Source organism: Bos indicus x Bos taurus, chromosome 6, assembly GCF_003369695.1.
Source record: "Bos indicus x Bos taurus breed Angus x Brahman F1 hybrid chromosome 6, Bos_hybrid_MaternalHap_v2.0, whole genome shotgun sequence".
Classification (NCBI taxonomy): Eukaryota; Metazoa; Chordata; class Mammalia; order Artiodactyla; family Bovidae; genus Bos; species Bos indicus x Bos taurus.
The window spans coordinates 35,640,723-35,784,901 of NC_040081.1; the positions used below are offsets into that span (position 1 = coordinate 35,640,723).

General features: G+C 40.0%; 1 protein-coding gene across 1 annotated transcript; it reads left to right on the forward strand.

The window, feature by feature from the left end:
* The first annotated feature begins 43,051 nt into the window (after positions 1-43,051).
* Positions 43,052-120,350, forward strand: GPRIN3 (GPRIN family member 3). The gene is made up of 2 exons (XM_027544075.1): positions 43,052-43,496; positions 109,399-120,350. Exon 2 carries the CDS (start codon positions 109,514-109,516, stop codon positions 111,854-111,856), a length of 2,343 nt encoding a protein of 780 aa, XP_027399876.1. The 5' UTR covers positions 43,052-43,496; positions 109,399-109,513; the 3' UTR covers positions 111,857-120,350.
* Positions 120,351-144,179: the final 23,829 nt, after the last annotated feature.

Sequence of the window (144,179 nt, forward strand, 5' to 3'; positions counted from 1 at the left end):
AGAAGAGGATATAACAGTTGTGTGTGTATGTGTATGTGTGTATTCAACACAGGAGCACTGAAATACATAAAGCAATTATTAACAGATACAAAGGAAAAAATGTACAGTAAGATAATAATCATAGGGGACTTTTAACACCCCACTAACATCAATGGATAGAACATCCAGACAGATAGGGAGTAAAGAAACACTAGCTTTAAATGACACAATAGACCAAAGAGGCGTTTATATATATATATATATATATATATATAGTTGTTGTTGTTTACTCGCTAAGTCATGTCCAACTCTTTGCAACCCCATGGACTGTAGCTTGCCAAGCACCTCTGTCCATGGGATTTCCCAGGCAAGAACAAGAATCCTGGAGTGGGTTGACATTTCCTTCTCCAGGGGATGTTCCCACCCCAGGGATCAAACCTGTGTTTCCCACATTAGCAGGTGAATTCTTTACTGCTGAACCACCATGTGGTTTATATATATAAACATTCCATAGAAAAGCAGCAAAATACACATTCAAGTGCACATGGAACATTTTCCAGGATAGATCACTGCTAGGTCACAAAATAAATCTCAGTAAATTCAAGAAATTATACCACAATTCTATGAAGAGAAATAAACTACAAGAAAAAACTGCAAAAAACCAAACACATATGCTTTTTGCTTAGTGGAGGCTAAACTATATGCTACTAAAAAATCAATGGGTCAATAAAAGAGTCAAAGAGGAATCCAAAAAAATACCTTGAGACAAATGAAAATAGAAACACAACTTTATAAAATCTATAAGATTGCAGCAAAAGCAGTTCTAAGAGAGAAATTCATAATATTACAGGCCTACCTCTAGAAACAGGAAAAGTCTCAAGTAAACAAACTAAATTTATACCTAAAGAAATTAGGAAAAGAATAAACAAAGCCCATAATTAGTAGAAGAATGACATAATAAAAATGAGAGTGAAAATAAAAGATTGAAAAAAAGAAAGGAAAAAGAAAAAGAAAAGATCAATGAAACTAAGAGCTGATTCTTTGAAAAGATAAACAAAATTAATAAACTTTTACCCAATTCATTAAGAAAGAAAAGGAAAAAGCCAAATAAAATTAGAAATAAAAGATAAGTTACAACCTATATGACAGAAATACAAATAATCATAAGAGAATACTGCAAACAATTACATGACAACAAACTGGACAATGTAGAAGAAATGAATAATTTTCCAGAAATATTCAATGTTCTAAGGTTAAATCAAAGAAAAATAGAAATAGACTAATTATTAGTAAGGAAATTGAATCATGAATATGAAGAACTCCAATAAACAAAAGTCCAGGATCAGATGGAATCACAAGTGAAATTCATCAAACTTTTAAAGAAGATGTAATATCTATCCAGGTCAAACTACTCCAAAAAGTTGAAGATAAAGGAATATATCCAATTCATTCTATAAGGTCAACATCACCCTGATACCAAAACCAGATATAGATACCACAAAAAAAGAAAATTATAGGCCAACATCCAGGATAAACATAGACACAAACATTATCAATAATATATTAGCAAACCTAATTCAACAATACATTAAAAAGACTATCCATCATGTTATCGAGTGGGATTTATTCTGAGGATGCAAAAATGATTCAGTGTCTGCCAATCAATGCAATACACCAAATTAATAAAGCAAAGGATAAAAATCACACGATCATATTAATAGATATAGAAAAAGTATTTGAAAAATTCCACATCCATTCATGATAAAAATTCTCAACAAACTGGGTATAGCAGGAACATACCTAAACATAATAAAGCCATTTATGACAGACCCACAGCTAACATCATACTGAATGATGAAAAACTTAAAGCTCTTCCTCCAAGGTCAGGAACAAGACAGGGATGCCCACTCTTGTCACTTTTACTCATCATAGGGTTAGTAGTCCCAGCTGCAGCAGATAATCATAAATAAATAAAAGCATCCAAATTGGAAAGGGAGAGGTGAAGCTGTCATTATTACAGATGACATGATATTTTATGTAGAAAATATTCACCAAAAAAAGATTACACCAAAAAAAAATATTAGAACGAATAAATGAATCATTAAATTCGCAGGATAAAATCTGTTGTATTTCTATGTATTAATAATGCACTATCAGAGGGAAATTTTTTAAAATCCCATTTATAGTCACACCAAAAAGAATTAAATACCTAAAAATAAAATTAACCAAGGTGAAAGAACTATACTTTGAAAATTTCTTTTAAATTTGATGGAAGAATTGAAGACAACACAAATAAATGAAAATATATACCATGCTCATGAACTGGAAGAATTAATATTATTAAAATTTACATACTACCCAAAGAAATCTACATATTCAATATAATCTCTATCAAAACACTGATGGCATTTTTCACAGAATTAGAACAAATAATTCTAAAATTTTTACAGAACCACAAAGACAAAGCAATCTTAAGAAGGAAAAACAAAGTAGATGGTATCATGCTCCCTACAAACTATACTACAAAGTTATAGTAATCAGAAGAGTACAGTACAGCCATAAACCCAAAATATTGGTCAATGGAAAAATAGAGAATTTAGAAATAAATTTATACAAATATAGTCACTTAATCAAGGAAAAAGAAAGCAAGAATAAAAAGGGAAATAAAGCTTCTGTAACAAGCAGTATTGGGAAAATTGAACAGCTACATATAGCAAGAATGAAACTAGGCTATTTTCTTATACCATGTACAAAATATTAAAGACTAAATGTAAGACTTAAAACCATGAAACTCCTAGAAGAAAATATTGGCAGTAAACTCTTTGACATCAATCTTAGCAATATTTTCTGGATCTGTCTCCTCAGGCAAGGGCAAAAAAAGCAAAAATAAACAGGAATATATCAAACTAAAAAGATTTTACACAATAAAGGAAATCATCAACAAAAAGGCAAATAACTGAATGAGCAAAGATACTTGCAAATTATATGTCTGATAAGGGATTAATATCCAAAATATGCAAAGAACTCATACAACTCAATATCAAAAACCAAACTGATTAAAAACTAGGCAGAGGACGAATAGATGTTTTTCCAAAGAAGAAATGCAGGAGGCCAACGGCACATGAAAAGGTGCTCAGCACCGCTATGATTTAGAGAAATGCAAATCAAAACCGCAAGATAGCGCCTCACTGAGATATCACCTGTTAGAATGGCTACTATCAAAAAAACAATACATAACAAGTGTTGGTGAGGATACAGAGAAAAAGTAACTCTCGCATATGGTTGAGGGAAAAGTTAACTGACAACTATGAAAAACAGTATGGAGGGTCTTCAAATAATTAAAAACAGAGCTATCATGTGATCCAGCCATTGCACTCCCGGGTATATATCCAAAGAAAGTGAAAAACACCAATTCAGAAAGTTACAGGCACCCCTGCATTCCTGGAAGCATTATTTACAATATACATAACCTATAATGGAGAAGGAAATGGCAACCCACTCCAATATTCTTGCCTGGAGAATCCCATGAACAGAGGAGCCTGGTGGGCTACTGTTCACGGGGTCACAAAGAGTTGGACACAACTAAGTGACTAAGCACATAACCTATAAAAATATCAAATCATTGTGGCACACCTGAAACTAATATAATATTTTAAGTCAACTATACTTCAATTAAAAACATGAAAGTAAGAAATAAAATCCAGAAGATAGCTTTCTGATATTAAAAAAAGAAGAAATAAGATTGTTAGATATAGTGACATGAGGTGGATATAAATGCAAGGTGGCAATTGCTAAGAAAGGAGAGGACCATATAAAGGAAATTTTATCATTCTCGTAATTTTACTTAGGATCAAGCTTGAAAACACATACAACACCTTATATGGTGCTAACTTTCAATGTTAGCTAGAGCAATGAGTTCATATATTTATTCTGTATTCTTATTTTGAATTCAGAACAAAATTTCATTGTCACTGCCTTAAGCATGATCTATTTAATTCATTATGGGAATGGGAGGAACAGTTTTTCTAAAGAATTTGTGATGAGAATAAAGATGAGGTTTAGAGTCAAAGCAACAAATAATTGACAAAGATGCAATGAGGTTTTTCCACAAGGACCGTTTCAATTTTTTAAATAGAATCAATGTATTGGCGGAATTTACTGGAAGAGAAGTGTTCGTTAGAATTGACTAGACAATCACACTGAGATATACTTTCATAATAGATGTCACAGTGCACATGGAACCTGTATCCTAGATTATTTTGTAGATAGATTCAGGAGCATGCCCCCAACAATTGACAAGCCTTCAGCTGATGATGGAAACCTCTTCTTTACAGAAAAATGCTCTTTCCCAGTCAGATGCTTTTCTTTCAGAGAATTAAATTTTAGGGAATAAGGGGTGAACCGTCAAAAGCAATAAATGGGAAAAGAATGTCTTTTGGAAGCAAAATGTCAGCTTGAATCATGGCCTACCTCTTATTGCACTAAACAGTTTGGGCAAGTAACGAAATTCTGCAAACCTCTGTTTACCTACCAGTAAAATGGAAATAAAACTATCTATATGAGGCTACAGGAAAGATTAAACAATGTAAATTTCATGGCCTGAAATTGGCACCGTTAAAGGAAATTAAAAGTGTTGGTTCTTCTTTATTGTTATTTATGTAGCATTTTGAAATATGTTATTGCTTTAATATTTGTACTTTTAAAAATCTTTTTTTATAAGTGTATCTTTTTAAGCCAGAAGTTTTCATTGCCTCAGAGAAATTTACTATCTTTACAGCTGGGATGAAAACATAACCAAAATATTTTTATTCATTTCTAGACTGCCAAAATAAGCGCTAGAAACCCGTCTTTGAAACAACAGTCCTAAAATCCTGGCTTTTGATTATAACTTTTGGGCCTTTGTGATTTAAGAAAAAAAAAGTGTTTTACGTCCCAAAGTCTTATCATTAAATATCAGGGAACAAACCTGACCCTCATAGCGTAATGTCCTGTAAGCCACAGACCAGAAAGATGTGGCACAAGTGCGTACACTATAGCAAAAGGAGATTTTAATAGCTGAACCACATGCATTTTGTATTCCAAGTACTTCAGACACATTAATTCACTCATCCTCATGACAACCTCCTGAACAGATAAGGAAATTGATGCTCAGAGAGGTTAAGTAACTTATCCAAGCTGACACAGCTTGCAATGGATGGCTCTAGTATTTGATCCTGTGCATCTGGCTATACTCTTTACTATGGCGCCATGGTGCTATAAAAGCAGATCCTGGGCTTGGGAGACGGTGCTTGGAGATTACTGGTAAAACAAATCTGAAATCCAAACACTTGGAGGAAGCAGATTTAAAAAATCTCCAGTTATGTTTCAAAATTCAGAAACAAAGCAGGCTGTGTAAAGATAACCTCACAGAGGGTCCCGTGCCCCATCTCCACCCCCACCCTGCCACACACACCGATCCTGGAGCAGTAGGTACACTGGCATGGAGCATTTGTTCAGAAACAGGACTTGCAGTAGTATGTCCTCTGCTTCACAAGTCCTACACGTCCCTGCATGCCAGCGGGGTACCCCAAATGTCACTGGGGCATTAAGTGCTCCTAGAACTCAGAAATGGGGTGAGGTGGGCTGAAATGAGCATGCTCAGGAAACACAGGCCTGGAAGACAGCTGCGATCTGGACAACGAGAACACAGAGTCACTGCATAGGGGCCGGAATCCAAGACCCCTCACACAGCAATGTTTACTGCTCAAAGGACATAAGGAAAGCTAAATAGGGTTCATGGTGCATGAAGTTTGCCTATAAGCTTTGGGGATCCCTGTGAGGAAAAAAGAATATAACGTGATAAATATAATGTTAAGAATGAAGGTAAATGTTTCTTTAAATATTTGAGAAAAGAAAAAAACAAATATATAAAAGCTAACAGATATATCATAAAATCTAGATAATAAAAATGGTTTTATAAATTTATAATTATAATTTAATTATAATTAAATTATAAATTCTCTATAAAACATTTTTCATACATTTGTGGCTGCATACTTTTTGATCACTTATTCATATGATAACTATTTTGTAATAGTTTCTACAGAGAGAATAATAAAAAGGTAGATAATTGAGGCTTTCTCAAGGATCACTGACATTTTTTATAACTGGTAGTTGGAAGGCATAAATCATGTGGCCTCACACGTGGATGCACCTGCTGTCTGTGCCAGTACCTCACAAACACAGGAATTCTAAGTTCTACTTTGCATAATTTCTGTAGGAAAAAAAATAGATGTAACATTTATAATTGCATATGCTGCATTATTGAATGTATTCCTGGCCTAAAAAGAAAAATCTCTATGTCAAGCTGTCAATGACAACTAAATTTTCTGCTTACGATGTTACCCCTCTGGTAACTGCAAGAATCTTCCATAGGCTTTTTCCCAAGTTTTTTCTCCTCCATTCGCCCACATACTTCTAATGCCAGGCATCGTAGGCGCTATATCCCCATATGACCCCAGCCTTCCATGCTTTTGAATTGGCACAGCAGATGACGGGAGTATTTCTATTAGACAAGCCATTTCTAACCAAGATTGACCAGTCCATAACTTAACTATTAACGGAAGTGACTGTAAACCACATGAATCTATCACACTAAATACAAACTGAATGTACCCCATCTCAACTTCCCCATAATCAGATCCCCAAAATTCTTACAGCTATCCCAAAGCTATTTTATAAAAGGTGAAGTTTTGGTGGAGTGAAAATCAAGTGGCAAACAACAGTGTTCTTAATCAGTTGCTATTAAACTATTTAATTTCTGTAAAAGTTATAAAATCTATGACTATATGAACCCATCCCTGGGCCCCTTCCAAGGATTCAGAAAAAGCCCTGAAGTTTAAGCTTCATTAACAGTACAGTACCTTCAACTCCAGGTATGAGATACTTCAGGCAAGACCAAGGAGGACAGGATGATACAGCAAGGACCAATGGCCTCTCCCGGAGACCTAGGGCTTACCCTGGGGGCTTGACTTACTCTGGAAAATAAGAGTTTTAAACTGAAAGTGACTAAGAAAACTTGAATGAGCCATTTATAGTTCTTCCCCATTCCTGACCAGATTTGGGGGTCTCATGGGCCAGTTGAGTTCAGTTATAGAAAATAAATTACATCTCTGCACATCTAAAGGGTGACTTGAAATATAAACCCCACTACATATGAAAACAAAATGACTGAAACACAAAAGTCAAGGAATTTAACCCTCTGTCCTCAAAAGATTGTGAGTTAATGTGAAAGGCTAAAAAAAGGTACAGATAGCAGTTTGGATAGCTTTAAATAGCTTTCTGTGGTAACCTCTAAATCCCCACGGTTCTGGATGATTTTGACAGAGAACTGGACCCAGAATGGGTTTCTCTTGCTTTGGTCTGAACGTTATTCAAACCAAATTCAACACTGGTTATTCAGCCACGTTTGGAAATACCAGGGGGTGACTGGCAATAAAGTTTACTGCTCTTTTAACCCTTCTCTCACCAAAAAGAGTAATAGATACAGCTGGAATAAACTACTCCATCAAAAGACAATGTAAAAAATAAATTTAGTTAGCCTTGTTATAAACTGAATTGTATCCCCCAAGTTCACAAGTTGAAGACCCACTGCCAGAACCTTATAATGTGACTGCATTTGAAGACAGAGCCTTTAAAGAGGTTGAAATGATATGGGTGGGCCCTAATGTAATATAACTGGTGTCCTTAGGCGAGAAGGACATAGACAACATAGACAGAGGGAGGAACATGTGAAGACACAGTGAGAAGGCTTCTATCTGCAAACCAAGGAAAAAGGCCTCAGGAGAAACCAACACTGCCAATACTTTGATTTGGGACTTCCAGCCTCCAGAAATGTGAGGGAATAAAGTTCTATTGATTCAGTCACCTTGTCTGTGTTACATTGTTATGGCAGCCTTTGCAAACTAATACAACTCAAATTGGAGTCTTGATGGGGTGGAAGGTTCCTTTTATGCTCATAAATGAACATGACAGTCATGAAAACGTTTTTTTAATAGCTTCACACCTATATCTACCACCTCTATGAATTTTCTCCTATATATGCCAATTCCTTCTGGGCACTGAAGAGGCTTTTTTAAGGGGAAATATATTAAAATTAATGTTTCACCCCTTAAGACCTCTGTTGAGTATCTTAAGCATACATTGTGGATCCTGGGGACTCATGGCAATTTCTGTGTAAAAATTATTCTTTCCCTGTGATTTCTCTTCCTTTATCTGGCAATTGAATATTTCTCTGGGAATTTAATATTTTTATCTTTGAACTAAATTGCTAAGTCTACATTTGATATGGGTTTTTCCTCTATTATTTTGTAAAAAATATCTCTCTGTGTGTGTATCTGTTTGCTATATAAACTATCAACACTTCATTTTAGTGCCAAAAAAGAGTTGTCAGGTTTTGAAGATATGCACATGTTTCATGCTGCCCTGGTGGCTCAAATAGTAAAGAATCTGCCTGCAGTGCAGGAGACCCAAGTTTGACCCCTGGTTCAGGAAGATCCCCCGGAGAAGGGAATGGCAACCCACTCCAGTATTCTTGCCTGGAGAATCCCATAGACAGAGGAGCCTGGAGGGCTACAGTCCATGGGTTCGCATAGAGTCAGACATGACTGAGCAACTAACACACACACACACACACACACACACACACACACGTGTTTTACACACCAAATACTGGGAAAAGAGTTTACTCATTTTTTTAATATTTTGCAAGTTTTTGTGTAAATGAAGTCTCCTTTTCCAGTAGCAAGTCATCATCTAAACACAGAGAGAGATTCGGAAAGGCTACACTGCTGACTGTGAAGGTGGAGGAAAGGGCCAGTAGCCAAAGAACACAGCTGGAAAAGGCATGGAAGTGGATTTTCCCTAGAGCCTCCAGAAGGAACGCAGTCCTGCTGACCATTTTAGATTTCTGACCTCCTGAACTTTCAGATGACAAATCTGTGATGTTTGAAGCCACTAAACTTGTGGCAATCTGTTATAGCAGTTATGGGAAGCTAAGCTGCCGTCTATGGGGTCGCACAGAGTTGGACACGACTGAAGTGACTTAGCAGCAGCAGCAGCAATACTCACTGTATACTGCAGTGTACCCTATAAGTCCAGGCCTTTCCTGGTCCTGAAAACCTCATGAGAAGACCAGGAAAGGTATCAAAACTCTAAGTTCCACTCTCCATTGGAGCATGAAATAAATCTTGCCCTCAATTTGACCCAACAAACAACTGACTCGGGAGCTAGGTGGTGGTTTCATAGCCCTTGAATCCACATTACTTCCTGTCCACTCCTTCTTCCCCATTCTGTGTGGACTTCTTTTGGATACTGAGCTCCTATCTGGACCCTCACTGGTCCTATGTTGACTAAGGCCTCAGAGTTTCAGAACCACGGCTATTCATAATTGGTGTAAATCCAGCTGCACTGGGAATAAGGGACCCACACTGACACAGACCAGGGTCTCGGCAAAGCAGAACAGAGAAGCAAAACCTTTTTATAAAAGAAATCAACATCCTAAGCCACAAGTCTGAGAGCAACTTCTTAAGATTTAGACTACCAGAAGGACATAAATAATAGCTAACATTTCCCCGGTTTGTGCCGTGGACTTCACACGCATTATCTTATTTAATCCTGATGGCAGTGCCTATGAGGAGGTATTTTATTACCCTCATTTTACAAATGAGAAAACCAAGAATTCGCAAACATCATTACTTTGACAAATGTTACGCAGCTGGGGCTTGAACCCAGGCAATCTGACTCAGAACACCTACAAAGACTTCTGGCCAGCAATGCAGTGAGGTCTTGGGCAATGTGTTTTCAAGCTACAAGTAAAGCCTGTCAGCAGCACCACTTTCTAAGGGAAGGAGGCTTTAAAAAGCCAAGTGGGGAGGGGGTGAGAATTTTAGGGACCCAGGTAAAGAGAGTGGAGTTCAGGACAGGGCTCCAATCTCAGAGATGCAAAAAAAAAAAAAAAAGGCAGAAGGAGAAACACCACAAAGGCCACCCCCATCCCCAATAGGACCTGGAGCAGAGTGAAGCCATGGCCCTACCTGGGAATCAGGTAACTAAGTTTCTCCAGTGAGACTTGGGTGGGGAAGGAGGTTAGGGGAGCAGCAAACTTTTTCAGACTTCATTGACAAGAGAGAACAAGGTTCCCATTTATCTTCAGTGCTGGTTTTCCTTCACCTGGGGCACAAGAGGAGCTGTGACTTTGGATGTTTATCCTTTCTGGCTGACTATAGGAAAGGGCTGGACTAGGGCAAGGTGGATAGTGAAGTAGGTCTTATAGTGGTGATGAGGTAGGCAGCGGAGGCCTTCTGTCGGGGCTCACATCCACCCTGCTGTTCGCTAGCTATAGACCTCCAGCAAGTTACTAGACCACATGCAAATGAATGCACGCATACTCTGCATCTTGATTTCTCGTAAACAAGTATCAACCAAGAAATTCTTAGTGGGCATCTAGTTGTAGACTCAGTACAGGGTTATTGGACAGATAAAACAGTGAATAAGAAACATCCCTTGCCATCATGGAGCTTGCAGAGAATCCTACTTATCAGTAGTAGTTAGCCCTCTATAAGAAAAAGGGGATTGAGAAGAGAGATATATAGGTTCAAAAGCATATCCATGTGGGCTAATTAAATGAAACTTGATTTAAGGATGAATAGCAAGGAAAGAACATCTTGGAAGGATGCAAATTTCATGTTGGCAGTGTTGCTAGTCTGACCGCACTTTGCCTTTGGTTTATGTTAAAGTTAACTTCAAACAGCATTGATATATTTTAAACTATTGGAGTTTTCCTTAGAGCTGAATCGATAAAGAGGCCTAATGGCTTTAGAACAAATTGATCAAAATTTCATTTCAAGCCTGACATTTAAAGTAGAACATTACAAGCAGCTTATTTGCCCTCAAGGAAAACTTAGATATAGAAGTGCTATAATTTAAACTGTTCTTCAAACAGTGAGAAAGCTCGAATTTATTGAAATAACGATAAGGATGATGATGACAATATCTCTCATCCATTAAGCATCACCCACCTACCAGACATGGTGGTAGGTCCTCCACATGTATTATATCTGCGTGTATGCTAAGTCGCTTCAGTCGTGTCCGACTCTTTGCAACCTATGGACTGTAGCCCTCCAAGTTCCTCTGTCCAAGGAATTCTACAGGCAAGAACACTGAAGTGGGTTACCTTGCACTTCTCCAGGGAATCTTCCTGACCCAGGGACTGAACCTGCATCTCTTGCATCTTCTGCATTGGCAGGCAGGTTCTTTACCACTAGCACAACCTGGGAATTCTGGTATTCTCTCTATTTCCTGCAACAACTTGGAAAAGTAAGGACTATTACTTTTGTATATGAGAAAATTGAGATTAAGTAATGTGCTTAAAATCACACAGACAATATATGTAGAATGCACATAAATGTACAACATGTACGTGAAAGATAAAAGTCATTTTGATTTACTCACATATTTTGCATTGTACATTATAGAAAGGTCACCTATTTCTGTTTTCTCTTACTCTTGCACCTTATATTTTTACTTAAATCTCTAGGTAGTATTTTCCTAAAATTCTGAGAAATAATGGTAGACATATGTTGCTTTTACTTAGTATTCACACCCCTTCAAATAATAGTACCTCTATCCACTTTCAATCCATGTGATTTCATGGGCCTGACCCCATCACCTGGCTCCAGAGCTAGGCATGTGAGTCATCTCTAGACAATCAAAGCACCAAATTACCCTAACTACAGGGTGTTTGCTTTTAAGGTGAATATGACAAAACAGGATAAATGAGAATTGTCTGCCAAACATTTGTTGGAGTTCTTGAAAAATAAAACCTTTCCTTTGGTGTTGCTAGAACAATAAGGCAAAAATCTAGATACAAAGAAGCAACCTGCCTGAATTTGAAATGAGCACAGAGAAGTGGAGTGGCATGTGAGGAAGAAAGGCAAATTCCTGGATCAATCTGTGCCTGAAACTGCCTGAACTTCTCCATTTAATAATGTAATGAATAACTCCCACCCCCCCCATATTGATTTCTTACTTCAATCAAAGTCATCTAATGCAGAGCATGATTTCAGTTTGTGACTTTCCATTAAATGCTAGTCATGTATTTTGGAAATACTAATACACCAAGAATTAATGAGCAGTTTCTTCGGTATGCAAAATAATGATAGCCACCCCCCCCCCAAGGATATGCACACCCTAATCCCCAGGATATTATCTTACAAGGAAAAATTTCTTTACAGATGTGATTAAGGATAAGGACCTTGAGATTAGATGGCCCAGTCTAATCATGTAAGTTTAAAAGCAGATCTGGGAAGCAGAAGAAAAGGTCAAGAAATGAGGTGGAAGAAGAATAAGGAAAGAATCTAAAAAAAAAGAGGGGCTCCTCCTGCCATTCTTAGCTTGGAAGTTGGAGGAAGCAGGCCACGAGCAAAAGAATGGGGTGTCCTCTAGAAGCTGGAAATGACCCTCTGGAGGCAGCAAGAAAACAAGAACCTCAGTCCTACAATTATAAGGAACTGAATTTTGCCAACAACCTAAATAAGTAGGAAACGTAATCTCCCCACAGCCTGCAGGCACCTTAATTTTAGTTTGATGGACACACACCAGGCTTCTGACCTACAAACTATAAGATAAGAAATCTGTATTGCTTTAAGTCACCACATTTGTGGTCACTTGTTCCAGCAGGAGTAGAAAACTAATACAGATTCTGTTCACTGTATTTGCCTTGGAGAGTCTGGGAAATCAGACCATAACACTAAGAGTTCTATGAGCAGAATTTCCTGGGTTTGAGGGGAAGAAACTTTGGGCCTAATCTTAGCACAGCCACACAAAGAAGAGGAGTAGGAGGAGAGGCCTCAGAAACAACACAAGAGAAGGCAGAAATCTTAGGCTGATAAAATGTGTGCCTCAGTTTGTGTTACTCAGCAATCACTGAGGAGAAATAAATTTGCTGTGCTAACCTAGGGCTTTGGTAATCATATCCAAAATTCCTAACAGGGTATTAGTAAGTAAAAAGCAGCCAGGGGGAGCCTTGGAAGACTAGAAAGCACCTACCAGTGATAAAGAAACTTTTCTCCATCATTGTTAGGACCGATGTCAGAAGTTTTGACAAGGGAAAGTAAAATTAGGAAGAGAAAGCACCAAGAGTATTGAATGGGAGTAGCAACAGCAGCAACACTGACAGGGTTGGCATGATCCAGGCCGTGGCAGCAGCAAAGCTGTAGCCGCCACTGAGAAGGAATATGAAGTCCCCAGAACCCTGGAGGTGAGAGAGGAAAGGCAAGCAAGGGTGGGGGTTCCCATGAGAATTCTGGGGATGGGGGAGGGAAATCAAGGAAACACAACTGCAATTATTGTACAAAACCTCAGTGACCCCAGGGCCCCACAGTCTGGCATCACATGGGTTACCGTGCTCACAAGTGTATATTTCAAAACTTTCTCAGAATATTCTAAATGAGCTTATGACTGCTTTTTCAAGAATGGTGCTGCCTTTGGGATGATGCCCTGGAGCCTCTCTCAAGGTCGCCATCCAAGGTTCACTAGTCTGTTTTTGTAGTGACTTTGCACCACTGTGGCAAAGCACAGAGTTTCCAGACTTATGAGTCTCTTGAGCTGATGTGACACAATGAAGAGAAGGCCTAGGCTCTTAAAGCAGGATGATTTTTCCACTTTCCAGTTTACCTGCCTCCTGATGTCTTCTGAAGGGAATTAATCAGAGAGCTCCTTAGTCATAAATCTCTGGAGATAGTACTCAAGAGGAAAAAAATAAAGAAAGCAAGCTTAGAAAGTGAAGATCTTAAGTAACATATTCTTTTCTCCAGTCAAGGAAAGTAGTATTTATAACTAAAGCATCAAAGCCAGCTTTTTCTCTTTCATAAATCACTATTTTCTCTCTTTTTTGTGGCACTAGAATTATACTCTTAAAAATACAATGTTATGTCATATTAAAAAATTTGCCTATATTAAAAAAAACCTAAATATTTTAATTATTTAATTTTTCAAAAATGCCCAAGCATTATTTAAACACACCTTTAGCTCTTTGGATATTTGACAGTACATTGGTCAAGAAATAAAGAACCAAGGAAAGAATAGTAATAGCAAGAATTCATTAGGGTCTATGCTTACTTTGTATTGAGGAATCAAGGACTAAAAACTATATTTTTTAAAGTTGCAGCTAGAAGTTTCATTTATGTATTCTACTTCCTCACTCATCCATAGCTACAAAGCCTTATACATTAATGACAATTTTTTTGTTAGGTAGTTAGAATAGGGACCAGAATGACAGTGGCTAAAAGACAAGGAAGGGAAAAGCCCTCGAATAAAATAGAGCTGTAACACTGATTTGTCTAAGAGCTATGACACGGTCTGTTTGAGACCTGAGAGCTATAACACAGTCTGTCCAAGACCCGAGAGCTGTGACGCGCTGAGGGCTTTAATGTCCGTCACTTCAAATCTTTGTTGTGACGAGACAGAACCGAGGAGCATACACTCGCCTGACATTTTGATCCTAGCTGATCTGTAAAATGGGGGTCACAGACTTCTCAACATACACAATCTGGAAGAAAAGGTTCTAGTTCATATTTCTTATAGTCATCTGAGCTTGGGAATTTTTAAAGAGACAACCAGAAAGAGTTTTTCCTGCAGCACTATATTTAGTCTTATTTGTTTATCTTTCTTGTTGCTTAATTGAAACGTAAACATAAAATAATCTGATTTCTGGTTTACCAATCTACAACTGCTGAGCAGTAAATAATGGCATGTCCTTTCTAACCTCAAGAAATCTCAGAGTTGGGAAGGGCAGTTAATTGCCATCTTAGAAGTTCACCAGTGGTGAAGAGCAATGCACCGCCTTTCTTTGATCATTAAGATTAATTGTTCTTTGTAATTCTCAGAAATGGCAATCTGTAAGGTTAATAATATAGAATGGCACAATGTAGATTTTTCTGCCCCTTGTTTTTCTTAACAAATAAGGGCAAGAGTTTAATATTAATTAATTATCACTCATTAACTCATGCTCTTAACACAAACAAAAAACAGTTTTGTGAACTTCTGTTTTTCTAAAAATTTTTTTGTCCCTGGGTTTATGAGAAGTCCTTCTATGTATCAGGAGACTGAATTTTAAAATTATTTTTAAGAATTGCTTTCTTCTCCTTACTCGTCAGTCTTTCTACCTGCCAAAAAAAGAAAACTGACATAACAAAACCCAGGAATTTAGATTTCATGAATCCTCTAATTTCAGCTTTGCTTGAGTAATGGTGGATAAAGTGTCTAAGATGAATCTAAGAGGTGGAAAGACCCTTGACCTCACCTGCTCCATGTTCTCTTTCCCACACCCACAACTCTGGTCTCTGGGCAAGAAACATGCCTGGTTTGTTCTTCACTGAACCCCATTACAGAAGAGGAAGTTGAGGTCCAGAGAGTGGAGACTGTTCTCACTCCACCAGTCATTAAGGGAGCAGGGCTCCTAATTTCCTGTCCAATTTTTATTTCCTGCATCCAGGGTCCCTGGAGGATGTGAAAATTCAGAACAGTAATCAAAATAATGATGTTGATATGATATTAGAGCTAAAGGAATGTAGTCATCTAGTCCAATTCCCATATTTTCTAGATAAAAAGTACAAGACCCAGATAGATTATAATTTGTCTGAGGTCATATGCTTTGTCAGAGGAAAAGCAGAACCCAATGATGTTGCTGCATGGCCCCCATTACCATCAGAAATCAACAAGTTCCTTGTAGTGAGACCTGGAAAAGAGAGGCCAATTCCTGGAATTTGATAGCTCTTTCATGTCTTTGTTTCTCATAGATAAGTCCTGTACAGGTGACTTTCTCCAAATTGAGCACATAAAACTACTTTGGAGGCCAAAATGATGAAGATCTTCAAGACATTCTTAAATTTCTTGGGTTAATGATGTCATACAACTGGCCTTTAAAAGGAAGCAGGTTAACTCGCCTCCTCTCATCTTGTTGTACATCAAGAACAGAGCCATCTTCTGTCCTAATTGGAGCTGAACATCACAATACATTCTAAACACTCCAGTAGTAAATGGAAGTTCCCAGGTGCCATTGGAGCATATATCCAATATGTCACTTTTTAGCTTAAAGAGAAAACATGTCTTAGGGGAGGGGTAGTGTTTAATGGATTGGAGGAAGACTATTGCTTTTAACTGTACTTTTTACTTAACCTATCTCAATGCTCTGAATATTTGTTTCCCCTCATGATGCATATGCTGAAATCCTAACCCACAACGTCATGGTATTAAGAAATGGTGCCTTTAGAAACTATTTGGTTGAAACATACACATTACTATATGTAAAATAGAAAGCCAGTGCAAATTTGCTGTATGACTCAGGGAGCTCAACCTAGTGCTCTGTGACAATCTAGAGGGGTGGGATGGAGTTGGGGGGGGGAGTTCAAGACGGAGGGGCCATTAAGTATACCTATGGCTAATTCATGCTGATGGTAGAAACTAACACATCGTTGTAAAGCAATTATCCTCCAATTAAAAATAAAAAACAATGGGAAAAAAGAGAAAATATTTGGGTCTTGGGGGTAGATCCTCACGAATGGGATATACAAGGGACCCCAGAGAACTCTCTTGCCCCCTTTCCATCATGTGAAGATACAATAAAGATGACTGTCTGTGAACCAGGAAGCAGGGTCTCACTAGACATCAAATCTGCTGTAGTCCTTAATCTTGGACTTCCCAGCCTCAGAACAATGAGAAAGAAAGGCTTGTTGTCTGTGGAAGTCTTAGATATGGTACAAACCTTCTTCTACTTATGATGGAGTTGAAAATATCACAATTCAAAAGTGAATTTAATACACTTAGTGTACAGAACACCATAGCTTAGCTGAGCCTACCTAAAATGGGCTCAGAACACTTACATGAATGAGCCTACTTTGGAGTGAAATAATCTAATACAAAGCCTATTTTATAATAAGCTGTTGAACATCTCATGCAATTTCTTGCATTCTATGCTGAAAAACGAAGAACAGAATGGTTGTAAGTGTATTGGTTGTTCACCCTCATAACCTCGTGACTGGCTGAGAGCTGTGGCTCGCTGCCACTGCCAAGCATCATGCGAGTATCATGCTGCATAATGCTAGCCCGGGAAAGATCAACACTCATCATTCAGAGAATAGTTTCTGATGAATTCATATTGCTTTCACACCATCATAAAGTCAAAAAATTCTAATTTGAACTATTTTAAGTCAGGGACAGGCTGTATTTTTGTTACAACAGCCCAAATTAAGATACCTATAGCCTACATTTTCAATAGGAAGAACAGTGAAATCTACCTTACTAGACCCTCAGACTTGGCAAGTCACTGGGGACCCTGGTGAGGGAAGCGCTGACTGGGTTTATGAGCGATGGCTTCTAAATGAGTGAAGACAAATCTTGTAACAGTCAAGTCCTTTTGATTCCCTCTCACGTTTATCTGATATTCCAGGATAAGGATATGTTTGCCACCATGGCTCTGAAAATCTCGACTCATTCTTAATTTATTTACAAGTCCTACTCTCCCTGAAGGAAAGACCAGTAACAAAAGCTGCCATTAAATGAGTTCCTCTTATGTGTAGGTACTGTGCTTTAGATACATGATGCTCATTCTCATGATAAACTGCTAGACCTTATGAAGCTCCTTTTATAGATGATACGTCTGAGAAGTCCAGAATTTGCCCCACAGGTAAGTTAAGGATAGAGATTATTCCCACTTGTGTCTCAACTGATTCAGGTGTTCTTTACAGATTTGTCTTCTCCTCTAACATAATTCTGGTTTACAGTCCTCATGCTTCTAGCTAAACTGAAGGGTTAAAAATGATGCCCAGCCTTGGAGAAACTGCCCTTGCTCTGGCTGGCTTGCCTTCCATTGTTAGGGTCTCAATAACAAAGAAGAACTGAGGAAGCTCAAAATAAGACTGCTGGTTTTAGTTTTGATTTTTATTTAACCTATAGTCTACATTTTCAACAGGAAGAACAGTGAAATCCACATTACTAGACTCTAACTCAGCGGGGCACTCGGGGACCCTGGTGAGGTAAGATTTGAGTGGGTTTAAGGAGATGTTTGAGCAAAGGAAAATTTGGAGATTGAAGCTTGACACTTCTTAATCAGAATAATATTCAAATCCAAGAAGTGGAGCAAAAATAAGTACTAACTATGGTATAGAGTGGGAGAAGGAAACAATAAGATTAAAAACGTCTTAGAAATACTAAGTACGATAGAGGGAATGTAGGAGGTGATGAGGGTGATAGTGTGGTTGGCAGGGGTGGAGTTTTGGCATAATTTTCAGTGTATACCTAATAAGATTGAAACGTGAGCTGTCAGGGGAGTAGTTTCTAGGTTAGAACAAGGTATATACAAAGACATGAAGGATCAGAGGTTTATTACTGTCTTGAAACTTTTGTAAAATATTACATAATTATGTTGACTTCACCAGCAATAAAAATTGACCTACCCTTCACATAGAAGTTAAATCTTGTCCAGGGTTATTCAATAATCTTGTAACATCTAGATATGGCCCAAGAGGACTTAGGCTTTATGTTTTCAGTAAGACTAATGATTGAGTTGGTTTGTATATTAAATTTGTGCAAAACTAATTTTCCTGAATCCAGAAGCTTTCTCCTATCCTAGTGATAAATGAGTCACTCATCTGTACCTTAGTGGTGGCTTAGTCACTAAGTCATGTCCAACTCTTGCGATCCCATGGACTGGAGCCCACCAGGCTCCTCTGTCCATGGGATTCTCCAGGCAAGAATACTGGAGTGGGTTGCCATCTACTTCTTCCTGTACCCTAGTAGGAGTGGCATTTTTATTCTCAAAGGCAGTAGCGGACCACAAACGAGTAAAGGTAGATAGTACATGACTGTAATCCATAAGTAAAAAATGTATTATCTCTGTTTCCTAGGACTCAGCTATTAAGCAACATATAAAAGAGGAAATCATTACTATTCACCCTAATTTATACAGGTCTTATTGCTACTGTAGTTAGTTATATTGCCAACAAATTGTCTGAGCAATAGATGTTGCTATGAAGCAATAGATAGAGGTAGGTAGGTAGGCAAAAAGATCGATAGAGACATAGAAATGCATATGTCTGTGTCTCCATGTGATGTGTGTATACTTAATTATTTTGATCAAATTTGGTTAATTGAAATATTTCTAGAATTCAGAATTTTTAAATGCACATTCAGTTCAGTTCAGTCACTCAGTCGTGTCTGATTCTTTGCAACCCCATGAATTGCCGCACGCCAGGCCTCCCTGTCCATCACCAACTCCCGGAGTTCACTCAAACTCACGTCCATCGAGTCGGTGATGCCATCCAGCCATCTCATCCTCTTACTAAACTCAAATATGCCTTTGTGGACTTTGAGTTTCTTGTCATTAGAATATGTTATAAATTACAGAATTAGCCTGTGGTGCCACAACCAGAGAAAAAGATACAAAAAGAAAGAAAACAAATACCCTTGCCCCACAGCCTTCCTTTCCCAGAGACCATCCCTACCCTAGGGTAAACTTCATTGTCTTTTCACCTCTTTATGAGGTAGGGAGCTCAGGTTTGGGGTGAATCCATTTATCTCAATGTACCTGAGAGTTTTTTTATGCTATTTTTCAGCCACTAAGTGACAGAAAGGTGTGCCACATGTCCCCAGGTATATGTTTCTGTGTATGTGTGCTTTGTCATTCAGTCGTGTCTGACTCTTTGCGACCCCATGGACTGTAGCCCGCCAAGTTCCCCTGTCCATGGGATTCTCTAGGTGAGAATACTGGAGTGGGTTGCCACGCCCTCCTCCAGGGGATATTCCTAACCCAGGGATCGAACCCAGGTCTCCCACATTGCAGGTGGATTCTTTACCATCTGAGCCACAAGGAAAGCTCAAGAATACTAGAGTGGGTAGCCTATCCCTTCTCCAGAGGATCTTCCCGACCCAGGAATTGAACCCAGGTCTCCTACATTGCAGGCAGATTCTTTACCAGCTGAGCTACCAGGGAAGCCCATGTGTATGCATAAAGTTCTGAAATTTAACATCAAAGAATTCCCTTTACACTACAGGAAGGCCTATGAAAGCTCAGATTTCTCTGTCATGAGATGAGTGGAGTATCTGAGGAAATAGGTTAATCAATTTTAAGTATTCCTCCAACGACATTCTAGAGGTTGGGTATCCGATCCTTCCCATGGCTAGAATCTGGGGAGACTCCTAAAAAGAAACATTCTTAAATATTTGTTCTCATCCATCTCACATCTCAAACTCTATGAGTCAGTAATGTCACTCAGCCAATCCAGAGTAAGACATGTATTTCTCACCATTACTAAGTAAAGTTGTTTTGTACCCACTTCTGTATTAGTGGTTTATATATTTTTAATATTTTAGATAAAAGATGGAACATAAAGTGCCACTTCATGCTATGTAGATCTTCCTTTTCTTATTATTGATTATTTTCTGGATAGACAATATACTCTAAAATCATTAAAAGTGCTGTAGAAAATCAGTGGGTATTTTATTCTTAATCTCTTTGCATACTTCTCTGTGTTTCCCATGATGCCATTTCTGGGCTTTTTGCCCACTCTGAAGATTCTCCTTTAATTAGCTCTGAAGCATCTACTTGCGCAGAAGCTGCAGTTAAGATACAGGTAAATATCTTTCAAAAAAAACCTTATGCTCTACATAATATACCTACAACAAAGTCTAGAGATGATCATAAACAGTAAGATATTTGCTCAGATATTTGGAGAAGAACACACTCACATAAGCAATAGTTACTGAGTTCAATTAAGGATGCAGGAAAAATGTGGTGCAATTCCTGCCCTCCAGAGGTCACATCGATTATTCTCAATGTACAAAGAGTTCAACAAGGTAGACCTCAGTGTAAGTGGAGATTAAGAATGAGCTGTGGGAAAATCAGGGAGCAAAGTCCATATGTAAGAAAGCAATGTGAACAGAAATCTTTTCCATCCCAAGAGAGAACTAGGCTGGGGCATCTTCACCTAAGTCAGCAGTTGGCAAACACTGCAAAGGCCAAGATGGCAAATATATCAAACTTCATGGTCCACACAGTCTTTCACAGCTACTTAACTCTGCCATGTTCCTGTTAAACCTTCAATTTACAAAAACAGGCGGCAGCCAGACTTTGCCTTAGGGCCATAGTTTGCTGACCCCTGATATAAATAATCACAGTTTCAAGTTGGTATCATTAATAGACAAGGAAATAGAAGGGAAAGTAGATTACATGAGGAAAAAAATATGAGATTGGCATTAATAAACATTTGATTGAATATGACAAATATTTCCTGAGCACTTACTATATTCTAGATATGGTATTAGAGTAGTAAATGGCTACCCACTCCAGTATTCTTGCCTGGAAAATTCCATGGACAGAGTATGCTGGAGGGCTACAGTCTACAGAGTTGCAAAGAGTTGGACACAACTGAGCATACATTAAGGTATTGGGTATAAGGGGTAAAAGAAATGAACAAAAATAATCATACAATGTGATAAGATCATATCATGGAGCCACAGCTTTCTGTGTCCTGAAATAAGCAAGCCATGCACATGGGCTCAATAAAGGCCCTCCATTCAAATTACTTTAGTCTCCAAAACACGCTCGTGGCACAGTAAACTGGGCTAAAATGGGCAAGTTGAAGAAGCTGCCAGTGAGTGCTAGTAAAGACAGGACATTTGATGACTTTTGAATCAAGTGGATGGAAATGAAATTTAAAACTTCAGACAGACAAAGGCTAAATTGTTACTGGCAGATGAAGTCATGCTTGTTCCTTTAAGAAGAATAGTGGAAGTTGAAATAGAAGTGATAAAATATTGATATCATAAAGATACTGACTTGTGATAGGTAAGCATATCAACTACTTTAAACTGGATGTGCTCTATGTACCAGAAACTACCATTATAAAAAGATAAAATATGCATCTCTGATGTTACCACACACTGTGAGTATTCACTCAGAAGATTTGCCTATAGGTCAAGTTTGTGGTTATGATGGGGGAAAAGAATGAACCAATCCCACTCCTGGAGAAATTGAAAGAAAAAAGGGGAATACCATTTTGATTATCCAGTACAATGATTTTTAGTATTTGACAAGTTTATAGACCCTTAGAAAATGTAATGAAAAATAGATATAAGATTTCCCACACACACAAAAAGTGTATTTATACATAGAAACAAAATCTTGTAAATCCAGAGGATCAAAGATCTACTGAATCCTATCTGTGGAGCCTCTGCAAGCCTGTGAACCAGAATTTGAGAAACACTGCCTACAGTAAGCCAGACACTTTTCATGTTTATCTCAGGTGATCCACAGACAAAGAGAACAACAGTTGACAAAGGTCCTGTTAATATTATCACCATTTTACAGAGACAAAGGAATAAGGATCACAGCAGCTAAGGAATTTGCCCAACATCACAAGCGAGAAAGTGGCAGAACTGTCTGTGAACACCCGGCTTACTAGTGAAATGGAACTCACATGTGCCTTGTTGCAGCCTTCTACTTGCAAACTAGGAGAAAGTAAACGAAATCATTCTTTTATAAAAACAACTTCTACGAAAACCCAATGGAAGCATTCCCCAAAGAGAAATAAATTCTTTGTTCTTAAATATTGAAAAAGTGTTTTAGGTGAAAACGTGCTCCCCACTTGACCCCCTCCCACCCCTGAAGATATTCACACCCTAGTCCCCAGAACCTGTGAATATGGTACCTTACATGGCAAAAGGAACTTTGCAGATATGATTACATAAATGATCTGGTGATGGTGAGATTATGATGGATAATGCTTGTAGGCCCAATAAAATCGTAAGTGTTCTAATAAAGAACATGGGCAGGTCAGACAAAGGAAAAGACTGTGATGATCGAAGCAGAGGGTGGAGTGATTTGACCACAAGCCAAGGAATGCCAGCAACCCCTAAAAGCTGGAAGAGACAAGAAGACAGATTCTCCCCTAGAGCTTCCAGAGAGAACCAAGCCTGCCAAATCTTGCTTTTAGCCCTGTGCAGTCTTTTTGCAGACCTCTGCTTTTGAACTGTGGTGTTGGAGAAGACTCTTGAGAGTCCCTTGGACTGCAAGGAGATCCAACCAGTCCATGCTAAGAGAGATCAGTCCTGGGATTTCTTTGGAAGGAATGATGCTAAAGCTGAAACTCCAGTACTTTGGCCACCTCATATGAAGAGTTGACTCATTGGAAAAGACTCTGATGCTGGGAGGGATTGGGGGCAGGAGGAGAAGGGGACAACAGAGCATGAGATGGCTGGATGGCATCACTGACTCGATGGACGTGAGTCTGAGTGAACTCCGGGAGTTGGTGATGGACAGGGAGGCCTGGCGTGCTGTGATTCATGGGGTCTCAAAGAGTCGGACACGACTGAGCGACTGAACTGAACTGAACTGACCTGCAGAACTTGAAGAGGATGAATTGCTATAGTTTCAAGCCACTAAATTTGTGGAACTTTCTTACCATGGAAACTAGAAACCAATACCAAAAGTAAAACCAAGTTATTTATAATCAAATTTCATTTTTTTTTTCTGAGCTCCATGAGAGCAGGGAGTTTTATATCCTAGCACCTAAAACAGTGCAAAAAACAGAGTATATGCCCAATAAAATACACAATGAAGCAATGAATGTTCATTGTGGTACCATGAGATTTTACAAATATAGGAGAATTAAAAGTGAACCTAGAGGCACATTCCTACAGGGAGAAAAAAAAAGTTTTAAAATGCTATATATATTAATAGATATAGAGTATAAAGACAACTTTATCTTTGTCATGTGTTTACACCCCAAAGATGCAAATACAAGAGAATTATTAAATAAATGTTAAGGTGAATTGATTGATTATTCAGCCAAATTCTCTAATACACTAGTCTTTTCTTCATATAATCTTTTGTTATTTATGAATGAGGTGGTCCAAACTCAATCTGCTTAGCAAATGACTATATTTTTCTTTTTCCTCACTTCTGATCACTCCTGCTATTCTTCTTGGAACTCGGCAGGGAATGAATTAAGGAATAATGAATCATTTAGAGGTTGCTGTGGAGAGGAGGCTGAAGCTTATGACTCCTACAAACAATGAAGTTCATGTCCATACCTCACAGCATGACTAAAACAAAAGATGACTATCCCCATTCTCTTTAAAACAAAAGGCTTCAAATTGATCTTCTATGGCCACTTTGCTTATATTAGGTTTTCCCTCCCAAGGGAAGCTGATGCGGTGATGTTTCGGGTAAAGGATTAAGAAAAAAAAAAGAACTGAAGTACCAAACTCGATAGATGCCTCTTTTCAAGTCCCACCTACTAAAAGCTTTCATAGTTAGGGTCAGTGATTGCTGATGATACCTGGAATTACAGCCATCAGAGGCAGCATCATTAAATAGATATTATAAGTGTGAAAGATGTCCAAGGACAAGAGAGAAGAGGATGGGAGAGAAGAATTCTAAATCCTGTGGCTTAACATAGTTGATTGTATTTTGTTAAAGCAAATATTCCTAGTCAGTAAACAGGAATGTGCTTAGTTAGAGACCAGGACTGCCCAAGGTCTGAATCCTCCATGAGATGGGAAATCAAGGAAATGAAAGAATTACACAGAACTCTTACATGAGTAAGACTGTGAGTAATATACAGCACTTATACCACATTCCAGGGGTCAGATCCCATCACTTCATGGCAAAGAGATGGGGAAACAATGGAAACAGTGAGACACTTTATTTTTGGGGGCTCCAAGATCACTGCAGATGGTGACTGCAGCCATGAAATTAAAAGACGCTTGCTCCTTGGAAGAAAAGCTATGACCAACCTAGACAGCATATTAAAAAGCAGAGACATTACTTTGCCAACAAAGGTCCATCTAGTCAAGGCTATGGTTTTTCCAGTGGTCAGGTATGGATGTGAAGGTTGGACCATAAAGAAAGCTGAGTGCCAAAGAATTGATATTTTTGAACTGTGGTGTTGGAGAAGACTCTTGAGAGTCCCTTGGACTGCAAGGAGATCCAACCAGTCCATCCTAAAGGAAATCAGTCCTGAATATTCATTTAAAGGACTGATGCTGAAGCTGAAACTCCAATACTTTGGCCACCTGACATGAAGAACTGACTCACTGGAAAAAACCCTGATGCTGGGAAAGATTGAAGATTGAAGGCAGGAGGAGGAGGGGATGATGAAGGATGAGATGGTTGGATGGCATCACTGACTTGATGGACATGAGTTTGAGCAAGCTCCAGGAGTTGGTGATGGACAGGGAAGCCTGGCATGCTGCAGTCCATGGGGTTGCAAATAGTCAGACACGACTGAGTGAACTGAACTGAGGGGTCAGAACTCTTTTATATGGCTACACACTCCCACCTGCAAAGAATTCTAGGCAATACAGTACGGCTTCAAAACTAAGAAGCAGAGAAAACAACTTGGGTAAAGATAAGTATTCGACTCATTTCCTATTGTTCTTCCCCTCATTTACTGTGTTCCAGCCATTTTGGCCTCTTTGTTTATTTTTAAACCTATTAAACCAAAGTCCTATCTCAGAATCTTTGTACAGACTGTTCCTAACAACCTAAATGCTGTTCCCGTTAGATATTCACATGACTTTCCCTCTAATTTCATTCTGCTTAAAACCACTTCTTCAAAGAGGAATTCCCTGACCCCCACCTCCATCTAAAAACAGTACCCTGTTGCTCTCTAGTCCCTCACTCTGATTTTTTGTTTTCCTTTATGTAATTCATCACTATTTGATATTATGCATGCATGTGTGCTCAGCTGTGTGTGTGACCCCATGGACCGTAGCTCCCCAGGCTCCTTGGTCCATGGAATTTTCCATGAAAGAATACTGGAGTGGGTTGCCATTTCCTATTCCAAGGGATCTTCCCAATCCAGGGATCAAACCCATGTCTCTTGCATCTCTCACATTGCCAAGCAGATTCTTTACCACTGCACCATCTGGGAAGACCATCTGACATTATCAGTTCAGTTCAGTCACTCAGTCGTGTCCAACTCTTTGCGACTCCATGAATCACAGCACGCCAAGCCTCCCTGTCCATCACCAACTCCCGGAGTTCACCCAGACTCACATCCATCAAGTCAGTGATGCCATCCAGCCATCTCATGCTCTGTTGTCCCCTTCTCCTCCTGTCCCCAATCTCTCCCAGCATCAGAGTCTTTTCCAATGAGTCAACTCTTTGCATGAGGCGGCCAAAGTACTGGAATTTCAGCTTTAGCATCATTCCCTCCAAAGAAATCCCAGGACTGATCTCCCTTAGCATGGACTGGTTGGATCTCCTTGCAGTCCAAGGGACTCTCAAGAGTCTTCTCCAACACCACAGTTCAAAAGCATCAATTCCTCGGCGCTCAGCCTTCTTCACAATCCAACTCTCACATCCATACATGACCACAGGAAAAACCATAGCCTTGACTAGACGGACTTTTGTTGGCAAAGTAATGTCTCTGCTTTTGAATATGCTATCTAGGTTGGTCATAACTTTCCTTCCAAGGAGTAAGCGTCTTTTAATTTCATGGCTGCAGTCACCATCTGCAGTGATTTGGGAGCCCAAAAAAATAAAGTCTGACACTGTTTCCACTGTTTCCCATCTATTTCCCATGAAGTGATGGGACCAGATGCCATGATCTGACATTATAACATCTATTTATTTGTTCATTCCATTTTTATGTTTTTCTCACTAGAATGTAGACTCCTAAATGTCAGAAACTTAGTATGGTCTCATAATTGCCGCATTTGCAGCACCTAGAACATTGCCCCATATATGATAAAACACTCAGGAAGAATTTTATTGAATGAAAGATGTTTCTTAATAAAGACTTCACATATATAAATACTGCAATGACTCTATTTTCTAATGACCCATTTTGAGCACAGCCCAGGTTACCCTCTTTCACAAATATCTCTTATTCATTCCACTTCATCCCACTAACTCCTATCCATCTTGAATTTAACTCATCTCAAGGATCCTCTCTTTTCCCAAAACTCCAGCTGCTCTGTGCTCCATAGTGCTTCACACATAACTCCTTCCTGTATGGAAGTCAACTGATGATGTGTCTGTCTCCCCCACAGTACAATTAATTCCTCCTGGGCAGGGCTGTGTATTCCTTAACTTTGTGTCCTTATTGCCTAGTATAATATCTGACATATGGTAGAATCTTAACAAATATCTGTTCATCAGAACTGTTCAATAAGTTTGAAGACTTCTTGCTGCAGAAAAACTTATCAAGAGAAAAAAAAAAAAAAACCAACCACTTAGACTTCCCTAAGCAGATTTAATAAGAATTTGGCAAAACATGATTCCTCCCAGCTCCTTCCAAATTGTAAGAATACAAAAATTGTTCCTTGAATCATATATAATTAATGCAATGGTTATTAGAGCTGGATTATTTGTTTTAAATATGTCATTATGATGCAGTAAAGTGGTAACAGTTTAGTGTTATAGATGTAATTTGTACATTGAGATCCATGAATAATTGATGCACACATCCTCTTTATGTCATTTTATAAAATTTAGAACATAATCTTATTTTAAATGACTGTAGAGATTTTAGTATTTGTTAGTTTTTAACTTTGGATCATTTTGCTGTTGAATTCATGATCAGAGAAGCCAGGCCTAATGGTAACATTATTGCTAAATGAAAAAAAGATCCATTTCACATTGATATCCTTAATGGTGTAACTTGCAGCAATGTCTTATAAAGAAATGTGGAGATTCCTTATAGGAAATGGATAATTGGAGAGACAAGTTAATCCTGGAACTAACAAGTAGAGAGCTTCCTTCCCAGGTGGCTAAGTGGGAAAGAACCCACTTGCCAATGCAGGAGATGCAGGAGACATGGGTTTGATCCCTGGGTCTGGAACCTCCCCTGGAGAAGGAAATTGCAAACCACTTCAGTATTCTTGCCACGAAAATCCTATGGACAGAGGAGGTTGGTGGGCCCCATTCCATGGGATTGCAAAGAGTCAGACATGACTGAGCACACACACACAAGTAGTTATAATAACCCATGAGGTGATTAGTAAAATCAAGTATTTTTTCTTAACTAGAGAAGTCTTTATTGCATTCATTTTCCATGTGTATAAAAGGTTTCTAGAAAATATGGTAACAATTGGACAAATGTAACTCCTGTCAGAGACAGACACCTTCAATCTGTAAAAAATAAAACATATTATCTGTGTATCTAGACTTTGTGTATCCCCTTGTACATGTATATATCTGTGATACAGACATATATTTATGTGTCTATATGCATAAGACATCTTCTTTCTCTCTCTCTATATATATATACACATATATGTGTACATGTATGTATACATATATATATATATGTATATATATTTAGTATGGTTAATAACCATGCCTCCCAGGGTAAGCAATCATGACTTTTAGAAATCCTATTCCACTATGTTACTTACATTTCATGAACTGATTAGATGTTTGGTTCTGTCTTCACCCATGCCAAAAGAACAGGCTTAAGACACAGTAGCCAAACCAGATGTGAGTTTACAAAATGCATTTGTTCAATTTCTATTTGGATCTTTATCTAAAAATCAATAATGTCTCAGCCACCACCTCATGGTGAAGTCCACCAGAGAAAACTGAGCCAACTGGATATCAATATTAACACAGATATCAATGCATATGAGTCTATAAGATCACTTAAACCAAATATAGCTTAAATTTCTCTGGGATCTTGGGTAGGCATCAATCCCATTGACTCATCAATAATGAGTGCTGTAGTGACTTCAGGTTTCAGAAAGTAAAGTGAGATACCTGGTACAATTCTACGTTTGGGTGAAGGAAGAGGAAAGATAGGATATAAAGAAACAATTTTTCTTTGAGGTGCCAGGTTTTCCCACCATTCTATCAAATAAATCAGGTTCTATTTTGTTCAAATTTGGAAAACACCATGTATATAGAATACAAGTTGAGTTGTGCAATTTCATGATAATTAGATAAACAATCCATCTGGGGCAAATGAGATACATTCATCAGTCTACAAACAATATGCTTAGGATATAAGTTTATTCATTCATTAGTTCAGTTCTTACTGATTACTGATGTAGTAGTGATGCTGAAGGCCAAATCACTGTTCATTCTTGCCATGGTTTCACATCTACTACAGAAGACAAGATCAGTAACTATATATTATTTTCATTTATATTTGGTTTATTTTTCTTCTGTGATGTGATACTCCACATTTCCAACAGGAGTCTTTATAGTTTTGCATCAAAAAATAACATTCCATCTAATTTAATGTAGCTTAGACCTGTCAAGAAGAAAGGGCAAGAGGCCAACCTGCTGACTGACTAATAATTTTAGGCAGGGTCTCTTGGGGATTCAGTATCTGTATGTGGTTAATATAGGCCAGACATTTAGCTTTGCAGTTTGCTAAAATCAATTCCATCAGCTCATCTCAAGTGTGATCAAACTCTGGGGGAATTATTTGGACTGGAAAAACCACAAGAGATGGGCATGCAAACCAGAGTATCAATTTATTTGCATGGTTGATGTACTTGGCAGAGTAAGCATCATTGATCAGGGTAATGCACTAAGGAAACTGAATTAGAGATGAAAAACAGTTGCTCGCATGCTCAGCCTTAGAATTATGCAAGTTAAGGATTCTCAAAAAGTGGTCCATCCAGCTAAATTAATTGTTAAAATAATATTTTTAAACAGCTTTACTGAGATACAGGCTTCCCTAATAGTTCAGTTGGTAAAGAATCCACCTTTAATGTAGGAGACCCTGGTTCGATTCCTGAGTTGGGAAGAAGCCCTGGAGAAGGGATGGGCTACCCACTCCAGTATTCTGGCCTGGAGAGTCCAGAATGTATAGTCCATGGGGTTGCAAAGAGTCGGACAAGACTGAGTGACTTTTACTATCACTTACTGAGATATAATTCACATGTCATACAATTCATCCTTTTAAAGTGTACAACTGAATATTTTTATTGTATTCACCTCTAATTTTAGAACATTTCCAGCACCTCAGAAAGAAATCCTATACCCGTTACCAGTCATTACCCATTCATTCCCTCTTGCCCTCAGCCCTACACCTTGAGGCAACAACTAATCTACTTTCTTTTCTATTGATTTGTGTATCCTGGACATTTTATATCAGTGGCATCCTGCAATATGTGTTTCTTTGTGACTGGCTTATTCACTTAGCATGTTTTCTTGGTTTTCCTATGGTGTATCATATATCAATACTTTGTTACTTTTTATTTCTGAATAAAATCATATTTTATGAATATACTAAATTTTATTTATCTCTTCATGGCTGATGTATATTTGGGTTAATACTAATTTGGGGCCACCATGAACAATGCTGCTATGAACACTCACATACAAGTTTTTGGGTGAACATATGTTTTAATTTCTCTTGGGTATTTCATAGGATAACTCTGGGCTTTCCTGGTAGATCAGATGGTAAAGAATCTGGCTGAAATGCAGGAAATCCCAGTTTGATTCTTGGGTAGGGAAGTTCCTCTGGAGAAGCCATGGCAAACCAATCCAGTATTCTTACCTAGAGAATCCCCATGGACAGAGGAGCCTGGCAGGCTATAGTCCATGTGGTCACAAAGAGTCAGACATGACTGAGCGACTAAGCACAGCACAGCACAGGTTAACTTTGTGCTTAAATTTGGGGGAGGCCTACCAAACTCTTCTTCAAAGGAGTTGTACCATACTTAATTCCCATCAGCAATTATAAGCATTCCAATTTTCTCCACATCCTCACCAGCACTTGTTATTTTCTATTGTTTGTTAGTAGACATCCTAATGGGTATGGGGTAGTATCTCATTGTGGTTTTGATTTGCATTTCTCTAACTAATATCATGACATCCGGTCCCATCACTTCATGGCAAACAGATGGGGAAACAGTGGAAACAGTGGCTGACTTTATTTTTCTGGGTTCCAAAATCACTGCAGATGGTGATTGCAGCCATGATATTAAAAGACACTTATTCCTTGGAAGGAAAGTTATGACCAACGTAGATACCATATTGAAAGACAGAGACATTACTTTGCCAACAAAGGTCCATCTAGTCAAGGCTATGGTTTTTCCAGTAGTCATGTATGGATGTGAGAGTTGGACTGTGAAGAAAGCTGAGCACCAAAGAATTGATGCTTTTGAACTGTGGTGTTGGAGAAGACTCTTGAGAGTCCCTTGGACTGCAACCAGTCCATCCTAAAGGAGATCAGTCCTGGGTGTTCATTGGAAGGACTGATGTTGAAGCTGAAACTCTAATACTATGGCCACCTGATGTGAAGAGCTGACTCATTTGAAAAGACCCTGATGCTGGGAAAGATTGAGGGCAGGAGAAGGGGACGACAGAGGATGAGATGGTTGGATGGCATCACCTACTCGATGGACATGGGTTTGGGTGGACTCCAGAAGTTGGTGGTGGACAGGGAAGCCTGGCATGCTGTGGTTCGTGGGGTCATAAAGAGTGGAACACGACTGAGCAACTGAACTGAACTGAACTTTGGAGAAATAGCTATTCAGATCTTTCATCCACTTTTTAATTGGAGCATGTATTAACATTTCATTTGTTTTATTGACAAGCAATGTTATATTGTACAGATGTACCACATTTTATGTATCCATTTATCAGTTGACAGATATTATGGAATAATGTTTGTATTTCTATGGAGAATGTTGGTGATGTCAGCAGGATGGAGACCCAGGGAAGTGTGTACTATAGAAATTAATTTGGTTTATGGGCCTAACTGCTGAAAGAATAGTGCCTGAAAGAACCCAGAAAATTTTATAATATACAGCTAACATATTTAAAGTAGGGGGAAGGTGAAGCAGTCTTAGTCTCTGCTCCCCTAAGAAGGTGAAGCCATCTTAGGCAAGGCAGCCAGCCTCTAGATAGCAGTTATACTTGAAGCCATGTATTAGTGCACTCTCTTTCTAGCTGTGTGCATGCTTAGTTGCTTCAGTCGTGTCCAGCTCATTGAGAACCCATGGCCTATAGCCTGCCAGACTCATCGGTCCATGGGGTTTTTCCAACAAGAATACTGGAGTAGGTGGCCATGCCTTCCTCCAGGGGATCTTCCAGAAGGTCCATCTAATTTAAAGCTGAAACTTTAATTACTGGAGAATTAAGTTACTGGAGAAACAGCACCAAGGTACAATTAGCCCATTGCCCTTGGAGAAAAAGGATTGGCAGGAAAAAGAAGGGTCAGGGTCTTCAGCAAGCAAGCTGAAATGCCAGCAAATGGAGCATTACTGAGAAATCAGGCAGAAGTGGGACCACATGAACCAGGAAAAAATGGTAGAGAACAGAGATGAAGGGGGATCATCATTGTAGGGACAGTAGCCCAGAGCCCACCTCAGTCATTTTATGTTCAGTGCAGAAATTTAGTGATATTATTTCTATATTTTACCAGCTAGAGGGTGAAAGTCCACTACCTGTCTTGGTCAGACTCGGCTTTGGATCTGAAGTCTTAAGCATACACGGTAAAAAGCCTATATTAATAGCAACGTAGAACGAGAGAAAAGCAGTGACTTCCAAGCCTCTGTAATCAAAAGATACAATCAACACTAGTTCATCTATCTATCAATCTATCAATCATCCATCAATTCTTTTCATTAGAAGAAAGTGGTAACTCCTCTTTTGAACCCTTTCTTTCAGCACTGGAACAGATTTCGGACCCTTTGGTCTAATACCAAAGCAAGTGGTAGATAGTGTTTATGCCATATTTTAAGATGGGGTGGGGGGGTGGGGGCGAATGGACCTTTAAACATCAAAATCATCCCCAGCCTGTTAAGAAGAAGCTACTATGAGAGCCTTACTGAGGGAATAGCAGGTTTTTGTCTCTTATCGCATGCTAATCCCTGGTCAGATGCTAAATGGTAGAATGTCCTGCCCAAATCCCATGTAAATTATTATTGCTATATTTCTTTTACCATCCCTTCCCAATACTATATATTTATATTTACATAAGTTAAATGTGCATATAAACTTTCAACTCACTCTACAGTTTTCTTTATATAAGCTGTATTTCAGTCCTTTTCCAGATGTTACACCTTGAATATATTGAGTGAACTAACTCTGGAGACCCCTTGCTGTTTTGGTCAATGGTATTTCTGATAGAGACTTGGGATACACCCTAATCTCACTGTTAATTATTTTATTCAATAGTTAACCAAAATTATTTTTTATCTGTATTGTGCTTGATATAAGTCAAGAAAAAAATCCTGTCCTCAAAGAAATCATAGTCCAGGAGTGGTAGTGAAGAGGTGAACAAATAGACAATGAAATGCCAAGTAATGAACAGGTAGATGCTTTAGAAACACAAAGAAATACTTAACCCAATTCCAGAGTCTCAGATAGCTTTTGTAGAGGAAATGGCTTTCCCTGAGACTTGAAAGATGCATAGGCATCAGCCAAAAAGAGGTGGGGGGGGGACCCTGGCGCAAGAAAACATGCCAAAGGGAACAACCTGTAAAAAAGCACTTCATATATTTAAGGGACTGTATCAAATAGCCAATCAGGTTCTCTTTCTTGGGAAGTTTGAATGCAGGTTGTGCAGAGAAAAAGAAGAATTCAAAGAATAGTGGTGTAAGCAGAGAAACACAGTTACAAGGTCATTTGCAGGCTTCAGAAAAAGAAGCAATAGCAGATGGCTGCTTCTAAAAGAATAGCTTGACCAAGTCACCAGAGACCTTCTTACTGGACCACAAGCGTCATCGCCAAACACCAGGTGTGCTGCTCTATTCTGAGGGACAGACAAAGTCTCTGTGCATCTGTTGTAAGAGCCTACAAGAACTCTTTCCTTGCAGGAAACAAACCCATCTCGGAAATGACTGAGCAATGAAAATTTCAATAGTAGAACTTGAATCTGGGGATGGCTGAATGTAGTGGTTTAAATGATATCACCAGAAACAACTCATCTCTTCCTCTTCATCTGCCAGCCCTGCTTTGCTTTCCGTTGTCTTTATGTTTCCCTCATGCAAGTGGAGAAGGCAATGGCACCCCATTCCAGTACTCTTGCCTGGAAAATCCCATGGATGGAGGAGCCTGGTAGGCTGCAGTCCATGGAGTCGCTAAGAGTCGGACTCGACTGAGCGACTTCACTTTCACTTTTCACTTTCCTGCATTGGAGAAGGAAATGGCAACCCACTCCAGTGTTCTTGCCTGGAGAATCCCAGGGACGGGGGAGCCTGGTGGGCTGCCGTCTATGGGGTCGCACAGAGTCGGACACGACTGACATGACTTAGCAGCAGCAGCAGCATGCAAACGTTCTCCAAGTGGCCCCCACTAGTAGCCTCAGTTTTACATTTTACTAGCCAGGAGACCCCATTCTCCCAAGAGTTCCAGCAATAGCTTGGGTCTTGCACCTATCTGTGAACTGACCACTGTGGCCAGGGACAGGTGAACCTTCTATTGCTCTATCCTAGGTCTTATGTTCACCTTAGATCAAGGTCAGACCCACCTACTCACATGGACTGAAGTGTGGTTCCTCAGTGGAAAATTGATCAGCAAGGGGTAAATGGAAGCTCAGAAGACAGAAACAGCAGTTCCCTTCCATAAATTGTCCTTGTGTGTCCTTCCCTCCTTGTATCTTTCAAACAAGTTTGCAGTAGCTGATGTCAACTCAGCACATTTTTGTGGGGTTATTTGTGTTTTTTTTTTTTTTTTTTTATTGTTTGCTCCTCATAGCCTGAAAATTCCTGGAAGAAAAATAATCATTTGAAAAATGGTCCTGTATAAAATAGATTTTTACATGTATGACATGCAATTTGTAAATAGAAGTGATGATTATTACCCTTCAGCACATATGGCTAAATTAGCCAAGTGTAAACCAAACACTGCCACACTGCATACCTATGAAGACAGCGTAGGCACAACGGCGCAACCAGTGTTCAGAGCCTAAAGTAATTTAGGACTCCTCGCTCATCTTAAAGTTAACTGCATGCCTCTTGTTATAAAAGGATCATTCATCATCTCTGACTTTAAATAGACTAATAAACTTTAAATTGTCTAGCACAACAACTAAAGCATAGTAAGACCCTTTAAAAATTGAGTTGGCCTGGAATTCAAAAGTTGTTAACAATCAATAGGCAATGTGTCAAGTTTGACAACAGAAATAATATGCCAAGATTTAATCCTTCTGGAATTCAGAGTCTATTAGCGGAGAAAAACAAATAAAAATATAAAATTATAGTACAATTTTTAACTACAACAAAAACTGGTACTAGGTGTGTTTACAGAGGAAGAAGTAATTAAATATGGGAATGGGTGGTCTGGGCAAGGATTCCAGGAGGAGGTGATCGCTAAACTAGATTTTGCCAGATAGATTTGGTAAGTGGCTCTGAGCAAAGGGCACTCTGGAGGTGGGTTAAGGGGGGCACAGATCAAAACAAAGTCATGGTGCTGTGGAACAGTATACTTGTGTTTGCAAACTACTAGGGCAGGAATGGAAAATATGAGTTTAGGGAGCAGTAAAACATGACACTGGTACGACTAGCAGTTACTTGAGTGTCTCTTAGCCAATCAGTTGAACAAGCCTATTGTGAGAATATTTCTGATGGTGAGAATCTAAACATTTGATAGCAGGGCACTGATTAAATGTACAGTAGAATACTGCTGCTGCTGCTGCTGCTAAGTCGCTTCAGTCGTGTCCGACTCTGTGTGACCCAAGAGATGGCAGCCCACCAGGCTCCCCCCCTCCCTGGGATTCTCCAGGCAAGAGCACTGGAGTGGGTTGCCATTGCTTTCTCCAACAGTAGAATACTAAGTACGACCAAAAACAATGCTGTGGAAAGCCATTTAGTATTAGAGGAGGGGAGAAGGAAGGAGAAAGGGAGAAGGAAGGAAGGATTGAAGGAAGGAGGAACTGAAGGAAGGAAGGAGGGAGGGAAGGAGTGAAGGAGAAAAGGAAGGAAAAGTAAAGAAGAATGACAAAGGGGAGAGGAAGGAAGCGGGCGAGAGAGAGAGAGAAGGAGAAAGGGAGGAAACTAGGTAGGAGCCTGACTTAACATGACTTGCCAGAACTCGAAAGGCAGTCAGGAAACATCAAAATGGACCTTGTAGTGAGTCTTCAGCATTTCCATCCTGATTTCTCTGTGAAAGAACTGCTAAGGCCTGATTCTACAGCCTACCTTCCTTCTCTCTCAATAAGAGAACCTCGGTTTCAATTGGGGCACCAGGACATCTAGCCTAGGAAAACCAAAGCAAGCCTGTTCTTCCTGGCTACATGCTCACTCTCACAAACTCCTTGGGTGATCTGGTGACTGTATTCTGGTCAATGACTTGGAAATAGGAGAGTGGGTTCTGGAAAATATTTTTTCCTCCATAAAAAGAATATGTTCCCTTTTCCAATGGAATCCTTTTCTTTCTATTATAGAGGAGAGAAAAGGCTTTTTTCCCTCTATCCTCCTAGGGTCTCTAACTGGGGCCTTGCATATTAGACAGTGAAAATACATATTAATAAGAGAAAAAGAATTAGAGTTTATTAATACGTATCAGGCATAGATGCAGAAGAAACTCAGTGATAAGTAACTCAAAGGGGCAGTTAGAAATTGGGCTTAGAGAACATTTTCACAAGAACAATAAGCTTGTATAGAAATGACAAGACAAAGGAAAAGGGGGTTTAGGCTTTTAGAGGCAGCAAACTGTGGGAAGGCAAATATTAGGGGAAACCTAAGGAAAGGGAAGAATTCCTTTAATACGATTTGTTTGCAGACTTACCATGGTGCAGGGTTCCTATCCTCTTCATGGCCTTACAGTATCCCAGGACAGGGGATGTACGGTAATCCTCACTTCTCAGAAGTTTCTGCTTTTAGTCATATAAGGGAAACTCTAAGAAGGCTTCTTTCTGCAACTGTTGGTTCTCATTTTCCTCTGGTTCAAAATAATCCTCATGCCTAAGCGGCATATTTTGCCATGGCATATTTGAATCCCCTACACTGTCTTGAATGTGGTTTGTAAGGATATGGTTTTTAAGGCAATGGCAGCCATTTTGTAACCACACAGTGATAAAATCTATTTAGAGTCCAGTACTGGGCAGAATGGGCTTCCCTAGTGGGTCAGTGGTAAAGAATCCACCTGCCAACACAGGAGACATGGGTTTGATCCTTGGATCAGGAAGATCTCCTGGAGGAGGAAATGGCAACCCACTCCAGTATTCTTGCCCAGGAAATCTCATGGACAGAGGAGTCTGTTGAGCTACAATCCATGGGGTTGCAAAAGAACTGGACACAATTTAGCAACTAAAGAATAACAACTGGGCAGAATGCATGGATATATATAAAAAAAAAGTTATATAGTCCCTGAGCCAAAAAGTGTAATACAAAGTGTCAAGATACACACATATGAATTAACCAGAAAACAATTACAAAATAACTTACAGTATGACTCAGCATGCAGCACTGATGGGAGTCCTCAAGAATTGATGGTTGCTAACTTCCTCCTGTCGATCAGATCAGATCAGATCAGATCAGTCGCTCAGTCATGTCCAACTCTTTGAGACCCCATGAATTGCAGCACGCCAGGCCTCCCTGTCCATCACCAACTCCCGGAGTTCACCCAGACTCACATCCATCGAGTCAGTGATGCCATCCAGCCATCTCATCCTCTGTCGTCCCCTTCTCCTCCTGCCCCCAATCCCTCCCAGCATCAGGGTCTTTTCCAATGAGTCAACTCTTCGCATGAGGTGGCCAAAGTCCTGGAGTTTCAGCTTGAGCATCATTCCTTCCAAAGAAATCCCAGGGCTGATCTCCTTCAGGATGGACTGGTTGGATCTCCTTGCAGTCCAAGGGACTCTCAAGAGTCTTCTCCAACACCACAGTTCAAAAGCATCAATTCTTCCACGCTCATCCTTCTTCACAGTCCAACTCTCACATCCATACATGACCACAGGAAAAACCATAGCCTTAACTAGATGAACCTTTGTTGGCAAATTAATGTCTCTGCTTTTTAATATGCTATCTAGGTTGGTCATAACTTTCCTTCCAAGGAGTAAGCGTCTTTTAATTTCATGGCTACAATCACCATCTGTAGTGATTTTGGAGCCCAGAAAAATAAAGTCTGACACTGTTTCCACTGTTTCCCCATCTATTTCCCATGAAGTGGTGGGACCGGATGCCATGATCTTCGTTTTCTGAATGTTGAGCTTTAAGCCAACTTTTTCACTCTCCACTTTCACTTTCATCAAGAGGCTTTTGAGTTCCTCTTCACTTTCTGCCATAAGGGTGGTGTCATCTGCATATCTGAGGTTATTGATATTTCTCCCCACAATCTTGATTGCCTTCTGTCGATACTTCTTGCCAATCCAGCTAAAATGATGAAGTTTTTAGGCAAGATGTAACATTTAGAGAAGATTCTCATCTCAAATTCTTATCCTTTTAAAATACAGTACTGCCCCTGTTTAAATGCCCCTAAGACCTTTCGGTTAGAACTGGACATGGAACAACAGACTGCTTCCAAATAGGAAAAGGAGTACGTCAAGGCTGTATATTGTCACCCTGCTTATTTAACTTATATGCAGAGTATATCATGAGAAACGCTGGGCTGGAAGAAGCACAAGTTGGAATCAAGATTGCCAGGAGAAATATCAATAACCTCAGATATGCAGATGACACCACCCTTATGGCAGAAAGTGAAGAGGAACTCAAAAGCCTCTTGATGAAAGTGAAAGTGGAGAGTGAAAAGGTTGGCTTAAAGCTCAACATTCAGAAAACTAAGACCATGGCATCTGGTCCCATCACTTCATGAGAAATAGATGCAGAAACAGTGGAAACAGGGTCAGACTTTATTTTGGGGGGCTCCAAAATCACTGCAGATGGTGATTGTAGCCATGAAATTAAAAGACGCTTACCCCTTGGAAGGAAAGTTATGACCAACCTAGATAGCATATTCAAAAGCAGAGACATTAATTTGCCAACAAAGGTCCGTCTAGTCAAGACTTTGTTTTTTCCAGTGGTCATTTATGGATGTGAGAGTTGGACTGTGAAGAAAACTGAGCACTGAAGAATTGATGCTTTTGAACTGTGGAGTTGGAGAAGACTCTTGAGAGTCCCTTGGAGTGCAAGGAGATCCAACCAGTCCATGCTAAAGGAGATCAGCCTTGGGTGTTCATTGAAAGGACTGATGCTGAAGCTGAAACTCCAATACTTTGGCCACCTCATGCGAAGAGTTGACTCACTGGAAAAGACCCTGATGCTGGGAGGGATTGGGGGCAGGAGGAGAAGGGGATGATGGAGGATGAGATGGCTGAATGGCATCACCAACTGGATGCAGATGAGTTTGGGTAAACGCCAGGATTTGGTGATGGACAGGGAGTCCTGGGGTGCTGCAATTCATGGGGTCGCAAAAAGTCAGACACGACTGAGCTCTGAGCGACTGAACTGAACTGAAATGAACTGAACTGAAGACCTTTCACTAAGAAAGGAAACAGACTATCAAAAAAGCATTGGGCTGGACCCTGGGCTTTAGTCTTGGTAAAGGCTCTGAACAGCTGTGGGACATCACAAAGTTTACTTAAATATCTGGCATTTTGATTCCTGATTTATAAATTAGAGTAATGATTCATTTAATTTGCTGAGCCCTTAATAGTGTAGCTTTAGGTGACAGAGATTTAGCAGCAAAAAAAGAGACATAGCCCCTGCCCTCAAAAACAGTAGAGAGACAATAAACAAATATATACTCTATCAGAATGCAGTAGGAAGTCTGCTAGAAACACATAAAGCAGGCTAGGGAGGACAGGAAGAATGACAGGTAAAGGGGGAGGGAGCTGCTATTGCATATAGAATGGATGAGAACACATCTTTGATAGGAAGGCTGTATTTCCTTTTCCTTGTGGCGTGAAGTGTATCTGTGTTCATGTGTCTGTGAACACATTGCCCTGCTTCTCCAGGGTCAGAGAAGAAGTCAAATAACTGAAAATATGTAAAAAGTGCTTGGTAAATTACTGGGCATTATGTGGACATAACGTATTGTTATTGTCATTATAATTTCAGGTTAAGTCTAAACTCCATAACTTGACAATTAAGATGCTTTACAAAACAATTTTCTAATCTACCTTTTCAGCTTTATCTCCACTCCCCTGCATAAACCTAACTTGCAAATAAAATTTTCACTTTAATTCACTTGGCAATTAATCATGTACCGACTCACATTGCTTCTCCTATTGTTTCTTCTGTTCAAATCCTTTATTATTTTCATTTCCCACAAACCCTGTGTTCCTAATGATATTTTAAACTTGTGTATGTCAGTCTTTCTATAAATTCCTTAAGGTATTCAATAATATGATTTGGCTTTGCTTCATGTACTGATATACTATTTATCATCACTCTGATAGTTATTATGTTTTGGAATTTGGTGTTATACTCAATTTTGTATGGGTTTTGAATTGCTTTATTCATCATGGAACAACGTACCCTTGAGAAGCAGAATTTTTTTAAAAAATTCTGTATTGCTAAAATGAGCCTATAACTGTGGTTAGGACTTGCCTTAAGGATTACGTCAGTTCACTCAGACCAATAAGCACCTCCTAATCCTCTGCGTCCACTTCATGACCACAGTCCTAGCCATCCTCTTGGCTTTTTCATGGCCTTGGGATTTCTCTTGCTGGTATACATTTGTTATTGTCTCTTGAATGACTTTCAAGTGATTTTTTGCATTGAAAGAACTTCCCAGCAGTCTGAGAAATCAAGCAGAAGAGATGGATGAGTAAAATATAGTAGAAACTATAGGATAAGTACTAAGTGAAGCTTTGGAAGACATAATGATCCTACCAAAACAGCTAATCCCTGGAACCTCTATCTTACCTTGAATCACAAAAGGGCCTTTGCAGATATGATAAATTAAGGATTTTGAGATGGGGATATCATTCTGGGTTATCTGGATTAACCCAAAATAATCACAAGAGACTTTATAAAAGAGGGATGCAGGAGAGTCAGAGTCAGGGTAGAGGATAAAAGAGGTCTGAGTGATGTGGTCACAAGCCAAGAAAGGCAGGTGCCTCTAGAAACTGAGCAAAGAACAGTCAGGAACAGATTCTCCCCGTAGAGCTTTCAGAAGGAATACATAGCCCTGATGAACCTTTGATTTTAGCCCCATAAAACCAATTTTCAGGCTTTGTACCTCAAAAACTATAAAATAATAAATTTGTGTTGTATTAAGCCACTAAATTTGTGGCAATCTGTTATAGCAACAGGAGAAAACTACTGCAGGAGACCTGGGTTTGATCCCTGGATTGGGAAAACCCCTTGGAGAAGGGAACAGGAACCCACTCCAGTATTCTTGCCTGGAGAATCTATGGACAGAGGACCCTGGCAGGCTACAGTCCATGGGGTCACAAAGAGTCAGACATGACTAAGTGACTAACAGGAAACTAATAGAGTAGTTTAATAATTTTTTTTTAAAAAAAGCCTGAGCTAGGGATCTGTCACAATCTAGCCCCTATCACGTTTTTAGTTGTGTAATATCAGGAAAATTGCTCTACCTCAGTTTCCTTTCCTGTAAAGTAAAATTATACCTGCCTTACAGAGTCATTATGAAGACAGATGAAATCATTCATACGAGCATTTTGTAAAGTATTTTGTGTTATGTAAACGTGAAGTGTAAAACTTTAAGTTAAGGCTTTCTTTTTTTTTTTTCTTAACAAGGGTTGGGTATGGAATGAAGACACCCATCCTTATATGTTGCATTATAATAATTCTCAATAATCAACATGTTATTTTAAAAGTGGTAGAAATAGCCTACTGCCGGGATGGCCACCCAGCACACTTGTCACAAACTTCCCTCTATTAACCAAACTGGACATGGCGAATGGGCTTCCCTGGTGGCTCAGATGGTAAAGAATCTGCCTGCAATGCAGGGGACCTGGGTTTGATCCCTGGGTTAGGAAGATCCCCTGGAGAAAGGAATGGCTACCCACTCCACTATTCTTGCCTGGAGAACTCCATGGAGGAGCCCAACAGGCTACAGTCCGTGGGGTCACAAAGAGTCAGATACAACTGAGCAACTAACACACACACACAATGGAGTGCAACATTCTTTGTGCAAGAGCCAAGACACAGCCTTAGAATCCTTCTTAACCTACCTTTAGGAAGTTGCAATCAATCATCTAGAGCTGGCATAAAAGAAGAAATTTATTAAAATCCCTGACTTAGTGGTTTAGAAAGTTTGGTCCCTTGGCCAGCAACACAAACACCCGCTGTGAACTTGTTAGTAACCACAGATCCACAGGTCTACCCAAGGCCTACTGAGTCAGAACCTACATTTTAACAAGATCTCCAGGTGATCCCCATGAATGAGAGGATCTCTTTTGCAGTGTTTTGAATTCCAGTTATGCAGTTACTACTGTGTGATCTGAAGCAAAGTGTCTAAATCATTGAAGCTTTAGTTTTCTCATCAGTAAAGTGGAGAATATCACTCACTTCATTGGGTCCTTAAGAGAATTATAGAGACTGCATATAAGGCATTTTGCACAGTGCCTGCCAACAAATAGTCGGTGAGCATTACCTCTTTTCAGTTTCATTTGCACCATCTGCAGCTGCTAACCATACTACACATCCATCCAGTGTTGCTGGAGCCACTTTCAGTGGACGCTTTCCAAAACCATCCATGCCCAGGAGAGGGGAGTTGGGGCGGTAGGGGGCAGGGGGCAGGAACACTGTCAGCAATGCATTCTCCAAATACGCGGGGCATCATACTTTTTGCAACACTGAGGAAACCTCGGATGGTCTCCTTGGTTTCAGATCTCTGCACTTGGCTCTACTGGAACCCGTGTGCTGGAGTCAAGACACAGCCATGGAGTCTGGCGACCTGCGGGTGGAGCGAGGGCCAGAATTCCTGCGGAGCTGCTCTGGGCCCCGGCCCTCTATCTTAATCTCCTTCTGAACTTTCCACCTGCTGCTGGTCTCCTTGCAGCAACACCGCAACCCGCCAGCGGGGGCCCGGATGCCCCCTGGCCCGCAGCAGCCGCCGCCGCAACCCCTTCCCGCGGGACGGAAGGCTGGGCGGGGGCGCGGCGGAGGCGGAGCTCGGCGTCCTGCTGCTGCTGCTGCTGCTGCTGCTGCTGCTGCCGCCGCCGCCGCCGGTGCTGCCGGTGCTTCGGCCGCCGCTCTCTGCGCTCCTGCCGCCCCTTCCTCGGATACTCAGGCAGGGCAACACTGTCTGGCGAGGACAGATGGGCGCAGACCGGGCCTGACGGACGAGCAGTCGGGGACGTGAACTCCCACCTCCAGTTTGGCTCAGTGCCGGGCGGCGGCGGCTGCAGTCCCGGAGTGTGGGGTGGCCCCCGCGGTCTCCGCCCGGCTCCTGCGCGCCGCCTCTGCTCTTTGCATAGTAATTTCAGTTCCCGCTAGCACCCGGCTCCCTACCGGAACAGGTCTGAAAAGGACCGCCGCTCCCGAGCCCGCTGAGGCATCGGTGTGGCGCCGGGAGCCCCTGCGTGTGATATGCGACGGGAAGCCCTTGCCAAAGCGCAGGCAGCGGCCCCGCCACGCCGGAGACAGCCGGGCAACAGCAGGTAGGTGACCGGCGGCCGCGGGAGGAGACGCCCCCCGCGCCACCTCTGCCCATCTTGCAACCCTGGGAGACCACAGCTTTGCGATGTGCTCGGTACTGATGGGAGATGGATTCGGTCCCACATTTTGCCAGGTGATCCTTTTTGCCTGTTGCTCTCGTTCCCATCCCGTCCTGAGCTCCAGGAGGGGCAGCCTTTCGCGCAGGTGATAAATTTCTCGGCAAGGTCATTGCTCCTTTAGGCTCTGGCTTTGAAGGTAAACCGGCGAAGACGCCTGTTGTTCTTGTTCTTGAGAGAGGGGGATTTGCAATCAGGTCTGCATACTGTGAATATCCAAATAGGGGTGCGTGTGTGTATGTGTGTGTGTGTGTGGCAATACTACACATTTTTCTCATTTTTCTACACTTACTCCGTTTAAGGTCCGCATACTATCGTTCTATATAATATACATGCTTTTGTATGCGTGTGTATACACACATTACATACATAGTTTTTCTTGAGATAGGCAGAGAGAGAAGGGCAGGCAGAGGTTGATAAAGGGAAATCATTGTAGAGACCTGTTCAATATCTAGAGGTGAACTTTGGAACCACATTAAATCAGGGTAGACTAGAGGCTATAAACAGTTCTTTGGAGATGGATTTTAGAAAAGAAATCACTGAAAAACAGTCAACCAATACACACAAAAGATCCCTACGCCATCCAGGCAGATCCAAAAGATACAGGCAAAATTTCAGACGCAACAATGGGCAGTGAAAGAGTCGGGGGGGGGGGGGGGGGGGGAGGGAAGAAGGGGGAAGAATTTAGACACTCGAAAGTGATTTTGGCTGGTAGGAAGGCAGCAAAGTCTGGTCAGGTTTAAAGTGCTTTTTAGAGGGGCCTTGGCTTGGGGTGTAGGTAGTTCAAGGTTAAGATGATGTAAATGTCCTGAGAGTAGCATAGGCAGTGGGGAAAAGGCAATGGTTTGGAGGGGAAGGGGAGAAAGGAAGCTCTGAAAGTCATCAAGAAGCAACCACCTTTATTAAGGTACACTCTTCTTCCTGTTAAGGCAATACCTTGGATATGCTCTATCTGTTAATAAATATTTTTCACACCACATTTGTTAAAGATCCATTGGATCGTGTTTTCATTTTGTTTTTGCAAAGAATCTGGGTCATGGTGGGACTGGAGGAAACTGAAGTGTTTACAACACCAGCAAGATTTGGAGAGAGTTGATTAAGGCTTTAGCTTCATGAAATATTTACACATCTCTTGCGTGGGCTTTTGTTTGCTCTTGTTGGTAATGCTGCACATTTTACTTTGATAATGCTTTGAGTGTACTTCTTCTGAATGTGCTTATTTTCCAGTTATAAACTCTTCTTTCTTTTCCATTGTGTTCACCACTGGCCTGCCCTGAGTAGCAGCTGTGGGAATAAAGATACAATGAGTCACAGCATAAAGAAGAAAATCTTCTCTGTTGCTATCTGGGAATGGCAGGAGTTTGTATTAGGGAATATTCTTTTCAAATAGGATCGCAAAGAACATCTTTCAAGAGTTTTGCTGCTTTTAGTTTATTGGCAGGGTGGGGGGTTGGTTGTTGATTCATAAACATAAAAAAAGTAGTAATTGCCATGGCAAGCCTAGATGTTATATGACTGGAATTTATTCTGGAAATAGTGCAAAGGAACTTATGAAAATCCATGCAGAATGTGTGTGTGAGACTTCACCTAATCACTAACTAGACTAATGAAAATGATGAGGACAAAATCGCAAGTGCATAGCTTCATGTGGGAAATGGAGATCTGAGGCATGGTCAGAACCCCTAACTGGAGGTCAGGGTGGGTTCCAACCAGCAGTTTTGTGTTTTTTTTTTTTTTTAATTAATTATTTTTTGGAGGCTAATTACTTTACAATATTGTATTGGTTTTGCCATACATTGACATGAATCCACCACGGGTGTACATGTGTTGCCCATCCTGAACCCTCCTCCCACCTCCCTCCCCCTCCCATCCCTCTGGGTCATCCCAGGGCACCAGCCCCGAGCACCCTGTATCATGCATCAAACCTGGACTGGCAACCCATTTCACATATGATATTATACATGTTTCAATGCCAGTCTCCCAAACCATCCCACCCTCACCCTCTCCCACAGAGTCCAAAAGACTGTTCTAAACTTCTGTGTCTCTTTTGCTGTCTCTCATACAGGGTTATCGTTACCATCTTTCTAAATTCCATATATATGCATTAGTATACTGTATTGGTGTTTTTCTTTCTGGCTTGCTTCACTCTGTATAATAGGCTCCAGCAGTTTTAAAATCTGAGTAATTTTTTAAAATTGCCTCAGTACACTTGCCCAATATACTACTTTATTTGTCCCTTCAAAACACCCTTGTTTGTGCCCTAAATAAAATTGAAAGAATGTATTAGACACAGCTGTCCTTCACTATATGAATTTCCAGTCACAAAATCTGCACCCTTGAGGGAAACACTAAAATCATGGTCATAGAATCATAAAGTCATGAATGACTGGCCTTGGAGGGTCAAGACACACAATTCCAATCCCAGATCACATTCAAGCTTTTTCAGTGGCCATTCTTTATGAGGTCACTTGTTGATTCATTTATGCCTTCTCCATATTTTTATCCTGAATTCAACATGGCCCTAGATTGTAGAATAGAAGTCTCAGCCTATAAATCTCGGGAGGGAGGGAGGAAGAGCACAGGGTGCTATGAAAGTCACATTGTGGGAGAGGAGAGGAGTAAGGACAGTTCCCAGGGATGTGAAGGATGAGGAACTAGCCTGGTAAAGAGGACAAAGAAGGGCATTCCTTGTATAGAGACCAAAATATACAGAGGCCGAAGAAGAACAAGTAGTTCTAGGTGGCTGAAAAATTGAGGCGATGAAGATGCAAAGATGGGGATAGAGAAGTGGATCCATCTTCAAACTGAAGTTCAGAAGAGCTGTTAACTCATTTGATCCAAACGAGTTAGGTAAATACATTCATACTGAGGCTCTGTGTTGTTCACATTACCCAAGTTTATCTCTTTTAAATGTCTAGTAACCATATTTACCTGAATTTATAATAGCCTGATTAAAAGGGAGATATGTCATTGAGAAAGTCAGAATTCTCTGTGCCTAAATTTCTTCATCCATGAAATGTCTACCACCTACCGTGCATATTGTGAAAATAAAAGAGAATGAGGGAATGGAGATTTCAGTTTTACAGAAATTCAGGGAATCTTATCTTTTGACCAGCAGTACTCAGGGCAAAAGAATGGAAAATACTGCATACGCCAAGCATTTAATTGTCCCAGATGACTCCACACATTGGACTACGGTAAAATGGATATCATATCATGCATCGTTTTAAAAAGTCTGAAATCTACTGCTTTAAGTGATACAAAGAAGAGATACTTCCAGTTTGCAAGTCACCTAGAGATCTACTACACAAGCATTTACACCATATTCTGAATAGCAATCAGAATATAGGGCTTCCCTTGTAGCTCAGTCAGTAAAGAATCTGCCTGCAATGCAGGAGCCCTGGGTTTGATCCCTGGGTTGGGTAGATCCTCTAGAGAAGGAAATGGCAACCTACTCTGGTATTGTTGCCTGGAGAATCCCATGGACAGAGGAGCCTGGTGGACAACAGTCTGTGGGATTTCAAGAGTCAGACCCAGCTTAGTGACTAAACCACTGAATAGCAAACTTGTCTTGAGAAAGGTAAAAAAAAAAAAAAAATGAGTATCAAGGTGGGGGGAGAAAATAACAGCAGAATTTCTGTTTAGACTAAAATACGACTCGAAAATTGTTATTTATTTTCTTTTTATTTTTTTTTTTCATGATGTGGCTTTGGTCACCTCGCCTTGAGGGCTCCCACGCTGCGGCGCTCCGGGACTGGCAAATAACCCACCTCAGAACTCTGTTATTTATTTTCTATCTAAGGTTTCTTTTCTCAGTCCTACTACTTTAAGAATGCTAGACAGAAAGGCCATAACGTCAGTCACTTAGCTGTTATTTTCTGCCATATTTTTTATTTCTTTTGCAATAATTTACTGGCTAAGCCTTGCTTCAAATGAATTTAATAGTTGAACTACTGAAATTATATGACATACCACAATATAGCATGATTATTTCATTTCTCGGAACACAAATATAGTCTTTGGCACAGAGCAGCAAGGGTGATCAAGTGATTGTCTTACATGGAGCAAACCTTGCTTCTGTTCTCAACAGGCTTCTTTCCTGAGTGCCTTATAGGTGTAGGCTCCCATGCTCGATACTGGCAGCTCTGTGAGGATGAATCAGACCACCTGATACTCAGAATCCCAAAAGGAAGGGATTCTGCCAGAATTTCTTTTACAGTTGCTCTGTGACTTGTCCATCATTTTAATTAAATCTGTAAATATATCTGTATGCATTTTGAGAAATTAACATCTACTGTAGCTAAACAGTTATTTTAAGAAGATAAAATCAGAGAAGAAAGTGCGTTATGTGTATTTCTGAAAACTTTTGGTGGGCTTCTGTTAGCTCTTGCTGTCTTTCCTAAGCAATAAAACAATCTTAGGAATTTGATATCCTCTTGAATAAACCTTTAACCAAAAGAACCATTGCCAGTTAAAAATAGAGCCTCATGTGCTTCAATTAGTTGATTTGGAAGGCAATCAATATGGAAATTCACTTTTTATAAATATGTCTCGGACTTCTCTTTCATCTTTCTCCACTTCAGAATGTTTACATTCGTGATAATCTAACTTTTTTGCATGAGTCAAGTCTGGGTAATAAAAACATGTAGGGGCTGCATTTGAGTTGAAAAGGCATTTGTTAAATTTCATGGAGGAAGACATAAATACATACATATATATACATACTGTTACAATTCAAAGTACTGTCTTGAATGCCAGTGAGAAAAATTTTCACAGCTTTTGATCTGGGCATGTTACAGTTGGCAATACAATAGCAGCTTTCTAATTTTACATGCCTGTAATTAGACTGACAGCTTTATTTTGAAGCTAGCAGCATAACTGAGGGCCTGAATTATTAATTCCAGTCAGTAATAACTCACCCTTAGCTGCTGTGACCTATGGAATCTGAATCTGTAGGTAGGGCTTAGAAATCTATATTCTATAATAGTTAACAAAGGATTTTAATCGCCAGTTGTGGACACTCCTGTTTAGTGTCCAGCCTTTACTTATAAGGAAGAGGAAAGATTACAGATGAGTCCCAGAGAAGTTAATAAATTGTCCGAAACCACTGAGGCCAAACAACCTAGACCTCCGCTTTCTAGTTCACTGATTCTCTGCAAAGGAGAGGAGGAGCAGGACCTGAAGTGAGGGTCTGAGGGGCTCCTGAGTGGTAGGGGGAGGGAAATCCAATTACTCCTGCCTCTTTCTTCCTGGATTGTGAGTCAGTACAGTGATCTCTGTCTCAAGGGTCTAATGAGGCAGAAAAATTTTGAGGATCTACTGTGTGATCTGAGACCAGGCCACTTTCTTGGCCTCACAAATCAGATTCCATTTTAAAATGTTAATTCTTGGGTCCTAAACCTCGTAGATCCCCAAGCTATCCCTAGGAAGATTGCTTTAATCAGTAGTCACAGCCTGTGACACTAGCAGAACCAAGCAAATCCTGAAAAAAACTTAAGACTAGAGAGTGAAAATCTATAAAGTCACAAGCACCTTGAAGGACCTCAGGACTGCTGCTAATTCAGTAATGGAAAGCTGGACAGAGACCTCAGAGCTCCTTAAAAAATCACATTTGCATCTACTAATTTTCTGGAGGGAAAGGAGTTAGAATACCTTTTTTTTTTAAGCCTGAATTGCATACGGCCCAACAAAGTAAGAGATCTAGTTTAGGGGGTATTAATCAAGATGGTTTATGGGGATAGCTTCTTGATTTTGTTTTTTCAGAATATTGACTTCTAAATAGACTCAAACTAAGCTAACCATATTGTGTCTATGGGAGACTCTTTCTTTATAACATAAAGCTTGGAGTCAATGAAATGCTTGAGGGAGTTAACTGTTCAGCGTATTTTCTGAGTAATAAGAGCATCTTTTTGTTTGAATTCTTGTTGAAATTTTTTCTGAAATCTAATACCCTATGCTTGTATGTCTGCCTTAATAAGGACAATATGGCAAATATTATCAGGATTCAGAATTTTGTATCACCTCTGGGTTTTTATTCTGAATTATATCTGTGTAGGACAGGGCTGCTGAATATAACATAGGATTTTTGAACTGTTTTTTATTCATTCTGATGTGTGTTTTCTCATGATGTACTCTAAAAACTTTTGTTGTTGTTCAAAAATGCAAAAGATATTTGATTCATTGTGGGTGTTACTTTGTTGGACTTTGATCTTTGCTTTTGCCGTTACATCATTTTGGAACGCTTACTTCATCTGAAATTAGTTTCTCAATCCCCTCAAAACATGGTTTAAAGCTCATTTAATTCAGCAAACTCTCCATGCTTCTTTAGACCTGTTTCTAAGTACTATTTTATACGTGAATTTGTAATTTATCCTTACTTGTGTTATTCTCTAAGCATGCCTTACTTTGAATCCTATAAATGATTTCTCCTTGAAATAGGCAAGCAAAAAATGAAGTGACTAGAATTTTTATGCTAATGAGATTTTTAATCAGAGCTAAGGTTAATAAATCGATGTACATTTCCCCCTGCATCCTTGAATGAGTAAAAATTGCTTATGACAGATGGGTGTAGAGGACTGGCCTTGTTTTCTTGTTGAACAAGTTCTGAAATCAGTCTGAGAACAGAAAGAAATCTGTCAGTGTCAGGGTCAGGGGCTAAGCTCCGATGAGTGAAAATGCCTCTGCCTTTCCTTTCACTTGGGGGGTGATTTCTTGTCTGCATATGTAGATTCACAGAGCAGGAGAGTCCTTTGTCATTAGCATCTGAGGGGCCTGGTGTGCTTCACTTAAACCTCTCAGACAGGTTTGAGGATGTATGTGTGTGCTAAGTTACTTCAGTCGGATTCTTTAGCGCTGAGCCACCCAGGAAGCCTGAGAATGTAGGTACTAGATCAGAAATTGAAAACTGGCCAACAGGAAGATCATGTTCTATCTGATCTGCAGGTATTTCTTTTTAATTAAGCCAATATTTAAAAATAAGAAGATCTATTATAAAAATGAAACACCAACCCACACTCTCTAAGCCAGAGTTGACTACAGTATGTGCCTTTATTACACCTCAGACTATATTACACTTCAGTCTTTATTACACTTCAGACCCCACTGCTCCCTATTGTCTCCCTGACACTGAAACTGCGTATAATCCCTTGTACTCAACAGCTTCGCTTAATTGTGCGAGCTATAGGTACTGGGTTCTCAAAGCCTGAACTAGATGTTTTCTGAGTACCACTGAGCTCTCCAGTGCTCTGAGTGTGTTCATGAAATTGATGGGCCTCTACAGAGTAGAGAGATTATTGTGCAGTGTGTAGTTAATTCCTATACACTCTCATGAGAATCTAAACAGTTCTCATCATCAAAATATGTAAATTCTGTGAAAGGGTAATGAATGCAAACTGAGTTGACCTGGTCTGTTAAGAACAGACTAGTGGAAATTTTTGTTTGCTTGCATGCTTTTTATGGTACCACATTGGAAAATATAAAACAAAGAAGCAAAAAGTTTGATCAGTTATCAGTTTTACATTGGGTTGCTTTATGTATTGAAGTACAGTTGAATTATAATATTGTGTTAGTTTAAGGTATACAGTAAAGTGATTCAGTTATGTGTGTGTGTGTGTGTGTATTCCTTTTCAGATTCTTTTTCCTTCTGGGTTATTACAAAATATTCAGTATAATTCCCTGTACTGTATAGTAGGTCCTTGTTGGTTAGCTTCATATATTTTTAATGCACCATATCTTTGTTTTATTCACAACTCTTTCTGTAGACTCTACACATGTGTAGCCTCCTGAAAGCGCAAAGCATATCTCAAGCTTTCAGTGGATGGTGTTTGGTAGACTGGGCAGTTGAGAGTAAACTGTCAGGGGTGGTATTGACTTGTGTCCCAGTTTGTGACTGTGTCTGTGCAACTGAGGAAGGGTCATCTAATGACGGTTGCTGGTAACGATTCCAACCCGTGGCCACAGCGGCCCGAATCCCTGTGCAGTCTGACCACTACACTGTGTGGAACTGCTCTGTTAATATGGCTGAAAATGAAGTGACCCTGTCAGTGTTGATTTATTCATGCTGCAAATAAAAGCAAATGCCCTTTGGAGACAACAGGCAGAAAACGCAGGCAGAGCCCTGAAGTAGACAAAGCTCTTCCCAGCTCTCTGAAATCTCTGCTACTTTCTCAACTTCAGCTGCCACTCTCCTTCCTCGTGCATACTTCATGCCTGCCACCCCCACATCGTGCCTCCCACTTTACTTCTAAAAACATCCTCGCACCTAATTATTAATCCCAAAGTGTCGGTGCTTCGGCAGCTTCACTCCAAGAAGACAATGCTGAGAATAGTATCAATGGAGGCCAACAGAGGACACGGTGCCACATCAACTGTATGCTTCCTTGGGACAAGAGTGCATTTCCTTCTAGAATATTGTCTGTCTTTAAGTAATAGGCATCATATCCCCTGAAGTATATTGATAATATATATAAAACCAGAGGTGCCCAGTGACTTAAATTGGCTTACACTAAAACTTTTATGTTCTCTTATGAAACTATCCTCCTTTTCCCCCGGTGGTTATTTTGACGTTTAAAATTGCAGCGATGGGCTTTTAAAGATCATCCCTCTGGGGTTTGTGGCTTTTGAGTGCTGGGTCCAGGTCTCAGGAGGGATGATAAAAGTTAGTAATCTGAATTGGACTGGGTTGAGGGTACATCAGCACTTCCGTTTGGTAAATCAAATAAAAACATTCCTCAAACTGGAAATAGGAATTGAGTTAGGAGCTGAAGTACAGAATGTGAGAAGGGATTGGCAGAAGGCCCTGATTTAAGGAAGACGGATGTTTGGTTCATTTGGTAAGTTGGATATTGAGTACTTCATAAGTAAGACCCTATGCTATGTGCTAGGGATTCATAGTTGGATAAAACGTAGTTTGAATTCTCAAATAATTCCCAGACTACTGGATTAGATAAATTTATTGATCAATGTGGCTCAGCAAAGTGACAGTGAGCTCTTTTCCTGTCAGGATATCCAGGAATTCCCCTAGTCGCCTAACAACCAGGCTCCTTTCTCAGTCCCAACCACACACACCCCCGTGCCTCCCTCTTCCTTACTTAGGCCCTAGTGATTCAGATCACTTTCCATCCATCTTCACAGCTTCACTACCTGTTCATCACACCTGGGTTCCTTTTTTCCCCAGCCAGGCCAGCATGGAAACTGGAAGTCTTTCCCCCCCACTATACTTCCTTCATGAATTTGAAAATAAAAATGTAGACACATGTATTTTCAACTTTATCCTGCTAAAAACAACTAAGAAACAGAAGATCACAAGAGTGACCAAGATAGGGTAGAGAGAAGATCAAGAAATCTTCTGAGTTTCTGCTGGTGGCTAGTCTGAATACTGTAGGGAGTTTCTTCCCCATGAGTATATAAGAAATTCTGTGTAACTCCATCCCCTTCTCTTTTCTCTATTCAGGAAAATATCTACAAATGCAAGTGAGGTGAATAAGAGTAACATTATTATAGAAGTGACTTTATTATCGAGATCAGCATGGTTGACATTAGAAAGAACTGCTTTAATTATTCTTTTAAGAAATCATTTACTGTCATTGATACTTTATCTTTGCTCATAAACTGTTTGTGATACACTAGTGAATTATTAGATGGTTTAAAGGTCATGGTTTTAGAGTATTGCTTAGATTCTCAGGGTTCACGTCCACCCTGGGGGGATGACTTTGAGTTAGATCATTACTGGGTCGTGTACCCACTTCAGGGCACTGAAAATACCTGGCTGTTTTCATAGTTGCCTGGCAAAATGCCTCATACCCTCATGCTGTCTTTTGTTTCTAAGGTGGTGCTCATCACTTTCCCCTGTTTTTCCTCCTCGGAGTTAGGACCCTGGAAGTTCCAATGGTAATCCACGTCTCTGCAAAGCCCTGGTGAATGAGCCCATCTCTGTGTGCTTGCCCCTACTTACAGAACTTCCTAGCCTTGTTGCCTAGAAGGCAGTAGTGCAGGGAGAAGGGGGATGGTACCTGGATTACAGAACTAATGATGATGAGTGGAGAGAACAAAAGGCCAGCCGGACACAAGAGAGAAGAGGAATTTAAGTGGGATAAATAAGAGCAAGAGACCAAAGGACCCACTCTGGCCACTTTGTCATCTTGGTTCCGGCGCATGAGAGAATGGACTACATTTCTTTTTATCTATTTGCTTTCCACTGTAAGGAAACTAAACATGAGCAGATTATACTGTGCTTAGTCTCTCAGTTGTGTCCTACTCTTCACGTCCCCATGGACTGTAGCCTGCCAGACTCATCTGTCTATGGGGATTCTCCAGGCAAGAATACTGGAGTGAGTTACCATGCCCTCCTCCAGGGAATTGTCCCAACCCAGGGATCGAACCCAAAACTCCCACGTGGCAGGTGGATTCTTTACTGTCTGAGCCACCAGGGAAGTTTATAGGTTGGTATAATTAATGACCTCCAGCTCTTTCAAAACTTCATTCTTTAGGCTCATCTGCCAATAACATCTGCTAAACTCATTTCTCATTTAAACAAATCTATGAGGTTTGGACTTTCCTGGTGGGTCAGTGGTAAAGAATCCACCTGCCCTTGCAGGAGATATGAGTTCAATCCTCGGGTCAGGAATCCTCTGGAGAAGGAAATGCCAACCATTCCAGTATTCTTGCCTGGGAAATCCCACAGACAAAGAGCCTGGCAGGTTACAGTTCATGGGTTCGCAAAGAGCTGGACATGACTGGGCGACTACACAACAACATAGGTTTGTATAATACTATTATCTCCCCCATTTTGGAGAGGAGGAAACAGATTAAAAAACATCCCCAAAGTCCCTCAGATACTAAGTGATGGAGCTGAGAATCCAGAGTTGTCTAACTTTAAAGGCTACACCTTTACCACTATGCTATATACCTTGCAATATTTTACTATGAACGTTATTAATACTGTGGGTCAAAATATTAGGAATGGACAGGATCTTACAGTCTGCTTTTTCCTATCTCAGATTTCATTCTGTGTTATTTAAAAAGAAAATGTGAAAGCTTCTAGATCAGTGATAAGTCATTCTTTTAGCAAACAGGGTGAGCTCAAGGACAAACATTTTAAGTTAAAACTTCATAAGTCATAGTATAGGCAGAAAAATTGCAGAACAAAATGTCTTATCAGAATATCCAGGTGACACATATGTCGTACAAACAACGTCTTTGTTTCTTGAAAGAAAAACCAAATATATTCTACGCAGTCACAGGTTTACACATGTGCGCATACACACATATAACAAGAAAGAAAACCGGGCAAGTCTGTGTTTAGCTTCACCTCTGGACTTTGGACCTAGAAACTATTTATAGAACTAGTGTTTCCGTGATTGAGGTTTTAATCACAGACAGTCATTTACTTATGAAAGTGAGCAATTCCTTATTATAGCTTGCCGCTAAGTGTTCTAGTTGCAGACTGAAAGATGAACAAAAGGTAATCTATGCACAGGAGGCCCATTTGAGACAAGTTTCTTCTTAAAACTCTATTTCTAATAAACTAATGGTACGTGACAGGAGGATGAGTATACATAGATTTGTCTGTTTTGAACATGAAAATTCACTCATTGGTTTAAAGTCATGAATGCTGCTTTAATTTTTTTAATATTAAAAATAAGCAATTGATTTTTTTTCTAGTTAAAAATAAAAACAAAACAGAAGTCCCCTGCAGGCACTAGGCTTATTGCTGGACTCTTAGCTTCAATCTGGAATGTCTTTACCACTTGGTGTTGTTTCAAAACCCAAAGTCTTTGTTCCAGAGTGTGGCACAGTAGAATGCACTGCTTTCCAAAGTGCGAGAGGTTTCTACCAGTGACCTGTGAGATGAGCTTAGGTAGTATACATATTTACTTTGTATTGAATAGTTACAAATTTATCTTGAAAGAAAAAAGAGTAAATTGTAAAGTATGTAATTTTAAATATGCTATATGAAAAATATATCACTGATACAACAAACCTGTGACTTTACAGGTACCATTTCCTAAGGCTGGGCTAGTATTTTTAACTAGTGCACCAGTTACATTCAATTGAATGAAAAATATTAAGTAAAAAACCATTTAGATAAGAGGGCTTCCCTGGTAGCTCAGTTGGTAAAGAATCCACCTGCAATGCAGAAGACCCTGGTTTGATTCCTGGGTTGGGAAGATGTGCTGTAGAAGGGATAGGCTACCTATTCCAGTTTTCTTGGGCTTCCCTTGTGGCTCAGCTGGTAAAGAATCTGCCTGCGGTGTGGGAGACCCGGGTTCGATCCCTGAGTTGGGAAGATCCCCTGGAGAACAGAAAGGCTACCCACTCCAGTGTTCTGGCCTGAAGAATTCCATGGGGTCACAAAGAAAACTATTAAGTAAAATATTTTGTAAATGAAAATATTAAGTGAAAAATCATTTAGATAAGAAGTACATAAACCAGAAATCATGAGAGAGGTACACAAATGTCGCAATCTGTGCAGGTGGTATATGAAACCATTGCCCTACGCAGTGCCCTAGGGCAAATGTCATTGCCCTAGGCATCTCAGATTCTCTCTAGGAATGAGAAGGCTGGTCCAGAAATCCCTAAGATCAACTCTAGCTCTAAAGCCCAATTATTTTTAACAGGCTTGCATTTTTTTCTTTATCCTTGGGCCCATTTACTGAATTTTAAGTCTTTCAGCCTTTTCCAGATCTTAAAGACACCCTTCTTAACTGCCCCCCTCCTCTGTCAGCACCAAGCACTCATGCATTCATTCATTTATGCCGGGTACTCCTGAAACAAATACTCTATGGAGAACGTACATCCTAGGTAACGTGGGCAAACAAGAAAGCTGCGCAATTCTATACCCTTGACTTCATTCTTAAATGAGTATACATGTCTGTGGTTCCCACTAAAGTTAAAACCCTCAGAAACGCTGGACTTACGTCATAATCTTTTCTTTGTACTTCCTGAATGACTAAGAGATCCTCAATGGAAAGTCCCTTCATTGATAAAAGCACATTATCAAGGCTCATATTACAAATTTAAAACATGTGCTGTATAAATCCTGAGTAGGATTATATATGAGAATAGACAAAAAGGACTTTCTATATTTCATAGCTAGAATGGTCTAATGCTTGGGCCATTTTGAACACGAAGGGAAAAATACAGTACTCTTTCTGTAAAGGGTAATACAGTTGGTTGTCTAGACATTTTTACAGGTCTGAGTGAAATGAGGAATTTTAACACATCAGGTGTTTTTTAATTCAGTGACACTGAGGGAGGAATTGAGTTTCAGCAGTGTTTACTGTTTTTCTGTATAATTTACCTGCAAACACATGATACTTAGTCGCTTATCGTGTCTGACTCTGCGACCCCATGGACTGTAACCCTCCATGCTGCTCTGTCCATGGAATTTTCCAGGCAAGAACACTGGAGTGGGTTGCCACTTCTACTCTAGGGGCTCTTTTCAACCCAGGGATTGAACCTGCGTCTCCTGCATTGGTGGACGGATTCTTCACCACTGAGCCACCTGGGAAGCCCAAACACATAGTTATGGTGTAACTATTATTATCACTAGTTTTCTTTGGGAATTTGTCCTTGAGAAACATTTGAGAAAGTATTGTAAAGCACCTGAGTGTGGTGAGTAGAAATTGTCACAAACATCTGTGTGATGTCAGTAGAGTTCTTTTATGCTTGCCAGCAATTCATAAGATTTTCCTGTACTGGTAAAAAGGATATAGCTGTGGTTTCCTGCTGGGGTTTCTATATAATAGTGAGAAAAGCATCAGAGGATCAGTTCGTTGTGGTCGTTCATGCACTGCTGTTCTTTTCTTTTTTGCAAAAAAACAGGAAGTTGAAGTTTACTCAGTTCAATTATGTTTAATAAGGACTTATCCATGTCCTCCTGTAAAAGAGGATATAAAGATGAAAAATGCCTTTAAAGACCATAAACTCTTAATATTAAGAAAAAGTAAAGAGGTTGATGTACATACATTGTGATTAAAAACTGTGAAATTGTTCTCAAAAGTTTAACGTTTATGTTTTATCTTAGCATATATAAGATTCCAAGTGTCACACTGAAACATATTTTGAAGAAACAGCTAGTTAAACAGGTGATTTTTAATGCTAGTAATTACACCAAAGTTCAAATTATAATAGTTTCTTAGTTCTGTATTCTCTAGTGATAGCCCAAAATCTTGATTTCCTAGCCCAGTAATTTTGAGGGGAATTGGGCAGAAGAGCATAGTCCAAGTCCTTTTCTCAAAGACAAAGTAAAATGATGTACTTAGATTTAATAAATCAGTATGATTACACTTAACACTATTATACATTTAAAAAGAAAGAAAGCCATGCACAAAAAGAACATTTGTAACCAAGTATATATTCTGAATGGGGCTTTCCAGGTGGCTCAGTGGTAAAGAATCCGCCTTCCAATGCAGGAGAGGCAGGAAATGTGGGTTTGATCCCTGGGTTGGGAAGATCGCCTGGAGGAGGGCATGGCAACCCACTGCAGTATTCTTGCCTGGAGAATCCCATGGACAGAGAAGCCTGGTGGGCTACAGTCCATGGGGTCACAAACAGTCAGACACGACTGAGCGACTGAGCGTGCATACACATATATTCTGAATAAAAATGATTTAATGGAAACTGTATCAGTTAGGAAAGCAGTACTATATGGTACTGAGCACACCGAAGAATTGATGCTTTTGAACTGTTGTGTTGGAAAAGACTCGAGAGTCCCTTGGACTGCAAGGAGATCCAGCCAATCTATCCGAAAGGAAATCAGTCCTGGGTGTTCATTGGAAGCACTGATGCTGAAGCTGAAACTCCAATACTTTGGCTCCCTGATGCAAAAAACTGACTCATTCGAAAAAGACCCTGATGCTGGACAAGATTGAAGGCAGGAGGAGAAGGGGATGACAGAGGATGAGATGGTTGGATGGCATCACTGACTCAATGGACATGAGTTTGAGTAAACTCCAGGAGTTGGTGATGGACAGGGAGGCCTGGCGTGCTGCAGTCCCTGGGATCGAAAAGAGTCGGACATGAGTGAGCAACTGAACTGACTCACCACTATGGTGATATGGAATAATGGGTTTATTATAAATTTTAGACCTTGCACAATTGTGGGAGCCTATAGAAAAGTTTATGAAAAGTAGTTGCTTTTACATCTGGTATTGGGTCTGAAGTCATCATAGGTTAACAGAGCTGGTGTGTGTTGTGTGTGTGTTAGTCAGTCATGTCTGACTCTTTGTGACCCTGTGGATTGTAGCCCGCCAGGCTCCTCTGTCCACAGAATTCTCCAGGCAAGAATACTGGAGTGGGTAGCCATTTCCTTCTCCAGGGGATATTCCTGATCCAGGGATGGAATCCGTGTCTCCTGAATTGCAGGCGGATGCTTTGCCATCTGAGCTACTAGGGAAGCCCTAACAGAGCTGGTAGTGGGAAGAAAAGCTGGATGTTAAGTGAGGATGGGCAAAGGCACACTGGAAGCTATGTCGGACAACTGTCCCATCCAGTCCCAGTGATCTGGGAGAACTGTAGAAGGAACTGGCACTCTGCATTGCAAAGCTGTTTGTGCGCCTGGCCCAGAAGGTGAAGATGGGGATCTGTGTGCTCAGTCATGTCCAATTCTTTGTGACCCCATGGACTGTAGTCTGCCAGGCTCCTCTACCCATGGGATTTTCCAGGCAAGAATACTGGAGCGGGTTACCGTTCTTCTTCATGGGATGTGGATTTGGTGGGAGGCAAAGAACCACAACCTGGCTGCTACTTGACTTCACCAAGGTGAGCTGGAAGATCTGTGCCAGCACCTGTTGCACCACATGGCCCTTCTGAGAGTTGTAACACTACTGCTTCACTTCTGCCTTCCAAAGCTCACCTAGATTTTCCTTGTAGCCAAGTGTAATGAAGAAACATTTAGAGAAGAGAATTCTGGAAATGGGTTTCCATCTAAACTAAATTGGCAACTGGTACAAAACCATCACGGAAACTAGTCAATAAATAGAAAGAGAAATGTCTACGGTCAGACAGCCCCTTGTTTTTGAGTTCTGTGAGAATCCTTTAAACTGAAGGACTCAGGTTCCAGTCTGCTCATGGATTATGTTTAAGATGTTTTCTTCTATTTATACAAATTTTCTTCTGTGTGCAACTATGAGTTGTTGGTTTACTTACATTCAAAGACTAAAGCTTCAAAAGTAGTATCTATTAAAAAAAAAGTTCCTGGATTCATGTCATTTAAGCCACTGAGCTCATCACTTCAAAATATATATCATCTTGCAACACAGAAGTTAATGAGATTAACTCAGCACATGGCTGAATGATGTAATGATGAACATATTTTCTGCCACAATAGATTCCAAACTCCATTTTTAGATTTCCGTAGGTGCTGCAGAAGGTTCATATAATATAATGTTACAGAAAAGAAAAGGTTCATTTAGAGATAAGCTGCCTTCTCCACCTCTTTGCAACCCCATGGACTGTAGCCCACCTGGCTCTTCTGTCATGGGATTCTCCAGGCAAGAATACTGGAGTGGGTTGCCATTCCCTTCTCCAGGGGATCTTCCCGACCCAGGGATCAAACCTGGGTCTCCTGCATTGCAGGCAGATTACCATCTGAATCACCAGGGAAGCCCAGTGCAGCATGTGTCATTTGCCTATTGCTGCAAATCTCTGCACTGGGTTAGGGTGACAGTGCGCTGGCACCCCACTCCAGCACTCTTGCCTGGAAAATCCCATGGACGGAGGAGCCTGGTGGGCTGCAGTTCATGGAGTCGCTAAGAGTCGGACACGACTGAGCGACTTCACTTTCACTTTTCACTTTCATGCATTGGAGAAGGAAATGGCAACCCACTCTAGTGTTCTTGCCTGGAGGATCCCAGGGACGGGGGAGCCTGGTGGGCTGCCGTCCATGGGGTCGCACAGGGTTGGACACGACTGAAGCGACTTAGCAGCAGCAGGGCTATACATACAAAGGTGGCTAAGATTTACTCCGTGTGCGTGCTCAGTCACTTCAGTCACGTCTGACTCTTTGAGACCCTGTGAACTGTAGCATGCCAGGCTCCTCTGTCCATGAGAGTCTCCAGGCAAGAATACTAGAGTGAGTTGCCATGCCCTCCTCCAGAGGATTTTCACAACCTGGGGGTCAAACCTACGTCTCCTGCATCTTCTGCATTGCAGGCAGATTCTTTACTGCTGAGCCACTGGGGAAGCCCAAGATTTACTTCTTACCAAGAATAAATCTGTAATCTAGTGGGAGAGATAATACAGAGATTCAAGTGAGGGAGAGGAGCAAGTGTTTAATGTGGCCCTAATATGGAAATAGAAATATTCTGGTTCTAAAAAGATGAAGTGTTAAAATACTGTCCCACACTATGCATCTAGAATGACAAGGACAAAACAAAAACTTGACAATACCAAGTGTTGGCAAAGATGTGGTATAACTGGAACTCTCACATGTCACCAATAGGAATACAAAATGATACAGGGACTATGGAACGTATTTTGGCAGTTGCTTATAGAGTTAAACATTCAGTTACCCCATGATCTGGCACCTCCACTCCTATTAACTTAAGTGAAATTAAAACCTACAGTAACCCAAAGATCTATTTCTAGTGGCTTTATTCATAATTGCCATAACAAGACATACTGAAAATATAGCTCAACTAGAGAATGTATAACCAATCAGTGGCACACTTGTGCAATGGAATACTATCCAGCAGTGAAAAGGAAGAAATTATTGATACAACCAACAGCACAGATGAATTTCAAATATATTATGCCAAATAAAGAAGGCAGTCTGAAATAGCTCTGTACTTTTACTGTTACATGACAATCTGGAAAAAGCAAAGTCAGAAGTGGAAAACAAATGAGTGCTTAAGAGTGGGGGAGAATTTGACTCCAAATGAATGGTCAACAGTCAAGGACTTTCTTTGGGGAATGACAGGATAGTTTTGTATCTTGACTGTGGTGGTGGTTATACAGCATTTATCAAAACACATAGAATTGTACCCCCCAAAAGTAAATATTACTGTACATATTTTTTTTAATTCTTAAAAAAATAAATTCAGCTTTGAATCATGGTCCAGAGTTTAGCATCCTCTTTGTTCTGAGATCAGAAAATCAGGCCATATGGAGAAGATGCTAATCCTATTCTCTGTTTATTGACATAGAAAAATGTGCAGACTGAACAGATTTGTGCTCTGATGTCCAGAAATCTTGGGTTAGTTTAGATCTCAAAACTCTCTTTAAATGGATGGAGGCAGGGATCATGGGGCCCTGAATATCAGCTAAGAATTCTGTTGCCAAAAATGCTGTTACGTTAACCATATGGTGGATGTAGGTGAGGGTATTGTGCACTTGCTGTGTCTTCTACTGGCTGTGTGTGAATGGGCTATGACCCCTTCTCTCACCAATCTCACGTTCACAGACCCTGAAGGTGACTGTTCACTCCAATCTAATTTATTAAGGTCTTATAAAGGAAGTGCTAAACTACATGCTGTGAGCACTAATACCGAGCTACTTAGAGTCTATATCAAAAATGGAGCTTACAACCTAGGGTGAGAGATAAGACATGATAAATCCTGTAATAAAGGTCTTCTCACTGGACTGTGGCTGTTGAGAGACGGAAGTCACCACTTCCTGCCAGGAGTATCAGAAAGGTTTACTTTGAGGAGACGATGGTGTTTGTCCTGAACTTTGAGATTCTTAGTTCCTAAGGTCTTTGAGAAATGGGTCTTTTCTATCTTATTTACTAGTTTCTTCCATATTTCATCCAGTCTCTGATACACTATGTTTTATTGATACATCAATGTTTTAAAATTAATAAATGAAATAAAAGACAGAGGTGGAGAGCACACACCAGGGGGACATGGGCTGAGCACAGAAATTCAGGCAAATGCTTGAGAGATGCATGTTTGAGAAACTGAGAGTTGTTCTGTCTGGCTGGAGTATTAGGGGGCTTGTGGAAACCAATGTGGTGAAATCAAAATGGTGTTGAAATCAAACTGGAGGTATTCTTCAGTGAATGTTAAATAATATGAACATGTTTCAGTATAGGAAGCCTCTGAAGGATTCTAAGCTGAAAGTGAAGTGATCAGTCTTTTAAGATAATGTCATTTGACAGTGATTATAAGACAGTGACTATTACTGATTATATAAGCTGTATTGAAGCAAAGCAAAAAAACCATACCTTAGGCACCTATACCAGCTCAAGCATGACTTGGAGAGCTCAAGGATTGGAAGATCAAAACTGGAAAACAAGAGTCAGAAGCCCTGGGATCAAGTCCTAACTCTGCTTCTGAGCTATGGTATAAATCACAGAAGTTCCTGAAGCCTTACTCTTTTTAATCTGTAAGGTTAATGTGGAAATTATAAGAAAGAATATCTGTGGGAGCTTTGTATATTCAAAAGAGCTATATAAATGTGAGAAGTATTGTTATTTGAGTCTTGGTTATAGGCAGGAAAGTTGCAAATATTTCTGGCAGAGCTGTGACAGGAGTTGGGGACTGCATGATTATAGGGGATGAGGGATCTGAAGCTGTCAAAACCATTCCAGGATTTTAAGCCAGACCTGGCTGGGTGACCACTGGTGCTATTAATAGGAACAGAGATGTCAAGAGGGAAAGTTCATTTTGGCAGAATGATGTCGAATATGGGATAGCCAAATTCACCATCCAGTCGCTGTACCATGTTGAGTTTGGGATACTGGCATAACATGCAGGTCCACAGTTGTAAAATGTAGGAAGATGGGAAAGTGGGGAAAAGTGGTGCCTGTAAAGAAGTTACAGCTATTAGATCAGCACCATTAGATACTCTAAGTGTGAAAGAGATTTCCAAGGACAGGAAAGAAGAGGACTAAAGAGAAAAATTCCTGATAAAACCCATGTTTAAGGGTCAGAAAAGGAAACAGTTTCATCTAAGGCTACAAAGGGACTGTCCAAAAGTGGAAATGAAAGTCAACTAGGAAGAATGTCAGAAGGGTTCAGTGCTGAAAACCATGCCTGGAGTTCTCGGCAGATGAGTAATAAAATTCAGTTTCCTTATTTTAAAATTAATAAAGTAATACTTTCCTTGCTGGCTTATTGTGGAAAATAAATAAGACTTAGAGCAATATCTTATACATAATAGTCTTAAAATAGGAGCTGTTATTATAGCATTTCTATTGCTATTAGAAATGAAGTCTCATTTTCAATATCTTTTAGGAATTAAAAAAAAATGTAATTACCCAGGCCTTGTGAGTTTTGTGTGTGTCGTGTTCCTTTATAAAACATAAATCATAGGCTAAATTTGCAGCATAATTAACATCTACCAACCTTTAAAGCATAAAACCGAGCTCCACCATCATTTAAGAAGAGCTCCATACTGTCCTGACAAGAGCATACTATTTTTCAGTGATTCATGAAGGTGTCCTGCTTGAAAAAAATGTCTTCTATCCCTGCCAAAGTTAAAGCAAAGATACACAGGTTAAGAACTTGCCTGTCTGTTTCCTGCTGCTTCCCTAATGTGAAATGTATGATTTATATGGAATTAATGCTATATTTCAATCCTGAAGGTGGAAATGTAAACTTAGTTAACTCAGAAAATCACTAGCGGAGGGGAGAAAAATTAAAAGAATATCAGTTTTATATGTACACTTTTACACTGTCTTATGAATAAGTGACCAGACAGCATAGAATAATCATAAAATCTATTTGTACCATGCTGATTATTTTTTAGATTTTTATCTAAAAAACTGAGCATCTCTGCTTTGATTCAGGTAAAAACCAGTTTCCTTTAAAACAGTGGAAAAAAATCTTCCAGGATCACATCTTGTGTCTCATCTCAAACCAGCCACCTTGAAAATGTACGCTATTAAAGAAACAGTGAGAAAGCACAAAAGGCTTGGGGACGTTGGCAGTTACTCTGGGGAACACTATCCAAGGCAAGGAGCAGGATACTGTATCTTTTAAGATCCTCAGGGCTCTGAAATTCACTGGCACATTGAATATAAGTCCCTTGGTTTTCAAAGCCAGATGTTCTGGGCTTGTTTTCCTGGTGTAGGACCCCAAGCTCAGCCCTTTGTAGGCTTGGACCCTTTGCTCCTTGGGGAGGACCTGTGACTGGGACATTCCTTCCATTCATGGCTCACAGTCCAGGGGGATGAGTCCTGACTACACTGTGTATCTGCTCCTCCTCCTCATATTGCTGTGATTTCTCCTTTGTGTCTTTAGTTGTGGAAATCTTTTCTGCACGTCTCCAGGTTGTTCTCATGGTTGGTTGCTCTGTAAGTTTGGTGTGTCTGTGGGAGGAGGTGAGCTCAGAGTCTTCCTACTCTGCCATCTTGGCCACTTTCCCTCTACAAGTTTTGATTAATCATTGAAACACATGAAGTAATGTGCCATTGAATTTCAGAGCCATGAGGATCTTGAAAGATCAGAGCATAATAGCCCCTTATCAGCTTCTCTCTGAGTCCTGGCACAGGCAGCAGTTTGAAAGAAGCCAGGGTCAAACCTACTTGATGATCTTGGAGAGCCTCCTGGAAAAACAGGAGGCAACTGGGACTCCCCCTGGGAGCCTTCTTTGGGAACTCATTCTACCACAATAACATCAGCGTTGGCAATCACTATTTTGGAATTGTCTCTATAACCTATTAGTGTTAGGGACACAGCCTTGCCCACCAGTAGGCCATGCCAACCCCCAAAAGACTGTGTAGCACTTTATTTATAATGAAAAAAATCTGCATATAGGTGGACCTGAGCAGCTCAAAACCACACTGTTCAAGAGTCAACTGAATACACAATGGAATATTAGTCAGCCATAAAAACGAAAGCTTGTTATTTTTTACCACGTTGATGGATCTAGAGATTACTGTGAAAAAAGTCAATAAAAAAGCAAATACTGTATGATCTTGCTTATATGTGGGAATCTAAAAAATGAAACAAACAAAATGAAATGAAACTAGACAAATAGAAAACAAATGAGTGATTGCTAGAGGGAAGGGATGCAGGGGGCAAAATAGATTAAGGAGATGAAAAGGTACAAATCTCCAGTTATAAATAAGCCACTGGGATGTTATACAGCATAACAAAGATGGTCAATAATATTGTAATGACTTTGTATAGTGACAGATGGTTACTAACTTGTGGTGATCATTGTATGGTATATGCAAATGTTGAATCACTGTGTGGTATAATTCTAAAACTAACATAATATTGTAGGTCAACTATATGTCAATTAAAAAAAACTATGGGACCTCCCAAAGAAATTGATAACACATTTTGTCATCATTTGATATGAGTTGCTGCCCCAACACTGAAATCAGGCACATTTTCTTCTATATAGCAATCAGTAAAAATGAATCTTATCATGGAACCAGCTCATCAATATTTCTCTTTTCTCTTTTTTATTTTGTAAATTATGAAAGTATGATAACACATTTACAAGAGACTTGGAAAATACAGAACGAAGTTACATATAGTCCCACTATATATTACAATTATTTTTAAGTAGATAAATTAAGATCATCAATCTTTCTTTAGGATTTATTGTGATTTGCTGAATTTTCAGAAACATTTCTAAATGTACACATTTCTTTCTGTACTTTCATTCTACATTTTAGTTAGTGATTTATTCTTTACTTATTTCAACGTATAGGCCTTTGAAATAATTTCTAGAATAAAATTCAATTTCTTAACTTGGCACTGAAGTCTATTCATAATAGACTTGGGCCAAGAGCCATATTTCCCAATGAATATCCCAAACCATACCCCATTTTCACACAACTCCCAGCTCTCCTCCTTTATATACTCTTAAGTTCCAGGCACAATGGACCACAGTAAGTCTATAATTTCCCATGTTTGAATCTTTCCTTAGGCTGTCTCCTCACTCCCAAAGCTCAACTTTAAAACCTCAACTAACACCCTTACCATGTGCTATGAAATAGCACACCGTCCAGTTTAGTCAGTTCAACTGTGTAAGCCACAGTAGACTAATTTCTAATAACATATAACCCCAAAATGTCAAGGCTTAAGGAAATAACCTTATATGTGTTTCTTAAAATCTTTACCAGCACTTGCAAAAAGCCTTTGAATTTTACTCTAGTGTCATTGAACATTTGCCCTCCTGTACTCTCCTAGCGCTTTCCTTAGTAAGCCTAGTACGGTAGTTGTTCTTAGAGGTATATCTTCCTTAAAATGTTCAGTTCTGGAGCCTATCAGCCAGCTTTTCTGGCATAGCCCACCCCCCAAACTTAACATAATGCCTTAAGCATAGCACTCCTCAATAAATGTTTACTTAGTTCAGTTTTCCATTGAGTTCAGTGTTGAAATTCTTCAGGAATTTGAGACTAGCATAGTAGAGTAAAAAATAATAATAATTTGCTTTATAAGTATTTTCGTGGTACTTCTAAATCCTTATAAAATTAACAGTTGTTTTTTTAAGTGGCTGTATTGTATCTAAGATATTTATCATATTTAAAGCATCTTTAATGTAATGAAATAAAGCATATATTTCTCAGTCAGTACTTGGTGACTTTTCTTCCTTGAGGTTTTTGTTTTCTACTCATTCTGAAAGTCAAAAAACTCCTGGAACCAATGATAAGAGATAAAATAGATAGGAATGTATTTATAATGTATAAGAGGAGATGTATATAGAAAATGCAAATACATTGAAGCTGGAGTCACATTTTTTAAATGAAAAAAAGGACAAAGGATCTATAGTATTTTTTTAAAGTAAGCTTTCCGATTATGAGGTAGATTCTCAGATGAAAAGAACCTTTATCTGATGTCTTTATCTGATGTGATAAAGACAGAATACAGGAAAGCACCAATGAAAGGTGAATTTTGCTGGAAGAGAAATATCAAAGCTGGTCTGAAGTCAGTCCCAGCCAGAGTATGAAGAATCAAAAAGCTGAGGACAAGATTTCTGGGTCATCATGATAGAATGGTTATAATGAGCATCACCCACCTGATACTGTTATCTATATAACTTTAACAAGATGATCAGCAAAAAACCACAATTTTGTTGAAGCAGTTCAGCTTTTGAAATGAACATTTTTGTGTTTTGCAAAACTTTTATTGACAATTCCTTTTATCACTTTTGTTAAAACATTCAGAGAACATGACAACTACTTAAGTATTGTGTCCTCTTAATCTTTATGTGTAATTACATGAGGAAAATATATTCCTTCTATTAAAAAAAAGGGGTGAGTGTGATTGAGCAACCTCTATGAAAAGGAAAATGTCTATCAGTTAAAGAAAAAGATATATAGATATTTTGCAAAAGAAAAAGGGAAAAAGTTGAAAAGATAAGCAACTGATGAAGTCAAGCTAGGAAATGATGTATCTAAGTGGAAAACTAGTGTATGACTTCTTGTCCACTGAGGATAGATTAAGCAGCTGGAGTAGCAGAGTTAGAGATTTAGGCAAAGAGTGGATGTTCTAATGAGCTCCTTGCTCATAGTGATTCCTTCCCAAACACCCAGTTTCTCTGCCAGTTCTTGGACGCTGAATTACTTTATGTGCCTTTTCCCCAATCTGTGTCAATTCCATTTTGTATAAAAGGTGAATCTTGATCATTTCTTTTGGAAATAATTATGCAGAAAGGACATAGTAAGATTTGAGAAAAGCAAAAAGAAGTGCATTGGAGGACAGAGTCGAGAACTGAGATCTTTTCAGTGCAGCCTAAGGTTCCAAAATATTTTCAGAATTAAAATGTCAAGTTATGGACCATGACCTTTGGTGGTTCTGTGATTATGGAGTGGATGGAGTAAGGGAAGGGAGGTGCGGAAGGGCAGTGGACTTGGAAGGTTACCTGGCAGTAAGTTGATTAGTAAGAACCTGCAAGTGGTTGTACTGCGACTAACACCACATATGCTGCTGCTGCTGCTGCTGCTGCTAGCCAACACTGTGCAAAGCCTTCTTGCAAGAGCTCACAACAACCCCATGAGGTAGATGCGACTTCCATCCCTCTGTTACAAGCTCTAGGCGCCGAGGAGTTAAGTCATCTACCCAAGGCCACACAGTTCCTAAGTGGCAAGCTGGGTGTGAATCCAAATCATCAGATTCTAGAAAATTCTTAACAGTCTTGCTAATGGAGCCTCTCCCACAGAGAAATGTTTCTCAAAGATAAGGTCCACAGTAACTCTAAACTGCTAGTAGTTCTCTAATGCCTTGTGTTCAGTCTCCTGCCCCTGCTCATGCTGTTTTCTTTGCCTTGAGTGACCTCCTCCCTTCCACCCTTTCCTTCACGTGGCTAACTCTTCACCCTTCAGGTCTCAGTTCAGGGGTCATCCTGCTCAGCAAAGCTTTCCAGAACCCTCCTGAAGGTGGTGGGGTCCCTTCCCTCACAGACTTATATGGTGTCTTATGAGCGCCTTCATCACAGCACTTACCTGTTACTGTACTGCCTCATCTTGACATCTTGGATAGCCCAGCTAACTCATCCCTCGCATCCAGTCAGTCATGGTGCACAGGAGGTTTCATAGCTTCAGTATTTCTAGATCCATCCCTTCCTCTCTGTTCCTGTGACCATACCTTGGTTCTCTCAGTACCTCCTGCAGTCACCTTCTGAAAGGTCCTTTTCCCTCCAGTCTCCACACACCTGCCCCGTCAGGCCCGCAGTGACTTGCCTGTTGGCAAGGGGAAAGCCCAGCGCAGTCTCAGTTTGTTGCTCCCTTTAGTCTCATCTCTTGATAGATGGCTGCTTTGCACTATCAGCCCTCATCTGGATGGAGCTCCAGCAATGCTCAACAATACATCGTTCCAACCCCACCCCACCCTCGACCACTCCTGCCAACAAGCTGTCTGTCTCTTCTAACATCTGTCCATGAGTTGTTCTCAATGTGCACATGAAATGCCCTCTCCCCTTCGCTGACAACTCCTGCTCAACTTTCTTTTTTTTTAATTGAGATATAGTTGATTTACAGTATTATGGTAGTCTCAGATATACAGCATAGTGATTCAGTATTTTTACAGATTATCTCCATTAGAGTTATTATAAATTATTATAAGACAGTGGTGACAATTCCCTAAAATATAATCTATTTTATACTTAGTAGTTTGTATCTGTTCATCTCATGCCCATGATTTGTACTCCCTCCCCTCTCCCCATTGGTAACCACTAGTTTGCTTTCTGTATCCATGAGTCTTTTCTGTTTTGGTATTTACATTTGTTTTATTTTTTAGATTCTATATCTAAGTAATATCATGTAGTATTTGTATTTCTCTGACTTATTTCACGAGTCATAATATTCTCTAGGTCCATCATATTGCTCCAAATGACATTATTTCATTCTTTTTTATGACTGAATAATATTCCATTATCTATTTTTACCACATCTTCTTTATTCATCTGTTGATGGACATTTGAGTTGCTTCCATATCTTACCTATTGTAAATAGTGTGCTCTGAACATTGAGGTGGATGTATCTTTTCTAATTAGTGTTTTTTTCTTTTTCTGGATATACCCAAAGTGGAATTGCAGGATCGTATGATAGTTCTATTTTTAGTTTTTTGAGGAAACTGCATACCAGTTTCCATAGTGGCTGCACCAATTTATATTCCCACCCAAGGTGTACACAAGTTCCCTTTTCTCTACATCCTCACTGGTATTTATTATTTGTAGTCTTTTTAATGACAGCCATTCTGACTGGTGTGGTCATGTTGACATATGTTCCCTCTATATTCACTTTGATGAGAGTCTTTATCCTGAATTTTGTCAGATGCCTTTTCTGTGTCTACTGAGATGCTTGTGTGATTTTTATCTTTCCCTTTATTAATATGGTGTATCACAGATTTGCACATACTGAACCATCCTTGTGTCTCTGGCAAAAGTCCACCTTAATCACCATGTATGATCTCTTTTGGAGAAGGCAATAGCACCCCACTCCAGTACTCTTGCCTGGAAAATCCCATGGACGGAGGAGCCTGGTAGGCTGCAGTCCATGGGGTCACTAAGAGTCGGACACGACTGAGCGACTTCACTTTGACTTTTCAGTTTCATGCATTGGAGAAGGAAATGGCAGCCCACTCCAGTGTTCTTGCCTGGAGAATCCCATGGACAGAGGAGCCTGGTGGGCTGCTGTCTATGGGGTCACACAGAGTCGGACACGACTGAAGCGACTTAGCATGATCTCTTTTATATATTGTTGGATTGGATTTGTTAATATGCTGTTGAGGATTCCTGCTTGACTTTCAAGGCAGCCTTGCTGTCACTTACTCTCAGATTCCCTAGGTAGGCCCTCTCTCAGTTTCACCAACAGTGTGATCTCCTAATGCCCTGTATCTCATTCCTTCATGAAGCTCATTATATTATATTCCAATCAACCCTTTTTGTTTCTTCCTTCCCCCCTAGGGAGGAACTTCCTGAAGGTGAGAACCGGTATATTTATCATGATACTGTCAGTGCCTGGGATGTAGCAAAAGCTAGATAATGTTTGATGAATTAATTAATGAGTTAATATACATGTTTAAATGTCACATATATAAATACATATAAATAACATTATTTCCACCTTTTGTGCCTGCTGCCTTACCATTTCTCCTTCCCCCTTACTCCTCATTAAACTTGGAGCTGTTCCCGAAGTCCACTTTGCATGTACCATGATCTTTGTGGTTACTTCCACTGACTGCACAGATTGGAATGAGTCCTTTTCCTCTTGTGTTCCTGTTGAAATCTCTGGCACTTAAATTGCCTCTGTCCCCAGCAGATGCCAACCCCTATAGGCCGGAATGAAGTTTTGCTCATTTCTGTGTCTCTCTAGTACCTACCCCAGGCCCAGCACTAGTGTATGTTAAAAAATTTTGAATAGCTAAAAAAAAGTAGTAGTATGTTTCATATTTAGTACTTCAGGCCCTTTATTTAGCTGTATAAGAGTTGAGTGGATACAAAAATAATTACTGTGAAGGCCCTACCTTCATCTCATCTTATAGCCTTCAGTTAAGCAAGAGGTTTTACAAAGCTACATGCTGAGGCCCTTGGCAAGCTTGGTTAATCTTAATAACATGTGGTCTTCTTAGGCCTGAGCAGATGTGGGTGATGTTCTTATCACTTTTAGAAAAAAATAGCCTCCATTACCATCTGAGAGTAATATAATTGCATGTATGACAAATTATTATATTAATGAATTCTTAAAAGCAAACAAATCGAGCTCATTATAACTATATTAGGTGAATTTCCACAGATTTGTGAGATTTCTGACATAAATTCATAATCCCCATGATAATCAAGTGGGAATAGCCCACTAAGCCACTTCAGGCTATGAAGAGGTCATTTTTAATGAAAAGCACCAACACATCTGCAAAGTAAGTTCTCAGGGTAGCGCCTACACATTTTGGATTGATCCTTTCTTAATTAATTCTTCTAAACCTGTGGGTTTATCCCAATAAAGAATGTGCACTGCTGAAGCAAGAGAGAGAACACAGCTGCTCATGGTCAGGCTGACAAGGCATGATGTAAACTTGCCTGGATTCCATTTATTTTATTGTTTAAAAAGGATATAGAATATTTATTTTTGTTAAAAACTGCTAGACAAAGCAGTGAATAAAAATGCAGAGCAAACAATTCATGAGTTGCGATGGCATGGACATGATTCTCATCATAGCTAGTGAATAAAAACTTCAATAATAGAAACAGCTCTTCCTTTATGTTAAAGTGATTTTGTTGGCAATACATTGCACATTATTGGTCTAATGTGAGATCTTATTTTCCCATTAACTTATGTCCACTCTACTTGATGATTTATAACTTTCTATTTGAAGGAAATAAGAGCACACTTCTTTTGAGGCATGTTAAACTTTTACCAGGGTTAACTGCACGCGTTTTTGTTTTTTTTTTCCTTGCCAGTGCCAGGGAGGATACCAGGCCTGCCAGATAGGCACTCTCTTTACACTCTTAGACCTTACTGCTTAACAAATAAAAACAAAGGAACAAAACTCAATGTTTGACAGCAAAGCAATACCTTATAAAGGGTCCATGCCCCTGCACCGATGCAATGAGAACAGAGGGGAGGTATCTAAATCAGGGGTTGGGAAACTCCTAGGGTGGGAGAGGTCTAAAGAAGTTACCCAGAGGAGGAGATGCTGAGCTGAACTGAGGTTCACAAGGGAATAAAGAGTTAGGAGGAGTGTATTAGTTTCCTAGATCTGTCACAGAAAAATGCCACAAACTGGGTGGCTTAAAACAACAGGGATTTGTTCTCTCGCTGTTCTGCGGGCTAGAACCCGAGACCAAGGTGTGGGCAGAGTTGGTTCCTTCTGGTGGCTCTAAGAATCTGTTCCATGTCCCTCTCCTAGCTTCTGGTGGTTGCCCACAGTGCTCAGATTGTAAACACATCACTCCAGGCTCTGCTCCTGTCTCTTCACAGGAGCTTCTCCCCAGTATTTGTGTCTAGGTCCATTTTCCCCTCTTCTTAATGAACTAGTCATATTGGATTTAGGACTTAACCTAACCCAATGTGACCTCGTGCTGCTGCTGCTGCCGCTAAGCCACGTCAGTCGTGTCCGACTCTGTGCGACCCCAGAGACGGCAGCCCACCAGGCTCCACCATCCCGGGGATTCTCCAGGCAAGAACACTGGAGTGGGTTGCCATTTCCTTCTCCAGTGCAGGAAAGTGAAATGTGAAAGTGAAGTCGCTCAGTCCTGTCTGACTCTTCGAGACCCCATGGACTGCAGCCTACCAGGCTCCTCCATCCATGGGATTTTCCAGGCAAGAGTACTGGAGTGGGGTGCCATTGCCTTCTACAAAGACACTAGTTGTGGGTTAAGCTTACATTCACAGGTTATGGGTGGATCTGAATTTTGGCGACAGTATTGAGAGTATAGAGGGCATTCAAGAAACAGGAAGCATCATGGATGCTTGTTTACAGTTGGATTAAAAGGTTCTGGAGATCCTAACAAGTTATGAGGCTTAGAGGCAACAGGAGCTTCATCACAAAGAGTTTTGTGTGCCAAGCTTAGGAATTTGAATTTCCTCATGGAATGTGTGGGTGTCACAGAAGGATTTTAATTCTGGAAGTTACATGATTATATTTGCATTTTAGAAAAATCTTTCTGGCAGCAGTGTGGAGAATAGAAGAAGGTACAGATTGGAGATAGAGAGATTATATAGGAAGTCCTTGAAATAATTCTGGCAAGAAGTGATAAGTGCCTACATCACATCAGCAGTAGGGAGACTCAAGAGAAAGTGGTCGATAAAGGAGATATTTAAAAAGAAGAATCTCTAAGACATGGTGGCTAGTTGAGTGTGAGGGAGAAGAACAGAGAGACAAGAGTGGCTTTGAAGTTTCTGGCTCTATGTGAGGAGATGGAGGTGACATTCGCTTAGCTAATTGAGAAGAAGGAACATGATTAGAGATCAAGGTGTGTTAGCATTTGAACCTACTTGAGGTAATAACACTTCTAAGTGGAGGGCTGCTGTTTTGGAGACTGACTGACAATTCTGGCTTGAGATTTGAGATTCATGAACATATAAGCAATGGTGCCCCTCAAGTTGAAAGTAAAAAGTGAGACGAGCAGAAGTTCTGGGAAATGCCAACATTTAGGAAATTAACTGAGAAAAAAAAAAAAAAAGTCAAAGACTGCATTATGAAGGAGACTTCTATAGAAAAGAGGAAAAAACTCTCATATCTGTGAGATAAGAGAGCTTCCAGAAGGACAAGGTGTTCAGAATGTCAGTGCTGCTGAGAAGTCTACAAAGATAAGGAGAGAAAAGTGTTTGTTTTGGCAAAATACAATCATTGGTGGTTTTAGCAAGGGCAGTGTTGGTGGAATGACAGGAATGACAGAGGAAGAAAAAAGACCATGGTGATCTGGAAGTGACTCTACAGGAAGGGAGGTATGTCGGGATCGTGGACTGTCATTTCAAGATGGTGGATTGTGAGGAATCAGAGCTCTGGTGGAATCAGTAGCTCCATGGGGTTAGGGAAGAGTTTTCCCCTGCTGGAGATTTAAACAAGCTGTGATTCAATTCAAATGGGAGAATATGAGGTCTACGGAGTGGCCTTGGGGCAGAGGTGGAAGGTGGGAAATGAGTAGGGACATCTCTCCCAAATAAAGAAGTCTATGAGGGCATGTTCTTAAGGCAGTTCTGGGCTCTCTCGGAGAGCTGCTATGTGGTCATTGTGCTATATGAATAAAAATCTTTCATTCTCCATGAAATGGGCATGTTTTGCTGGCTACCTTTCCCAAACCTTAGAACTATCACATGAGGGGACCTATCCTCCTCCAGGCAAGGTCAGTTATGCCTCTCTCCTTGGGCTTTGCATCTGGAGCATTTAATTGATGCAGGCAGGGGTTTGGGAGATGGCAGTGGGGGTGATTAGAAATAACTTATCCCAGTGACAGTTTTTTACCATACCCTGGTTTCTTCCTCTTCTACCCTGCTTCTGTAGCTTTCTCTTCCATTCTACGACTACCCTGTGTCTTTTGATAGGCTATAGTGCCAAACTCTGGGAACCACATGGCCTGGGTTCAAATCCAGACTAGCCACACTCTAACTGTGTGATTTGGAGCATGTTACCATTTAACTTCTCTGTGCCTTGGTTTCCACATCTGTGAGACTAGTGATGATGCCTATATATAGGGTTCTCTAGGAATTGATGATTTTAATGCTTAGAATGGTCTCTACTCAAAGCAGATGCTCTAGGTGTTTGTTATTACTTTTCTGATAAATTCCCCTTCTCTGTAAGCTAGTCCGGATCATCTGTTTCTGTGTGCCACCAAGGAATCTTTATGGATACCTCCTTCATTCCAAGTGAGTAACATTATATGATAGTATACTAAACTTGAATATCTCATGTAATTAATACTTTCATAGGGATTGACCACTACCATGGTTTAGAGAGAGGTGAAAGTTCTCATTTAAGTATCAGATAAAGGAGGTTAGCAAGAGACACTAATGGCATATTTGTACAGAATTTTAGAGAACAAATATGGGTGAATTTTTAAAAATTATTTTGAAATGTGATAACTCCACATTGTCTATTGATAGAAATGAGATGGATATGATAGTTCCTTTCTAAGTTCATAATACATAGAAAATGCAGTGGCCGGAGCATCAGATTTGGAGGCTTATGTCACTCATGTCCCCTATAAGAAGATAGTATTTCTGAGTCTCAGTTTCCTCAGGCAGAAAATGCTCATGGCTATCTGACACTGAATTCTAGGGTAGTTTGTTAAACAGCAATATTGCAGCAAAGATAAGGAGGCTGATAAAGCGATGGGATTAAGATCTCCTTTAAAGGAAAATAGGGGATAGTGAAAAAAGCCAAGGAATAAATCTAACAAACTCTGGCAGTTAGAACTAAGGAAAAAAAGCTACCCAAGGCAGTCTGGACCAAAACACAGAAGAAAACCAAATAAACTGTGGGTCATAGAGGCTAAAAGAGACACACATCTCAAAGAAGAAACCTTCATGTGTTGAACCTGGCTAAGAGGTAAACTAAGATGAAGCCAGAAAGTGTTTTGGATTCGCATATGTCAGGGTCACCAGTGATGACAGCATGAGGCTGGGTGGAATGCAGGGATGAAGGCTTATGAGTCAATCATGAGCAACTAGTGACAAGAAAATATTATATATCCAGGAGCCTCAGAACCCAAGGACAGAGGATGGAAAAAGGGAGTTTGAAATGACTAAGGCCCAGCAGATGGCCCAGCAAACAAACATGACAATTTTTTCTTGTCTGATTACCGCAGACAAGTAACCAGAAGGTCACCATTGTGGACTGACTCTCCAAGGTCCCATGACAAAAGGGGAAAAGCCAAGTCGAAGATCTGACAGGTGGAGCAGTGAAGGGCAGGCAGCCGCACAGAACAGTATCTGCACGAGGAAGCACAGTGGTTCCGAAGCAGAAGAGTTCAGCCTGTGCTCCCTGGGGCTCCTCGCCTCTCTCCTGGAATGCACAGTGTGTAGACTGCACACTGTCCCTTGGGGACAGGTGTTCTGCTTTTGCAGGTCTCTCCTGCCTTTCCCTGAGATCATCTTGCCTCCCACCTAGACACAGAAGGGCAGAATCTGCCACTTCTCCTGAGAGGTTAGCCCACAAAAAGAGGGAACAGTGGCCACTTTCTTCACCATTTAGGCTGGAATCTAAAATTCCTAAAACATTTTGAGAATTCAGCTGTGATCTCAAAAGCCACTGTGATGGAGAATGGACACTTCTGAGGTCAAAACACTCCCCAACTTTAAAGGTTCTGGGAGAAAAATTCTTTGTTTGGCTGAAGGCCCTTCCCAAAATGTGTGAGAAGCTTATGAATCAGAATGAACTGTTGAAAAGGAAAAAAGATATTTAAAAAGTGTTATGTTTAGGTCTGCCCAAACAAGCATGTGTGTGTGCTTAGTCACTCAGTCATGTCCAGCTCTCTGTGACCCCATGGACAACAGCCCGCCAGGCTTCTCAGTTCATGGAGTGGGATGTCATGCCCTTCTCCAGGAGATCTTCCCAACCCAGGGATCCAACTCAGGTCTCCAGCATTGCAGGTGGATTCTTTACCGTCTGAGCCACCAAGGAAGCACTAGAATACTGGAGTGAGTAGCCTATCCCTTCTCCAGAGGATCTTCCTGACCCAGGAGTTGAACCAGGGCCGCCTGCATTGCTGGAGAAGGAAATGGCAACCCACTCCAGTACGCCTGCCTGGAAAATCCCAGTCTTGAAGAGTCAGACACGACTGAGCGACTTCACTTTCACTTTCATGTACTGGATAAGGAAATGGAAACCCACTCCAGTATTCTTGCCTGGAGAATCCCAGGGACAGAGGAGCCTGGTGGGCTGCTGTCTATGGGATCGCAGAGTCGGATGTGACTGAAGTGACTTAGCAGCAGCAGCAGCTCCTGCATTGCAAGTGGATTCTTTACCAGCTGAGCTACCAGGGAAGCCTCTAAACAAGCATATTTGACACATACTTTTTTTTCTTTTTAAAAAAATGATTCAGTTATACATATACACATATATGTATTCTTTTTTAGATTTCTTTCCATTATAGATTACATGATATTGAATATATTTCCCTGTGCGATACAGTATCCTTCTTGTTTATCTACTTTATGTATAACAGTCTGTATCTGTCAATCCCAAACTCCTAATTTATCCCTCCCTGCCCCCCTTTTTTCTTTAGTAACTATAAGTTTGTTTTCTGTGTCTGTGAGTCTATTTCTATTCTGTAAATAAGTTTGTTTGTATCATCTTTTTAAATTTCACATGTAAGTGAGATCATATATTTGTCTTTCTCTGTCTGATTTACTGCACTTAGTATGATAACCTCTGGGTCCATCCATATTGTTGCAAGTGGCATATATTGCACTTTGGCACATATTGCAAGTTGGCCAGGAGGTTTGTTTGGGTTTTTCTCAGGAAAAAAAAAAAAACAGTGTGATATATATGTATATCACATCTCTATATATGTATATACACCATGTATCTTCTTTGTCCATTTATCTGTTGATGAACACAGGTTGCTTCTATGTGTTGACTATTGTAAATAGTGCTGCTATGAACACTTGAGTACATGTATCTTTTTGAATTAGTTCTTTTTTTTTTTGATATATGCCCAGGAGTGGGATTCCTGGATTATATGGCAACTCTATTTTTAGCTTCTTAAGGAAGCTCCAGACTGTCCTCCATAGTAGTAGCACCAGTTTGCATTCCCACCAACAGCGTAGGATGGTTCCCCTTTCTCCACACCCTCTCCAGCATTTATTATTTGTCGATTTTTTGATAATGACCGTTCTGAGTGGTGTGAAGTGATATCTCATGTAGTTTTGATTTGTGTTGCTCTAATAATCAGCAATGTTGAGAACCTTTTCATGTGACTATTTGACATCTATGTCTTCTTTGGAGAAATGTCTGTTGAAATCTTCCCATTTTTTTGATTGGGTTGTTTGTTTTCTTGATATGGGGCTATATGAGTTGTTTGTATATTTTGGAAATGAATCCCTTGTCAATCACACCAATACAGATATTTTTCCCATTCTGTAGGGTGCCCTGTTTTGTTTATGGTTTCCTTTGCTGTTCAAAAGCTTTTACATTTGATTAGGTCATATTTGTTTATTTTTGCTTTTATTTCTATTACTCTAGGAGATGAATCCAAAAATGTTGCTGCAGTTTATATCAAAAAATGTTCTGCCTATGTTTTGTCTAGGAGATTTATAGTATCTGGTCTTACATTATCATATCCAGCCTTACTTTTGACATGTATTCTTATATGCTATCATTTTAAGAGTATATCTTCCCTCTACCCATTATGGGAATATTAAGTATATGTTCAAACTGAAGTTGCAGGAGCACAACTCCTGCTGCTGGATTCTTGGCAGGCAGAGCATCTCCCAGCTAACATATCCACTCGACAAATGAAGGTGGGAGAAATGATCCATCAAAGATCCCTTTGACTTCCTATCATAGGGATCGCAGAGAAGAGGCTAGGAAACAATGACAATTCGCCTGACAACAATAATAATAATAATCTGTGACTGGTCTTTCCCCATTTCTTTGCATATTATGAAGAATTCACATTATTTTCTAGTACATTTATGTTTCTTCTCTTTTACTTTCAGAGGCTTTGGGGTGAGTGAGGGGAGGATGTACTTCTCATGTGTACCAGATTACTTGTTATTTCTATAGAGAAACATAACAGCAATGTCTAGTTTATCAAAGGAAACTAACCACCATTTATATTAGCCTCCCCCAAATGAAATACTTGAGTATAAATTTAACAAAATAGGTAGAAACTTTATGAGGAAAGCTATAAGACTCTGGTGAATGAAATCAAATGAAGAGATATTTCCATGTTCTAGGATAGGAAGATTCAAAAATGGCAAAATGCGAGTTCTTCCCAACTTGATTTATAAATTTAATGCAACACCAATTGAAATCTCAGCCAGTTATTTTGTGATCTTGCCAAACTGATTCTAAAGTTTATGTGGAGAGGCAAAATACCTAGAATAGCCAACACAATATTAAAGAAGAACAAAATTGAAGGACTGATGCTACCAAACTTCATGGCTTCCTATAAAGGTACAATAATCAAGGCAGTCTGATCTTGGTTAAAGAACAGACAAATAAATCAATAGAGTAATAAAATGTCATCAGAGTTCAGATTTTGGCCCATATAAATATAGTCAACTGATCATCAAGAAAAGAGCAAAGGTAATCCAAAATCACTGCAGATGGTGACTGCAGCCATGAAATTAAAAGACGCTTACTCCTTGGAAGGAAAGTTATGACCAACCTAGATAGCATATTCAAAAGCAGAGACAGTACTTTGCCAACAAAGGTCTGTCTAGTCAAGGCTATGGTTTTTCCAGTGGTCATATATGGATGTGAGAGTTGGACTGTGAAGAAGGCTGAGTGCCGAAGAATTGATGCTTTTGAACTGTGGTGTTGGAGAAGACTCTTGAGAGTCCCTTGGACTGCAAGGAGATCCAACCAGTCCATTCTGAAGGAGATCAGCCCTGGGATTTCTTTGGAAGGAATGATGCTAAAGCTGAAACTCCATTACTTTGGCCACCTCATTCGAAGAGTTGACTCATTGGAAAAGACTCTGATGCCGGGAGGGATTGGGACAGGAGAAGATGGGGACGACAGAAGATGAGATGGCTGGATGGCATCACTGACTCGATGGACATGAGTCTGGGTGAACTCCGGGAATTGGTGATGGACAGGGAGGCCTGGCGTGCTGCGATTCATGGGTCACAAAGAGTCAGACATGACTGAGCGACTGAACTGAACTGAACTGAAGCAAAAAATTAGTCCAGAAACAGACCTTGCACCCTTCACAAAAACTAATTCAAAATGGTGGATCCTAAACCTAAATGCAAAATGTGAAACTATTAAACTAGAAAATCACAGAGGAGAAAACTCAGATGACCTTGGGTATGGTGATGACCTTTTAGATACGACACTACAGGCACAATCCATGAAAGAAAGAATTGATAAACTGAACTTCATTTAAATTAAAAACTTATGCTCTACGAAAGATGATGCCAAGAGAATGAGAAGACCAACTATAGACTGGGAGAAAATATTTTTAAAAGACATATCTGGAAAATGACTGTTAACTCAAAATATACAAAGAACTCTTAAAATTCAATGAGGAAACAAACAATCTGATTTTAAAATGGGCCAAAAATCTTTAAGAGACACTTCACCAAAGAAAATATACAAAGAGCAGATAAGCGTATGAGAAGCTGCTCCACATCATACTTCATTAGAGAAAAGCAAATTAAAACAACAACCAGATGCCATTACACATCATTTAGAATGACTAAAATCCAAAAAATCAAAATAACACACAAGGCTGGTGAGGATGTAGAATAAGAACTCTCATTCATTGCTGCTGCCACTGCTGCTGCTAAGTCACTTCAATCATGTCCAACTCTGTGTGACTCCATAGATGGCAGCCCACCACTCTCCCCTGCCCCTGGGATTCTCCAGGCAAGAACACTGGAGTGGGTTGCCATTTCCTTCTCCAATGCATGAAAGTGAAAAGTGAAAGGGAAGTCACTCAGTTGTTGGTGGAATGCAAAAAGGTACAACCACTTTGGAAGATAGTTTGGGCAATTTCTTAACAAAATTAAACATACTCCTAACATACAATCCAGCAGTTGCACTCTTTGGTATTTACTCAAATAAGTTGAAAACACACCTCCACATGGATGCTTATAGCAGCTTTATTCATAATTACCCAAACTTGGAAGCAACCAGCACATCTTTCAGTAGGTGAATGTAATGGTTTATCTGGACAATGGAATATTATTCAGTGCTAAGAAGAAATGAAAATACTTGGAAGAACCTTAAATACATATTGCTAAATGAAAGAAGCCAATCTGAAAAGTCTACATACTTTAAAATTCCAACTATATGACATTCTGGAAAAGGCAAAACTGTGGAGACAATAAAAAGATGAGTGTTTTCCAGGGGTTAGAAGGACAGGGAGGGTGCTTGCTTCTGCAGCACATATACTAAAAAAGAAGGGCTGGGAAGGGAGGAATGAATAGATGGAGCACAGAGTGAAACAGAACACTGAAACAACTCTGTGTGGTTCCCCTTATGATAGAAACATGTCATTATACATTTGTACAAACCCACAGAATATACAACACCAAGAATGAGCCCTAATGTAAACTAGAGACATTGGATGATATGCACATGAAGGTTCACTGATTATAACAAACATGCCACTCCACTCTGTCGGGGAATGTTGATGGTGGGGGACTTTACGAATGCATGGGGACAGAGGTATATAAAACAAATCTCTATATCTTCTTCTCAGTCTGCTATAAACCTTAAACTACTCTAAAAAAATAAAATCTGAATTTTAAAAATTTTAATAGTATTTCTGAAGATTAGAAAAATTTATCCTTTAAATATTATATATTCTAAAATTTAGTTACAGTTATTAGTGATAGTTGAATTAATCTTAGCTCTCAACTCATTTTAATTTATGAGCATTGGTCTTTAAAGGACTCTGTCTTGTTAGTTAATCAAATAATTAATTTCTCTTTTTCCTTTTACCCCACTTCTATCCTTTTCCTCATCATTCACCCATAGCCCATCATGCCATTTTTACATGTTTTTATAAGAAGGATATTATATCAATATATCTCTTTCTATTGCATAAAGTTTTTTAAAAAGAAACTACCTACTAAGGGTATCGTTTTCAGCTAGTCTTTCTTCATGTATAAATAATAAGGAAAAGGAAAATCCAAATTCTAAGCAATAACAGAAATGTAAGTGCAACAGTAATTAATGAAATGAATCTCTAATTAAGACAGGGCAGGACAGGTTGCATTAAAATGTGAATTAGAATATCATTGCTGCTGCTGCTGCTAAGTCGCTTCAGTCGTGTCCGACTCTGTGCGACCCCATAGACGACAGCCCACCAGGCTCCCCCGTCCCTGGGATTCTCCAGGCAAGAACACTGGAGTGGGTTGCCATTTCCTTCTCCAATGCATGAAAGTGAAAGTGAAGTTGCTCAGTTGTGTCCGACTTAGCGACCCCAGGGACTGCAGCCCACCAGGCCCCTCCATCCATGGGATTTTCCAGGCAAGAGTACTGGAGTGGGTTGCCATTGCCTTCTCCAGAATATCATTAGCAAACCTATAATAATTTAATTAAAATAAATATTCTGAAAGGAACCTAAAGATCACTGTATATTTTAATTTATATGTGGAATCTAAAAGATTAAACAAATGTAAGAAAACGGAAACAGACAAATAGAACAAACTGATGGGTTGCTCTCTGAGGCTAAGGGGTTCAGAGGATGGGCAAAATAGGCGAAGGGAATTAAGAGGTACAAACTACCAGTTCTAAAATAAAAAAGTCATGGGGATGTAATGTACTGCACGGGAGATATAGTCAGTAATATCACAATAACATTGTATGGTGTATAAGCTATAAAAATAATTGAATCACTATATCATATACTTGAATCTAATAAAATGTTGTAAGTCAATCACACTTGAATAAAATGTTTTAAATCAATTTTTAAAAAATCAGTACATAGACGGTAGAATAAATACAAGGCGTAAGAATTGTTTAAAGTATAATTATACATGATTATACCTAATATATAGTAGGTGATCAATAAATATGAGAGAATGGTTACTAAATTCATTGTTAGTATCAAAAATACTCTATTATTTGCTATATGGCAGAGGGATAAAATAGCTCTGAGCTCTGAGACAGGTAATTCTTTTTTTAAGCAAGAATTTCCTGGATTCAAGCCCCTTGAGACAGGTAAGGCTCAGAGAACCTTCCCTTAAAATTAAGTCTGCCTGGCCTAGGTTAATTGTAGACATTATGGAACTGAGAGCTCCACATGAAACTGACCCACTGTTAAGATCAGTTAAGCAGGTTGGGGTTTTGATTTTCCCTTTTTTTTTTAATGAAATGTGTTGGCAAATATTAACTAGTCTGATTAGGACCCAGATTGCATTACGGTGACAACATTACAGTTTGTTATTCCTGTTGACGTGGACAGGGAGACAGACAAAGGTCTATTTCACTAAGGAAGAAATAAACAGCCGAGTAAGGGATTGCACAATTACTTTTCCTAGAGCTCTTTGCAGGGCTGGCAGGAAATGAGTGAGGAGGAAGGAGGGCTACTTTCTGCTCCTCCTCCAAGGATGGACACAGTTCTCAAATGTCAGCAGGAGCACAGGACTGCCAGAGCAGATCTAGTACAACTGTCGGGGAATCCAAATCTGTTCTCAAGAAGGAATAAGAAAGCTATCCTATTGTCTTTTATCTCTGATTTGATTCCTTTTTTCCTGATACCAAAATTACTCAAATACAATCAGGATCAAGAATGTGCTGACTCAGCCTGGCATTGAGTGGCTGCTGGCTCTAGGCAGGATGCTACTATTTTATTATTGATTAGAATATCTTGAATAATAAAATGTAGACATCCTTGGTAAAGCTTTAAAATCAGAGATCCAGCATTTGTTCTATTATTCAAGTCACAGGGCCAAACCTGTCTTCTATTTGAGTTCTCTTCTCAGACAAAGGCACTGCTTTACTCTAAAGTTGCTTCCATCCCCCCCATACCCATGTGTGATTGTACACACTGAGCGTGCACACACACACACACACACACATACATACATACACAGAGGTTGCCTGTCCCCATCCTGGAAAATGTAGAAGTCACCATGACACAGTGCTTGCCATAGCAACTGAAGCTCCTCTGGCTACATCTATAGCTCCTATTGCCTGTCCATGAAGTTCAGATGATTTTAAACTCCTATTTGTTGTGGCTGTTGGATTTAATGCTACAGTTGGGATTGTCTGGGACTTGGGGACAAATTTACTAAGTTTACAGATGGCATAAACCGAGATAGTCATGCAATGAATTTACCAAATCTTTTTTAAGAAAAATGGAGGATCTACCCAAAAGATGTGATTCCTTCCCTCTTTCCTATTTGCAACATTTCTAAAGCTTTACATGTTAGATTCTGTGTGGGCACCAGAGGCCCAAGATGACCACCTGGTTACCTGTTATTTGAAGCTCTCAGTTAAGCTGTCTGTTTTTCAATCTTTGGGTCACTATAGATATAAATTTGATGGATTTTAGTCAACACTTTTTAAAAATGTATTTTATTGACACATAGTTGCTTTACAACATTGTGTTTTTGGTGTATGATTTAGTTTTATGTATATAATACTTCATATATATATATAATAATATATATGCTATGCTATGCTATCCTAAGTCGTTTCAGTCGTGTCCGACTCTGTGCGACCCCAGAGACGGCAGCCCACCAGGCTCCCCCGTCCCTGGGACTCTCCAGGCAGGAACACTGGAGTGGGTTGCCATTTCCTTCTCCAATGCATGAAAGTGAAAAGTGAAAGCAAAGTCACTCAGTTGTGTCCAATTCTTAGCAACCCCATGGACTGCAGCCCACCAGGCTCCTCCATCCATGGGATTTTCCAGGCAAAAGTACCAGAGTGGAGTGCCATTGCCTTCTCCGAATAATATATATATATTGGCTTAAAATTAAATATTCAAAAAACTAAGATCATGGCATCCAGTCCTATCACTTCATGGAAAATAGATGGGGAAAATGTGGAAACAGTGTCAGATTTCATTTTCCTGAGCTCCAAAATCAATGCAAATGGTGACTACAGCCACAAAAGTAAAAGATGCTTGCCCCTTGGAAGAATAGCTATGTCAAACCTAGACGGTGTTTTAAAAAGCAGAGACATCACTTTACCAACAAAGATCCATATAGTAAAAGCTATATTTTTTTCAGTAGTCATGTATGGATGTGAGAGTTGCACCATAAAGAAGGCTGAGCACCAAAGAACTGACACTTTCACACTGTGATGTTGGAGAAGACTCTTGAGAGTCCCTTGGACAGCAAGATCAAACCAGTCAACCCTAAAGGAAATCAACCCTGAATATTCATTGGAAGGATTGATGTGAAGCTGAAGCTCCAATACTTTGGCCACCTGATGAGAAGAGTTGACTCATTGGAAAAGACCCTGATGCTGGAAAAAATTGAGGGCAAGAAGAGAAGAGGGCAACAGAGGATGAGATAGTTGGATGACATCACCCATTCAATGGACATGGGTTTGAGGAAACTCCAGGAGATAGTGATGGACAGAGAAGCCTGCCTGGTGTGCTGCAGTTCACGGAGTCGCAGAGTTGGACACAACTTAGCAACTGAACAACAACAATATAAGAATACACACACACACACACACACATATTCTTTTTCATATCCTTTTCCATTATGGTTTATTATAGGATATTGAAATAGTTCCTGTGCTATACAGTATGTTCTTCTTGTTTATCCAATCTATATGTAAGTCTGCATCTAGTCAGCATTTTTAAATGGGATGGAATTGAAATATCAGAAGTATTGTTTTTAGTACCATTTTATTTTAGTGGGCTAAACAATTGTATAAAAATGTGTGTACTGGATTGTGAGGTAATTTTTTAAAGATACATTGTGTCAAAAAAAAAAAAGCTCGAAATCCACTAGTATAGCTAATATATTGACAGAAAAATTTGTGATAGCCTAAGTATTCCATTGAAGCAAAAATCCCATTAATTGCAGTTGTTTTCAAACAGTTGGAAACATGCCATCAGGAAATCAGTGGGAATGAAAGTTTGAATTGAATGGCCAAAGAGTGATTAAAAACATGAAAAGAAAAGAAAATATTTTTATAAATCATAAAATAGTAAGTGCTAAGATATCACTGCCATAGTGATATGACCCACCATAAAGCTCTGAAAGGAGATTCCTTATGGAATTAGCAGAGTCAAGAAAATGCATTGATCATAATAAACACCCTCTTCCAACAACATAAGAGAAGACTCTACACATGGACATCACCAGATGGTCAACACCGAAATCAGATTGATTATATTCTTTGCAACCAAAGATGGAGAAGCTCTATACAGTCAGCAAAAACAAGACCAGGAGCTGACTGTGGCTCAGATCATGAACTCCTTATTGCCAAATTCAGACTGAAATTGAAGAAAGTAGGGAAAACCACTAGACCATACAGGTATGACCTAAATCAAATCCCTTATGATTATACAGTGGAAGTGAGAAATAGATTTAAGGGCCTAGATCTGATAGAGTGCCTGATGAACTATGGAATGAGGTTTGTGACACTGTACAGGAGACAGGGATCAAGACCATTCCCGTGGAAAAGAAATGCAAAAAAGCAAAATGGCTATCTGGGGAGGCCTTACAAATAGCTATGAAAAGAAGAGAAGCGAAAAGCAAAGGAGAAAAGGAAAGATATAAGCATCTGAATGCAGAGTTCCAAAGAATAGCAAGAAGAGATAAGAAAGCCTTCTTCAATGATCAATGCAAAGAAAAGGAGGGAAACAACAGAATGGGAAAGACTAGAGATCTCTTCAAGAAAATCAGAGATACCAAGGGAACATTTCATGCAAAGATGGGCACGATAAAGGACAGAAATGGTATGGACCTAACAGAAGCAGACGATATTAAGAAGAGATGGCAAGAATACACAGAAGAACTGTACAAAAAAGATCTTCACGACCCAGATAATCCGGATGGTGTGTGTGATCACTGACCTAGAGCCAGACATCCTGGAATGTGAAGTCAAGTGGGCCTTAGAAAGCATCACTACAAACAAAGCTAGTGGAGATGATGGAATTCCAGTGGAGCTATTTCAAATCCTGAAAGATGATGCTGTGAAAGTGCTGCACTCAATATGCCAGCAAATTTGGAAAACTCAGCAGTGGCCACAGGACTGGAAAAGGTCAGTTTTCATTCCAATCCCAAAGAAAGGCAATGCCAAAGAATGTTCAAACTACCACACAATTGCACTCATCTCACACACTAGTAAAGTAATGCTCAAAATTCTCCAAGCTAAGCTTCAGCAATATGTGACCCGTGAACTTCCTGATGTTCAAGCTGGTTTTAGAAAAGGCAGAGGAACCAGAGATCAAATTGCCAACATCCACTGGATCATGGAAAAAGCAAGAGAGTTCCAGAAAAACATCTATTTCTGCTTTATTGACTATGCCAAAGCCTTTGACTGTGTGGATCACAATAAACTGGAAAATTCTGAAAGAGATGGGAATACCAGACCACCTGATCTGCCTCTTGAGAAATCTGTATGCAGGTCAGGAAGCAACAGTTAGAACTGGACATAGAACAACAGACTGGTTCCAAATAGGAAAAGGAGTTCATCAAGGCTGTATATTGTCACCCTGCTTATTATTATTTTTTTAAACTTTACATAATTGTATTAGTTTTGCCAAATATCAAAATGAACCCACCACAGGTATACATGTGTTTAACTTATATGCAGAGTACATCATGAGAAACGCTGGACTGGAAGAAACACAAGCTGGAATCAAGATTGCCGGGAGAAATATCAATAACCTCAGATATGCAGATGACACCACCCTTATGGCAGAAAGTGAAAAGGAACTAAAAAGCCTCTTGATGAAAGTGAAAGAGGAGAGTGAAAAAGTTGGCTTAAAGCTCAACATTCAGAAAACGAAGATCATGGCATCTGGTCCCATCACTTCATGGCAAATAGATGGGGAAACAGTGGAAACAGTGTCAGACTTTATTTTTTTGGGCTCCAAAATCACTGCAGATGGTGACTGCAGCCATGAAATTAAAAGACGCTTACTCCTTGGAAGGAAAGTTATGACCAACCTAGATAGCATATTCAAAAGCAGAGACATTACTTTGGCAACAAAGGTCCGTCTAGTCAAGGCTATGGTTTTTCCTGTGGTCATGTATGGATATGAGAGTTGGACCGTGAAGAAGGCTGAGCGCCGAAGAATTGATGCCTTTGAACTGTGGTGTTGGAGAAGACTCTTGAGAGTCCCTTGGACTGCAAGGAGATCCAACCAGTCCATTCTGAAGGAGATCAGCCCTGGGATTTCTTTGGAAGGAATGATGCTAAAGCTGAAACTCCATTACTTTGGCCACCTCATGCAAAGAGTTGACTCATTAGAAAAGACTCTGATGCTGGAAGGGATTGGGGGCAGGAGGAGAAGGGGATGACAGAGGATGAGATGGCTGGATGGCATCACTGACTCAATGGACGTGAATCTGGGTGAACTTCAGGAATTGGTGATGGACAGGGAGGCCTGGCGTGTTTTGATTCATGGGGTCGCAAAGAGTTGGACACGACTGAGCGACTGAACAGAACTGAACTGTGTGGTGTGGTACAGTGTGACCTGTCTCAGTACTCAACATCAGCAGTCCCATTTTGTGACTCTATTGCCTTCCCCTCTCTATCCACTCCCTGCAGTCTTATATTAAAAACCTAATTTTTACAGCCTTCTCACCAACATGTAGGCCCAGTTTCCAGTTTTTCCATTATTCTCTCTAACCAGTTAGAATTCAAGTCCTGGTCATTCCTCCTTGAAAAGGTGTATCACATCCATGTCCTTCGTCTTTCCACTCCCCTTCTCACTGTTAGTCCAGACTGCTGTTTTAACCACCTGTCCATTGCCTTGCTTCCCAGGTGGTGCAGTGGTAAATAATCCGTCTGCCAATGCAGGAGACTCAAGAGTCAGGGGTTTAATAATCTCTGGATAGGGAAGATCCTCTCGAGTAGGAAATGGCAAACCACTCCAGTATTCTCGCCTGAAGAATCCCATGGACAGAGGAGCCTGACAGGCTACAGTCCATGGGGTCACAAACAGTCGGACATAACTTAGCCACTAAATAACAACAAAAAGGGTTACTGTGGGTTTTAAATGAGATAAAGCTTATGAAGTCTTTAGGACACGAGAACACCTGGAGCATAGTACGTGCTCAATAAATACGTTTCCATATCGTAACACATCGCTAACCTATATGATGGAGTGTACATGCTTCCAAACAATACTCATCTTCCCTTAGTGTGACATGCTGAATTTGTATTATCAAATCCTCCTGATTCACAGACTTGCCACTGTAGCTGTCCTTGAACATGGCAGCCTGAGATGTTTGCCTTCTCCCTCAATTGCTGCCTTTCCCATGCACTCTAATCCTTCTCTGCTGTGCCACATTCCAACTTCTGCATCATTTTACACCTTGTTTTCTGCCATCGTTTGGCTTTTAGCAATATGTGTGATGAGGTATTGTTTCTTCTATGTGTATCTCTAAGCATGAGATTTATAGGAGAGGTGCCATAGCAAATGAAAAGGTTAAAATGCCAGATATGATGAATTACATATAAGAAAAAATATGTTTGAAAGAGTAACAAATAGATGAACCATTTGTATTTCCAAACACAGTGGGGTCTACATTTGTCTGGCAACTTTGATAAGCTAATTTGATTCTAGTTAACTGAACTTTGTTTTCTCAGTATCAAAGCAGATTGCAGGGAGAATGACTTAGTCACCAGATTTGATATAGGCCCCAGAGGGTATCAATGTGAAGCCACTGTCTTCACCCCTGAGAAACTATACTAAGACCAGCAGATAAAGTGAAGCCTTTTATCTCTCTTTTTTCCCCACTCCTGTTGTCCTTTTGTACATCAATTTACCACATCCCTTTCCTCACTTCCTTTATACTTTTTCATGTCACTATGTATTCTGCTTTGGTAATTTTAAAATAGTAATTAATCAATAGGTCTCATAATATTTTCCCCCCAGAGAAGTAAAAATACTCAAGCTAAGAATAAATACTCAAGCTTTACATGGTATTAGTTGGTTAAATTAGGCTGACAGTTATAAAATAGAATTTTAAATGAAAGGGACATGTATTGCCTAAGTTCCTCAAATATTTGATTTAAAACTTAGTGCAATGAGAACTCTACTGCTACAGAAAAATACTCCTGTCACTCCACAAATATTTTTGAGCACCAATTATGTATTAAACCACAGAACAAGAGATTGGATTCTTTGATAATGCCTAATCATTTCCTTAGGGCTTCCCAGGTAGCTCAGCTGGTAAAGAATCCGCCTGCAATGCAGGAGCCCCCGTTTCAATTCCTAGGTCGGGAAGATCCCCTGGAGAAGGGACAGGCTACCCACTCCAGTATTCTTGGGCTTCCCTGGTGGCTCAGATGGTAAAGAATCCACCTGTAATACAGGAGTCCTAGGTTCGATTCCTGGTTTGGGAAGATCCCCTGGGGGAGGGCATGGCAACCCACTCTAGTATTCTTGCCTGGAGAATCCCATGGACAGAAGCCCTGGTGGGCTACAGTCCATAGGGTCGCAAAGAGTCAAACATGGCTGAGTGACTAAGCACAGCACAGCACAGCCATCATTGTCTTGAAAATTACATGGGAATCTCTGTCACTCAATCTATAGTTTTTTCTAATACTTACGGAGGCTTGAAGAACTGTATTTTGTCCTGTATGGGAAAATATGGTTCTAAATAATGGGGATCTTAACCATGGACCACGACTGAGTAACTTCACTTTCACTTTTCACTTTCATGCATTGGAGAAGGAAATGGCAACCCACTCCAGTGTTCTTGCCTGGAGAATCCCAGGGACAGGGAAGCCTGGTGGGCTGCCATCTATGGGGTCACACAGAGTCGGACACGACTGAAGCGACTTAGCAGCAACAGCAGCAGCCATGGACCATAGATCTTAACCTTAATCCAAACAAAATGTCATTTAGGCATAATAACCTATTGTATCCTGTCTGCTCTGGTTAATAATTTCTGTAATAAATTTCACAGTTGAGGGATTAAGCCTTAGAAATAATTATGAAATGAGTGAATACAAACTACATTAGCTTTTTGTAGGAGGGAGGAGAAAGACCAAGCAGATGGGGTTGTAGAGGGATGGGGTAGATGTTTTAACACAGACCTAGTTCCAGAAAGGTGCTCTAAAAGAGTTTAGTAATATACCTTTGAGATGAATTACTATCTTTTTAAATAACTGTTTTACATATTGGGCTTCCCTGGTGGCTCAGACAGTAAAGAATCTGCCTGTAATGCAGGAAACTCAGGTTCAATCCCTGGGTCAGGAAGATCCCCTGGAGAAGGAAATGGCTACCAATTCTTGCCTGGAGAATTCTATGGACAGAGGAGCCCAGCAGGCTATATTCCATGGGGTCACAAAGAATCAGACATGACTGAGTGACTAACACTCACATATTAAGCATGCTAGCCTGCTGAAGAAAAGTCATTATTGCACAGTTGAATAATTCACCAGACTTGTAGAGGAAATCCAGCAGGATAACTGCTACAGGAAGGATAAGAAGCAGGAATTGCCTACAGTGGTCATCTTTGAAAAATATATTTATGCCAGAGTATTAAATATTGTCTTAAAAATCAAAAGTTTTTCCTTCAAGGAAACAATAGCTAACTTAGAAATATTTAGAAATTCCTTCTAAGTGGGAATAAATTCTGCCATCCCACCTTGCCTGAACCTTGATAGCAGGTGTATCAAGCATACCTCAACACTATATGCTTCTCCCTTTTCTCCAACTGATATTCTTAAATGTTGCCTTAAAATCATTCAAGAGCATATATAAAATTTCACTATTTTTCTTGCTTTCATAGCCAATTTCTCAAGACAGGTATACATATTTAATAACTGGCTCTCTAGGAGAAAAACAGCCCTTCGTTTATAGTTTGGCAGTTTCTGTGTTGCCAGTATTACAGTATTCTGTAAATACTCCCACCATGGCCAGTTTCAAGCTACATGATGTTACTGATAGAGCTGCTGATTATGGAGATCCAGCCCAGCACTGCTTGTAGGCCTGCTATTCCCATCATTCATCACTTAGGTATCTTAGTAGTGGCTCCATAATTTCTATATAAAAAGGAATACACAGGACCAATGTCATTGGAAAGAGAAGCTGCATATTAAGTGCACTGTTTTTATTGGGTTATATGTTTATTTGGAGTTAAGAGGCACAGACAGAGAGAGCAGTGGAAGAGCAGCGAAGAGGAGTAACCCCATTCATGCCATTTGCCAGCTTTCACACAGACACCCATTAAAAGTCTTCCAGTCCAGCTTTGGTCCTTGTTCAGTTTCTTTTTTTTTCTTCAGGTTAGAGCTTCTTTATTTTTTAAAAAGTTTGTATTTTATACTGGAATGTAGTTGATTAACAGTGCTGTCATGGTTTCAGATGTACAGCAAAGTGACTCAGTTATACATTTACATGTATCTATTCTTTTTCCAATTCTTTTCGCATTTAGGTTGTTACATAATACTGAGCGGAGTTCCCTGTGTTATACAGTAGGTTCTTGTTGGTTATCCATTTTAAATATAGCTATGTGTACATGTGCTTCCCTGTTCTTTAATCATCTTGTCAACCTTCCCAACATCCTCCCAGTCACTCTGATTTGAAATCTTGGAATCATCTTTGATTCCTCCCTAGCCTTGCTTCCCTCCCACATGGCACCTCTGCCCTAGTTTTCTTATCTCTTTTCTTTTTATATTCTTTATATTAACAACATTGATGGACTCTCCCTATCTTTTTAGGTGGCAGTAGCCTTGTAACTGATCTCCCTCACTGGATTCTTTTCTACTAGTCAGTGTAATTTGAAATCCGCTTCATTTGTAAACTTTCTAATTGTCTCACTGGCCTGTTGGAAAAGCTCTAGTAGCTTTCTACTGTCCACTGAAGAAACCCAAATTTGTTAACAAAGCCAATAAAGGCTTTCCAGTCTCACCTGATGTATGGTATCAGCTTTTGGCTCCCCATAGCCATTTTTATGTAACTACATACCAGTATTGGTTGTTTTATACATAGCCTTGCATCTGATAAGTCAGGCACACGTAGGCATGTATTAACTGGTAAACATGTTTAGTGATACTCCTGCTTATGAGTACACTATATTTGAATTTTCAGGACAACCTACTCTTCCTTGAACAACTAGTATATTTTCCCCATGTCTATGTCTTCTTTTTGTGGATTCTTCTGAATTCCTCCCCACTACAGTTGAAATCTTCTCTTATCATTCAAGGGCAGAGTCAAATTCATGTAGAACTTAAAGATATTAACAAACAAAAAGAGGATATGTAATATGTCTTAAAACAAGCAGTAAGAGAGAGAAATGGCTGTGCCTTTTCAATGGCTTAAACCAGAAGCTACAGACTGACTGCAGGCCAGAATGGAAAGAATGCCAAGGGCTGATGAGGAGCAGTGATAACTCCTAGAAAAGGCATGTTAATGCTGTTGAACCAGAAACATCAGGGTGATTGTAAACCTTTAAGGCAGCAACTACCTCAATGAGGCAGGTTTTACCCCAGATTTCTTCTCAGGTATCCAGTGGAGTCTCATTGTATACTTAGGACTACAGGGCAGAACTGATTTAGTTAGACAAAGTAAAGAGCTGGTGTAACATCTGAAAATCCAAAGTGAATCGAGAGAAAATAAGATCTGAAAGTGCAATGTTAGAGAAAAACATCCTTCTTACTGATACTCTTAGCAATGGGGAACCCAGAGTTTTCACCTGGGTTATAAAATAGGAAACCTCAGGGTTCTGGAGTTTGATTTGGCAGTAATAATATTTTTCCATTCTTTACATTTTTTACTAAGTTTTACACAGTGGAAATAAGACTACAGGGTTTTAAAAGTACAAAAGAATAAAATTTTTTAAGTCATCCATAAAACTACCATATATCGCACACTAATATTTTCTATATTTCCTTCTATATTTTTTCTGTATATGTGTTTTCTCTACATATTACATTAGATAGAAATTTCTTATAGTCTATAGCATCACAGCTTACTGATATAATTGATCAAAACTAGAGAACATAAGAAATTATGAAATGATATGTATATTCTTATTATTTTCCTTCCAACATAAAACATTTCAATTTTCATCATTCACTAGCCGTTTGACACAGGGCAGATGGAACCACTAGTTGGAGTTTTGTATCCTTTTTCTTATATAAACTCATAATGGACTCTGATACTTTTCTACTTCAGTTTTATTAGAGTAAAGCAAAGAATTTCTAATTAAGAATAAGAATACTAATACTAAATGTTGTTATTTTCCGCTTTTATAGCCATCTTACCCATTCCTAATTTGATCACTCCTTTTTTTTTTTTTAGTGACCTACCTTTATCAAGTCTTACCAAAGCATTCACCTTGGTTTCCAAGAAGCAAAAACACTTTTGTTATCAAGTTTTATCCTTTTTTATGCAATACAGTAGTCAAATGATGTGGTGGTGAAAACACAAGCAATTGACATGAGCAAGTTTAGGAAGAGCCCCTGACTCTTGGTTTTGATACAATGTAAGTGATAGAAACAGGATTGGGCAGGACCACCAGAGAAGGGGCTACCTTCTATGAAGGTTCCGTGAGTCACGATTCTCACCAGTAAGGCCTACATTGAGAATGGAAAGCTCTTTAGCTGGATGGAGGTTATTTAGAGGGCTCCTGCTGTGTAACCCTCCAATGAATGTCATTGTTCACCAACACTTGCACGTTGTTTTGTTGGCTTCTTTAGGCTCACTTCTCAGAAGTAGAATTATACATAAGCTTAGCAGGACTTCAGAAGTAACAGAGAGTGGAAATCAGAGATTGGCGATTTAATAATGGGCTGGTCTGGAGGACCTCATTGGGAAGCCAATACCTGAGCAAAGGCATTCAGAAGCCCTGTGCTGTCCCTTCACCTGCTTTCACTCCCTTGCCCTCCTGTTCAGCTCCAGCTGCCACGCTGAGCTCTCACCCTTACCCGCAAGTTCCCACCTTTGTACTAGTTGTGCCCTCTGCCTGGAGCAAAAGGGTGAGGTAAGAAGTGCCATTGGTACAACAGTTAACTACAGGAGATGAGAGACAGGACAATCAGAAAAGGTCCCAGGGAGACATTATAATTCCAAAAAGCTATGCATATTTACCCTTCTTGCTGTCTTTAATATGCATACATCATGAATTCATTTTTACCTCATTTTGTGCTTTTGGAAGCCCTAGAGTGTGGGTTCAGACTCACCAGGATTAGAATTCCAACTATGCCACTTACTGAATTTGCAACTTTGGTGAGCTGGATTTCTCTGAGCCAGTTTTCTCATCTGTAAAATAAAGATAATAACCCTCTCTGAAGCTTGTTGAAAGAAGAGTAAGCAACATACAAGGTCTGACAGATGATGAGAGAGGATGTCACTATTAAAAGACAACCGGATCAGATAGTGAAGGACATTTTTTAAACTGTGTTAAGGAGCATGTATCTTATTTTATAGGCAATGGAGAACCATTAAAATTGTTTTGAACAGAGAAGTGACATAGTGTATGTTTGTTTTAGGAAGATAACACGGGCAGCAAGTGGAGGGTACGTTTTCAGAATTGGCTAAATGAGACCAAGTAGTATGGTACTGCACTGTTGTGAGACATGATAAATTCAGTTAAGCCTGGTAGAGACACAAGAGGTGGATTTGATAACTGGCAATTAAAATATGTTTTCTAAACTGTATATCTTAATATTTAGTCAATTCTCAAAATATAAACAAAATAATTTTTTTTAATCATTCTCATTGATGTTTTGACCCAGTTTCCCAGAGTCTGGCTTTAGGCCATTCTTGGATTTATTGTTTGAAGTATATATGACTTGAGGACCAACTGCTCAAGCTACCAGGAATAGGAAAGGAGGGAGGGAAAAAAAGGAAATCAACTGATAAACAGGAGTCAGAGAGTCTGGGAAAAGAATCTTAAGTAAACTTTATTTTGTGGCCCAACAGACATCGCTTTAAAAAGCATTTCTCAGCTGTTGACTTTGAAAAATAATTATATCGCCTAGCTTGGAGCTTGTAGATAACCAAGATGGATACGGAAATTATGGCTTCTTTTTAACTGGTTGCATTCCAGACTGATCTCCTTACAGAACAAAGAGTAGATGGAAAGAGTGTGAAAGGATAGATCAGCACAAATCCATCAACACTGATAGAAAAGATTCAGGGTGCAGATTTTTCTCAGTTTTGCCTAGGAGGGGAGCACGAGCTTTTAAATTTTTAATTATTTTTTAATATGTGTACATTCATATAACTTAAAATTTTAAAAGTACCAAAGAATATGAATGAAGTCTTCCACCCATCCTATTCCCCTAGACACCCAGTTCCCCTCCTCTGAAAACAATTTCTTATTTACCCTTGCAGAAATATTTTATGTATACACAAGCAAAAGCTACTCATTTTTCCCTTTCTAATATAGTTAGTAGCATTGGAAACATACTGCTCTGTATCTTAGGGATTTTTTTTTTTTAACTATCATTATGTTTTTGTCTTACTTGTTGTTTTTCCTAACAATATGTTTTGGACTATTCCATATCATTGGAGAAGGCAATGGCACCCTACTCCAGTACTCTTGCCTGGAAAATCCCATGGACGGTGGAGCCTGGTAGGCTGCAGTCCATGGGGTCGATAAGAGTCGGACACTACTGAGCGACTTCACTTTCACTTTTCACTTTCATGCATTGGAGAAGGAAGTGGCAACCCACTCCAGTGTTCTTGCCTGGAGAATCCCAGAGACGGGGGAGCCTGGTGGGCTGCCATCTATGGGATCGAACAGAGTCAGACACAACTGAAGCGACTTAGCAGCAGCAGCATTCCATATCAATATATAAAAGTTTCCTCATTATTAAATCTGACTGCTTATATAGCAAAGAATCTGCCTGCAATGCAGGAGACCCCAATTCGATTCCTACGTTGGAAGATCCTCTGGAGAAGGGATAGGCTACCCACTCCAGTATTCTTGGGTTTCCCTTGTGGCTCAGCTAGTAAAGAATCCTTCCGCAGTGCGGGAGACCTCAGTTCGATCCCTGGGTTGGGAAGATTCTCTGGAGAAGGGAAAGGCTACCCACTCCAGTATTCTGGCCTGGAGAAATCCATGGACTATATAGTCCATGGGGTCACAAAGAGTCAGACACAACTGAGCAACTTTCACCTAGTTGAACTTAGATGGACGTGCCATAAATTTTGTAACTAACCTGCTCCCTATTAATGGATATTTAGATTGCTTCTAATCTTTTGTTATTTCATGCAGTGAATAACCTTGTACATGTATCAATTAGTACATGTATTTTACTCATAAGTACCTAAGGTGAAATTGTTGAGTCAAAGTGTATTTGACCTTGTATCTTTGATAAATAGTGCCAAAAATGTTGTATTAATTTGCATTCTCAAAAAAATTTGCATTCTCACAGGTAGAATATGAAGAACACTATGTTTGACCTGAAAGCAGAAAACTCTATCATTAATTCATATGTACCTGGAGTAAATTCAAAGGCTGTCACATCTACTCATGGTATTCATTCTGAAGATGCTGCTTTCTATCCAAGTGGATACATTTGTCTCCTAGATCAGAGGTTCTCAACTGGGGACAGTTTTGCCTCCCAGGAGACATTTGGCAATGTCTGGAGACATTTTTTATTATCACTAAAAGGAGGTGGAGGTGCCATTAGGGTACAGGCACAGGACCGTCATTCCTCTGTCCCTCCCCACAAAGGGTTATCTGGTCCAAAACATCAGTAGTGCAAAGTAAGAACACCTACCATAGATCAATGTCTACATCCTCCGGATTGTATTAAATATATCTTACAAAACTGCAGCTCCTCGACTCTGTAACCAAATGAAATAATGAGACCTCTGTGCTTTCACAGTACATTTGCTTTTGTTTTTTCCCCAACATTTATGTTGTATTGAAATTAACGATTTACAGGAACTGTGAGCTCCTCAAAAAAGATCAATGTATCTTATTTATATCTGAATATCCAGCATCAAGAAGGTACTCAGCTTATTAAATGAGTGAATGGATATAAAAGTACTTTCTAGTTGTCTCATTGTGACTTAAAGTGTGACTTATTTTATATATTTATTTTTTTACTCTTACTTGCTCACTTTCTCTTACTTTCAGTTTTCTTCAGACTTACACAAGTAATTTTTTCTAGCAGACAGAGGAATTGTACCAGGAAGTGTCAGCTGAAGAAGTATGGGCCCCTCCCCTGACTTAAACTTCTATAAACTCTGGTTTATTACTATATCATTAATCACTTAATTATAGACTAGCTTGCTCATTTATAGCTCTGGATTGAATTTGTCTTGTCTCCTCAAATGGACTGAAATCTTCTGAAGGGCAAAATCAAAAATTTTAAGGACCTCAGTGAGGCCTGACTTAGGACTTTACAGACTATAACGCAGGAGAGTGACAGGTTGGTTCATCTTTTTCGCTAATCACAACTCAGACTTCACCCAAAGCAGATTCTGAACTCAACAAGGAAACTGCTGCTGCTGCTACTGCTAAGTCGCTTCAGTCATGTCTGACTCTGTTCGACCCCAGAGATGGCATCCCACCAGGCTTCCCCGTCCCTGGGATTCTCCAGGCAAGAACACTGGAGTAGGTTGCCATTTCCTTCTCCAATGCATGAAAGTGAAAGTGAAGTTGCTCAGTCGTGTCCGACTCCTAGAGACTCCATAGACTGCAGCCTACCAGGCTCCTCTGTCCATGGGATTTGCCAGGCAAGAGTACTGGAGTGGGTTGCCATTGCCTTCTCCCAACAAGGAAACCACTCCTTCTCAAAAGCAGAACACCCATGGGAATTCTCTTGAAGTCCTGTGGTTAGGGCTCTGTGCTTCCACTGAAGGGGGCACAGGTTCCGTCCCTGGTTAGGGAACTAAGACCTTGCAGTGCAGTGCAGCCAAAAATAAATAAAGACTAACCATTTGAAGAAAAAAAAAAAGAGCAGAGTATCCCAGACTGTCCCAGACATGCAGGTCAACAGCAGAAGGTCTGTGCTGCGAGGGATCCATCAGCTTCCTCACTTGGCTTTCTCCCTCCTCCCCACCTTGTTCTCTAGGAGAGGATGAAACAAGAGGAAAGGGAGCAGGGCATGACCTTTGAAAGAATGACATGGCCATAGAGACATGACAAAGACAGGTGTTTCATGACAGGCTCATTGTAATATATTAGCATGTAAATGCCATACCCACCAGCGCCATGACAGTTCTGAGGCGGAAGAGAAAAGGCCAAGAAGTGGGCGGTGGCCCAGTTCCTAGAAATCCCTGCCCCTTCCCCAAAATAATTAGTACAGTCCTCCCACTTCTTAGCCTAGGAAATTACTCAGCCCGTAAAAACTAACCACGCTATATTTTTAATTTCTCTCTTTCTCTGTCTCTCTCTCTCTGTCCTTCTCTTGCACTCTCGCACACTCTCGCATTCTCTCTCCTTCTGAAGTGGGCCTTCTGAGGCCCACACTCCGCATGTGTGTGGGCGGATAAATAAATCCACTTCGTACCTATAAGTTCCTCTCGGAATTCTTTCCCAGATAAGCAGGAACCTCAAATCCACTGGCCTTAAGAGAGCCCTGACTGACAGGTGGGGAAGAGCTCTCTTTTCACATGTGTGTCTGGTCACCACAAATCCTGCCATCAGACACTTCATTGTCCGATTCAAGGCACCAGTGTGACTTGAACTAAATGGCCAAAATCACTAGTAAGCTTTCCTACCGCTGGCTGCTAGCTGCGGTCTCCCCCCAGCAGCCCCCTCCAGGGCTGCCACACGTGGGGAGGCACGTGGCCAGAAGGGAAGTGGGTGGAGCCAGAGGCCAGGTTTTAATGAGACGCACCAGTGTGGGTGGGGGAAGGGTGGCAACAGGCCTGCAAGGTCAAACGAAGCAAAGACGAGAATCCTGGTTTGTAACTCTCCCTGGCGCTAATGGATCTTGGAGAAAACTGGGCTGAGGGCAGCTTTGATCCTGTCTATCACAGCAGTTTAAAATGCAAATGCAAAAAAAATATGCAAATATTGACTGCTGGGTTTATTTCAACCGCTTGTTGTTTATCTACCTTTAGCCCTGAGATCCTGTTGCCTTCTTTCCAATTAAGACAAGCTTGCAGCTGAAGATCTTCAAAGCTGAGTTGCGGGAGAAAACATTCAGATTCAAATATCTAGAAAGCAAAAGCCGAGTAAATGATACGAGACAGCTTGATTAGGAAAAGGTTAAAAAAAAAAAAAAGCTAAACAAATGTTTAGTCACTCTTCCCTGGAATAGTTCAAGTTTAAATATTTTTAAGACGGTTTTGAAACAGCAACTTTGATATTTGATACCTTAGATACTTAAGTATCTTGGATATTTATAGAAATGATCTTAGGTAACTTTAGATAGTTATCTTCACAGGTAGGACAGTTGAGCTACTGAGGGGTTAATTTTTGAAGGTTACTAAAGCTTGAGTCTTGACTTTGCTGAGAAAAAACCCGAAAAGGTCACATTTCCTACATGATCTAAAAAGAATAGAGCTCACTGTTGTGTTTATTTTTAAGTTAGCTAAAACTTTCCTCTTCAAATGATGGTGTTTGGTCAGGAGTTTGGGAGAACATATTGTAAACTTATTTAAGTATTGGGACGTTTAAGTTGGCTTTCTAGAAATAGATTGCATGGTTTCTACCTTCTTAGGTAAATGACTCCAAAATAATATTTTTAAATGATAGTAATTTCTGATTGTGTATCTGTTATTTTCCAAGAACCAGCAGAGTGTTTAACTTATTTAAGCTCTATAACAACCCTGGGGCAGGTAAATTCCATTTTGTAACATTCTTCCAAGGCTTCAGACAAAAGAATATTCATGTGCAGTCTTAGAAAGTTTTCCAGACATGAATTTCCTAAAATTATGTACATACATGTATGTATGTGTACACATATGTTTTTCTAGAAAGAGTACATAGTTTTCATCAGCTTCTGAGAAAACTCTGTGACCCTTAATGCATTCAAATTGGATAAATCATCATGAAGAGCAGGAATTTCTGTGTTGCCTCGTCTACCTCTATTAGCCTGAGCTAGTAAATGGTTTCAAGGCTATGTTTTCTGAGTTTTCTCTTGTTTCTTTCATTGTCGGGCTATGCTTCTTTCTTGCCCAGGTCATTGAGCTTGCCTCTAGAAGAAATGCCCATCTCTCTCCTGTGTAAAATTCGTAAACAACTTGGACTCTGGAGCCATATGGTCTGGATTTAAATCTGTTCTCTCTTACTGCTCGCTTGCATGACCTTGCCTCAGCTTTCAGTTCTGCAACATGGAACTCAGAGTAGGACCATCCACCTGGAGTTGTTCTGAGTCAAATAAATTCACATAAAGAACAATGTTTGGAATATAGAGAACAGTAAGGGAGTGCTTGCTGTACTTGTGCTTCTAATCAGTTGTGAACTTAGAAGTCATCTTTTCAAATCATATTTGACAAAAAGGAAGGATATATTTGTGGTCTTCATGCTTTTCAAAGCTCATTTTTACATCTTTGTTTTTGTCCAGCCCTGCTTACCATGGAATTCAATGAGCTCACAAGCCATGCATTTGTTTTTCTGAAAAACTGTGGAACAAAAGAAAAGCTGAATGGGGAAGGGATGCAGCCTGTGTCTCATGTGCCTTTATTAAAATGACCATTATGACCAAAAGTCTGGGACACAAAAGTCTTGGCGCACAGCAGAGACTGCCTGTCTCTTGAGCCTTCTGATTGACTTTAGATGCAGTTCGAAGGGAAGAACCAGTTTTTCAGCTGATATCTTTGAAGAGTGCATTTGAGGCAGCTATTAGTGTGAGGGTATGATTTTTTAAAGAAAGAAGCAGCAACTGCTTTTCCTAGCCTGTGGGTGTTTTCCTGGGACTGAATCACCTCCCCCTAAAGCTGTGCACTGGCAGGATCTGCTGGGTTCAGAATGCAAATGATCTAGGCAAAGGTTCCAAGTAAAGGGAGCAAATCAAATCGGATTGAATAGGAAACCAGATGATATTTTTTCTTTATCCTTATTTTGAGGATTAACAGTCTCTTATCTCTCACCCCACTGTTCTCCAAGGGTCTTTGTGAACATCCAAATGATGGCTGCAGTCAGATGAGTGTAAGCAGGGACACCAGGGTCCCTGTAACGCTTTCCTAATGTCACTAAAGAGATCTGATGACATCCTGGAGCCCTTGTTCTAGCAGCGCAGACGTCGTTAAGTAGGCAAAGGTCATTGCTACCACAGGATTGTCACCATGATCTGCAGCATATTGGCATCTTGCTGGCCCAGGACTGCCAAGCCTCTCCCCATTCTTTGTTTGCATCTGCAGCAGCAGCAGCAATGCTCTTCCCGCCAGAGCAGCTTTGGAGCAAGTCACAAAGGGCTGCAATTCCCTGCTGCCCGTCTTATTAAGCGTGGGTGTCTGTTATGAAAATAGGCAGCGCGGCTGAGTAGTGGAACCCACTATTTTCAGAATGAGCAGTGGCGGTGTCAGCTTTCAACAAGTCGAGCTTTTCATAACGTGACCAGTGATGAATGCCATTGTAGTCGGTGTTAGTACCGTCCAAGCTGCTGCTAAGTTGCAAACCACTTACAGAAAGAAACTTCCCTCTCCTCTGAAGATACTTTTCTTTCCCCTCTTTTTTTACATTTTCTTTCCAGAGTTAGAGATAATAAGGAAGCAGCATAGAAGGGGCCCAGGCATTACCATTCATAAGAATTCAGTTATAACAGGAATTAGATTGGCCTCGAGTCAGTCTCTGGGCCTCAGTTACCTTCCCTGTAAAAAGTCAGTAGTGTTTACCCTGCAGGCTTGCTGCATTGCTGGAACAAGGCTTAAGCCTTTGTTCACAATTTTAAAGGCAAAAGCGCCAAAGGGACCTGCTGTCAAAAGTTCAGTTCTCCAACAGACTTAAAAACAAACTGACTTAATGATACCATCAGCTTCTGTGGAATTCATGCCCAATTCAGAAAGAAGTCATAATGCCCCAGAGAGTCTTGTAAGAAAATTCTTATTTGCTGCTGCTAATGAGATGAGATGATAAGGACTCCTTCCTTTACTCACCTCAAGTTGGGCTCCTGTGAGCCCATTTCTTAATTAGATCTCAGTCTTGGTCGTTCTCAATTTGTTGTTGTTCAGTTGCTAAGTCGTGTCTGACTCTTTGTGGACCCTATGAACTGCAGCACGCCAGGCTTCCCTGTCCTTCACTATCTCCCGGAAGTTCACTCAGACTCATGTGCATTGAGTCGGTGATGCCATCCAACCATCTCATCCTCTGTCACCCCCTTCTCCTCCTACACTCAGTCTTTCCCAGCATCAGGGTCTTTTCCAGTGAGTCATCTCTGTGCATCAGGTGGGCTAAGTATTGGAGCTTAGCTCCAGCATCAGTCCTTCCAATGAATATTCAGAGTTGATTTCCTTTAGGATTGACTGGTTTGATTTCCTTGCTATCCAAGGGACACTCAAGAGTCTGCCAGCACTACAGTTCAAAAGTATCAATTCTTCGGCACTCAGCTTTCTTTCAGTTCAGTTCAGTCGCTCAGTCGTGTCTGACTCTTTGCGACCTCATGGACTGCAGCACACCAGGCCTCCCTGTCCATCACCAACTCCTGGAGCTTACTCAAACTCATGTCCATTGAGTCATTGATGCCATCCAACCGTCTCATCCTCTGTCGTCCCCTTCTCCTCCTGCCTTCAATCTTCCCCAGCATCGGGGTCTTTTCAAATGAGTCAGCTCTTCGCATCAGGTGGCCAAAGTATTGGAGTTTCAGCTTCAACATCGGCCCTTCCAATGAACACTCAGGACTGATCAGCTTTCTTTATGGTCTATCTTTCACATCCATACATGACTACTGGAAAAACCACAGCTTTGACTATATGGACCTTTGTCAGCAAAGTGATGTCTCTGCTTTTTTATATGCTAAGTCTGTCATAGCTTTTCTTCCAAGGAGCAAGTGTCTTTTAATTTCATGACTGCAGTTACTGTCCACATTGATTTTGGAGCCCAAGAAAATAAAGTCTGTCACTGTTTCCGTTGTTTCCCCACCTATTTTCCATGAAGTAATGGGACCAGATGCCATGGTCTTAGTTTTTTGAATGCTGAATTTTAAGATTGTTGCCTTCAGCAACAGTCCCCCTACCCTTGATGTCTCTTCTTAATCATTTTCCATACACTGACCCGCCCCCACCCCACCCCCATTCACATACAAACCTACTCCTTGGTCATAAATCCCTACACATTTTTGTGTATTTGGAGTTGAACACAGTCTTTCTTTCCTCCTGCCATGGGCTTTACCCCTAAAGCAATAGCCTAAATGAAGTCTTTCTTATCATTTTAACAAGTGTCAGAATAAATTTCTCTTTAACACAGACCAAAGTTTGCACTCGTACTTTGTCATGTCCATTGTGTCCAACTCTATGTAACCCAATGGACTGTAGCCCACCAGGCTCCTCTTTCTATGGGATTCTCCGGGCAAGAATATTGGAGTGGGTTGCCATGCCCTACTCCAGGGCATCTTCCCGAACCCGTGTCTCTTATGTCTCCTGCATTGGCAGACGGGTTCCTAACCACTAGTGCCACCTGGGAAGCCCCAGATCAAAGTATAAATATGAGGTTTTTTAAAGAGGCTAACACTTCTTTGGTGCTTAACATGAGCCAAGACATAACTTGTTTTAAGAGCTAAGTCTATTCCTCACAACAGCTCAGTGAGGCTGTATTATTATTATTAGCCTCAATTTATGGATTACACTGGGGCCCTGAGATGTTAAATTACTTGCCCAAGCACACAAAGCTAGAGCTATGTGGTGGAACTGATATGTGGTGGAACCCGGGGGCCTGGCCCCAGGGTTCATGTTCTTAAACACAATGCCCGCCTGTCCTCAGAAGACTGAAAATTAGGTGGGGAAGTCTACTGTGTCAGTGCTCTTAAAACAAAGCTCTCAAACTTACCCGTCCATAGGAGCCAGGGTAAATTATGCAAAGGAGTGAAGCAGGCTAGGTGAGGAAGGGTTGTGTGGAGTCTGGAATGCCCCTGCCCTCTAGAAAGACTGACCTTCACATCGCCACCTTGTGTTGGTATCTGGAAATGCATGTCTTCTGAGGTGGGCGGGAGGGCGGGGGAAGGCAGAGAAAGAAAAGAGAGAAATATGGATTTTTATGAATGATCTCTTCAATAGACAAAGAGAAGAGAAAAAGGGAAAGGAGAGAGAGGGGAAGAGAAAGGAAATGGAAGGGAAAGTTGCGCAAGAAACACACAGACAGACCTGCGGAAGGAATTTATTCAGTCTGTGGGCCACCTCATTTAATAACCTCAATTTTAAAGGTTATTAAATCTTATCACAATGTAATCCTACTGATTTTAAAGACTTACTCCTCACTCTAAACCACCAAGTCATTACATTTTTTAAATAACCTATCTGTGTAACCTATTAGAGACTGTGCTGCTGCTACTGCTAAGTCGCTTCAGTCGTGTCCGACTCTGTACAACCCCATTGACGGCAGCCCACCAGGCTCCCCCATCCCTGGGATTCTCCAGGCAAGAACACTGGAGTGGGTTGCCATTTCCTTCTCCAATGCATGAAAGTGAAAAGTGAAAATGAAGTCGCTCAGTCGTGTCCGACTGTTAGCGACCTCATGGACTGCAGCCCACCAGGCTCCTCCATACACGGGATTTGCCAGGCAAGAGTACTGGAGTGGGGTGCCATTGCCTTCTCCGATTAGAGACTGTAGATTTCTGCTACTTAGTTGGAGAGGAAAGGAGCAAAAGGAGGAGAATTGTTTCTTGAGGTTAAGCAGTCTGTCCAGGGCTCATGGAGATGCAGTGACAATTACAATAGCAAATATGTTTCAAGTAGTGTTGATTTCCTATCTACTCATGAATCAAGAGATTTCAAATTACGTGTGTTAACCAAGCAATCTGGGCTTTTCTTCTTGAATTGATGGATAATTTAACTGCTACTAACAAAGCAAACAAAATGTTCTTTTAAATGAAAACTAGTATAATCAGCTCTCTGTGGGAAATGGGGATCAACTCGGTGACTTATGAGATTTCAGTGAAGTCCCTCATCTTTTCTAAGTCTTCCAGCCTTCAGTTGCTGGATTCTGAGGTGTTCATATTTTACAGTCCTCTCTGGCAAGCCAGGCTTCTTGGCTCTAGCCATATAACAAGGAGATGTCCCCCAACCAGATGTTCTGACCTTCCAGCTTTTTATAGGAGGTGGCCAATGGACTTGTTTTTAATTATTTAAAGTCTCATAAATAAGATACAACTATTTTATTTCCAAAAAACAGCACTCTTTTAAATAGTGTTTTCATTACTATTTCATGTCATGGCTTAAATTTGCTTATTATTTTGAAATTTGGCAGGGCTTAATAATGGCCATTTTGGAGGGAAATGGGATCAATTAACACCTTTTTGTGCACAAGGTTCTGCACTGTGTCCTGAGGAGTGAACAGAAAAGAATCAATAAGATTGTCCCCTTCCCTCCTGGGACTTGAAGGACTTCTGGAGAAATGAGACATTTATACAAGCAACAACAGTACAAAAACAGTACATGAAAAGCACAATACAAAGAACACAGATGGCCATAGCTGTAGAATTTTGAAAAGAGAGAGAGATTTTATGACTTAAAAGGCCTTAGGAGCCTTCAGAAAGGATGGGGTTTAAGTGGGGTTTTGAAGAACAAGTCTGCTTTTTGAAGATGAGGTCAGATAGTAGTACTAAAGGTATAATAAAGACAGATGCCAAAGAGGCAGAGGGAAAATAAGCTTGGGGCACAACAAGTGACTGCAACAGAAAATTCTAGAAAGGAAGAAATGGAACATAAACCTGGGGAAGTGATTTGAATGAGCAGAAAGCAGTCAAGACCAAGGAAGGGAAAATCTTTAACCCATCAATATGAATAATGAAGTTAGAAGAAGAGCTGTTTGGGAAAGAAGATAAATTGGATTTATTGTTAAATGCCATATGATTGAGCAATCAAATACCATTAAACCAAAACACAAAAGTATTTATTTTCAAAATCTGGGCCCAACCAGATTGACCTTTGCCTTACTTTGACCCTAAAGCTGGAGTTATGATTGTGATGTTTGATTTATTATCTATCACATGCAAAAAGTAGGATCTTTGAAATTTGGAGCTGGAAGAGCCCTTAGAAATCATATAATTCATTTTGCCAATGAGTTAATTTGGGGTGCAGAAAGATTAAGTGATTCCCATGAGGTCATAGAACCTGTGAGTGATAGAAGTAATATCAAAACAGTCATCTGCTAATTTCTGAACCATTGCTGTGTCTTCATCACATAGTCTGGTTATTCCTTCTAAAAAAATGTTTATGCATAAACACACATGAATAAATTTTCATATATACTTTTAAAGACTCAGATATACTTGTTAACATCCAAAATTTTCCCACTTTTGGATACCTACATCTCTTTTTCCCTATTTCTAAGTCAGAAAACTCCATTTGCCACCTAATATGTCTCATTATGTATATTTTTGGGACTTACATAACTACACACAAACACACACATAACACATATGTATGTAGAGTTTTTGGTCATTGTTTTACAGAAATGAAAACATATATTCTTTTATGTACCTTGCTTTTCTCATTCAACCATACCTTGGTGAAATTTCTCCCAAGTGAAAAGTTATAACCTCATTAGCTATTTATTTTAATGGTTGTAAAATGCTCTACTGTAGAGCTATATCATGATTTATTCTGCCTCTCCGCCTTTTAAGGAAACCAGTTTGAGTTTTTTGCCTCTACAAATAGTTCTCCAATAGACATGTGTGCACATGTTAGTCACTCAGTGGTGTCTAACTCTGTGATCTCATGGGTTGTAGCCCACCAGTCTCCTCTCTCCACAGAATTTTACAGGGAAGAATACTAGAGTGGGTTGCCATTTCCTTGTCCAGGGGATCTTCCCAACCCAGAGATTGAACCCAGGTCTCCTCCACTGCAGGTGGATTCTTTACCATCTGAGCTACCAGGGAAAGCATTTTTAATAAACATACTTGTATATTTATCTACATATGCTGGTATTTTATTTCTATTGATAGGATCACTGAGTGAAGGACATGTGTATTTTTAGTTTTAAAAGCTAAACTACTTCCCTAAGAAAGCTGCAACAATACACATTTGCACGTACAATTAATAGAAATACTTCCTTTCACAGGGTCTTCCCAGGCCATGGTGTTACAACATTTTTTAAAAGTTTTTGCAAGTGCAGTTGGTATAGAGTAAAATCTCATTGTTTCTTTATTTGCATTTCTTTGATCACAAATGAATTTGATCATCTTTTCATCAAGTTGTTGGCTATTGGATTTCCTACCTTATAAACTGTGCTTCCATATCCATTTTTCCAATGGATTATTTTGTCTCCTTATAAGTTTTTAAGAACTTCTACTATATTTCAGATATTTTTGTCTGTCCTCTAGGGTTGAAAACAGTTTTTTAAACCTGTTGTATCTGTTTGTGTCATCTTTTGCCATGCAAAAGTTTTGTCATTTTTTTTAGTCATCTGTGCTGATGTTTTCTCTCATAATTCTGGGTATATTTTCTGCCTTGCCAAAGAAACCTATCTACCATGCTCCTAGATATATTTATGAGCTTATATTTTCTTAACAGAGTTTTTTATTTAAATATTTATATTTTAACCTTTAATCTCTCTAAGTCTATCTAAGATTTATTTTTGGTATAAGAGTTTTCTTTTATTTAAGATGACTAATGAGTTTGCCAGCCCCTTATATTAAATGATCCATCCTTTTGTCACTAGATTGAAATGACTCTTTTGTCATATATTAAATCCTCATTTTATATCTGGATCTATTTCAAGATAATCTAGTCTACATATCTGTTTGGGCTTATTTCTTATTTTAATACTTATTCATTTGATTACAGTTGCTTTATAGGATTTTCTGATATCTGGTAAATCAGATTACACAAATGACTTGAAGTTGTTAGTAAGTGCATATGTAAGTATTAATATGTTAAAAGCCTATTTTCTAGACAGCAATGAGATGAAGCAGAAACTAACATATCAAGATAATACTTGTATAATTAAAATAATTTTTCCATAATCTTTCTTCCCAAGATCTGCATTTATATCAACAGTTGTGGAAAGAAAAGATTTCATGTGCTTGTGAGATCCTATACAAGTGACAAATTGGTATAGTTTCAACCCTCAGATACTGTACTATATTAATGGTACTGTTTCCTTGATTCACAGATTGGTCCTTCAGAGGAATCACCCCTGATTGCATCTTCACTTTGAGCTTCTGCTGCTTCCCTAAAGGAGTGCTGTCCAGGTGCAAGCTCCAAGGTTTTTCCCGGAGAGAGATTCCATGGGGACTGTACCTGACCCTCTGAGATCAGCCAAAACATCCCTGATTGCAGCTTCTGGAGAAGAAGAGGGCCTGGGAGAGGTGCAGGTTGCCTCGCCCCAGCCTCGACCAGAAGTCCTGAGTGAGAACACCAATGGCCTTTCCAGCACTCCTGCAGAGCCAGACCTCAGCCCCAGAACAGCTGCCAAGGCCCTGATGCAGGCCAGTGAGCATGTGCCCACGCAGGCAGCCATGTCCTCTCCTGACATTGTCAGTGAGGTGGGGAAGGCATCTCCCACACTCAACTCTCCTGGCAATACTCAGCTGTCAGGGGGCAGAGAGCCCACAGCACCAGCCCTGTGTTCTGCACCAGGCAAGGATTTAATACCTGCAGCATTTACAATGCCAGCCAATCAGCACATCCACCCAGTTGTCCCAGGCAACCAGCCCCATGCCAGCCCCCAGTCAGGGCCTGAAGATACCCTGGTGAAATCACAGAGAACTGCAGATGGAGGGCAACCTGAGAAGTCAAGTTGTCCGGTGGTGGTCATCTGTGGCAAAGATCAAATACCCTGTGATTTTCCTTCTCAAGAAACAATGCAGGGAATGGTGCAAACTGAAGATACAGCAGCCAGGTCGTTCAGTCCTACTTCCGCTACTGCAGGTGGACCCGAAGCAGAAAGGCAGCAAGCTGTTTGCACTTCCCAGACAAGGTCCTGTGGCTCTCCAACAGGAGAAGATGGATGTTCGGGGAACAAACCACCCTCTGCCGCCACCTCAGACACCCAGGCCATGACTTCGGTGATTCCTCAACCATCCCACCTCCCTAGCAACGGATCCATGTTTCCTCCAGATCCAGAGAAGGTGCCGCTGGCAGCACAGCCTCAAGTGTCAAGGTTTAAAGAAGCAAGTACGATGACCAGCCAAGCTGAAAATGAGATCAAGAAAACCCCGCCCAGGGCTCAGCAAGATGCCGAGGTGCAGGCAGTGGCGAGTGTCCAGAGTAGATCGGCGTCCACCAGCCCCAGCATCCTCGCTGCATTCTTAAAGGAAACCCCTGCTCCAGAGCGGTTCGAACAGGAACAGCTGCGTGTCATTTGCCACGGCAGCGCGAACCACACGTTGGAGCTGTCTGAGAACACCCTAGACCCCAGGGAGGCGGGTCAGTGCCGTGACCTTATGCCAGCGGTGCACATCCAGACAGCTACAGCTGTTTCTGCAGCTTTCCAAGGAGAAAATAAGTCAGGGAGCCTACCGGGGGAGGTCCTTAAAACCTCAGCCATCAACGTGTCATCCAGTGATGCTCAGGAGACGTGTAAACAAGACGGGAAATCAGCGGGAATGACCCTAGCGGGGCAAGAGCTTACCTTTAGACAGCTTTCGGGTACTACTTCTACCTCCCTGAAAGCTAGCCCCAGTGACCAGACTTCTCTTAGCGCAGGACGTCAAGTTGAAACAGGTCACGGATTAGGGAAATGTGAAACGAAGCCATCTGAGTTTGCAGTGGCAACCACCAGTGGCCACAAACCAGACCCCGACTGCAAACTCTCCGACTACTGTGGCCCTGCCAGCAGAGCCGACCAGTCCAGGAGCTTGGATCTCACGAATCAAGGGGATGCAAGAGAGAAGAAGCTTGCGTCTCCTCAGATAATGAAAGAACAAGAATCTCCTGGCATCGATATCCTGGAGGTGAGGGCAAGGGCAGAGGCCAAAAGCCTACTGCTCAATCCTAAATCTCAAGAAAGTGGAGGCGTGGCATCAGGTGCCAGCCCTACACCCTCCCCAGTTAGAAGGAGCCAGGAGGGCACCGGGGAAGAAAACAGACAGACCAAGACAGCTGCCAGCCTAAGCCTGCCGTCGGATGCCATTGGGGACTCTAGTCCTGGCTCTGGCAAAAGGACCCCTTCTCGCTCCGTCAAAGCCAGCCCCCGCCGGGCCAGCCGAGTCAGCGAGTTCCTCAAGGAGCAGAAGTTAAACGTGACAGCTGCTGCCGCCCAGGTGGGACTCACTCCAGGAGAGAAGAAGAAGCAGCTGAGTGCCGACTCCAAGCTCCAGTTGAAACAGTCCAAGCGTGTCCGGGACGTGGTGTGGGACGAGCAGGGCATGACCTGGGAGGTGTATGGCGCTTCCCTGGACCCGGAGTCCCTGGGCATCGCCATACAGAACCATTTACAAAGACAAATCAGAGAACACGAGAAGTTAATCAAAGCTCAAAGCGGCCAGAGCCGGAGGTCCATCTCCTCAGATACTTCTTCTAATAAAAAGCTCAAAGGCAGGCAGCACAGCGTTTTCCAGTCCATGCTGCAGAACTTTCGACGCCCCACCTGCTGCATTCGTCCTGCTCCTTCTTCTGTGTTAGATTGAAAAGGAACATGTCCAGAAGCCCTTGGATACTGCTACAAGCTTCAGAGGTGTCCATCTGTCTATGTCAGAGCTTACTTAATTTTTTTTCTGAGGGACCAGGAAGAGAAAGCATTAACTCACAGAAATTGCTACTAAGAATTGCTGGGTCCTTTGCTTGGGGCTCCATAAATAAAAAATATTGTTTCAATTTGAAAGGAAGTGAAGAAGTAAGCTTCACTGAAGGTTTACAACCTTAATTAAGAGGAAATAACACTTTTTTTTAATATGTTTTTAGAATAACATGCTCATTACACATGTGTCATTTTATATTACTGCCTCAATTTATCACACTATGGTATTTCCATTAAAACCCCTGCTTTATATTAAAAGTAGCAAAGACACTGTTAGCAAATACAGTTATACTTTGTAGTCCAATGCAATAAGAATGCTGATACCACACAAAATTTAAGTAGGTGATGAGAAATATCATGGGAAAAAAATGGAAACAAATTTGACTCATTCCTCGGCTAGAGGATATAAATAAAGTACTTACATGCCTAAAATGCCAAATATGAAATAATATTTGTAAACATCTGCATATAATCCTTTTTATAAACCTTGTTATACCTGTTAATAAACATAAGAAAGTTATATTAGGAAAAAAGTTAGCAAACCATTTGAATACTGCCCACATAAAACATGAATTTATGTATATACATTTTCCTACACTAAGGGCAAGGGTCATCTCTGTGATTGTGCTTAGATTAAATTCATATTTCCTTGCCCAAGAGGAAATACATGTGACTGAATTCTTGAAGAGAATTATCATATTATTGATAATACTGAGTTTTATGTTGTTCAGCTGTCTCCAATAACATTCTGCTGAGAATGTTAAGGTTCTGGTAAGGAATTATAAATAGCCAATTACCCAACACTCCTTTTCTTATGTTGAAAAAAGGAAAGTCTCCTGAGTAACAAAAACAACAGGTTTAATTGTGGCTCCTGTAAACAGGATGTTAATTGTGGCTCCTGTAAACAGGATGCAGTTTGTATTTTTGTTTTGGTTTGGTTCGGTAGCTTCTAATAGAAAATGTAGTCAAAAAAATGAGCTCCCTTGCTGCTTTTGTATGCAGACTAATATCATCTAATTGCTTAAGACTAATCTGTGGTAAAAAGGTAATCTCTTCAAGCCTATTAATTTTAAGAGAAATACCATCATATCTCATCCTTCCAACCCATTAAAAGAAGCTGCCTTTACTAAAACATCATTTACTAAAACAGCTTTAGTAAAGCTGCCTTTACTAAAACTAAGCTTTGGGTGAGCTTAGTCCTTGAGAATATAGGCACCTGTTTGAGCTGAGCCCTCACCTGTCTCCATAATGGAAGCGTGTCCTTGGGGCCCATGAGTGTTGTGCAGGGCACTGGCTGGGTGACCAACAGGGCTTGAGTGGGGCTCGTGGGGAAGAGAGGAGTGAGCCCTGGAGGTTGTTGGTTACCACCTTGCATTTAGAGAATCACTGTTAGTGATGAAGGGGCGTTGGCTGCTTTCTCTAAACTCACTGCCCTGATGAGCCAGGAAAGAATTGTCCAGCTGTATACTATCTCTCCAGAGATTCATAAATGCCATTTGTGTAGTCAATGCAAAGTTTCTATTTTTTTTTTTTAATTTGGATTCTCTTTTGCAGATTCTGAACATATTGCAGGAGGATATCATACCTCAACTTTAACACCACAAGCTACATCAGACATAAATTAGTCAATAGTCATCAATTTCTTTCAAAGTAATTGGACTGTCTATGAAGCGTACATAAGCAGACCACAGAGCCATTCTCAGAGTCAGAGCCAGAGAATGGCAATTACAGGTGTTAGAATTGAAACTTACAATGAATTTTTAAATAAAGCACATGTTTGTTTCTTACCAGTTGGCCTCTACTAAGAAGGCTATCTAAGTAGAAATTACCATCAAATTAGCAGCCAAAATTATTAATAATGAATTGCGTCTAAAACTCTCTCTTTGGGCCTTAAATACCCATTGGCTGCAGTGTTCATGTCACTTCTGTAGGAGATGCCTTTGCCAGAGTTTAACCTCCCTCCTGTCTCGCTCACTGGCTGTCTCCCTCCCACGTGCTGTGTACACATAGAGAACACCCTCTGTACACAGTGGCAGCTGTCAACAGTACCCACTCCAGATGGGTGGGCCCAGGTCAGCCTCTGCTCTGAACTGGCTAGAACAGGCTGTCCCTGCATTAAAATGGGAAAAAAGGAAGAATTTAGCATCTGGTAATAATATTAGTTTTCATGAGGTTGGAGTAACCATGTGATTTATAAATAGTGAAAGGAAACAGAGGCCAAAGAGAGTTGTAGACATTGTTGTTGTCACACATTAGAAGCAAATTAATAAAATTCAATCAATTAAAACTTAAAGTGTGCTAGAGTCACTTTGGTTTTTCTGGGGACTGAAACTAACCTTTACTTCTTAATCTTCAATTTTTTACTTTCAATCTTTACCACACTCTAAAGATTGTCACAAAATGTTACAAAAGCTTTCTTCTCACTTACTGAATCTTACAGAAGGAAAAGTCCTGAAAAAAATTGTCACAGACATAGCTCATCAAATAGATAAATAAGACAGGAGCCTATTCAAAACAGTGGTGTTTCTGCATTATGATCCCCCAAAGATTCTCAGGATAAAACCTTGTTTTGAAAACGCTCTTTCACTTGGATCTATGACACATACACATTCAGGACATCATTTGTGATTCCTTAGGTTCACTCAGCAAATGAAGTTGCAAAACAATTTTAATGGCAGACTCTTTGAACTTGCTCTGCTTATTCGTTACCTGCATGACACACACAGTGTTGAAAGCTGTTTTTGTCCTTATTTCTTTTAGTTATCTTTGGTCCTTTTAAATGTATTTTAGTTGTTGAAATAAATGGAGGGAATACTTTATTAAGTAGATCAGTATAAGATATTTTTTAAACCAGCAGGAAAAAAGGGATGACTTAGGCCATCCATATGTTTAACATGGGAAGATGTATACCCAGTGAAAATTTTTCATTTAAATACCGATTTTTCTATTTTATGACTACAAGAAAAATGTGACCATTTCTACTGTCATGTATCTACTTATCTTCAGTGATTTTCTAATTATGTCTTTTTGGAGTATTACCCTTGATGCCACAGACCAACTACTTTACATACACTGAAATCCTAATTAAGCTTTGTGTTTTGGATCCATGGCACATGTTAAACGTTTTGTTAGGCCAAAGTGGACCAGAAACCTTTTTTGTTTGCATCCAAAATGAAATATTTATAAAAAAATATTACTGTGTTTTCCTACCTTGACAAGTCAGCTCTATTGAATATAATTTGATTTCTGATGATCTTTAATCTTTAGAATGGTCGAATATTTATTATTTTGGATATCAGTGTTCTCCATGTTATAGGTTAAATATCATAACTGGAATAAATTGGACTGAATATGCATGTGTACCATATACCCTAGAGGTTGAATTTTGGAACCAAGTTCTTAACAAGAGCTTGTCATCTTAAGAAAGCAGAAAAGGAAAACTGCTTTGGGTTGTATCTAAGAGTAGTAAGGTTTTTATTGTTCTAGCTTATTCTGATAGTCTTCCTCTCATCTCTGGGATTTCCTATCATTTGGGAAATATCTGTATATACCACATGAAGACTAGGATATGATGTGACTTTAAGATTTGTTTACAGAGGACCTATATGAATAGGCTGTTAATGTGAATTGTTTGGCCTCTGTTGTATCCTCTTTGTTACTGTTTTGCTTCCAAAATGTGAGAAACTGTCTTTTCTTCCTCCTACATATTGTGCAAGTGTTTAACAATTTGTCCATTTCTAGTACCGCATAATTTACCACAGCCCTTGTCTACTTTTTAAGAATCAGTATAAAGGAAAACAATACATTAGGATAAGGTTTGCATATATATGTGTGTGTGTGTGTTTACTGAATATCACAAATGTCACTTGTAGCCTTGTGTAGGCCTCTACGTGTCTGATTTACTAATCATCTCCAATGCTGCCATGGAGATGACGCTGTTTACTCTCTCCAGCTTTGTCCTAAGCGGTATTTGAGAAACAGAGCCTATGAACTTCCCTTTGTGATAATAATGCAGTGAACTCAGCAGTATCTTGGATAAATAAACTGACCATCTTGTCTCTATCCCTGTTCTGTCTACACAGTGAACCAGAAGTCTCGCCCTCCTCTGCCGCAGTGCTTGCTGTTTTATATTCCCATCTGAGCATTTTCTTTTCTGTTAGCAATGTTCTTGGTTCCATGTGTGGCCCTTTGGGTTGAATCTCCAAAGGTGGGTCAGCTGCTGCCACCTGGCAAATAACAGGTAACGTGCCAGATCTCCTGTCCAACTTTGTAACTTTATCCTTCTTAATGAAATTCTGCAGCCAGCTGAATAATTTATAAATGTCATTGTGTAGACACATGGGCTGAAGGATATCTACAAAGTTTTAGACAGTTTTTGGAAAAGGGGAAAAATTAATCTTGGAAAGACTGAAACATATTTCCATGACCTTTACCCTACTGTTGGAAAAAAATGAATTCTCCTTGGCTACAGAAATAAAATAAACTTGATTTGCAATGACCAAGGACATAAATGAAGATGGATTGAAGTGGAAAAATTCTGTCTCACAAATCAGTGACATCTACCAGAGTTCATTACAGCTACTTTTAACTGTGAACATTCACCAGCTAAACTACTCACTTGCCACAACCAAATAACCTCTCTCAAAGCAAATCCAGTACATTGGTATATATGTGTAGATAGAAACAAACAAAACAAAAAAACCCTGAAAAATTACTGTTGGCTGTTAGGTAAATCAAGGTGATAATCAAAAGGATATTTGAATAACGGCAAGCCTTGGTGAAATGACTGTGAGGGCCAGAATGGTGCAACAAGGTGTTATTCCCAAGTTTGGTGTGTTTTTCTAAGACCCAGATATCTCAGCTACTCATCCTGAGAATGAAGACTGTTGATAATGAAATTAAAGTCAAGCAATAATGTGCCAAAAAGAGGCAGTTACATCACCAAGTGCATCTATTATGGGCACACCATTATATATTTATGGTTTGCTCCATGAAGACTGACCATAACCCATGGGATAAAAGTAGCAAAGGCATAATTTCTGCTTTCTTGCTGGAAAAACTTACGTAAGAGCTCCATAGAGAGGTACAACACTAGTGACCATTAGATCTGATGGTTAACAGCTCTGTTTTAACATTAGTCAAGACCAAAGGAATCACCAAGAGTCTTGCTAGCTTAAAATTCAAGACAGCTTCATCCAGAAACACGGTTGAAATGGAAGGTTAAATGTATAGTAATTACTCTCCCTGGATACTAACCTATAAGAAAGCAATTCAGTTAACTCTGCCTGGAGATTACCAGATTTAGCTATGAAATAAATGGGTTCTCAAATGAAGACTAGCTAAAACGTGAATATGATGTTGTAGATGGGCGTTTCTAAATACTAATTCTTCACCAAGTATTCTTTTGGGTTCAAGCTCGAAATCAACTGGCTGGAGTAAAGATCACGTGTTTCCGACTCAAGCGACTTAGCAGCAGCAGCATTTTACACTTTAGAAAAAGGTACTCATGATCAACCAGCATGATGATAGTTGTGATGACAAATACCCTAATGATTTAAGTGTGTTAAAGAGAATTGAGTGGGGAAGAAACACTAACTTCTTTCTCGATCTTTTAAGATTTGGGAGGCCATCCGTTTATTTTGGAGTGAAAAGGATAGCTTGCTTTTTGACCTTGCTGCTAGCATTACTCTTTGTTCCTTTAAAAATTAAATTATTTTTAAGCAAAACTTTTGAGAAGTTAAACATTTTTTTATGGTTCATATTGTTTTTGTGTTATGTATAGAGCAAACTATGAAATGAGCAGAAGGGGCTTACCCATTTAGACTTCGTAGCATTTATTTAACCACATCTTTGAGTAAATTATTTTGTAAAATGTTTTCCATCATTTCTGATGTTGGTAACTTGGAAGATTACAGTATTATTCTCACACTCCCCATTCCCTAAAGGGTTGGAGAGACTAAGTCTTGTTTTTAAGGGCATCTGGAAATACCTTTCCCAGGTATTTGAGAAAGGTCTTCAGGGCCTGTAAACCCAAGAAGGAAATATACTAAGAATTACTAAACTTCTAAATGTATTTATCTCTGCTGTACTAACATGTAAACACTATATTGTGCATTACCCTGTAGCTGGTTGTGGTACATCAGTACATTTTGTAAGTATGTACAGACTGTGAGCAGTTGGTTTTCTATTTTTATGTGTAGGAAAAAACAAAAAACAAAAAAAACGCTGCATCCCATTTTAAGGCCAAGTTCTGTCATCAGGTAGGCACATGGCCGAAAGTGAATAAAACCAACAGAAGTGTGCATGTGTGTTAAGTGACAGAATTTGTCCTTTCGTTTTTGAAGGTCAGAAAGGGCTGTTGTTTTCTTCTCTTAATCATCTCCCAGAGTAGATAACATAATTATCACAAAGGCTGAATGCAGTCATCAGTAGATTGGCCTGTTACCAAATATGCCAGGGCTAATTCCCCATGCCATTAGTCACAGGTAAGGTCAGTTCTTTGACCACTGGGTTGATTTACATTCCTCACACATCTTCTCTGTGTTGTGTGATTAGGATGTACATACTATGGGTGTGATTGTGTACATACCTTGTATGAATTATCTAAATTCTCAAAGCAGTGGAAAACAGGAAGAAGAAACAGTTGTTCAAAAGCCTCAAAAAGGCTAATCAATGTGAATTTTCGTTTTCTACACATAAAAATGTATACATAACATAACTGTAAATAGATTACCCACATATGTATGCACACGTAAATGCATTTTATTCATACTGGTACATTTAAATCGATCACAAATTAAAACAACTAATTGAAAATTGCATCTTTTCATGACTGTTTGGTTTCACGCAGATTGATATCAGATTATATGCTCCTCATTTAACGGTGTTACTCCCTCGTAGCACATTTCCTAAGCGCCAAGAAAGCCCAGCCCCACCGAGTCACGAAAATCTAGGTGATATTACTTGAGACACAGACAGGTACTTGAGCAGCTGCAAAGGTTTAGTGCTGTTCTTTAAGTACCTAATGTTTTATCTGGAAATGACAAACACCGGGGGAAACCAGTTGTGCTTCATAGACTCCTTTTGTGCGTTCGGTGGCGTGTTTATGTGCACAGGCTCAGAAAAGCTCTGTATTGTAGAGCTGTATCTCTAGATTTCAAAAGGGTATATAATCACTCAAGGTGAAACATGATTGCAGGCATTCTTCTCTTGAGATTGGCAAAACAATGTTTAGCAACACCAAAGACAAGTCAAAGAGTAAAGATTTTATTTTTAGAAGTTACAAATGACACTGGTAGAATAACAGGATGTTAGCAATTGGGATTTCCTTAAAATGGACTCAAATAAATGATTGTTACTGACAGTTGGTGACACTGTGTGGACTAGATAACAAGATTAGAGTCATTAGCCAGCACATGTCAGTACTGGACAGTAGTCAATTTATCACAGTTCCAGTCAGTGAATCGATGTTGTTTTAGTTTCTCTCATTTCTTCAAAAGGAAGTACTCTGTTAGACATAGAAAAGTCTAATCTGGTCCTTAAAACCTAATATGAGTTGATCCTGATATTTTGACACTAATAATTATATTGGCTGGATATTAGGTTGAAGTTATGAAAAGAAATACCAGAATTGCCATCAACAGAAACTTCTGTATGGCAAAGTACAAATATAACCACTTCTCAATAGAAAGTCAGTTATACCATTTCATAGGTACTCATATTTTAAAGACTGAATGTGCCATCTTTATATCTTAGATTAAAAAAGGTTAAACACCATAAAAATACTACAATTACAACTACACCTAGCTGTGTTTTTTAACTACCAAAAATGGATGTTAGAAAAGCATACATGAAATCTTCATGTCAATATTTACTGTTGCTTAAAAGATAAATTTAAATTTATGTAATTATTTTGGAAGTCATGTATTAATTTAAGTGCCAACCAGAAAAATTATAGACATCAATATAAGAATCATTTATGTGTGTACTCAGTGGATAAAGACCAAAAGTGTAGTATGATGTTAAATCACTGAAGAAACAGTAATAAAGTGAAATTCCATTTATGAATCTAAAGTTATGTCTTTTCATGATCCCTATAGACAAAGGTCATTAAATTGCTTACTTAAGAAAGTTCCCATCCTCTGTAAATTGACCTATCAATAAAATTTCATTACCTAGGAGAAAAGATGGAATATTATGATTTACATGAGGATAGATCAAGATTTTGAAATTACCTACACATCCACCCTCATTTTGGATTTGAGTTTTGAATGGATGAATGAATGAAATTCAACTGATGACTTAATTTTATCCTTAAAAAATGTCAAATATGATTTTGTTGCTTTTTTCCACTTTCCATAATAAACGTAATATAGATTAAGAGATACAGTCTTTGTTTTTTGTTATTATTGTTTCTGCCATTGCTGGCAAAGTAGTTCCTTAGCCCTAGGATGTTTAGAATCAACTGATTTTCAGTGTGACACAATTCTGCAGTGAAGCTGAAAGTATTTACACTGAAAGTATCAATTCCATTCATTAAAATAGAATTCCCATGCCTGCAGCTCATCTGAAACAGTGGTTTTTCCTACTCAGCACGGCACAGTGGTATGTGTATACGTGTCCATGTGGCTGTCCATGTATGAACTTTTGCTCAGTGAGAGGTGATGAGAGGTTGATGTTCATGGAAATATAGGAGGAGGTAGGGTGCCGGGTACATCTACTCTTATGGAAGCATAGAAACCTATATTCAAGCTTATATTGTCTCATGCCTCTGCCCATGGCCACTAGGTGTGTTGCTGTGGGGTTTCAGCTTTTCTGCCTGCTCCTTGGTAAATAAATCAGCATCCTGCAGTTTATGTTTCCAGAAGGAGACAGAAAACCCAGCTATGGCCTTAAATCCAGTTTAACCATGAATAAAACTAACACTATAGTTTGATCCCTTTTTGCCTCCTTGAATCTGTGAGAACTGGTGAGTTGGATAGATAAAACATTTATGAACTCTAAGGCTCAGATGGGAAAGAACCTGCCTGCAATGTGGGAGACCCAGGTTTGATCCCTGGGTTAGGAAGATCCCCTGGAGAAGGGAGTAGCAACCACTCCAGTATTCTTGCCTGGAGAATCCCATGGACAGAGGAGCCTGGCAGGCCATAGTCCGTGGAGTCACAAAGTGTCAGACACAACTAGCACTTTCACTTTCTTTCAATCTTAAAAAATGATTTAGTGAACTTTCCATGAACCTTAAACAGTGATTGTTTCAAAACTTCCAAGGGCCTTGCTCTCCATCCAATGATTGTATGTATAAATACACACTATTCCAGCCTTAATTGATGTCCTGGGGCTGCCTTACCTAACTCTTGAACACTGAGACATTCATTTTGGCAAATGAAACTTCATTCATTTCCAAAGATATAAATGCTATTTGTGGAGAAGTTAGATGGTGCAAGGATCCTCAGGAGGGCTGAGATGTTTTATCTTGTGCCTGTAGCTGTTTATGTGCCACCAGCAGGCATTCCTATCATTAGGTGCCATTTACAGCCAACTGTTCTCACACACCCACATCTTTAATGTTAAGTAGTAAACACAAAACAGCCTTAGCATAATCTGGCTTCACTGGACTGACTGTGAATTCAAAATACTTAGTTCTTGTAAAGAGTACACCTTTTGTAGACCATACAGGAACTCTTTAAGTCTAACATATATTCTTAATGAACTCATGAATACCAATATTGTTTAATTTCCCTTAACACCATTCTAGACTATCAGTAAGCTAAGTTACAGAGTTCTAAATTCTTTAGACTCTTTGAATCATCTTAATGTCCTATAGTCAGTTTTTCTAAAAATATCATACAGGACTAACATAGTAGAAATTCATATTATCAGGATGGAAGCTGCAAGTGCTCAAAGAAATTTCTGGTGGGAGCACTGGCTTCCCAGGGATGATATTTTCCTACGCCTTTTTTTTTTTTTATTCCCACTTGACACCTCTCAATCAAACTACACAAGGACCTTGGCCTGTCATTCAAAACAAGAAAAAAAAGACCTAAACAGAATGTCACTGTCAAAGATATTCTAAGTGTTTAGAAGCAAGGTAAGACTTCTTAAAAGGCTGAAAGTATTTGATTATTTTCTGTGTTCTTTTTTCCTAAAGTCAATACAAACAGTAATGATCAAGGGCTAAATATTCTGCTGGGCACTTCTACATATATCTCCACCTTGGGAAGTATTGTATAAAATTGCACATTTTTTCAGGGTTGGATACTTGAAATGGATGTTCAAAAAAATGGATGTTCAAAAAGATATCATGGTAATTACCCAGGCTTAGGACCAAAGAATCCTGGGTTCAAATTTCAGCTTTAAAACTAAATTTCTTGGCCCAGTCACTTAATCATTTTGAGCTTCAGTGAGCTCACCTGTGAAATGGAGATAACAATACTTACTCTGCAATATTATGAGGATTAAATGACACAGGGAGAACAAATGTTAGTTCCTCTGGCTACTCCTTTGAGTTTTGTATTCTTTGCTTGAACTTTACCATTAGATTATAAAAAGGCTGGCATTTTGCCACTTTCTTCTATTTAGTAAACTTTTTAATAAATCTAGAAAAGCACTAAGACTGGTTTAAATATGACTATGACATACCTAAATTGTCACTTTAAGTATATTTCCCTTTTTGTTCAAAACATAAGGGTAACACTATTCCAATGTTTAGAGTTATCAGATCCTTAAGAATTAGTAAAAGATTTTGATTAGTTTAACTTTGTCACATCAAATATGATTTTTAAAATATAAAGTTAAATGCTAATTAAAATATTACCAATTCAAAAAAGGAGCAAAAGGGAGAAACAATTGGTAACTCTACATGAATATTTGAAACTTAGATATGATAAAAAAGATTCCATATGCAAATTAAGAGAGGTGATATAACTGACAAAATATTGGAATCTAGAAAAATAGGAAGAACACCTACAAACCAGTTACAAAAAGATGAATACAACACAGAGATTCATCAAACTGCACAAGCAAGCATCATGAACTTGTGAAAATATGCTCAACTCCACTAACAAATCTCTACCCCTCACAGCTGAATGCTTTTGGAGGAGACCATCCAGATTTACAAAGGCTGAGTTAGGAGCTTTACATGCAAGAGTAGGAAGAGAGTGCTTCACCTGTATTAAAAAAAAAAAAAAAAACCTGCAAGTTGGAGAACCCTGGAGATGTGTGCATGAGAGGGAGGGAGAGAGAATCAGTGTGTGCGTGCATGCACCCAGAAACAGCACATGTTTGCATGTAAGGGAGGCAGGGGCACGGGGAGAACTCTTAAAAGAATCCACAGAATGCCTACCAGCGTAGGTTCAAATAAGCCCTTGCCAGAGAGTGCAACACTCAGCAAAGTATGAACTTTCCAGATCCCCTTTGTTCCTACCTCTCCCTGGTCTTCATCCAGATTATCTGGCAGAAATAGAATCTTTAAGGGGTGTAGAAACAAAAAGCCAAATCACAACCCCCTTCTTTGTGTGGGTCTGTGAGGCTGATAAGGAAGGAACTTCCAGTTGTAAACAGAAAAATGATTATTCCATGAGACTGGGCATTTAAAATTTGCGTTGAGACTGCATTTGCAATTTGAATGAACTGTGCCTGCTGAATCGGGGAGGGTCCCCAAAGCTGAAACAGATGATGTCACTAATGATGATCTTGCCACCTGATGGAAAGCTTTGTGTGGATAGAAAATACTGGAAGTTCATGTGACTGAGCCCTGCTACCTGCCTGGCCCCTGAAAACAATTGCATTTGCAACTGCCACTAGTCCAGAGGCTCCAAATCTACCCCTGATTTTAGAAATCGGCAACATCAAACTTTGCATGGGTTGTGGAGGCAGGTGATTCCCAGGTGATTCCTCTTCCACTTATCCAGACCCACTGCTGCTGCTGCTGCTGCTGCTGCTGCTAAGTCACTTCAGTCTTGTCCGACTCTGTGCGACCCCATAGACGGCAGCCCACCAGGCTCCCCCATCCCTGGGATTCTCCAGGCAAGAACACTGGAGTGGGTTGCCATTTCCTTCTCCAATGCATGAAAGTGAAAATTGAAAGTGAAGTCGCTCAGTCGTGTCCAACTCTTCGAGACCCCATTGACTGCAGCCCACCAGGCTCCTCCGTCCATGGGATTTTCCAGGCAAGAGTACTGGAGTGGGTTGCCATTGCCTTCTCCACCAGATGCACTGAGGTAGGCAGAATTCTAAGAGGGCCCTGGAGATTTCCTGCCTCTGATAAGCACATATCTTCCCTCAGTTATTCAGTCAAGCACAGCTGTGGGGGTGATTTTGTAATTAAAGTCCCAGGTCAGCTGACCTTAAAATAGAAAGATTATCTGAGTGGGCCAGACCTAATCACATGAGTCCTTTAAAAGATAGTATTTTTTCCAGCTGGTACCAGAAGTCAAGGAGACACATTCTGTCTGGCCTGGGGGAAAACAAGCATCCTATTTGGCTGGTAGAAAGGAGGCCAAGTGGCAAGGAATTGGGACACCTTCGAGGGGCTGGGAGTCTCCTTGCCATCTGACTAGGAGAAGTAAAAACAGCAACTCAGCCCTACAGCCACAAGGAAATGAATTCTGCCAACAGCCAATGAGCTTGGCAGAGGACTGCTAAACTCAGGTGAGAATTGCAGCCTGGACCAACACCTTGATTTCAGGCAGGCAGGACCTGGAAGAGACTCCAGACATGCCGGACCTGTACTTCTGACGGTGGCGCAGTGGTAAAGAATCCACCTGCCAATGTAAGGGAGGCAAGATATGCTGGTTCGATCCCTGGGTCAAGAAGATCCCCTGGAGGAGGAAATGGCACCCCACTCCAGAATTCTTGCCTGAAAAATTCCAAGGGTGGAAGAGCTTGGCGGGCTACCGTCCTGTAGGGTTGCAAAGAATCAGACGGGAATGAGTGACGGAGCACCAGCACAACAACAGAAATTGTTAAGATAACAAGTGTATACTGTTTTAAGTTTCTGAATCTCTGGTAACTTGTTACATAGCAATGGAAAACTGATACAACTCTCAATTAAGGATTTGAAATTGCCAAAGACCAGTTGCTAAGTCAAGAACTTGTTTCTATCTTTGCCACCCAAAACAAGACACAGGAAGCCTTCCATTCTGGAGTACCCATTTTCCTGAAACATCTGATGGGAGCTTTAATGGTAAGTACCTGAGTCACTTTACCGATGAAGCGATCCTGGATGTTTTTAGTTGTGCTGGTTCTCTCTCCTGTGCTCTTCACCCTGACTCATCCTGCTCTGTGCGCTTGGAGGCTGACCTGGACAGATGGGTACCTCAGCCCCTGTGCCATGCTGCTCCCCACAACACCCATGTGCTGGCTGCAGACGGGTGGCAGGGAGAAGAGAGAGGAAGGCTGGGACATTTATTTCCCGGATTGGCCCCATGCGTTGTGTTATGCTTGACCAAGCCAGAACCCCTGCCGACAGACCTCTCCATTAGGTGACTCCTGGTTACTTCTCCTGCCTTTGACTTCTCAAGCCTAGGACTCATGTGCTGGGGACCCCCACCCAGTCACTAGCCCCCTGGTCCTCCACTACTATTTAGTGATTGCCCTAAAACCTACCTATATTTGCACAGATCTCTTTGTAGAATTCTCTTCAGTTATGCTATTTTAAAATGCCAACAGTTTCTTAACAGAATTTGACTGTTAGAGTACTCAAAGTGTCCATTTTTAAATGATAAAATGTGGGACTTAAGATACCTTTCTGTATCTTTTGGCTGGCTATGTCCAGCTGTGCCCCTTGACCTTAAAGTATTATTATCTTCTTATTCCCACCTCCCTGTTAGAATACTGCATAAAATTGGAAAACCATTTGTTGGTGTAAATAATGTAGATCCTATGAATATAAGATTTTCTTTACTGTATGATGTGTATGCTTTGTCACTCAGTTTGTGTCTGACTCTTTGTGACCCCGGCCTATAGCCCCCCAGGGTCCTCTGTCCATGGGGATTCTCCAGGCAAGAATACTGGAGTGGGTTGCCATGCCCTCCTCCAGGGGATCTTCCCAACCCTGGTCTTCCGTATTGCAGGTGGATTCTTTACAGTCTGAGCCACCAGGAAATGTCATTTTCAGTAAAGGAGAAGCCTCCTGGTGTGAAACAGGTACCAGAGTGTTACAAGATGCCTCAGATACCAGTGCGTGGCAGGGCTTTTAAGACAAAAGCTTATAAAATTAAAAAAAAAAAGACAAAAGCTTAATGAAATGATCTGCCTCATCTTCCCCATTTGCAAAACAGGACAATTAGTATTATTTGTCCCCTACTCACAAATTAAATTAAATTTCATATACAAAAGATTATACTTTAGTAATTTTTTTTGTATTATTGCTATTAATAATAATAACTAAGGTGTATTGATGGTTGACTACATACTAGTCTTAAATTCTAAGTTTCTTAGATACATTTCCTATTCAGTCAGTTCAGTCGCTCAGTCGTGTCTGACTCTGTGACCCTATGGACTGCAGCATGCCAGGCCTCCCTGTCTATCACCAACTCCCGGAGTTTACTCAAACTCATGTCCATTGAGTCGTTGACGCCATCCAACCATCTCATCCTCTGTCATCCCCTTCTCCTCCTGCCTTCAATCTTTCCCAGCATCAGGGTCTTTTCAAATGAGTCAGCTCTTCGCATCAGGTGGCCAAAGTATTGGCGTTTCACCTTCAGCATCAGTCCTTCCAATGAATATTCAGGACTGATTTCCTTTAGGATGGACAGGTTGGATCTCCTTGCAGTCCAAGGGACTCTCAAGAGTCTTCTGCAACACCAGAGTTCAAAAGCATCAATTCTTCAATGCTCAGCTTTCTTTATAGTCCAACTCCCACATCCATACTCGACTACTGGAAAAACCATAGCTTTGACTAGACCGACCTTTGTTGGCAATGTCTCTGCTTTTGAATATGTTGTCTAGGTTGGTCATAACTTTCCTTCCAAGGAGCAAGCATCTTTTAATGTCATGGTTGCAGTTACCATCTCCAGTGATTTTGGAGCCCCCAAAAATAAAGTCTTTCACTGTTTCCATTGTTTTCCCATCTATTTGCCATGAAGTGATGGGACCAGATTCCATGATCTTAGTTTTCTGAATGTTGAGTTTTAAGCCAACATTTTCACTCTCCTGTTTCCCTTTCATCAAAAGGCTCTTTAGTTCTTCTTCACTTTCTGCCATAAGGGTGATGTCATCTGCATATCTGAGGTTATTGATATTTCTCCCGGCAATCTTGATTCCAGTTTGTGCTTTATCCAGCCCAGCATTTCTCATGATGTACTCTGCATATAAGTTAAATAAGCAGGGTGACAATATACAGCCTTGACGTACTCCTTTCCTTATCTGGAGTCAGTCTGTTGTTCCATGTCCAGTTCTAACTGTTGCTTCCTGACCTCCATACAGATTTCTCAAGAGGCAGGTCAGGTGGTCTGGTATTCCCATCTCTTGAAGAATTTCCCAGAGTTTATTGTGATCCACACAGTCAAAGGCTTTGGCATAGTCAATAAAGCAGAAGTAGACATTTCCTACTACTCTTCACAATAACTCTGTGATGGAAATATTATAGTCCTGCCCATTGTACATATGAATGATAAAATGAAATTTGTAGATGAAATGAAATGCAAAGAGATTCAGTGCATATAGCTAGTGGATGGTGACACCAAGATTCAAACCTACTCAAGCAGTGTTATTGACTTACATCTCACGAGTTCACTAAGGCTGCCTTACTGTACACAAAATGCTGATGACCAAAAAAAAAGGGGGGGGGGCAATATCAGGATGTTAGATACTACTTCAACAAAATCTAGGGGTTTTCTCAAGATCTATCTATTGGCCCTTACAAAGTTGTATTAACTCAGGCTTCCAAAGTGTTATGTAATGCCTCTCTCAAAGGAACAAACCTTCTCTAACCAGGGGAGGAGTATTAAGAAAACAGAACAATTACTTCTAGGAGAAAATGAAGTTTTCTCAAATGTATTTCCTCTAATTAGTGTGGAAATGGGAGGGAATTAAAAAAAAAAAAATGTTTAGGTATCAAAATATCCATTCATACTCTATGTGAACCTCATATTCACAATCACAACACATAACTATGCTAAGACTGCAAAAAACAGGAGAATGCTTACTGAAACTGTATAAAATTACATGCCCTTATCTGGAAAAAGAAAAAAAAAAGGATCCAGGTGTATGAAGGCATTATTTTATGTGCAATCTGAAGTACAGTTAACACAAATTGATTGAAAGTTATTTCTTGTCTCATAGCAAATGAGATTGCTTTCTACCCTCACAAGTGTTTTAATAATTAATTATTAAGTTAAATTTTTATGAACTTTAGAAATGTAACTCAAAATATATGAACAAGCCTTGAGCATATTTTAAAATAATTGATACAGTTATTAGAAGGTATAAATTTTTAATTATAGTTGCCTTTGAGAAAAAAACAAGGCCCAGTATAACCTCATTTTTCCCTTGAAGGTGAAATCCTCATTTAAAGATACTAATTCTAATAACATTGGCCAAATGTACGGACTGAGACATTTAAAGTAATTATGAATTTGTAAGTGATGTAATAATTTCATTTTGAGAAGATTTTTTTTACTTAATCTTCTAAGGCTTTTGAACTTCCCTGGTGGCTCAGATGGTAAAGCGTCTGCCTACAATACAGGAGACCCAGGTCCAATCCCTGGGTCGGGAAGATCCTCTGGAGAAGGAAATGGCAACCCACTCCAGTACTCTTGCCTGGAAAATCCCATGGGTGGAGGAACCTGGTAGGCTACAGTCCATGGGGTCACAGTCGGACATGACTGAGCGACTTTACTTTCTTTTTTTCCCAATGCGTTGGATGACTTGGAAGAAATATTCTCAATCTTTAAAAAGTGAAAACAAATCATTTCTCCTTCTGAGAACTTTCCAGGTCATTATAACCAGTTTTGCCTTTAACTGGGGGAATTTTTCTACGGTAGGTCAAATGTCAACCAGAATCTTAATCCAAGAACCTATTATAGACTTAAACAAAATGACATCAAAAGAGCCATTGTTTCATTCAGTAAACATAAATTAGATACCTCCACCAAGCACGTGTGTGACATTGACAAACAGGTGTGTTGAAAATGTGAATTACCCACACTCTAATAGCTTCCCAGATATGTAAACCACGAAGCACAGCAGTATCAGAAAGGCCGCAGTGGAACTCTTATCAGTTACCACAGGAGCCCAGAAGATGAAGCTCTGACTCCCTCTCTGGAGTTCAAGCCAGAAGTTAGAGGATGGGAACAGGAGAACACAGTGCGTAGCGTGTCACACTGTGCATTTGCACGCCTGTGTAGTTGTAGTAACTTGTACTGAAAATGAAAGTGAAGTCGCTCAGTTGTGTCCCACTCTTTGTGATACCATGTCCATGGGATTCTCCAGGCCAGAATACTGGAGTGGGTTGCCATTTCCTTCTCCAGAGGATCTCCCCAACACAGGGATGGAACCCAGGTCTCCCACACTTCAGGCAGACTCTTTACTGTCTCAGCCACCATGGGCTTCCCTTGTGGTTCAGCTGGTGAAGAATCCACCTGCAATGCAGGAGACTTGGATTTGATCCCTGGGTTGGGAAGATCCCCTGGAGAAGGGAAAGGCTACTCATTCCAGTATTCTGGCCTGGAGAATTCCATGGACTGTATAGTCCATGGGGTTGCAAAGAGTCGGACATGACTGAACTTGTAATGTCACAAATTGTCAGTGGACATATTATATCATAATATTGGTAAAGTTTAATGTATGTTCTCACACATTCACACATTTATCAGTGAGCTGTGATCATTTTAAGTGGGTAGTACCATGAAATGAGCTGCGAAGAATTGATTCAAAGCTGCGAAGAATTGAAGCTTTTGAACTGTGGTGTTGGAGAAGACTCTTGAGAGTCCCTTAGACTGCAAGGAGATCCAACCAGTCCATTCTGAAGGAGATCAGCCCTGGGATTTCTTTGGAAGGACTGATGCTAAAGCTGAAACTCCAGTACTTTGGCCACCTCATGCAAAGAGTTGACTCACTGGAAAAGACTCTGATGCTGGGTGGGGTTGGGGGCAGGAGGAGAAGGGGACGATGGAGGATGAGATGGCTGGATGGCATCACCAACTCAATGGACATGAGTTTGGGTGAACTCTGGAAGTTGGTGATGGACAGGGAGGCCTGGCGTGCTGCAATTCATGGGGTCACAAAGAGTCGGACACAACTGAGACTGAACTGAACTGAACCATGAAAAATAATTGAGTGAGTGAACACTTACAGATAGTATATTTACTATATAAAACATGTATTAGTAAGATATGAGGTAACATGTGGTGAAGTATGATGTGTAGAAATGAGCCCTCTTTATCCAAAACCCCTAAATCATGTTTGGAACCAGCAGTTGAGGGCAGTACATCATGACCTAATATAATGTTTTAGAGTATACTTTGTTATAGAAAAAAAATGTGAGGCCATTGTTTCCTTTCACCTTGACACTATTGAGTTCATGATCTCTGAAACATGAGCATGACAAAGAATACCATATGTCAGAGTAGGATTAAAAAGATCTACTGGCGTCCAGGGTTTGTTAACACAAAACAGTAAGTCACATGGCATTCTTGAGTGGAGATGACATGTGGGTCAAAACAGGTGAGAACTAGAATGTCAGTTGCTCCTTGTATTCTCCTTGGGCCTCTGATAAAGTCCACCCTGAGGTGCTCAGACTGCCCCCCAGGACTTACAGCATGAGGGGGGGTGCCTCACGCAGCCATCAGGGTCCGGTATGTAAGGGTTTGAGGTGGACGCAGGGTAATGGCGCCCACCTGTGGTAAGACCGCACTGGTGCCTCTAAGAAGTCGGTTCGGACCACCAGGCCCCTCACTGTCCACATCTTGCCTGTTGTGATGAACCTCAAAATGAAATGCCAAGAAGCAACAGAAGTCAATCAGAAATTATGCCATTAATCAAAAACTCTCTATCATGTCCTTCCATGTTAAAAGAAACGGTTATTTTCCAGCCTGGAACTCAAGGGTTAGAGGTTGCCCAGTTCTACCTCATGATGCTTATCTCATGTGTGAAGCCTGTCTTCATCACAGAGAAAGGCAGGTTAGCGTGGCCTGGGTTTTCTTTCTGTCTCTACTTCCACTCTTGGGATATTGGAGAGTCTTCAAAATGAAAATTCTCTCAGTTTAATGTAAAAGGGTCAGAGAGAAGCAAACCTCCTCTTTTCACTACTGGCTATTCCGTCTGCAGATTTCAGTTTCTCCTCCCATAGTATGAATAGGATTCAAATCTGAGTCCTCTGAGCCCACATCATTGCCTATAGTAGAAACTGGTATCTCAAAAATGTTAAGAATTTGTAGCTATCAGCCCCACTCCTCCTTCAATGCCCCTCCATCTGGGCACACAATCCTATATTCCTTTACGATGAGAGGGAGAGGCAGAAACTCAGTCCTTTTTAGGATTTAGCATTGGATATCTCATACCATTGCTACTGAGATATCCATTAGTCAAGGACCAGACTCTAGGGAGAGAGGGAGCAAGAGAACATAAATCCCACTGAGAGGAGTGTTAATCACCTTGTAAGAAAAGTATGTGAAATTGAATAAACAGACTGATGCAACCATCTTTAGAGCATATAATCTTCAGTCTGTCACACCCTCTATCCGAGTAAGAAGGGCCCAGTCCTTAGAGATATAATGGCTGTTCTCTTCTTCTTCTCAGGGTAGGGAAAATAATTTTATTTATTCTCTTACAAGGATGGACAAAATGTTTCCTCTTAAATGAAAATTGCATTAAATATATTCATATCCAATTGGAAGTATATAAACTTGCTTCTGCCAAATGAATCCATCAGTGGGAATAATTAAACCAAGGTTCGTGTAGGAATTGGCAGAATTAGGAGGGAGATTGTGGACTCAAATTTCTGATTAGGTTGCTGTAGTCTGTAAGAAGTAAATATTTTATCTTCATCCTGTTTCCGGCACAGAGCTAACCCTGTTGGAATTTCCTAAATGATGAGAGCTTTAAAGGTGTCTTTTGTTCTGTAACTTAGGTGGGTTTTGGACCAAAACCTAAGGATGGGGGCTAGTTGCGGGGGAAACTAATCATGTGATTAGAGGTTCACTCAGAGAAGGATTCTTGCCTGGACAATCCCATGGACAGAGAAGACTGCCAGGCTACAGTCCATGAGGTAGCTAAGAGTCAGACACAACTGAAGTGACAACTTAGCATGCACACACAGAGAAGGAAAGGCTTCCCATGAGAGTCCCATGGACAGCAAGGAATTCAAACCAGTCAATCCTAAAGGAAATCAACCCTGAATATTCATTGGAAGGACTTGTGCTGAAGCTGAAGCTCCAATACTTTGACCACCTGATGCGAAGAGCCAACTCATTAGAAAAGACCCTGATGCTGGGAAAGATTGAGGGCAGGAGAAGAAGTGGGTGACAGAGGACAAAGATGGTTGGATAGCAAAACCAACTCAATGGATATGAGTTTGAGCAAAGAGATAATGAAGGACAGGGAAGCCTCGCATGCTGCAGTCCATGGGGTTGCAAAGAGTCAGACACGACTTAGCAAATGAACAACAGAGAAGAGGGGCTGGAAGCTAGTTCAATCACCAACGGCCAGTGATTTAATCATGTCTATGTAATGCTGCTACTGCTAAGTCACTTCAGTCGTGTCCAACTCTGTGCGACCCCATAGACGGCAGCCCACCAGGCTTCCCTGTCCCTGGGATTCTCCAGGCAAGAACACTGGAGTGGGTTGCCATTTCCTTCTCCAATGCAGGAAAGTGAAAAGTGAAAGTGAAGTCGCTCAGTCGTTGCCGACTCTTAGCGACCCCATGGACTGCAGCCTACCAGGCTCCTCCATCCATGGGATCTTCCAGGCAAGAGTACTGGAGTGGGGTGCCATTGCCTTCTCTGGTCTATGTAATGAAGCCTCCAGAAAATCCAGAAAGGATGGGAATCAAAGAGCTTCCAGGTTGGTAACATATGAAGTTTCAAGGAGATTGGTGAAATGGAATGCACATGGGAGCTTTGTGCCCTTCCGCATTGCCTTGCCTTACGTATCTCTTCCATTTGGCTATTCCTGAGTTGTATCTTTTTATGATAAACCGGTAATCTAGTAAGTAAAATGTTTCTCTGAGTTCTGTGAGCTGCTCTAGCAAATTAATCAAGCTCAAGGAGGTGGACATTGGAACCTCTGACCTATAGCTTGTTGGTCAGAAAGACAGGTGGCAGCCTGGACTTGGACTGTCTCCAGGTAGAGAGTGTCAGAATTGAGTTGAATTGTAGGTCACCAGAATTGTTTGGTAATTTGAGGAAACATCCCCCACCCCTGATACACATACACACTAAAATTGGATGATGAATCTTTGAGAACAATTTAGAACCAAAGAGTACTTTACTTGTTATAATATCAGTAACTAGTAGCTTTATATCCATCATGAAAATATGTCCAAAAAGTACATAATAAAGAATGCTTTATAAAGCATTTTAAAAATAATTTTTATATTTTTTATAATAAAGGTAACAATATTGTAAATCAACTATACTTCAATTTACAAAAAGAATGCAGTAGGTAAAAGTTTATTAGAAAAAATACTCAGCAGTTTATTGGAAAGTTAAGTCTCTTGCAACAACTTCCCTGTAGGGACAGAAAAACAGCGTGGATAATTTGGCTAAAACACCCTTTGAATCCCAAACTCAAAAAAAGAGCAATTAATTTAAAACATTTGTACCACATAATGATCTAAGACTTGGTTATTAGTAAGAATGGAATAGCATTTCATTTTCCTGTTAATAAATACAGAGTACAGAGTAAATTAACAAAAGAGTTGTAGACTATGGACTTGAGTAAACCATTCTAAGGGAGGAAAAAGAATTTTTCCACTATCTGTCTGAGTTCTTACCTGAGACCTCTTTAGTAAAACATAGATTAATAAGAAAAAAGCAAGCAGGTTATTAGCGTGTATACTTCATGAATACATGGGAGAAACCCAGGGGGAAAAAAAAGTGCATCTCTCTGAGGTAGGTTAGAATTCGGGCTTACATATCATCATAGGGAAAAGGGAAAGGGAAATAGACCTTTTGGGGCAGGGTAAATGATTTTTAGGAAAAGTGAATGGTCCCTTAGAAGAATAGATTGAAGTTATGATAGTTAGTGACAAAGTTTGTCTGGGTGTCTGCTGTAATGAAACTCCTCAGAAGAGGATTTATGACAATTTAGTTTCTTTTGGAGGATCTGTCTTTTGGAGGAGGGTAGTTCAGAGAGAGTGTGTCTGTACAGTTGCCATTTCTCAAGTATCTACAGTTCAAAATAACCAGTATACTAAAGGGCACATTCTGAGGTGGTGTGCTACTCTTTATTATCAAGAATTTCTAGTAAAATAATTGATACAAGTACCTGCCTTCTAGGTGTTTGAAGTCCCTGAAGTAGGTGTTTGTTTTTTTTTCTTATACATTTCTGAAATCTGTTAAATACTTTAGGTTTTCTACATTTAATCACCTATATTTCCTCTCTTGCAAGAAATTTTCGGTTAAGCAACGATAATTTCAGTCAAACCTTTGTCTAACATACTGCATTTTGAACAGACATGGTCTAAAGAGAGAACTGGTCAAACTTGAGAGCAGGGAAGCAAAAAGAAAATCTTGGTGGATGGATCCTCAGTTCTGTGCCCTGAAAGAGAAAATGTAGCTAAGTTTCCAAGGTCCTGTCTGGATTTTGAGACCTTGATAAAAAGCCTTTTCCCTCTCTATGGACTGGGGGAGACTCCTCCTGCAGAAAAGAGAGAGCCGCCCTACCCCGTGCTTGAGACTCCAGAGTTAGCTCAGACCAAGGTGTGAAAGCTTGGAGTGCCTGAGAAAAACCAAGCTGTGATTGCCCTCTGCTGGACAGGCCTAGATGACCAACCTCTCTGAGACTGCATAGGACTAGATGCCAGCTCCCCTTCACTCTCCCTCCTGCCTACTAAGCTCATCACTACTCTCGCTAGGCTACTTGCTACAGCCTCTATGCCACCATGTTGGCCCTTTCTTCTCCTGAGATGTGTACTGTGGCTTCTTAGGTAGTGCTAAGTATGCACTGCATTTTTACTTTCCCCAATTTTTAAGCAAGGTGACATTCTGCCACAAGTCTGAGATACCATTCTCTCCTCAGTTCCACCCAAAACTCCAACGTACTTTATCTCTAGGATGTAATGGAATACCAGCAAATGTGACTACTTTGCAATTCACTAATTTCTCTTTACATTTGCCGAGTTCCCTTCTATGTAACAGATGGCTATGGGCTAGTGATCTTAAAATTGACTGAGAGGAACAGAGAATAAGAATAGAGAACCACTGAGTTAGAAAAAGAGAGCTGAGTTCCAATACTAACTTTATCACTCCAGGCCTCATTTATCTCTGTCTGTATGGAAAAAGATAAACTATATCACTATTCCCAATTTAAGGTCCTTAAGAGTTTAAAATGTAATCACAAATATCTGGGAAATACAAACAGCCTATGCATATGTTAGCCAAAACATCACATTTCTAAAGACATAATTATATAATTATTAGTTAAAATATATAATTTAATAATTATTACTTTCAGTTCAGTCGCTCAGTCATGTCTGACTCTGTGATCCCGTGGACTACAGCACACCAGTCTTCCCTGTCCATCACCAACTCGCGGAGCTCGCTCAAATTCATGTCCATCAAGTCGGTGATGTCATTCAACCATCTCATCCTCTGTCGTCCCCTTCTCCTCCTGCCTTCAATCATTCTCAGCATCAGGGTCTTTTCAAATGAGTCAGTTCTTCCCATCAGGTGGCCAAAGTATTGGTTTCAGCTTCACCATCAGTCCTTGCAATGAATATTCAGGACTGATTTCCTTAGGATTGACTGGTTTGATCTCCTTGCAGTCCGAGGCACCCTCAAGAGTCTTCTCCAACACCACAGTTCAAAAGCATCAATTCTTTGGCACTCAGCTTTCTCTGTAGTCCAACTCTCACATCCATACATGGCTACTGGAAAAACCATAGCTTTGACTTGATGGACCTTTGTCAGCAAAGTAATGTCTCTGCTTTTTAATATGCTGTCTATGTTTGTCATAGCTTTTCTTCCAAGGAGTAAGCATCTTTTAATTTCATGGCTGCAGTCACCATCTACAGTGATCTTGGAGCCCCCAAAAATAAAGTCTGTCGCTGTTTCCATTGTTTCCCCATCTATTTGCCATGAAGTGATGGGACCGGATGCCATGATCTTAGTTTTCTGAATGTTGAATTTTAAGCCAACTTTTTCAGTCTCCTGTTTCCCTTTCATCAAGAGTCTCTTTAGTTCTTCTTCGCTTTCTGCCATAAGGGTGGTGTCATTTGCATATCTGAGGTTATTGATATTTCTCCCAGCAATCTTGATTCCAGCTTGTGCTTCATCCATCCCGGAATTTCACATAATGTACTCTGCATATAAGTTAAATAAGCAGGGTGACAGTATACAGCCTTGACATACTCCTTTCCCAATTGGAACCAGTCTGTTTTTCCATGTCCAGTTCTAACTGTTGCTTATTGACCTGAGAAATTGCAGATTTCTCAGGAGGCAGGTAAGGTGGTCTGGGTTTTGTTGTTGTTGTTATTATTACTTTGGCACTAGACTGATTATTACTTTGGCTCTAGACTAATGCATTTGGTTATTTTTGCTTTAATTTGTAAATTATCTACATAATACAAAAATCTTGGGACCACATCCTTCTGTGGATTTAAATGACTTTATCATTTAATCCAGAATTTATCTGATACATCACCCTCGTCCGTATAACTATCAGGTACCTCCTTAATCATTTTTCCCATAGTTACTTCTGAGAATACCTGGCTGGTAAGTCGCTTCAGTCATGTCCAACTCTGTACGACCCCATAGACGGCAGCCCACCAGGCTCCCCCATCCCTGGGATTCTCCAGGCAAGAATACTGAAGTGGGTTGCCATTTCCTTCTCCAATGCATGAAAGTAAAAAGTGAAAATGAAGTCGCTCAGTCATGTCCAACTCTTAGCGACCCCATGGACTGCAGCCTACCAGGCTCCTCCGTCCATGGGATTTTCCAGGCAAGAGTACTGGAGTGGGGTGCCATTGCCTTCTCCGGAGAATACCTGGAGAGTTATACAAATACCCACAAACCAGTGAACTCCTGTTTGCCCTCCTACCAACTCGATGATAACTCCACTCTGCAAATCCGAGATCGTAAGCACCACCACCTGGGTTGCAGACACTGTCTAGGGAGGTCCGCCAGGCCCATGAGGTTGTCTGCTTGACTTTCAGTGCTACAGGACTCTTGAGTTGCTGATAAGCTTGTACACCCTGTAGTTTTTGTTACACTGAGGTTAAGCCAGATTCAGCACAGAATGAAGCGGAATGGCTTCTCCCCATAAAGCCCAGATAAAGCCATGGGCCCTAACCAAGTTGAAAGCTAGAGAACACATGCTGTCAACCACTGTCTTACAATCTCTGAAGCCCCACCCAACCTTTCTTCATTCTCCTGGACAGGAGAAAGAGGGGAAAGCATTCTCCTGTCCAGACTCTGTTCCCCTACGCTTGAGTTAATCCACTGGAACATCAGAGCTCTTGGTGAAACAGATTAATTCAAGGGAGTCAGTGGAGGAAAAAGTAATAAAAAAGATCTTAGTGGTGATAAAATTTGAGAACTCTGAGCTGGGTGACGCTTAAGCCCCCATTCAGTACTCTTGATGGTATAGCCCTCCTGGCATCACCTTGTCTCACCAGGAATGTGGGAGTTTTCTTGATTGGCTTTCTTGGAATACTTCGTCTCTGTTATTGTTGTTGTTCAGTCACTAGGTCGTGTCCAACTCTTTGTGACCCCATGGACTGCAGCATGCCAGGCTTCCCTGTCCTTCACTGTCTCTTGGCGTTTGTTCACACTTACGTCCATTGAGTCAGTGATGCCATTTCTACTGCTCTGACCTGCCACCAATTCCACACTTGTTCTTCATTCTCTTTTTTCCTAACATGCATTACACATCTTGTCTAAGCAGTACAATTTCTATTGTTTGTAGTGAATTTATTTTTCCTACTTAGATGTCACCAGAGAATAATTTGATATTAATGAGCTTCTTTATATATTATAAAGGAGACAATATCCTCAAATTTGAGTACTTAGAGATAGATGCTTTAGAGATATCACCTATTTTGTGATATCATGTAATATATGTGACAGATCATTCTAATACCATTTAGAGAACAAAGAATATGGACTATTTTATTTGTTGCCAATAAAATGGCAAAACAAAGATTTAAAACCAGTTCAGTCTTCAAATCCATTCTCTTAAATCTCTTCTCAGAAAAGCTAAGAAAAAAGGAAGCAAAAAAAGCTTTTGCAATCAAAATAAATTTCACATAATCCATGCACTAAAGCTTATTAACTCTTCTCTAAGGGAATCTCTCAGACTCTGAATCAGAGCCTAGAATATTCACTCTAATCCCAATCCCGTTTCTAAATTATCTGTTTTCTAAATTTATGTCAGATAGAAAACAGCCTGTTGACAGCTGTGAGAGGAATAAATGATGTAATTATCAGATTCAGAGAAAAGAGGAGACAGGAAAGTTATAAAACTTAGTCTCACAAACTGAAAAATTCCCAGAAGGGTAGGACTGCTTAGAGGCACACAGCGGTACATTCTAATATCAGATGAGTGCAATCATTGGTGTTCATCAATTCTGAGGCCATTTTGTCACCCTTATACCCTACTTACAATAACTCCATTAAATTTTCCAAAAGACATGAATCAGCAGCTTCAAGTTCTCATTTATACACCTTTTTTCAAAACTTAAAGATAACTTTATGCATTGAGTATTCTAGAACCACTGTTGGAAAACAATTGATTTTATCCAACATGAAAGTTGAATTTTTAAGAGTATATAAATCTGTTTTTGTAAAGCTCAAGAAGAAGCAAAGTAAAACACTGTTTTGTTTAAAGTGAAAAGAGAAAGTGAAGTCACTCAGTCATGTCCGATTCTTTGTGACCCCATGGACTGGGGTCTACCAGGCTCCTCCATGCATGGGATTCTCCAGGCAAGAATACGGGAGTGGGTTGCCATTTCCTTCTCCAGGGGATCTTCCTGACCCAGGGATTGAACCCAGGTCTCCCTCATTGAAAGCAGACGCTTTTAATCTCTGAGCCACCAGTTTTGTTTAAAAATATGTGATAAAATAATTTTTTAAGCCATACATTATAAAAACAAAACTTTTATACACAAAGGAATAATGGTCCTAAAATTTGAGACAGTGATTTCCTCCAAGAGGAGACAGGGAGATGAAATGAGCAAGTAACCCAATTCAAAAATGGACAAAGGCAAAACCAATACAATATTGTAAAGTTAAAAAATAAAATTAAAAAAATGGATAATGCCGAAAAAATAAATAAATAAATGAAAAAAAATGGACAAAGGATTTGAATACACATTTATCCAAAGAAACTATCAATAAACCAATAAGGACATGAAAAGATTCTCAACGTCATTATTTACTCATTAGGAAAATGTGTATGAAAACCACAGACACCATTTCTCACCCACTAAGGTGGGTATACAAAAAAGACAAGCAGTAACAAAGGTTGCCAAAGATGTGCAGAAACTGGCACTCACGCATGGCTGGTGAGAATGTAAAATGACAATTATATTGGAAAACAGATTATCATTTCCTAAAAAACATTAAACAAACTTACCATGCGACCTTGCAATTCCAGTTTTTCACATCTACCTAAGAGAAATGGGTAAATTCTAGGATACATAAAATATCTCAATAAAACTTTTTTTTAAGAGCATAACAGATTTCAACTTTTTCCTCTAACATTTTAGTAGGCTACCCACATATTCAAAGCCCCTGTGAAATTGTTCTTAATTGAAGCAACACATGACTGTGCTGTTAGGCTCCTTCTAGTTTGCATAACTGACAGGTGGAAAGGAGAGGCTTAATTACCCGCAAATTACTCTCATTATCATTCCTTCCAATTTAAACAGCCAAAGTGCGGTTGTGAGTAATGTCACTAAAAATGTGCCAGTTTGCACTCCTGAAAACAACAGGAAAAATACTGATGACTGGCGACCTTTGAGTCACTGGCCCTGGTAACATGGGCACAGTCAGCTTTGCCTCTGCCTTGGATCAGCCAGAATATGTCACATGTTTTACCTTAAAGTCAAAGAAAAGGAGTTGATAGTAACTCTTATTTAAAAGAAAATGATCAACTTTTGATTCACCTTTAAAATTATATATGTAGATGATTATCTACAGGGCAAAATAGAAAAGCAGATGAACATGAACATAGCTGAAATGCATCAAATCCAAAAAGGAAAAAGAAGATTCACTTGGAGACATACGTGCTGTTCCTCTGAGAAACTATTCCTTTGGTTCTTCACATAGGACTTGACAAGGTTCAACATGGCCTCTCATCCATATTTCTCTGGAGACTCAGGTGACTGTTTCTGTGATGGTTGTTTTGAATGGAGACATATTCTAAATTTATGTCTAGTGTATTATTGCTCTATGGAGTTTATGGTGGTTGTTTTTTTAATGTAACTGTTCTGAAAGCCTTTTAGAAGACCTAGGATGAACTTAATGGCTTTGTTTATGCTGTTTTGGAGAGCAGGTTCTTTCTGCCCTGCAAAATGAAAAAGTTATTTGGGGAAACACAACCAGACTGGCATATTTTTTCTCAGATCTGTGGTAATGTTACCATGAGGCTAGAACTGTCAGACCAAGACTGCAAAGCCATCGAGAGTGCCATTAGCACTGAAATGCACACAGCCTAATTTTCTATTACTGGTGATGCAAAAGGAAAACACCGCAGAGCAACAAGAGAATAACATGAATTATTTCCCTTTTTATTTATCACTTTATATTCAACCAGACAGAAAGGTAAAGAGCAATGGACAGTTCTCCATTTGCTAACAAAGCAATTTAGATTCATTAAACATCATTGGCCACCTTAGAGGAAGTATCCTGGACTTAGACATTGTTCAAGGACTTCCCTTTTTTATGGAATATCTTCCTCTTCAATCTTCTCCTGATAAAATTCATTACTTGAGTTTGGAATGGAGAAAGGACATTACTGGGAAAAATGAGGAAAATCTGAATAAAATCCATCATTTAGTGAATAGTATTGGATCAGTGTTAATTTACTACTTTTGCTTATTGTGCCAAGAGTATGTAAGATGTTCACCGGAGGAACAACTGGGTGAGGAGTACACAGGAATACTCCTTTGCAACTGTTCTGTAAACCCAAATATATTTCACAACAAAACCACTCGAGAAAACAAAGAGAGTTACTAAACGTAGAACAACAAAATTCTACTCTTCCTGTGAGAAATGGGTCAGACAGCTTCCCCATGATGTCTGTTTTTATCCGCTACCAGTGAGAAGTGAAACTGTTACATACTCTGATGGCCTTTTGTTTGTTTACAGCACATACCACATTCTAACATTTATAATTGATGTCCATGTTTAATCTCCCCTGTTAAGAAAGCAGAAAGGGTTAGGACCCCAAAAAATGTGAGTTTAAATTCTAGTTTATCAACCTTGGGTGAATGACTTAGCCTCCCTAAGTCTCAGTTTCTTCATCTAAAGAAGTGAGATTAACCAGTTAACTATAGATTTGATGATCTTACATGCATAAAGATCTTTGGGAAAAGCCGAGCACCTCACAGAAGCTCAAACTATGTATTTATGTGTTGATCCCATTACCCTTATTATTAGACTATGTTTCTTGGTATCAGGGACATTTTCATCACAGTTCACAGTGACTTGAAATATGGATGCTCAGAAATGGGTTAGTGAATTGAAGTGGTTCCAGAATATGTTTTTTTTCAGATTGATGTGTATGTCAAACATTCCCATTTAACTCTCTATTCCAGTAATTTATTTCTCTAAATTATTATTTCACTTTTTACAATATTCTCAATTCTCAAAAGTATACATGTATACTCAATTATATCTAGCCCAAACCATTAAAATTTCACATGAAACTATTATAGGAGAAAAGGGTTGGTTTTTTTTTCCCCCCATATTCAGTTATTGAGTAAACCTTAAATGTTCCCCTTTTCTATTTCTCTCTCTGGAGCAAGAATTTACCTCTCACTACAACTCAGTAACCCGTGTCACATTCTTGGGCTTGTCAGTGCCTGTTTCAGGGGACCCTGCTCAAAATCTGCAGTGCTTGCTCTGGTTTGTTAATATCTTCATTTCCAGTCACAAAGCAGACTCTATATATTCTAACCCTACTCATACCTATGTGTTTTGGGACTTATCAAAACTGAAGAGAGCTGGAGTAAAATAACATGACATTTTCACTTACTTTTTATATGAATATTCTGAAAACATTTATTAGCATAAATCTAATTGTTTTCTCATTCACTCATCCATTCTCTTTGACAAAGGGTGATTGATTATTTAGTACCTACCAGCCACTAAACAAAATACTGAAAATATTAAAAAAAAGACCCAGTTCCTACCCTAAATAAGTTCGTGTCCTCTAGACAGACAAACTTGTAAACAGCTCATTAAAATGCAATGTGGACTGTGCAATAAAAGGACGTTATGGAACATTATGGGATCATAAAAGAACATTTCAGTCTGGGGAGAAGAGGCGCATCATGACTCCAAAGCATAGTTCTCAGCCAGAGCTGCCATGGAAATTATCTGGGCAGCTTTAAAAAATACTGATTCCTGGGAGCCACTTACATACATTCAATTATGATCGGCCTGGGGTGTTTTCTTAGGGAATAGGATCTTTTCACCCTCTACTGTTCTAAAGAATGAGAAGAATCTAGCCAGGCTGAGGACTGGGTAAGTGAAGAAGGGCATGGAGAAAGGGTATGTCAAACAGACAGCAGCATGAGCAAAGCCACTGAGGCAAGGGAGAGGAAACTGACAAACATTCCAGTTTTGTGAATGGGCAGTGTTGTAAGTAGGCTTTCGATGTTCTGAGAGCAGAGGTAGGAAGTGAACTGAGAGGTGAGCAAGGAAGCCACGTGCTGCATCAGGATAACAGATTTGGAGCAAAGAAATCCCATGGTCAGATTTACATTGTAGATCGCTTCCTCTGCTAGCTGAGTAGAGGGGGGGTGAGATTTTATTGGGTTGGCCAAAATAATCGCTCAGGTTTTTTTGTATGATGTTATGGAAAAACTGGAACAAACTTGTTGGCCAGCCCAATAGATAGCCATGACTGGAGGCAGGGAGAATGAATCAGGATGTCCAAATGAGACACGAAGGCCAGAGTCTTGCAACGGCATTAGGAAGAGATTCCTAAGAACTGTTTGGAAAGTCATATTAGCTGGCCTTAGATATTGTTGGGGTGTGGTGAAAGGGGTGAAAGGAGAAATCTGGTGAACGGGTGAATAGAGATTACTTCCTACTGAGACAAGTTAGTGATGGCAGTAGGTTTAAGAGGAAATGTGATCTGCTCAGCTTGGAACACAGTGCATTTGAGACATCTGTGGAGCTTTGAGATGGAGATATTGTACTAGGCCACCTGGTCCAGGTTTCAGGATGGATGAGAACATGGATTTGGACTCATTCAAGGTTGCTTTTGCTTTGCCTGGATCCTGAAGCAGCAAATAAGCAATGTAAAGATAGGGATGTGACAGGCTGACATAGTTCCTCATTGTCTCTCTTTTATCTTAAGGAGACACGTTGCAAATGCAGTGTCTTGGCAGTGTATGTGAACAATTTTTCCACCGAGACAAAAGAATTACAGATCTATGGGCTTTCCTGACTTTTATATCCTCAGCCATGTCCGCACCCAGCAACTTATGGTAACATTTGAAACTCCAGTTCTGCTGCTCCACAGACCATATTACACAAGCCTACTATCTGGGTTCTGAGGCTTGAAATTCTTGCTTTATTAATACCAGATAAGATGCCTTATCTACCCAAGTCAGTCTGGTCACATATATCTTGTAGGTTCTTTTAGTTATATCTCAATAGGCAATGATATTTGGAGGAGTGTGAATAAGGGCTAAGCCTCCCTGTGACTGCAATACCAGGTTATAAAGAAAGCAAGTTGCAGACCAAATTCTGCCATAAACACAGATATTTATTAGTGTTCCACTCTCTACTCTAGTAACAAACCACCCTAAAACTTAATAGAGTATGTTAATAAAAAAAATTGATCAGTCCATCTAAGAAAGAAATGGAAAATTTTCT

Excerpts from the sequence above, each read along its gene's own strand:
- GPRIN3 (XM_027544075.1), top strand. The coding sequence starts at position 109,514 with ATGGGGACTGTACCTGACCCTCTGAGATCAGCCAAAACATCCCTGATT.